The 111,609-nt window shown below is 41.4% G+C and overlaps 2 protein-coding genes across 2 annotated transcripts; one reads left to right on the top strand and one right to left on the bottom strand.

The window, feature by feature from the left end:
• The first annotated feature begins 10,157 nt into the window (after window positions 1–10,157).
• On the top strand, window positions 10,158–97,078 carry GLP1R (glucagon like peptide 1 receptor). The gene is made up of 13 exons (XM_074818125.1): window positions 10,158–10,285; window positions 37,913–38,009; window positions 39,359–39,469; window positions 63,170–63,279; window positions 65,907–66,013; window positions 69,457–69,610; window positions 70,988–71,147; window positions 79,424–79,484; window positions 83,671–83,740; window positions 84,434–84,522; window positions 88,787–88,925; window positions 89,810–89,851; window positions 94,460–97,078. Exons 1-13 carry the CDS (start codon window positions 10,214–10,216, stop codon window positions 94,625–94,627), a joined length of 1,380 nt encoding a protein of 459 aa, XP_074674226.1. The 5' UTR covers window positions 10,158–10,213; the 3' UTR covers window positions 94,628–97,078.
• Window positions 97,079–98,999: 1,921 nt separating this feature from the next.
• Window positions 99,000–99,777, bottom strand: SAYSD1 (SAYSVFN motif domain containing 1). The gene is made up of 2 exons (XM_074818126.1): window positions 99,595–99,777; window positions 99,000–99,510 (listed from the first exon to the last, which is right to left on the bottom strand). Exons 1-2 carry the CDS (start codon window positions 99,760–99,762, stop codon window positions 99,211–99,213), a joined length of 468 nt encoding a protein of 155 aa, XP_074674227.1. The 5' UTR covers window positions 99,763–99,777; the 3' UTR covers window positions 99,000–99,210.
• Between the last annotated feature and the right edge of the window lie 11,832 nt (window positions 99,778–111,609).

The following is a 111,609-nucleotide window of genomic DNA, read 5'->3' as shown; positions in this document are numbered from 1 at the left end:
TTTAAAATATTCCTGGATTCTCCATGATACCTACATTATTTTTTTTGACTCTGCAGGAAACTTTATATTTAAGATGGAAAAGTATATTTGATCCATATTTTTTGCTTGGGGTTCCTCAGGGTTCACTTGTTTATGTTAAACTATATAGAGTAAACAAAACTACACCAGGAATGTTTGTGTCTGGAATATCTGACAGAGACCATTATGTTCTCTGTCCAGTTTAGCTGTGTGGGAACATAGCTACAGAAGTAGAACAGTGCCAACGACTTAGCATGGATGTTTTTCTAATTAAAATAGAGAACCAGATTATCTAGAAGTACAATTATTTTCCTGCATCTCATCTTAGCTCTAAAATATAGGCTGGAATCCTTGGAGTGGCTATCACAGCATCATTCTGTGATAAACCTGATGAACATCCCTGAGTTTTCCACACATAATTAGTAATAAACTAACTCTATGCATGTAAACAAGATATGCACTCTACATTATCTCTTCAATAATCTGCATAAAATTTGTTCTTCCTTCAGATACCTTTATTTGGCAACACAGTTTTTCATTTACACAACATGACTGGACTATATTCTTCCTTTTGCAGTTCGAGTGACCAAATGCATTTGCTGTGGCAAAGTGCAGCTACTACTTGATAAAGTCCTGGGGCAATCTGATGGGATGGTAGAAGGCTTTTGAGTTAGAATCCTACAGCTTTCTGTTGCAGGTGACCATCCCAGGATATCCTCTTGCAGAAAGGCCATGGCATATAAGAAATAACAATACATAGACACAAAATGATGAGCAGAGAAACAAAAAGGAAGATCTCCAAATGCAATTAAGTAAAAAGTTTCTTCTCTCTCTCCTCTGTAGACTTAGTTAGATCCAAATACAGCTAAGGTGTTAGACTAAAATACACAGAAATTTTCAAAGTTGTACCATGGAAATACATCTGCACAGAAGAAAAAAAAAAAATCTGACCGTGCAACTGCCAAGAGATTTTGCTCCAAGTAATCAAAAGATGACCGTACTTGTTGAACCTGACCGGCAGCTAAGTACCTGCCCAGTTGCTTGCTCACTCCTCCCTGCCCCAGCAGGATGGGGGAAAGAATTGGAAAAGCAGAAGCTGAAAACACATGGGTTGAGATGAAGACAGTTTAATAAGTGAAGCAAAGCTGCACACAGAAGCAAAGCAAATGAAGAAATTTATTTACTGCTTCCCACTGGCAGGCAAATGTTTAGCCACTTCCTGGAAAGAAGGGCCTCAGCACGCATAACGATTACTTGGGAAGACGGATGCAATAAGCACAAATATCCCCCTTCTTTCTCCTTTCCCCAAGTCCTTGGTGCTGAACATGACATCATATGGTATGGAATATCCCTTTGGACAGTCTGGGCCAGTTCATCTTCTCTGAGCCTGCTTAGGGGTTCGTTCTGTTCTGTTTCCTCAACACCATGCATTAGCTCATTCCTTCCAGGTTACAATGAATGTTAATTTCCATAGAGTTTTTCAGTTAATTTATGGAAATAATCTATGTTTTGTGATAGCAGCAATCTACTATCTATTCAGAAAGCTCCTTTTTTGTCTCTGTGTGCTTGAGGATATTCACAAAGTATTTCTCTGTCCCAGTCCTATGTGGGATAGTATTCTTACACTTGATTTGTTTACAGCCAGCTCTTCAAACATCTAACAAGGTGCAGTTAACCAGCTGAATCACCACAAATCATTCCTCCCAGCTGACATAATGTATAGGAATTCAAGACCTCAAGTCAAGACTTTTCACTTCCAGGAATGCTTTATACATTCAGGATATTGTAACAAGCATTCAAATTCCTAAATTAACTCTAACCTATTTTTTTTTTCCACATTACTGAACAAGTTACTTCCTGAACCTTTTTGTGCTCATTTACCATTCAAGATACTGCTGTTCAAGTTGTGAGACAGTATTGTGGTGCCTGAATTAACAAAGACAAGCATACCATGTCAGCAAAACACGAATATTTAACAGATGATGAAAAAAAGGCAAATACTTGAAATATGACATTTAACTGGTTTCTGTGAAAGCAAGGGCCTAACTCATGAAGATCTGTGCTTGAGAATGTGAAGAACAACATGTCCAGAATTACCTTAGAGTGTGCATCCATAGTCTGTATTATTCTTTCCTCGCTTGGTGGAACTGTCACCCAAGAGGATTTTCCTACCTATTTCCTCTGATTTTCAGAGGTAAGTTCAAGCAGGTGAGATGAGGGAAGGCATCCTCTCTCCCACTGCTTTAGAGTGGACACATTAATTGGGAGTCATTGATCTGCTAGTGTGTCAAGATACTCACTTTTCACAGAAGTGTTTGTTCCTAGGTGATGATTCATGAGGAACATGACTGTATGATGAGCTTTTATGTAACACTGGGTAGAGTTAACAAAAACTATGGAAATGAGCTTTCAAATGGTGGGATTTGTTTTCTGGTCACATTGCTAAATCTCACAAAACCACTGATTGGAATGAGCTTGTTCCAAGAAGGCAACCTTTCATCTAAAATTTAATTTAAAAGATTTGTTAATTCCATTAAACAATTTTCTTCACCCACACCCTCTGTTTCTGCCTCTATATTTTGGTTGGTTGTAACTAAAATTTGTTCAGCAGAGATTCAGAATATTCATATTTTATGGAAAGACCTACAGTTTTCTTGTTCAGTAACCTCATTCACTGACCATATCTATTCTTAATATTTAAACTAATTCATTATTTTCAGATAGTCTGGAAGAACATTTGGCAGCAGCAGGTAAGTATAATTCTGTTGACACAAGTACTGAAAATCAAATATATGGAATGTGCAAGCTGCAGTTTTCATATTGATGTTTCTATTGATTTTTTAATATTTGAGTGTAATTGTACAGCTATGACAAGTCTCTTGATCAGATTTCTTCAGAAGCCGCTGGTATTATTTATACTCCTCAGGCAGACATCACACATACTAAACCAAACATTGTAAGATGTTGTACCTGCATCTGCACCACACAAGCAGGGTATTCCTGAGACAAGTCTAGTTGTATAAAAACCAAAAGAGATGCCTTTTCCAGTGGTTAATACTGCCTTCAGAGCACAAAAGAAGCGGGCATAGATTAATGTTTAGAAATTCAGGAAAACTTTATTTTTTTAACTTAGCAACAGTCCACGATAAACGTCAAATCCAGAAACAGATTTTGGAAATAGAAATACCACATGATTCTTATATAGCAGAGATTAGGATGGGGAAATAAACAACTGCTGACACGTATGACTTATTTTTATGCCTCTATTTCCGTTATAATTTCTAATTTATTAGATATAAATATATGCTAATAAGGTCATTAGGGATATCTGAACAGTCTCTGACTTACTGCACCAACTATTTAATAAAGGAATGACTCAACCAAGGTATCAGTTAGTTAGATTACTAATAATTAATGGATATCCAGGAATGCAAGATCTGATTTATCTAACTTCCACTATCTTCACATTCCCAAATGTCTAAAAGGATTAATGGTTGTGTTCTGCCAATTAGAAAGTCAATTTTTTGGGACTTTAACCTAATTCTGATCTTGCTGATAGACCTATCATTGCTTGTATTTTTGTATTCTTTATTATTATTCAAGATATTTTTCACAGCATTCAGGTGAGGTTCAATCTTTAGCAAAACTATTTTATAATTTTTCATAAATAGTGAGATCTCACCCAAAATTCATCCTTAATGTCAGTTCCAACATTTACCTTAAGTAACATATAGCTATCTGTATTTTCCCCCCCAAGCCTCATTCAGCTCCAGGGAAATGTGATTCCACTCTCTGGATATTAGGAAAACACTACCGTTTCTTCTTTCTAGGACAAAATGACACATCTCAAGTTAAAGAAGGTCCTCCCTGACCCCCTGCCCTTCCCCCCACCATGCCCCAACTCCTGGACTTTCCTTGTGGATCTGAAACTTCTGATGTCTTACAATATCAACAGGTTGACTCCTCCAATTCACTTTACACTTCATTTTTCCAAAAGCAATTTTGGCAGCATGTCTTAACAGATAAACTGTCTGCAGCTTCCTGTGTATATTCATTAATCAGTAATTCCTCCTACCAGTGTTTATATTTGATATTGAGATTATTCAAGTGGTTGTTCGAGAGGTTAGCTAATTAAAACTCCTAATATTAATTTTTCAAAGTCTGCTGGCTAATCACCAAAGTGGGATTTCTGTGAACAGATACTCAAAAGCAGAATGATTGTTTGCCTTACAGACACAGTAATTCAGAGAACTGTGTTAAACAGGTAATTGCCCTTCGTCCTTGCAGCTTCAGATGACTTATGAGCAGGCTGCTGCATAGTGATGGAAATGAATGAAGTTTAGGGTCACCCTCTTTTGGCGGGATGTTTGTGATGCAAAAAGCTATGTCCTCAAAAGACACTGTGATTAACAATTTGTGATCTCCTTCCCAATGGGCACATGAGCACAAAGAGTAAAATTACTGTAAGTGGCCATGTAAATAGAAAGGATTTAACCTGCATATTTATGATCTAGAGAATTTAATCCAAATAGTACCCTCCTCTCCCTCTTTTGTCAGGGCCACGATAGCACCTGGGAAACCCATGGAACAGGTTCCTCATCTCATTCCTCCAGGGAATATTTCTGGTACAAAATGCTATACTATACCACCTCAAGAGACAAATCCTGTCCCTCTTCAAAGGATATTTTTCTCAAAAACCCATCAGCTACTAAATGCTTGTCTCAGCATTTGGGAAGCCTTTTAAGGGAATCCAGGTCCTACCTACTAGGCATCTAGCAGCAGAGTAGATAGAAATCATCTCTGTCTCTTTGGAAAAGACCAGCATTATGATCATTGCACGAGACATACATCAAACTGTACAAGGCAGTTTTCCTTTTCTGTATCAAGGTTTCCCTTGGTGAGAAGATATTGAATGAATGATTTTCAAATAATTTCCTCACAGAAAAAAGCTACCACTACAGAAGAGGAAGAGAGGAGAGTAATATTTCTGTCAATTTTACGTGATAAAGAATAATTTGACTTTATTATTTCCTTCCTTTGTTCTGTGATTCATAGCTTCCTACTTTCTTCTTGTGAAAAATGAGGAGAGAAAGTGAATGCTTTACTGAGTATTTCTTACCATTATTTCCTTTGTGCTAGCATCTTTTCATTTTGTTCATCCTAGCAGCCTTCTATAGCCCAAACTACAATTAGGAAATTTGAACTAGGAGTCAGGGATTGTGGTAAGAAATGTGAACTTTAACAAAAAAGCTGTTTCCTATTATATTACATGACTGCAAATAACCTTTATATTTCTATACTTCTAAGATTTTTAAACATAGGAATGTCTGGATCAGATTCGCAAATTACTCAACACAGGGCCATTAGAATCCTTCAACAACATTTTACGGAAAAAATTTAAAGAAATTTCTTCTTTATAAGACAGAGCACTTAAATTTTGTATTGAAATTAAATACCTGTCTAAATCATTCCCTCCATACAATCATTATATAGAATAAATTCCACAAGGCAGCTAAACCCCAAAAGTAGATACAGCTATTTCAGTTCATTATGTAGCTTACAAAACGTTAAGCAAACAAACAAAAAAAATGTTTGCACTCATTTCTTTGTAATTACCAAAAAATACATAGCCCAAAGCATCCAAGCCATACAATCTGACAGCTGAAAACTGGAGCTGTCCATTTTGCTCAAGCACTACTAGTTCTTTTTGTGTATTTACACACAACCAGGCCCTTGCGTCTGGAACTGCAAACTAGCAACAACTTATGTTCATTCAGAGTCTGCATCTACATACTACACATTACAGAAAACTGGGTGATTTCAACCCCTGCACTCCAGCACTGCGTAGCTACCACGAGACATTTCACAAACTGACCACATTCCCCTACAGGTAGGCAGGTAACAGAACAATTAGCGCTTACAGGCACTAAACTAAAACTAATGAGAAATTCTCCTGCTTCTTAATGCACTACATTTTAAAAGTTTTGTACATTGATCTGTCATATAACTACTTGCTGTAGCCATGTCCTGATACAGAATACTGTAAGATCATTTTGAGTATTACTAAGATCTGTAAATTAGCCGTTTCCCAAAGTCGAGATTTCAAGGTACAATTCAGATGATTTAGTTTCTCCAAAGACACTTAAGTATATATAGCTCCAAGTCAAGATGTGCTTGTAATTGCAGTTGTGGGTTATGTGTTTGTAACAATCATTTGCATAATGCTGCTCAGAGCTACCTTTTTTTTTTTTTTCCCCCCCAGGAGGTCTACAGAAGGATTCAGCTTAGATGAACTTTTATTTCAGTTAAGTAGGTATCTATATGAATTAAAATTCTACAAACACTATCCACATTCAATGATTCAACACTAAAATTCCTCTGCTTCCCTTCCTAAACACATATTTCAAATTTCTAAGTGATTTATTTGAATAACTTCATAGGTGCTGATCCTCAGCTCAGACACTTTAGCTTTTATTGAGCTTGGAAAGATCTTTACTGATAGTTCCTCTTGGCTTTGCAAAGAAAAAAATGAGCCAAAGCATATTCACTGCTGTGGCACACTACAGTTAAAAAGCACAAGAGTAAATAGTTACTAGCCTTTCAGGAACAAAGACAACTCTTACACAGCCACTGTACAGTTCAGCAACTCCCTCCATTTCCCATATAAATCCCAAGTTTAGATAAAACACTTAATTCTCCAAATATCAGCAACCCTGCACCTTCAAATATATATGCAAGGTACAAAGGAATAGAATTTCACTAAGAGTTAGATCTATTTGCACTGTGTTTTTTTCCAAGATCTGTATGTCTCTATCCCATAAGCAAACTTATTAGAAAAGATGATGTTTCTAAAAGCTAATAATTACTGGTCATGGAGAAGCAGGAAGTGCGTGACTTGCACTGAAAACTCGTAACATTCTTTAGGATAGTGCCTGAGGCAGCTTAGGAAAGTGTCTGTTACTCAGCAAATGTCACAGCAGAAATACACAGTCTGTCCATGAAACAGATTTTTCTCTTCAGAAAGTTTCAGAGAAAGCATTCAGCCTCATGTGGGACAGGGACATTACTTTCCACATATACAAGGTTAGTGGTCATAGCTTTCAGGTAGCCAAGAGCCCAAACCCTTGCAAAGGCTTTGTCTCTCGCCTGTGGGAACCTCCTGTGGCAAGCCATTGGGTACGCTGTTCCTGCAGAAAAGGATTATCGGGAAGGTTATGAAAACAGACACTGAGCTTTTCCAAAATGCAGTGTTGCCCTCAAAATATAGTAAATTGCATTAATAATGCTCAACGGTCATAGGAGCACAATAATCCCTGTGTTGCAGTATAACTGCAAGGTAGCCTCTCCTTAATATGTTTGGTCTGGCCTAGAGGTAAAGAAACAAGAGAAGTTACAAAGTCCTGCGTTTTAAATAGCATTTGCAGTTCTTCAGCTACAGAAAAACAGGTGTTTGCCTCAACAAACAAAATTCTTAAGTTGAACAAAGCTTCCTCGACTCAGCACATTGTATTTTTCAAACTGAAAGGACCCCAGCTCCTTTCAAATTTGGACAGCGTCATTTTAATGCTTCGCTTGGTTATTTTCAAACTGATCTCTTATTACATTAAAACTGATTAGTATTATTTTAGTATTAATAAAAACTGGATAAATATAACAAAAATCCAGCAGACACAGGTTTTAGAGACAACTTTCATCAATATTTCCCTGCCAAACAATTTGAATGTATGGGACAAATACCCTTCCATCTCTAGGAAAATTACCTTTTACTACAGTGATTTAAGTCAACAGGATTTGTTCAGTCTTCTGAAATTTGATAATAACTTCTTAATGGACACAATGAAAACATGCCTGTTCAGAGTTTACTTTTTTTTGCCCCCCCCCCTCCAAAAGCATTCATGTAGATAACACTAATGTATGATATCATCATACCTAAAGAGTTACCTTTGATTACTTCTGGAAAGCAGAATTATTCTAAAGTAATACCTCTGCTTCTAAAGTGATATATGTCACCCTCACAGCCCTGATAAGGCTTTTCAACACAGACATAAGCCTATTAAGCTCTTGCGAAAGCAGCTGGCTCTCTGCTGCGCACAGGTGCTGGGAGTCCTCTTGGGAGCAGAAGTCCTACCTGGAAAACTTAATTACTATGCCTGGTGCAGAAACAATAGAAAACAGTAGAGATCTGCTTGTTGAAGTAGGTGCACCCTGCTAAGGCTGGTGGTGCTATCCAGGTGGAAGAGCTTTCTTTCCCTTTATTTAAAGGTTTCTGTTCTCTGGCCTGAAGGAAGCTGGAGGATATTTTGCTCAGTTGCCTGGTGTTTTTGTGGGTTTATTGAAAGCAGATGTAACATGCACGGTCTTCAGGTGCCAGGAGGTAAGGCCAGCCTGTAGGCACTAGCAGATGGGAGCAGGTGTTGGGCTTCAAGTAAAACATTCCTGTGAGGTGTCGCCAGCTTTGGGCAGGGTCCTCTCTCAGCCTGTCAGGGGAGTCAAACCACATGAAGTAGTTAGTAACAATCAACTGTCAGTCTTCCTAGTCACGTTTCTCAGCAGTCTGGTATTGCAGATGCTCTCTGGTTGATGTCTGCAAGGACGTGTGATAACTGCAAGTAACAGAAATGTAGTTTTTTGCAGAAGTTTCTTATATCTATGTGTAATTTGTCTTAGCACACACACATCAAAAAATACAGATTCAGGCAAAATAAGCAGGCTTCTCCCTGTCTCATTATCTTCATCCCTTTGAGGCAAACATTAGGTATGGGTTAAAATCTCTAAATCCAGGGGATCACTGATTTCTTTAAAAATCACAGAGCCTTTCATTGTTCTAGGTGACACTGCTGTGGCTGAACATGCTTTTTCAATTAGATCTTTATTCTTCATTCCTTCTCACTGTTCCCTAAGTCTTCAACAACATCTGTAGCAGACATATTCTACAGGAACAGAGTATTTAAAATATTTTACTAGGATAGTAAAAAAATTAATCTCAATGAGCAACATAAAAAACATCACTGTAGGCAGACATTAGGGGTTTCAACTAACTTGGGGTGTTTGAGGATCATCTCATTTAACAACCCAAAATGAATGGTTTTTCTCTCCTCTTTGGGAGTAAATTTTTTTTTCCTTCAATCTTTGTTTCCTCTCACTTCAGAAAAGTTGAAGGAAATATCTTTTCACTCTTCAGTCAACCAAACCACCATGACAAATTCTTTCTGCCTGGAGTTAGGTATTGAGATGTAACTGCTGTCCTGGCAATTCACACGCTGAGGAATTTCATGATCTCACAACATCAATGCTCTGACAACTTACATTCTTAAAGCATCAGCCTGATGCTGTGTTTTATTTGAAATTAATATACATCATTAATATTTCAGCTATTAACTTCTTTATATTCCAGTTGCATCTAACAGACCAATGCGAAATATTTTCCCCACTTCGCTTTTGAGCTTTCCTTCTAAATCCGTTAGGTTCTGTATGCTTTCTCCTTCCACATTCTGGTGTATAATCTCACCAAATATACGTGATTTAGGGAAGCTTTTACTAGTCAGTGCAAAGTGAATAAATAAGGACAATATCATGAATACAGTACAAAGCAGATTCAGAGCTTTCTTTTGCTAGAAAATAAGTATTCTAAATCCTCCAGATTTACACATCACACTACTGCGAGGACTGACCTGTGCCCCGACTTCAATTTAGAAACCAAGCTCTGATCTGACGTGCAGCTCTGTCAATTCATGTTATGAATGGGTAATTGCATTTACTGTTTTTAAAAACTAATAAAACTTGGACGTCACGAACAGCATGAAGGCCACCAAGATGCCCAAGCCTGGACAAAGAGTGAAAAAAAGAAAAAAAAAAAAAAAGTTGAAAAGCTGGGCGACAGGATCGCAAAGGCACTTGTCGGCTTTTTTTTTTTGCTTTTTTCCTCCCCGAAACAGCCCTTCGCGCTGACGACACCAGCAGCCCGCCCGCCCTGCGCTCCGCCGAGCCGCGACCCGCGGAGCCCCAGCCCCGCCGGGCGGCGCGGGGCCGCACCGCACCGCACCGCACCTGGGCCGGCCCCGGCCCCGTCCCCGCCTCCGCCGCCGCTACAAAAGCGGCCGCCGGAGCCCCGCTGCGCTGCCGTCCCCCGCCGCGGAGCCTTCGCGGGGAGCGGGAGCCTCGCCGGGCCTCCGCGCATGGGGGCGCCGCACTGGACATGCCCTTCTCCCCGCTCGGCTTCGCTCTCCTGCTGCTGGCGGCCGCGGGAAGGTCCCTCCCCGTGAGGCGGGTGAGTGCCGCGGCGGTGCCGGCGCAACTTGCGCGGCCGCGCTCGGCGGCTGGTGCTGTGCGGGCGCTTGGCCCAGCGCGGTGGGTCCTCCCGCTGCCCCCCCCCCCCCCCGGCCCCCGCCAGCGCTGGGGCGGCCGCCGCTCTCCGCCGCGGTTTTCCGCGGAGCGGGACGCGGCCGCGGGGGAGCTGCGGGACGCGGCTGCTGGTGCCCGGGCGCGCCTCGAGGACAAGTTCGAAGTTAAAAGCGTGACTTCTTGGGTGCCCGCGCCAACGCGCGCAGCAGGAGAAGGGGTCGGTGCACGGAGGCGTCCCACGCGTGGGCCCCTGGGCGGCTCGTGCGCCCCGCGGAGTGGGGGGTGGGGGGAGTTTGGGTTGGGGGGAAGGAGCGGAGACCCTGCTGCGGGGACATTGCCCTCGGGGTAACGCTACCCCCACCCCCCCGGGAAGTGTTGGGCTCGTCTGTAATGTCCAAAAAATGTAGCGTCGTGGGAAAACCAGAGCGGGGAGTGGCGGCGGAGCGCCGAAGGGGCTGGGGGGGCACCGGGGGGGGCCTGTCCTGGGACGGATGTAGCGGGGGGCGGCGAGCAGGAGCTGCCGAGCGCTGCCGGCCCGAGACGCCGGGCGGGTTCCTCCGGCAGCGCCCCCGTGGAACACTCGAGGCCGTGGGAGTTCCGCTTTTCGCGGGACCCGTGGGCGCGGCAGAGCTGCCGAGCTCCGTCGCGGAAGAGCCCGGAGCTGCGCAGTGTGGCGAAGCAAAGTGTCATTCGGTTTGGCGGGGGGGGTGTGGGGTGTGTGTTTGTTTTTCCTTGCTGCGGACATCGGGCCCGTAAAGGAGCAACAGGCACGAGTTGCGTCAAGGAAGATTTCAGTCAGGAAAATCTCTTCATCGTGAAGATGATCAAGTGAAAGGGGGGCCCGGGGGGGCTGGGGAGCTGCCGTCCGTGGAGGTGTGAGGCACTGGGCAGGGTGAGCTTGTACCGCTGAGCAAACTCATGATGGGGCTGCCAGAGGCAGAGGGTCGCAGTGAAGGACCTTTCCTAGCAAAGGGGTCCCCCTTCAGCTGGAGGCAGAACGAGGGGAGGTGAGAAGAAAGAAGCTTGTCTGGTCTCTCAGCACTATGGTTGCCCTTTGACTTCAGTCTTGCAATAAGCCGAGTACTTTTATAGCCTTTTCTGACACTAGAGGGTCTTATCTGACAACTTGTCTAGAGCAGCGATTGTGCTTGTTGTATGCTGAGGAAATGAACAAAATGCTCGATCCTGAGTATACAAAAGCATGGGACTTGTGCTGTCGGGAGTCTTGTCTCGGGTTCAGCTCACAATAGTGTTAAAGGTAGTGTTTAAAGTCAGTTGAAAATAGCACTGCTTAGGCAGGAGTGGATAGTAAAATCTAGGTGATAACTATCAGCTGGTTTAAATGGGCAAGACAGGTGTGAGAAGTTAGAATGATTTGATACAGAATTGGGGGAGGAAGTATTTTGTTGGTATTTTGACCTTCCTCCTCTCTCTCCCCAACCCCTCAAACAGGTGAAAAGGGGAAAGGGAGAAAAGAAAGCCGAGAATGTACATAGAAGGAAGAAGAATAAGTCCAGAGTTTTTATTTGAGATGGTGATGCTTACGTTGCCATCATTTTAAATGCAGGGTGACTGGAAATTGCTTAATAAGTGTCTAGATCTTCTTTACTGCATTGAGGGCAGTAAAATGACCAAGAGCTGGTAGCACATGGCTGCATTGCAGAATCTTATTACTAATGACAAGCCTGTGTCCTTTCCCTGCTTGGCCTTGAGCAGCAATGTCCTGCTGCTGACATACAGCTGACTCCCAACCATCCAGTTCTCTCTCAGATTTGGATTTCAGATCCCAATTTTCTATGTAGTACTTATGCTCAAAGGTTTGATAAGATGATCTTGAAGCAAGTAGTTTAAAAGTCAGTGAAGGGCAGACAGGAGCTGTGCCACAGTTCTTAACTGGGGGCTCTGTTCTTCAAACTACCCTGGTGCTCTTGTTCCTCAGGCTAAAACGTGGTTAATGCAGGCTCCTGGGTGGAGTTACAAGCCATTGAATTCAGTGTAAAGGTTACAGACCTTTTGCTTTCCTCAGCTCTTATTTCTGAATCGCTCTTGTGTGCGAATAGAAAAGTACTCACATCAAGTCAACATTAATTAGAGTGTAAGGGGTATTTAGGTATGTGTATGTTATTGGCTCTCTCAATTACTATTGTGTTATTCTGGCTTATTTAGATACAGTTGCTAGCCTGTTCTCCAAGCCAACAGTCAGCATGGTGTTAGGGGTACATACAGTCACTGCTACTTGCTCACCCTTCTGAAGCCTGCCATAGCTGCTTCTAACCTAGATACTGTGGGTATCTAGGATCAGGTATTTGCCTCTGAGAGTGCTAGCTTTGAATTCTAGTAAGCCCGGATGAAAAGACGTAATGTGAGGGGATGTTTTCAAACGCCTCGTTAGTCTGCTGTGCTCTGCCCTTGACAGCACAGAGGTCCCTGTGTGTTTGAACGTCCCAGCGCAGGTTTGCAGGACCATACCTATTTTGACTTCTTGTCTTCTGTTGCGTGCCCCAACACTGAGAGAACTGGGCTAAGGCTCCTGACTACCACTGTCCTGTAGATTTGTGTTCTTTAGAAGTCATTAGGGTGGGAAAATGGCTGTAGAGCTTGGCTGAAAAACAAAGAGAAAAGTGACCTGGAAACTAGTGACTCCATGCAGAAGCAAGGATGGGGGGGTTGGACTGCATCTTGATTAGCTGGGTGTTCATATGGGCAAAAATTCCTCCACGCTTAGGTTGGCTGGACATCGCTCTTTTTCCTTCTCTGTTTTCTGCTCCCAAAAGCTTGCATAGAGCTGGTTTTCTTGTTGTCTTCACTCTGAAGATCAAAATGTGCTACACCAGTCTCAGCAGCATGTACTGACCATGGTATAGAAAGCAGTGGAGTAAAGGGTGAACAGGCAAGGTCTGACATTGTGCCACCTTGCTGTAGTTATTATCAAAGGGTACTTGGCAGGCTTCTCTCCCAGGAATATGGCCAGGTTCTTAAAAACTTAATATTTGTAGGCCACTTAAATTCATGACTATATTATATTGATGTAAAACTTTGAATTACTTAATAGTACAATCTAAATTAATACAGATTAAATTGCTGTCACAAATGACTAAAACATTTATTAACAAAATGTGGGTTATTTTTGTTTTGGTTTTTTTTTTAGAAGCAACCCTAATCTAACCCCCAGCAGCGTTACAGGCTTGGGGAGGAGTGGCTGGAGAGCTGCCAGTCAGAGAGGGACCTGGGGGTGTTGATTGACAGCTGGCTGAACATGAGCCAGCAGTGTGCCCAGGTGGCCAAGAAGGCCAATGGTATCCTGGCTTGTATCAGAAATAGCATGGCCAGCAGGGACAGAGAAGTGATCTTACCCCTGTACTCGGCACTGGTGAGGCTGCACCTCGATGACTGTGTTCAGTTTTGGGCCCCTCACTACAAAAAGGACATTGAATTACTCGAGCGTGTCCAGAGAAGGGCAACGAAGCTGGTGAAGGGTCTGTAGCACATGTCGTACGAGGAGCAGCTGAGGGAACTGGGGTTGTTTAGTCTGGAGAAGAGGAGGCCGAGGGGAGACCTCATCGCCCTCTACAACTACCTGAAAGGAGGTTGCAGAGAGCTGGGGATGAGTCTCTTTAACCAAGTAATAAGTGATAGGACAAGAGGGAATGGCCTCCAGTTGTGCCAGGGAAGGTTTAGACTAGATATTAGAAAGTATTTCTTTACAGAACGGGTTGTTAGGTGTTAGAATGGGCTGCCCAGGGAGGTGGTGGAGTCCCCATCCCTGGAGGTGTTTAAGAGGCGGGTTGACATAGCACTTGGGGATACGGTGTAGTTGGGATCTGTCAGTGCTAGGTTAATGGTTGGACTAGATGATCTTCAAGGTCTTTTCCAACCTAGACGATTCTGTGATTCTGTAATTTTCTGGAAACTTTATAAAGCTAGTGACAGTACATGTGCTATACAGCTGGATGGCCTAACACAGCAAATCTGATTATACAAGCTAAAAAGAAGATACCTATTTACTTGTTACAATATCCCAAACCTAACTGTATGGGGGGGGCAGGGAGAACATTTCAGACTTAAAGAGCCTAGGATATCAGATCTCCAAGGGCCAAAGGAAAGGGCTGTATTTCACACAGCAAAACAATGGCTTGGCCCTTGGCATTGTTTTAAAGCTCTGGTGTCTGGTCCAGGCAAGTTTAAGTTAGTGAAACAGTTGTCAAATCTTTCTACCTTCCCCATATTTCTAGTTGCATTACTGCACACGTTTCCCCCCACCCCCAACTAGGCAGCAGTCTGAAAGGCTGGACAAAAGTATTTGCGATAAAGTGTACGCAGATACAGCTGTGCATGGAAGGATGTGTTTCATGGCTGTACCAGCAGTGAAGCACATGTAGCTTTCTTCTGCGAGAAGAAAAATTCATATTCTCAAACTGACAGAAGCGATAGAGCTTTGCAAAACTAAAAACTCTGCCCTCCAAAAGTTGTAGCTCTGTAGCTGCAATAAAGTTCAGTGAAACTGGTCCTGATAGACAAAGCATAAACAGTTGTCTGTCATATCCTGTTTCTATTAGCCTGTCAAACTAAATTTAGCTTTAATTTGCTGTGTTGATTGATCTCCAGTTACATGAGAGTACAAACCAGGAGGAACTGTTATCTCTGAAATCACAGGGCCTTCGCTAGTTTATAGCTTGGAGAAGTCCTTTGGTAAACTGATTGTTTCCTTCTGCAATGCTGTAGTGAAATGAAAGCTATTATGTTTGCATTCGGCTTCTTTCATTTAAAGCTTTTGTATTTCTTTGTGGTAAACCAGTGCATGTACTGCTGCCAAGGCTGTCTGCTCAAGTTTCCTTGGCGCAGTGCATCAGTTCTATTAGTTTGTGTCTTAACAAAAGTAAGTTTACGCAATAGCAGATATGTCTTTGCTATGGAAAAAAGTTGTCTGCTCAGTAGATAAGAGACATTCTATTTAAGCCCGACAGTGTTGTTTCCTTGTGAGGCTGAATTAAAACATCGAACAGGAGCTCCTTTAATTAAATCAAGTCTTCCTAACGTAGCTACCCAAGAAAAGACCAAGTTTAATGCTTGCATCCAATGCTTCCCATTGGAAAAGGGCTAGGATAAGCAGTATCTAGAGATCTCTAGCTTGCCAAAGAGAAGGCAACCCTTTCAAATGTCTTAGTTTTATAGAAAATGCAGCAAATTGGAACCTATGGTTGGTAAATATAGGTTTGCTGCTGGTGTCTGAATGCTGATCTTTGATGCTTCTTTTTGTTCAGTATTGGAAACTGGTATTTATAAATTGCAGCCACACTGGCCTATGGTCTGCTGCATTTCAGCGATCCTTTGATGTGAATGTGGAGGAGATTATGAAATGTGTGTTGATCTTTACAGGCAGGCGAATCTTCAGGCAAAGTTGCAGCAGCATCATCTGTGGTTCGTAAGCATAAGCATGGGAAGTCCACCTCTTCCACTGCTGAAGGAAAGTAGATGACTCTACTCCTACTGCCATGAATGTGGATCCATGCAAAGAAACTCCCTGCAGTTTTATCAGGACTCCAGACAGTGTTCCTGGGATACAGTGTGGCAGATCTTTGTGAAGGAACGAGTGGATTTTCACCAGTTATCTTACCCTTAATCTTTGTAGTCTTCTTGAAGAAACAAGCAACAACCCCTGCCCTCTGATGTACGTGAATGAATTGATACGGCTTGCTAAGTGCAGATGTGATAGCATAAGAATTTCTTTCCCAAATGCTTACATGGAAACCTTGTGAGCAACCCCCGCCCCAGGTTCAAGTGTGGCTTCTTACTAGTCTTACAAGTACTGCAGCTATGTGTAGAATAGACACAGGCTTAATTTAATTGAACGAACAATTTAAAAAATGATAACTGGGTAGAGGAAACTGTAGTTTACACGTGGAAAAGAATAGTTTCTTCAGCTGGTCATTTCACTGAATGTACTTTATTTCTGTTTCACTATAATTGATTGTTAATGGATTGCTGTCTTAGTGCAGTCTGGTATTGACTGCTATTCTGCTTGCAATTGATTGCATTTCATTGTTAGTTCGCCCTCTCACCATCTTCTTCCTGAATTGTTTTATGCTGGCTTTCCCAATTGCCATATTTTTCCATCTTGTACTCTTCTGTCCATTGAGCTAATCTGCGTTCTCCTATTGGTTCTTGCCTTGTCTCACTTATGCATGTGCCCTGCCACTCTCCCAGTGCTTCTCTGATGGTGTCAGGACAGTTTTTGAAACTTGCATTCTTGTCTTGATGTGTAGTTTTAGCTGTTGATGGCTGCTGCCCTTTTCCTTGCTCTGTTGCTACTTCTGTGTACTTTTTCTGCTGCACTATGGGAGAAGTTCAGGGAAGTGAACCTACTTTCTGATTGTGCCTTGGAAGTAGCTAAAAAGTCAAGATCTGTGTGGAAGAACGTTCTGTAAATGTTAGACTATGAACTCCTTGAGCACGATGGAGAAGCTTCTGGCTCCTTTGGTGTCCTGCCTTCTTCACTACCTCCTGTTTCCTTAAAGGACAAGTGAACATGAGTTAGCTTGCCATCTAAATTTTGTTATACTTGAGGCATTTTGTCTGCAGACCCACTCCTGCCTCTTACTGTTGTTCAGACTGATTTTTCCCCTGCCCCTCTGTAAAACTACAGTTCTACCCCCACTGCCCCCTGAAGTCGTTTCTTGCCAATTTGTTATGCTTAATGTCCTGAGGACAAACAGGAGGAGTGTGTGTATGGACATATCTGCATAGGACAATCTCTGAAATCTTGCTCTCTTTAAGACCTGCATTTCTGACTAGGACATTTTGGCAACCCCTCTGACATCTGCAGTTCTGGAGCTACTCAGCACATCAGTCTGAAAACCGAGCCACACTGAAAGGCTTAGCATGAGGTAAACCAAAACACTTCTGTGACCAGCCTAAAGGAAAAGCTGGAGGGAAGACAGCAACAGTGCTCTTCTATATGTCCTCCTCTAAATGGGAAGAATGGTGGCCACCGAGAGTTTTGCATTGACTACATCTCTGGTGCTTGGCAGAAGCTTACAGAGCAGTCAGTTCCTCCTACACCAGAGCATGTTTTTGTGGCACAATGAGTAGTTTAGACTGTGACTTGTGCCTACGTGTGGACAAGCCAAACACAGACAAGAAGCTCAGCTACCAGAGGAGCTGCCTCCTGAGTGCTCTGGCTCTGTTAATAATGGGTATTTCTCTGGTGCTTTGAAAGTTGGTCCAGCTACCTGTGGACATGTCTTACGTGTTGAAGCAAGTTGAGGAATGGCAGCTGATGCCATAACCAAGCTTTACCATGCTGTCTGCTGAGCTCTGATAATCAAGGGAGATGTACAGAATTCCTTCCAAAGGAGTGTGTGGATTGCACCTCATAAAATCAGTCTTGGGATATTTCAGGATATGTAGCATCAATCTTCCTTTTCCTCTGAATTCTGCTATCATCAAACTTCTGTGTGTTTCTTTCCCATAAGAAACAACTGTCTTTATTCTTCCATTTGCTAATATTCCTGCTCCCTTTCTGCTTTATAGATATCAGCACTGCTCATGGTATTGCCCAACATCTGGATGCTATATTCATCCTTGTCTATTGTTTCATTCTGAAAACTGAAAAATTTTTTTTGCTCAAAGCATATTCCAATTATTTCATTGCAGCTCAACACTTTGCAACCAAGTTGCAAAGAGTTTGTTTTTAATGTGAGCAGATTGAGTCAAACTTTACATTTGCTCGTGTCTTTCATCGGTTCAGTCTTGGCATCTGGAAAAAGCTCTCATAAAATGAGTGTAATTTGACTGCATGACCATGTAGGGTGTGACAAAGGGGAATAAAGGAGAGATGGCAAGTAGATGACCTCTCAACTGCAGCAAGTGTGACTCAGGCCTCTAAGAATCTCTTAGAGCAAATAAATCAGAGGATTGCCATGTTACATTGGTGGGTGTCAAAACCCACCCCCACCTTCAAAAAAGCCAAAACTGAAAAACCACCCTAAACCAGAACTGAACTCCCAATAGCATTGTAGAACATCTGTGTTTTTTTCTTTGAAGTTTGCTGACACTGTATAGGGCATTAGGAGGATAGTAGGTGAGAGAGTCTGGTAGGTCCCTGCAATTGCAGAGATCTCATCACCAAATATTTTGTTTTTTCAAGATGACATAGTCAGCTTTTAATGGAGAGAAGAAAGGACAAAGGGTCAGTTGGATGGGGAGACTCTGTATTTAAGTTAGTGGCTAGATTTGAGGCCACGTATGCGCAAAGCCTACGAGAAAGTATTTGATGTGCGTGTTAGCAGGAGCCTTGGCAGATGTGGCTAAAGATTGTATTCTATGCTGCAGTTAATCTCTAAAGCGCCATCTCTGGGGAGGGGTTGGAGACCTTAGACTAGCTTTCTCTTGACTTTTGTCTTGCATCCTTCTGTAGTATTCGGCTCGCTCTTAGCTTTTTATAGAGTGGAAGATAAATCCTATGCACAGCATGCTGTAAGTGCTGTCAGCAACACAGCAGACTTGTTCCCTCCTGTAAAGGAAACTAACTCAGAACTACTGCAGGAAAGGTAACAGCAGAAGCCTTGCTCCCTTTGAAGGGCATTTCTGGTCCAGTTTTCTGATTCTGCAGGTGCCTGGTAGAAATTCTTAACTATGGGGTTGATGTAACTACTAAGCTGTGGTGTGAAAAAGTAGTAATTATTGCCTCTCAAACGTTCTGGGAGAGACTGACATGCCTGATATCTGTGGGCTTCTATCATAAGATTCATTCTGACACACACAGACTCTTGGCAATACAGTAGCCTCTTCATAGATTTTCTTCAAGATGGAAATTGATAACTTTTGCTACTCTGACATGTCTAGAGTATGTACAGAAGCTATTGAAGAGTTTCTGTAAGGCATTTTGTCACAGAAAGGATTGGGTGTACAGAAGCGTTGAAAAGTATCAGGTGTCTTACTTTATGCTGAATTGGAGGTGGAAAACCAGGAAGGTTTTAAAAGACTTGGTTTATAAGTTAGAATGCTCTATTCAAGTTACTACTTTATGAAATGAATTCATGTACTTATCCCAATATGATCTTTGTGTTGTTCAGACTCAATGAGCCCTTTGGGAGCTGGAATAGGGTGGCAGGGCAAGGTACTGTCTGGTTTGGGAAGTCCAGAAGCCTGTTGCCTCTATGGCTGACCATGACTCCTCTACAGACTGATCAGTGTAATGAGAAGTTTTGTACACAGAAATCCAAATCCTGCACCTTTTGGACAGGGTGAGAATCTAGGCATCGGTGCTTGAATTTTTCATTGTTTCAGTAGGTGAAACTGTGCAGGAAGTGAGAAGTTTGAGAGTAACACCAACCTCTAGGAAGGTAACAGCCTGCCTCATATGCCCTGCTGTCACTAGAGCTGTGGTGTTGTCTTGCATTTTGCATAGAAAGTAGGAGCAGTTGTTGGTTTCACTATTACTAACAAGGTAGGATGACCACATGTATATGTTGCTATAATTCATGCAGTAAGATGACCCCTTCCAAATACCTGTTTTGGGGAAGGAGTGGCAGTGATGAGCCGCCTTCTGCGTGCACTTCATTTATGAAGTCTATGTTTGGATACTCATGTGATAGATGCCTTGGAAATATCTGTAATAGCTACAGAAAGCAGTAGAGTACAAATCCCTTTTTATATTGAGTTGGGTTTGAAGGGCTATGTTTTTCTGAAAGAGTTCTCGGTTCCTGTATAATTGATTGCGGGGGGAGGAGGGGTTACAGCTGCACAGTAGACATCTTAATCAGTGAGACTATTTGTGCTGTTAAGCAGTATACTCTTTAGAGCCAGGCACTTAATAACAAACTAAGCTGTCAGTCAGTGCTACACATACTACTTAGGGAGATTAAAGGCTGTAATATTGAGAGAACAAAGCTAATGTAAACATCCTTTATAGTTCATGAGGTTAACTTTCCACTTGCTCAAGCTTTCAATAATTAGCTGCCTTCATGTCTGTCCCTTATATTGCCCCTTGCTTGTGGAGTTCTCCTTGGGTTCAGCAACTTGGTTCACAGCCTGGTTTTAATCTTCGCTGTGTGCTGTCCCCTGTTGTCTTTGAAAATACTCTGTGGTTTTTCTTCAACAGAAGGACTTACGGTCCTCTTGAATCTTGGCTTTGCCATTCTGTCTGAGCTGCTTGGCATAATGTTTAAATAAAGCTTTAAAGAAAATTCATATGTTGAAGTAATTCATGATTATTCCTGTACTTCAGAGAAGGAGAGGGAGAGAAAACCTGTCTACCGACTGATCAAGAAGAAACTAAATTTCCAGTTAGTGTGCTAGAAACAACTTGCATAAAAATCCTGGATTCTAAATACTTTCTCTTGTCCCCAGATTACATCTGAGATGATGATCTTTATGTTGATGCTACTTTATGGCTTCTGGAGTTTTTTGGTTTGTTTTTAATTTATAGCTATTCTTACTCTTCTCTCTTTCCCCTATTTTTGTCATGCTGGAAATATTTGGAGCAAAATCAAGCTCTGAAAATAAACAGATTTATTACAGTGTTCAAAGTGTCTGTATCCTGCTCAATGGACAGCTGGGATCAGCACAGAAGAAAAGTGTTTCTTGAAAGGCAGCTTGGGCAGCGGACTATGTCACTGGGAAATGAGAAGATAATTTCACAGCAAGTTTGTAGCAAGCTTGGAACACTGTAAAGTATGGGATGACAAGCAGCCGACATGGAAATATTCAATTTCCAATACCATTGTGAACTGCTTTGTGCTTATTTTGCAATGTTTGTCTTTTATTTAGTTTTATGATCCAAACTGCAAAAGAAACTATTTGAACAGTTGGGAATGGAAAGTGTCAGCCTACTCTGGTCTTGATTAAATCGCTTTTTCTTTAGCCTTCGTTTCCTTCTCATCTGTCTTTTCCTCCACCCTGGCGCCTTCTTAAGTTTTTGACCATTTCTGGTCCAAGTAATCTGACAAGAGAAATGTTCTGTGGGTTAGTGTCCTTTCCATTAAAAATTTTGGTAGAAACAAAGCAGACAAGCTGGCCAGTCTGCTCTGTGTTTGTCCAGTTACCCAAGCTGCTCATCTAGTGGGCTCCTCCAGGGAGCATGTCCCAGCTCTGGCCCAAGTTGTCTTCCTGTCCTCCATATAGTGAGTTACTGCTGTTTTCAACTGTGTTGTTTCTTTCCTTGAATTCCTTAAAATGGACACTTCTGAACAACTTCAGTTAAGACTGAGGTTTTTAGGACTTTTTTTTTTGCCTGAAACACTTCTTTATATAGTGATCAGCCTAGTGAGATCCTATACTCAACTGGAGCCTTGCTAAGTTATAGTGATGAACACTGACATTTCTTTTGTTTTTGAAAAGCTAATAAAAATATCCTTTTTTTCTCTTTCTTTTTTTAAACAACTTATATAGCTAAATGAGTCTTCATTTTTGGAGATAGGAAGTGCAAAGGATGAAACTTTAATGAATTCATGACTAGCTCATTTTAATAATTGAAGACTATTGTGTAAAGGATGTTGAGAGAAGTTTGAATGCACAATGACTTATTCACAGGATCTGAATAAATCTTGGTTGCCGTAAAGGAGGAGGATGCACCTTACAGTGACCTGAACAGAAGCAGTTCCTGCATGTTATTGGAGCACAAGTTTTTTCATGTACCTGCCATTTCTAGCCTGATTTTGGCTGTGGACTTTAAAAATATATTCAACGCTGATCTTTCTTTCCTTTCCACTTAGTACTTTTAATTCTACATGGGTAATAAGAATGTTTGGCTCACTAGGTAAAAATCTTAATTGCAGCATGTTCTATGGTGTCTATGTACCACATGTCAATCTTAAAGGTCTATCTGATCTACTGACTAGTCCTTCATAAGGTTTTAAATTTGTGCTTTTATTACTTATGGATGAAGAATAACTTGGGTTTTGTGGGTTGGGTTTGGGGTGTTTTGGTTTTTTTTTTTTTAAAGGAATACTGGTGATTGCTTTCAGCCTCTTGAGAACTAGGTGCGAAAGAGTAATAAGACATGGAGAGAGAAGCTGTGGTAGTGAGTTTCTTTTAAAAGGTGCTCCTCTAATAAAAGTGCAAGACCATCTCTGACAGCTTTGGAGATAATAACCTTAGGTTGAGATTTGCTGCATTTCCATAACATACAAAGTAAAAAATCAAGTATTCGTGGGTGTACATGTAAGAAAAGAGGATAAGACAGCTGAGAAATTTAGGCAGAATCCAACAAAAGAAAGTGAATGGAGAGTATTAATGCTTCCATCTGTGAATCCACTTGAAGTCCCGTGCTTTGAGTCATGTCTTCCTAGACTCCACATACACTCAGTAAGAGGGAGAAGAAGACAGCAAGAAAGGAAAAAGGCAAGGGACATGTAATGCTGTATTCTCTGGGTGCTTTGGAAGGTTATGAGGGGTGTGCATATGCACACATGTGTGTGTGGCTGGTGTGATGTTTGAGCAGAACTTTCACATACAGTGGCTAACTTACATGTTTTAAACTTCAACGTTTCAGTGAACTTTTTCTGTCCTCAAAATCTACGCTGCTAAAGCAAAAAGATACCTGAGGTGAAAGAGGGACTGTTGTCTGTAGTATATCGGCATTCTACTTTGCTAGCTGTGAGGAACAGACTTATTATTTGGGCAAGGTAGCCAGGCATGAAAGCTTTTACCAATCTGTAGAAGCAGATGTGATCTACAGCCCTGATACTGCAGCACTTCCATCTACAGATTTTGACTTGTTTACTCAATCCATTCCTTCTAATTGGAAAAGTAGAAAGAAATGTAAGCTACCATCTGCAGCTGCAAAGCTGAAGGAGTAAAAATGATGTGAAAGGAAAAATTTATCATATAAAAGCACAAATACTTTTAACTTTGAGGTGTTCAAGATGCTGACAGTGTCCTCAGTATCTCCAGCTGTGTAGTTGTCTTCTGCAACAACGTAAACCATTCTTGTAAGAAATGGAAGTGATGGCTATAATAACTGCAGCAATGATGTATAACGAAAAGGTAAGGAAGCTGATGGGAACAAGTACAAACCCAACTGTTTAAAAAATGCTAATGAAGGTTAAAGTAACTGAAAAGTCTGTGATGGCTGAGGCTAAAGGACAACTGGCTCCTTTGTCAGAAAATAGCTTGGTCGTACCAGTGGTGGGGTGGAAGAGTCTGGCCTCTCCAGACTGTTAGCATAGTACCATATGGTAGCAATACTATGAAAAATTCAATTTGTGTTTGCTTTCACTAGTAGCTATTAGCTGTTTAATCTGATACTCATCCAACAGTGTTGTAAAAAGGCTGGAAAATGATCTAACATCACAAATATTAACCAACCTGTTATTTAGGGAAAATTGAATAGGGTGTATTTTAATTACATCAGTCCCATTTTATTAATTAAAACTGTTGTGACATACTTCATGTTTTGCAAGGTGATTCCTTTTAAGGAAACTTATTTGCATGGTTAATTCAACTCAGACCAGAAATAAGTGCAGAATTCAGTACTGAGGGTAATCAACCACAGTAGTAGCTTGCCTAAGGGTGCAGTGGGTTCTGTCACTTGGCGTCTTCTCGTCAAGATTAGATGTGTGTCTGAGTGGTTAAGCTAGCATGTGTGAGGTGGATGCAGAAGTTAGTGTGGGACTCTAGAAGGTGCTGTGCAGGAAATTGAGACTATCATCAGGGGTCCTTCTGGCCTCAAGGTCACCATGGTGGCCATGTACCATTCTTAGTGGCGAAAGGTGAAAAATCATGAGTCATCTAGCAACAAGTGTAGATGAAGAGACCTTAAGGGCTCTTTCTCCAATAGCTGAAGTCCTCAAGTCTTTGCTTCTTTGTGAGTAATGAAGATTAGACTCCTAGCTTAATATTTTTATGCAGGTAGTGGGCTTCATTTTAGGCTTCTCTTAGTTCTAATATGGTGGATAATTAAGATTATTCTTATGCCTCACTGTGAGCTGTGCTGCTTCTGTGTCTGCTTCACAGCAGCTCTTACCCTCTTAACCATTTTGTCTGTTTAATTTTACCCCGGAGAGTTTGCCTGTCCGGTTCACAGTGTGATGACACGAGTACTTATGGTGGCATAGGAGAAGAGGGGAGTAAGGTGTGGGGGAGGAAATCACAACCTTCCTCTGGGGACAGAGGAACCAGCAGTACTGGTTTATGCTGCTTTAAATGCTGATAGTTGTGCTGTAAGACTCTGCTCTAGAAATATGTCTTAAGGATGAACTGAGATGTAAAACATAAAAATCCTTTGCAGAGCAAGCTAGTTCACTGAGCAAACTTCCTCAGAAAATACATGTCAAAGCCACTGCTATTTGAGTTCCCAAGTTTTTTCTCTAGCTTCTTCTCTGTGAATCTATTCTATTCCTACAAGTGCTGCTTGATTTAAGGTTAACGTCAGATGGGAAATATGTGGCTGTGAAACTACTAACATGGAACTAATGGAATGATTTTAATTCCTTTAAGTGACCTATCATTTTCAGCTTTATTACTGCATGGTCACTGCTTCCCTCAGTGCTTTGTAAATTGGAGGTGGGGGGCAGGGAAGCTTTGTGCACAACTTAAAATATTAATTTCAACAAAGGCTAGAGACTTGACTGGAGGGGAAGCTCTTTCTCCTGTGTTTTCATTTGTCCAGGCTGGACAGCTTTCTTGAGAAGCTCTCTGCATGTTTTCCTTTGCTTGGTTTATGAATTTGTTTCACTGCTTGGGATTTATCCTATCTCTTGCTTTCTGAAAAAGCGTGCTTGCTGCCCAAACTGCAGTCTTCCTCTGTTGTTCACTTTTCCTCTTTTGTTTGAAGGTCTCCCCAAAGAGGGGTGGGAAGAAATGTAAGTCCACTCAGCTTTAACATCAACACAATTGAAGTTCACTTCTGTAGCTTAAGCCACAAATCTCTTTAGCTTCATATATCTCTATGAGAGTATGGAAAGGAAAGAAGGGCTGAGAGGGAGACAGGCTGATTTCCATGAAGAGTTATGACTGTCTTTGAAACTGTTGCCACAGCAGACCTGCAGGGCTGAAGATTGTGATACCTGCCAGAAATAAAGAAATAAGATCTGGGGCTGGCAAGGATTCTGAATTAAGAAAATCTACCAATTTCCCACATATTGGGAAAATGAAGTTCTGAGACTCCAGCTGATGAAGATCAAAGCCTGCTAGAAGTGGCCTGAAAATGGAGTAGGAATAAACTAGAGGTTACATGTTGCATCTGAGTTCCTCTCTTGCAGTACTGTTAGGAGGCAGAAGCACAGTAGCATGTGGGATTGCCTTGCAGAACTAATGCATAGACCCTTTGCTACTGATCCAACTTGTGCAGTCAGTGCCAGGATCTCTGGGCAGAAGAGGGACCAAGTATTAGTATCTGAATACTGTGTATGCCAGGCTAATGCAGCATAGGTAAGAATGTAGAGGAATAGGGAGAACAGTGAGCTGATGTATGCATGATACTGAAGTGGGTTGCAGGCTGCTTACTCATTTTATTTCTCGCTCAATCAAAATACTCAGGGAGGGAATTGAGAAAATTGCTGCATTGTTGTTTTAGAGACTCGCAGTGTAGAATGTCTGATAAACTGGCCCAATATTGACTACTGAAAGAAATGTTTGAGGATTGTTTTTTTTATTAAAATTCTTAAGCTACAAAATCTTCTGAGCTCAATGAAAGGGTGTGATGAAGCAAGATCTCAGGATTAAGCATACAGGATGATTCTTAGTTTTAACTTCTGTGTCATCTACACACGCAACTGTCATGGTACTGACTTCAGAGAACTGATATTATTGTCATCTCCTTAATGAACTAGAAGACAAAACTCCCAGAGTCCGTTTGTGTCTTGATTGTCCATTTGCTTGCTGTAACATTTGGCCACTCTCATATTTTCATTCTGCTGTGCTTCTGAAATGAAGAAACTACAGTTGTCTCTTTGAAAGAGGTGTTTAATTCAGAATTGAGGGAAGAGCCTGATCTGATTCCTATAGTGATAGTGGGGTTCCTAGGTTGCTTTGCAGTCTGTGATTCAACTCGCCTGTATTTCTGTAGTCTGCTTCCCTGGCTGAGAAGGACAGTAGGGAAACAAGGAGGTAAATCTATTCTGGATAAGTTTGACAGGTACTTTTATTTGTGTAAAGGGGGAGGAGAGGATGATGTTGCTGACCTTTCAAATCACTTGAGTCAAAGGTGGTAACATACTGTTGTTATGATGAAATACTGAACAGCTAAGAATTGTTTGGAATTCTTTGATTTCAAAGTCTTCAGCCTGGAAAGCTCTAAAAGCATCAGTCCCGAATTCAAGAGTAAAAAAAAAAAAAAGGAGAAAAAGCTAATGTCAATTAATATATTAATGAAAGCTTCTAGTTTTAATGGTTTTCATTCCTGTGTCTTGCAACTAGAAGGATTCTGTCTGATTGTAATTCTAAATATTGTAGGTGATGGTAATGACTGTCCTCAGAATGAGAAGGCAGAAAATGTAGGTTTCAGGTTGGAGATGTTTTATTTGTGCCTTCAAGGAAGCTGAATTGCCCTCTGCAAATAAAAGCGAATGTAAAACCGTGCAGAAGTGAAAGCAAATATTGTAGTGCACTCGTATCTGCTGTTGACTCTTGCTTGTAACATCACTTCTGGAGAAAGATGACTGTACAACCTTAGCTACCAAGACCTCACAAATACAGTAGGCTGTTGTCAAGTTATGATGCTTTAAATTGCCTCTCTGCTTAGAGGCTTGCAGGAACATAGCCAAACAAAAAAAAAGCAGCCCTGTATAGGGAAGCTAAACTCTTCTGTTTTAAAAGAAGGTAGAAGGAAAAGAACATGGGAGGTGGGATGAAGGCAGGAATACAAGTTCCATGTTTGGGTGGTCTCTGGAAATGGTAACGTTATCTGGCTCCCTTTGCCTGCAAGCATGGCTCTGAGGATGCTGCGGTAGACTGTGGTGCCAGACTTTTTTCTTCTAGCTTGCACCTCTTAATGATTTTGATATTCAGGGACTGTAAGATCTTCCCCTAAAACTTTGGATAAACTAACACAATCATCCAATGGGAGCTTAACTTCAGGCATGTTTACTTGGTCCTTGTTTGTCAACCTGCATATTTCTGTGTTTCACACAGAGTGCAGTCCCTGGGTAGCATCTCAGTACACCTCTTTCATTTGTCTTATTACTCTTTTTTTTTGTTCACTTTAATGTTTCTCCATATTGGGCTGACTTAAGACCCTAGCCTTTATGCAACATTGCTCTTGTCTTGTTTTTGAGAAATCAAGCCCTTGGAATATAACATTTGGCAGCCGTGTGGGTTGAATGCTGAAAAGTATAAGATGATATGCAGGCTGTAAAACACATCACACTGCATCCAACCAAGTAAATGTGAACTCTACTGTATATGATACAATACTGCAAGAATATTATTGTAGAGGTTCTGTCCTGTCACTGTTATGCAAAGGGGTACCTCTGTTGTCTCTTATTTAATATTTGGAAGGAAAACAGATGATGTCTGGAGAATGAGCTTAACTGTCAGAACTTCTCTTGTATGCTCTGTTCTCAAATGTGTCATAACTGTTGATGAAAACACTAGCAATTTGCAAAGGCCCTACATATAACTGCCTTGGCAGGGGATGGGTAGGCAGGAAAGAGCAATATGACAGATAATGGGACAGCAGACCTTGAGCCACTGTGACAATGAGCTGCTGAGGGAGTTAATTCGCATTAGTTAAAACCAAAATAAACTACTGCCCTCAACTAGAACTGCAAAAGCCATACAGATTTGATCGCATTCTTCTCTAGCAATCTCTAAACAACGGTGGATGCAGAGCTTATACTGAAATTATATACTGGAATTTTTGGTTTTGTGTGCTGTTTTTTAAATAGCTTTGTGGTGATTGTTTTTTCTATTAAATCCTTTTTTTTAACTGGAGAATGAACTTTGTTTAAAAATTAAAAAAATGCAAATAGGAATGAGTTCAGTAAGAGAAAGGTCTGTAAAGGCTAATATGTCTGATTTATTTGTGTTTTTTGTGTTTTTTTTTTTTTCTTGTTGTTGAGCTTATTGCAGGGATTGTGGTGATGGGATGACAAACTGGTGACCAGGCTTACACTGCTGTAGGATTCGTGATCCTGGGAAAAATATTAACTCTCTTACACTGTGCCTTCTGATCCAGCACCATGGCTTCTTAAGAGTGACTGTTAAATAATCATTGGAAAAGTTGGGAGAGCTTAACTGCTTTGGGACACTTTGGTGTGAAAGGTGAAAAGATATAAGAGTTTTTCTTGCCTAGTGGAAATACAGGTTATTTACAATGAAGTGATGTTTGCTCAGTCCCTGATACTGTGATGAAGATTACTTTTGGGTTGTTTAGATTTTTTTTTTTTGTGAAATCCTCTTTATTTATTTTTGTGCTTGGAAACACAAATGTTGCAATTCCTTGGCTCTGTGTCTCTGCTCAGCCAGCTCTGGGATTGGACCATTGCTGGCTGTTACAGAGAAACCAGTCAGTTATAAGCTTGAGAAACAGATCCTTTTAAATGCACTTGGTGTTCAGTATGTCATAAAGAAGCAGCTTAACTAATTGCATTTTAGACCGCAGCAAGAGGAGCCAAAAGTCCAGCTTTGACAGATGTTCTTTGCTTTGTTTTGCTTCAGCGGCTCACAGACTTCCAGGATGAGTCAGTTGCCCAAATGTAGGCATCTAGTGCTGCTCAAAACTTCCTCCAGTATTCAAGACCCTGTATGGGACTAGCAGAAATGATGTAGGGTGTGGAGGAAACATGCACCTCTGCAGCTGTGGCAGGAGATAAAGCAAGGGACTTGTGCATGTTGAGAGGAACAGTAGGTGCATGTGATCAGGCATCTGAATTCCACCCTAAATCTCCTCTACTTTTTAAACCTTATATATCCCTCGCTATCCTGTACTCCATTGTGATAGTACATGATAGCAGTGTCCCTCAGGGGTCTGTATTGGGACCAATACTGTTAGATATCTTTATTAATGACATAGTGGGAATTAATGCACCCTCGTCAAGTTTGCAGGTGACGTTAAGCCGAGTGGTGCAGTTGATTTGCTTGAGGGAAGGAATGCCATTCAGAGGGACCTTGACAGGCTTGAGAAGTGGGCCCATTTGAACTTCATGAAGTTCAGCAAGGCCCAGTGCATGGTCCTGCACCTGGATCAGGGCAATCATCAGTACAGGTACAGACTGGGCAGTGAATGGATTGAGAGCAGCCCTGCAGAGAAGGACTTGGGGATACTGGTGGATAACAAAACCGGACAGGAGCTGGCAATGTGTGCTTGCAGCCCAGAAAGCCAACTGTATCCTGGGTTGCGTAAGAAGGGTGGCTAGCGGGTCGAGGGAAGTGATTCTCCTCCTCTGCTCTCATGAGACCTGCACTTGGAGTGCTGCATTTGGCTTTGGGGACCCCAGTCCAAGGAAGACATGGACCTGTTAGAGTGGGTCCAGAGGAGGGCTGTGAAAATGATCCAAGAGCTGAAACACTTCTCCTATGAAGGAAGGCTGAGAGTGCTTGGGTAGTTCAGTCTGGAGGAGAGAAGGCTTCGCAGAGACCTTATTGTGGCCTTTCAATACTTAAAGGGGGTTTATAAGAAAGATGGAGACAGACTTTTTACCAGGACTTGCAGTGTGATAGGACAATGGGTAATGGTTTTAAATGTAAAAGAGGGTAGAATTATATTAGATATAAGGAAGAAATTATTTAGTATGAGGGTGTTGAGCCTCTGGAACAGTTGCCCGGAGAAGTTGTGGGTGCCCCATCACCAGAAATGTTCAAGGTCAGGCTGGGCAGGGCTTTGAGCAACCTGATCTAGTGAAAGATTTCCCTGCCCATGGCAAGGGGATTAGAACTAGATGATCTTTAAAGGTGCCTTCCAACACAAACCATTCTACGATTCTATGTTACTACAACATTTTTAATGAAATGCTGAGTTCCTCTTTCAGTAGCATAGGCTGCATTTTGTTTCTACATCTGCGAGGGTAGATCTGAAGCACTGTTCTCATCTTCAGCTTTGTAGCTTTTCTTGCTCCCACAACACTGCTCAACTTTGCCTTTGTTCCTTTTGTAGTGTTTCTAGTGCTACACCTTTTGTATCTGTCTAAAAATGCAATTTAAACTCTTTATTCTACTGTTCTGCTTGCTCTGTTGTATAACTGCATCAATAAAAGTCATCTTCTAAAGAGCACTTCACAAAGCTTGTGTCTAGATTTTCAATGCACAGTAAAATCTCTTGTACAGGAGTCCTATGATAATTAAATTCTTATGAGTGTTGGCATACCATGTCTCCCACTAAAATTGTGCGGTTGCTTTCTGCTCTCCAAGAGTTTGGGCGTTACAGTTGCTGTTGAATTTTGCTTTTTTCTTCTGTCTCTCTGTGTAGTTGCTCAGTAGTTTCTTCTGTCATGTTTGACTGGCTCATGTAGTAAATACTTGACAGGAACATTTACCAGAACAGATGGAAGACATTGTAACGAAAATAACATTCTCTGGTAACAATGGGTGTCAATCTAAATATGTGTCTGCTTCAAGTATAAGCATATGGATTCATGGGTCCTACAGTGACCAAAGAGGAAACCTCTTCCCAGGCTGGGAAAACTCTTTGCGGGGCAGAAAAACTACAGGTAACTGTTCTCATCCCAAATCTGTCCATCACTGAAGACAGAAACAATAGAGTAACCCCTCCAACACAGATTTGTACCACATTTTCAATCCATCTTACCTGACCTACAGGAGTTTGATTTTTATTTATGTCTCTATAAGATGATGCTTAATTTTGTAGTATGCTGAAATATTAGTCTGTACTTTATTTCCTTGATTTTGAGTCTATGCTATGCAAGCTGATTTAGGTGTTTAAAAAGTTTGCTTTGACATCTGTGCCTCTGAATGCCAAATACTTTGCCTTGATCTAGAAAATGATAGGGGCCGAAAGATATTATTCTCCTTGAAATGCACCTTGTCAAAACAAAAATCTTAGGGATGGAAAGAGAAAACTGCTCGGTTTCAAAGTGCAAATGAAGCATCCCAGGACAGGCCTGGCATGTTTGGTCCTGGTGTGGAAACCCTTGTGGTCAGGACTGAATTATCCCACCTGTTCAGACAGTTTATGTATTTGGAACAATTTGTGAAATAAGTCAGCTGAACTGGGAGTTGCCTGTGCCTAGTCAACAAAAATACTGAGAAGCAGGAACATGCCTCAAGTCAGTTTTGGGTTTTTTCTTTAGAATGCCTTATCTGAGACTCCAGGCAGAAGCATTCTGCATTTGGGAATCTGCATTTCCAAACCTTCTTTAGGAGATACATGCGCTTATCCTTTCTTCCTTAATCTAGCAAGAACAGGTCTTAAGAATGAGGGGAGCGGAGGTGGTGATTAGTGCCCTGTGCTATTATAGGCTGCTATGGGATTGAGCACAGCCGACCTGTCCTTCTGAAGCTGTGCGGGTGTGCAAAAGAGGAAGAAAATGACATGAGAGCAGGCAGGCCAGGATGAGGGACTGTGTGGTGCAGTGGTTATTTTCAGGTGAGAGAGGAATGCTGAGATTCCACCTCTGATTTGGAACAAACAAACAAATAGAACAGCAGCAACAACCACCAAAAAAAAAATCCAAACAAAAAACCTCAACACAGTTATTTTTATACATATTCTTGTCTTTGACAGGAGTGTTGTTTGTTTTTTCAGGATGAGGTGAAATACTGTTTTGAAACTTCTCAGGCAGAGGATGAAATGAAATGGGGGGATCTTGTGTGTTTTGGGAAGTTATTAAAAGCCCAGTGTTGTTCAGGACTGGAGGTGTGCTGTCAGTCTGGGCTGAGCAGCTGTGAAGAGACAGGCAGAGGAGGAGTGTCTCTTCTGTGCATTGATCGGATGCAAGTGCCTGATGAGAGCTTGCTCTTGCAGCTTTGAGTTCAAAAGCTTGATGTCGTGAAACTTGAAGTCTTAAAACAGTAATGGAATAGAGGGGTCTCCGTGGTTAGACAGCTGGTGAAACACTGTTTTCAAGACTTGCCTTTACTGGAGTCCTGGGACTTTTTGGTTTTCTTGAAGGTCTTTGTTAAGTGTTAAGCTGCTGCAGCCTAAGAGAAAACTCAGACGGCAGATGTCAACAGGGAGTTTCTCGCTGAATCCAGTAGCTCCTTTTGTGGGAGCTCATTTGCTGCTTTTCACTGGCAGGGAAGATGCTGAAGCGTTTCTTTTTCTGGCGCTCTTGAGCTACTGAAGTCATTGGTTCATTAGTAACTAAGGAACGGAAGCATTTACAGGAAAAGCTCCTTGAAGCTGGCAATAGACTTTTCTCTGAAAGAAAAGTTGTTTTGATCCCCGTTTGTTTTTTCTGAAGGGTGAGGGATTTGTCCAGAGTGATCCAACTGCTGATGAAGTATCTTCTAAAATATGACTTAATGTTATATCATCTGATCAGTCAAGCAGCCCTACAGAAGGGACTGAGAATAATGACTCTACCTCAAAGGGTCACCTAGTCTTGCATAATGTCAGATGACTACATTAAACTCAATACTGGGCAATGTAATATGGGAAGAGAATGCAATAAATCCGGAAATCTGGTGGATGTCAGATGTCCTAAAGTATTATCTCTGGAAAAGGTATTGCTCAGGTATCTTTAATGATACTTCTTTTGTACTATCTATAGTAGAGACAGCACTGTAATTTTTGATGTGCTTCTTCCTTTGACGTAGCTTCAGTACTTAAAGGAGAGTAACTGGACTGTCAGAGGTGTTGCCTATAATGGATTCAGATTAGCTCATTACACAAGTTGAACTAAGTAGTTACAAAATCAGGTTAAATCTCATCTCTTTGAGGGAGTAAGGAGGGGTGGGTTCAAACAATAAAGCCTGCTCCCATACTAATACATCTCCAGAATCTCTTTTGGTTTTCAAGCAGCATTGTACTTGAAGGACTGATCCTCAACAGGATTGCTTTGTCATGGGGTGAACAGTGGGTCAAAGGACTCATTTTAATATGAATTTCAGGGGTTGGGTATTTTGGTTTAGTTTTAGGTTTGGGCTTTTTTTTCTGCAACGGTTAAAGAAACGTAACTGTTACAAATTGGCAGTTGGAACATCAACATTTGTAGGACTTTTTTGACAAACTGTTGAGAAATTGGATCTTGACTGATGGGCTTAAGGAGGTAGCAGTAGCATCCTGCCATTCATATGCTTTCATATTTACTTCAAATTAGAAGTGGAGAAAAGTGGTGACAAGTTGCAGGGGGAGATGAATTTGTTCAGTGAACAGCTAGCCCTGTTGCAGAGTTGTGTTGTGCTACAGCCTCTGTTTTTAAACTTCTGCTCACAGAGCTGCTGTTGTGGTAAGCCAAAACATCTTGTTAGTTGGGAAAGTGCTTTCAGGAAGGTGACTGTACTTAAGCCCCACACAAATTAATTCATTTAAGTCTGAGACCTGGAAATCATCCTTTCTTGGACAGGAGTAATCTCATCCCCATAAATGCAAGGTGATATTTGGTCACAGCAAAGTTTTCTGGGCTAGCAGTGTTGTGCTCTGCCCCATCTGGGCTGTGAACTGAGGACAAAACTGTCTCATAAATTCAAGCTTATGCCCATAATGTGAATTGAATAAACCTGTTAGGTGGCCAGCTTAGCTTCCACTCTGTTGGCTTTTATTGATGCAGACCTATAGATTATGTTTAGGTGGCTTAATAAGGAGAGGAATTTATACAGGAAAGAATGTCAAGTCAGAATGAGCATAAAGCTAGTAACGTGCAGTTGTCACCTATCTTGGACTTAATTGCTGTGCTAATTCTGAGAATAGCCTTAAAATAATGTGTCACATTAGACTTTTCAAAAAGGGCAGTAAAGTTTAAAAGTAACTCAGTGGTGCTTCTGAGGTAAAAGGCAGTAAATGCCATCTGAACCTTCCTCTCATGAGGTAGATGTGTCACTATTACTATCTGAGGGAGGAATACCAAGGCCCTACCGAAGTGTGGTTCAATGCCAGCTTGCCTAGCTTTTGCTTTTGAAGACTAAGATTAGCATTTTAAAGGTCCCAGTGGTTATTACATATGAACCTTCAGCAACAAGTTGAAGTCTTACTTATTATCCTGAAATGTTAAAGCATAAAAAAGCTGTAATGTAAGTGTTCCTATTTGAAAACAAACAACTAAAGACATAAGAAATACAAATATAAGGAGGAGTTTCTCATTCTGTTGCATGTAAGACCTTTTATATGGTGATGGGAGAAGAGGGAAGATGACAACCCCAGTAGTCACCGGCTGCTTTTGAAGCTCTGAGAATTCTCCCTTCCACTCTGAATGATGCTGTTTCATGGAGCATTTTGTCTGGTCTGACCTGCCTGCAGGTTTATGCTCTTGTGTGCTCAGATTTCAGTGCATTAGAATAGTGTTTTTGTAGCATTGATCAGCTTGGACCTGTGTGGTTGCTGTTTTTGTTGCAGGAGTAGTTTCAAAGATGTTTAGAGGTGATTAAAATCCTTTTACAGTAGGGTTTGTGAAGACAAATGATGACTACAGAACAAGGCTTTCCTACAAAGGTGTTAAGGATTTGTAAGGAATTCTGTCTTCAGAGTGCTGAATGAGGTAATTTATCACTAGAGATTAATTACACTTCACTATATACATACACTGAAAGGCTCCCAGTCTCTGTGCTCTTGCCAGTCTTAATTTTTGCTGCATCAGTTTTATGTTCCTTAGGCTGCACCATTACTCACCTCCTTAATGTCCTTCATCCATTCTTGCCTTCTGAATCCTCCACCTTAACCAGTCAGCCATGTTTCCATCCTCTTCTACACTATCCTGTGATTTTCACCACAGCAAAACTACTACTGTTTTTCCTCGCATGGTTGAGTATAACTGGAAACAAACCAACCCACAGCTAAAATGCAAGGACCAGTGTTTTTAGCAACAAAAATATAGTCCTGAGTTTAATAAAGCTATTTGAACTTCTGCAATTTGCTCCAAATTTTGGGTACTCACCCAGGAACCTTGTTATGGTATATGTGTGTTTAGTACTTTGATGTTGCAGAAGGAATTAAATCACTTTTCAAGAAAATACAGTATCTCTTATTTGAATAACACTGGAAGACTGTGTAACTTCTGATTCTTGTTCAGATGGGCCAGAATCTCTGGGAAATGGGGATTAGCATATATTAAATTTAAGTCAATTTGTCTGACAGTAAAACATGGTATTTAGCTGAACCAGAATAAACTGTTGCATAGAGAGAGCTTATGTAGTCTTGGAATTTATATTTGACTGTCTTACTGCAACAGACTATAGATAATAGAAAATGGTCTACCAAATCAGTCATCTCCACAAAAAGGCAGTCTAATTATTTTACTCTTGTAGTTTGCTAATCTCTTTGTTAGAGTTGTCTTCTCACATTATGAGAAACCAGTATAAGTAGAATGTTTCTGCTTTTTCATTAAATGAAGAAATAGAGGCTTGCTTTTTCCTAAGCTGTAATTTAAAGCTGGTTATTCCTTCATTCATGAAGGTAATAGATGAAAACTTGATTTAGAAGAAAATACTTTAAGGCTTGCTGACTCCAAAAGACCTAATTTTCTTGGTGCATGCAGTTTTAGGATGTTTTCAGAATATTTTAAAAAGTAGAGTCTTGTTTCTAAATTAAACTCTGTATGCATTTTTATCTTGTAATGATTTTAACAGCTGAATTTGGATTATCTTGATGAGGTCATCTGCATGCATGATCAATAGTTACTTTTTTGGGAAGATGTTTGACACTTAGTAGCTTCTGACATTATTCTGAATTGTAATTTAAGGGTTTGTCCTGAAAATGTTCCAATTCATTAAAGTGTTAACGTGATGAGAGGGTGGTGGAAACAGTCCTGTATAACTTCAATTTAGGTGGTGATGTTTTCTTTCTCCTTCAGGTATGTTGAGCATAGATCACTACGCTACAGGTTTGTGTGTTTCCATAGGCACATGGAGTTAAAATTCTGTAGGATGCGTTCATTTTACACTAGGGACTTTAGCACAGACTGACTTTGGCAGATTTTACTGGCATAGAGAAGATGATTTAAACCAGGCACACAAGGGTCAGTTTCAAAGATCCACAGGCTTGTGCTTGTTTTGACTTCAGGGGGAGCTGGCTAATTTCTTCTAAAATTATGGCCATGAGTCCCTAGCTACAGTTAAGTTGCATATAAGTATAGGTGGTTATTCTTGAAACACAACGCAGGTATCTACTAAATGTTGTACTTATCATGTGTACAAGAGCATCTTTGTAATTAAATGCAGTGTCTTAATCCATGCAGAAGCATGATGCATATAGTGTTTTGTTTTTTTCAAACACTTTCTTTTAATCAGAAGGATATGAGAGGACTTGAGAGGTCTGTAGTCCAAAAATGACAATTCTATTCTTTTATACCAAGGTGATTGCACTGGTGTCTAAATTTTAGTCACATTTGGTTGTAGTGGACAGCATTCAGTTTGGCTTTCCTGAAATGCAGTATAGGTTTAAAATTACATCTTTGTTTTAAAACAATCTTTCCCATGCCCTGGTTTCCTTCTAACAATCTGAAAAAGGTTTAGAAGCACGAATGGAAAATAAAAATCAGCAGTTGAAGCTGTGAGGTAAAATTGCAAGGATTATTTACCCTCATGCTTCACTTAATAAACCGATAGATAGCTGGGATTAAATGAATTTTCCTCCACTCAGTGTTAGTGTGTTGTACCATTAGGTTCATGCTGTTGATTATAGGCCTGAGACATCCATGCTGGGCCTTTCTCTGGAAAACGAATGCTGTGTTAGCTGCATTATTGATCACTTACAGCCTGCTAATCCTAACATTTTTAATTCAATTTATACGAATGCAAAGAGGGGAGAGAAGGACTGATGTCTCTTTACATAAATGCAATGAGTAAGCTGGGTCTCAGAGCCAGGTGGGGCATCTGCTAGGGTTGGGCAAGCAGCCGGCACTAAATTTTGCAGTTTAATAACAGCTAATTTTCTTTGTGCCTAGAGTTTGTACATACCTTCCCCTTGCCCACTCAGTACTTGGAATGTCTGACAGTGGAACCTGCAGCCTGTCAAACTGTGCAAAAAGGAGGTCCCTGCTCTTTCTGCATTTTCAGGAAAATTATGATGGATGCGGGGAAAAGATTTTGTTTATGGAAGAAAAGCTGAATGGGAAAAGGTTTCATCCAAGTTCTGGAACAATGCTTGGGGAATATTTGCTGAATACAGTGAATTAACTTGCTCTTACTTACAGAATAGCAGAAATACTGCTGCTGGAAAGAAAACCTCTCCTAAAAGGACTTGCTGCCATCCCTGTCTTCTCATGAGATAATAAATCACATGACTGGGGTATGTTCAAGAGAGCAAGGCTAGCTCAGTTTGGGTTTCAGTGAGGACACAGTATAGTTGTTCATGGTTTTTTTTTCTGTTCCTCATGGTACGAGTAGAAGGGGCTTTCTTTGGTTGCAGTCAGGCAAATGCATAGCAGCATCTTGTGCCCTTTATGATAAGCAGTGCTGTTCTGGCTTGTGGTAGTCATTTTCACACCCACCCACTCCAGCTGCATGAAAACCACAGAATTTAAATTCCTGCAATGTCTGAGACTCATGATTTCTCTTTTAGAGTTCAGATGGGTCCCTCTCTGGGGTTATGCAGAAGTGGAAGGAGTATCAGCTCCAATGCCTGAAATACTTGTATGAGGCACCTCCCATTGTGACAGGTAAGCCTGCTTGGTAGGGATAGGATGTATTAATTTTTAAAATGTATGATAACAGTAGTAAGGGAGTGATGATGAACTTGAAAATACTTCTCCAGATTACTTTCCAGTCCATTTCTTTTTTATCCTATTTGCTTCTGCCTGCTCTCTGTGGGACTCTTCCCTCTGCTAAGGAAGCATTTCGTAGAACAATTTCATTGTAAAGGTATTGGTCTTTAGGTGCAGAGTGTTTTTCAGTGGCAAGTGGTGGCACATCGAAGCAACACACTAATGTAATACCCCTGAAACTTTTTTAGGGTTTGGGGTTGAGAGACCACGCAGGTGTTAGGGAATCTGGGACCATGCTGTTCATGCTGACCTAGCAGTTTGTGGGCCTTAAAGTTGGTATAAATTATTTTGAGCATTGTAAAATGCTGAAATGGCTTTAAAAAAAAAAACAACACCAAAACCCAACAAAAAAAAGACCAAAAACAAAACAGAAAAAGGTGCCTTAGTGAAAATGAAAATGCAGCTTGTGTTAGTAGTTGAGCTGCTGTAATGTGGTGAGAGCAGCTGCGATATACCAGCATCATTGTGTGTAGAGGACACTGGTGACTTGTCGATGACACTCACAACTGGACACAGTGTAGCCTCTCCTATGCTTCAGTGCTTTTGTGACACACTGAGAAAGATAAGATGGGTCTAAAGTTGTATCTGTGAAGAATTATTTCAAAACTGTTAATTTTCCTTCTCTTAACTACATAGTTATGGCAGAGTGAGAGCAGTAGCTGATGACAACAATGACAGGGAAACATTGATCTCCCTCCTGCTCTAGTATCCTGTTGAGCGGTTGAGTGCTGCCCTCTAAGAATGACAGTTTAATAAATCCTGAAGTTGAAGTATTCTCGTGTTGATTAAGCCATAATGCAAAGTTATGGTTGTGTGTGGGTATTTCGTTGATGGATCTATATATTAGGCTAGACTTTCCAACTGCATGACTGTGAACCATTCTCAGGAATTATTATCTGCAGTATTCATAGCAAAATGGATTTTAAATTAAACTGGGACACATAAGAGTGTAAAAGAGAAAAGATGGGAAGGGATCATTATTGATTTACCTTTCTTGTCCCTTGATTTAGTCAAAGACCCTAATCTATTTTTCATTTCCCCCCAAAACAAGTTTCCTGTTGTGTGAGGATAAACTCTTCTGGACAAAGCTTGTTTAACTCCACATCAAAGCTTAATTGCATAATGCTGTTATGGCTTAAATTGCATGTGTCTGTATCTCCTTTTATCTTCTGCTCTTCAGTCTTTTCCTCCTTGTAGTATTAGTACAAGGTAGTGGCATGACCCTCCCTTCTGTCTCTCTGCAGAAGGCAAGTTCTGCAACAGAACATTTGACAATTATGCCTGCTGGCCAGATGGACTGCCCGGCACCTACGTGAATGTCAGCTGCCCCTGGTATCTCCCCTGGGCTAACACAGGTAAGAGCCTTTTTTTACAGGCACAGATTTAAACCAACCTTGTCTTCCTTGCACAGCCTTAGCAAGGACATAAGTGGCTTAAATGGCTATGCATGCAGTCAGTTCTCTGCAATGTAAAAGTAGGAATGGGGGTCAGTAGGATACACTCTTTATCTCCATTTAGCAGGAGAAAGTGAAAATGAGAAGAGACTGTTCTTAAGGGTTGCATTTATTTTGGATTTTTGTGCTCTCATCTGTTTTTACTGATTGAATAGTGGTGACTATTAATAAAATAGCACTGTGGTGCTTGCCGAAGACTACCTAATAATAATGGTGTAGTTTTCAAACTGAGATAAAAGTAGCAAAGCTAGATGGCAGGTTGTCCTGTAGTAGTTAAAGACAAAAAAGGTCTAAAGTGAAAGTGTTTTGTGCTGCTTCCTGAGATAAACTTATTTCTCGGAATGCTGCACGATGAAAACTTTGTCAGTGGTTGCAAAGATGTTTTATTCTGAAGGACTGAATGTCACCTTTAGATGTTAGACCCTTATGTACATGTGCACTTGATGGCACTTGCAGGCAATGTATATTAGATCATTTCATCTAGTATTCTGTCTTTGAAGCCATTGCCTTGTACAGCTTGTTCTTTGTGAAGACCTTTCTACAATTTGAAGTCTAAATGAAACAGTTTATTAACTAGCTACCATGGTGTCGTGAATTGGCTTTGGCCCCTGTTAAGGGACAGAGGATACTGGTTAATGAGGATGTATAAATCTGACTGCTGGACGTAAAGATGGTTTAAGTGTGGAGTACCTGTTGTAAGTGTTGGTACGAAGGAATTTCAGGGATGAGAAAGAAAAAGAATAGAATGGGATGGTCAGAAGATAATTAGTTGTGCTGGATAATGTGGGACCTGGGCTTGATGCAAATGGTATGGAATAAGGGATGGAGATTGTACTGGGTCTGGCCGGGATGAAGATAACTTTCTTCACAGCAGCCCATATGGTGCTGTTCTTTGTATTTATGGCTGGAAGTGTTGATAATGCACCAGTGGTTTGGCTGTTGCTGAATAGTACTTGCACAGCATCAAACCTCTCTCTAATTCATGCCCTTCCCAAGGCCAGTGTAGACTGTGGGTCTGCAGGAGGTTGGGAGGTGACACAACTGGGACAGCTGACCTGATCTGACCAAAGGGATATTACAACCACAGATTTCCCACAATTATTTCCCTCTCTGGCAAAGTCCAGTCCAAGTTTTGCCCATTATCTCTCCCAGTTACCATCTTCATTCTGACTGGTGAGCTTTTCCATATTACTTTCTCCCCTAGTCTGTTGATGGGTGGGGAGTGGCTAGGTGGGCCTTTGGCAGCTGGTCAGGGTCAACTCATCACATCCACCATGGTAGCTCCAGGAGCTGCAAGGAAGTCTCTGCTTCGGTGATTGCAGCTCCTCCTCTCCTCCATCTTCTCTGACCTCAGTGCTCACAGGGTTGTTTCTTACACCTTTTTTCTCACCCCTCACTGCCAGGCGGTGTTTGGCCCTTTCTTACATACGCTTCCCCTGAGGCGGCACCGTTTTGGCTGAGGGACTCAGCTGTGCCCTGCGGTGGGTCCTTTGGAACTGGCTGTGTTCAGCATGGGGCAGCTCCAGCCTCTCCTTGCAGGGGCCACCCCGCAGTCCCCCACTGCCAACATCTAGGCACAGATGCCAGGTATACTTGGTAACCTGATGTAGCACTTAATGGCTCTTACTGTGGAGTGGGGAGAGGTGCTTGGAAATGTACAAATTTGGTGAAGGTATGTGTGGGGAAATGCTTTAAACCTGTCTCAGAAGTAAGTTCCTAAAACAAAATTGCGAAGTCTAGATTGCTGTTTTCACTTTAACTTGGTGCATCTTTTATACTAGGGTTTCAAGGGAAGAGATGGGAACCAATATTATGGTGTACTTAGTGATTAGGGACACCTGTGGCTTGTGGAGAGATGATCTGCTCCACTCTTTCTGCCCCTGTGCTCCAGTGTCCTGCTGCCACTTGGTTATCTCAGCAGCCTTGCCTGCTTTCCGAAGTAACCTGCATGCTTTGGCACTCTTATTCCTGTCCTGTTTGTGCTGAACATCTATGTTGGATGACTTTGCTGCCCCGAGCTATTGCTGCGTATCCTGCTGGGTGAATATTATGCTACTGTGTCCATATTTCTAACTTCTGCACACCATTTGTATTATCTCAACTGTCTTGGTAGTAATTGCCAATTTGATAACCTCTGAAGTTAAAATGCTGTTTGCTGATACTCTTCAGATTATGAATAAAGATGTTATGTTTTTATAATGAGTCAACAAGCTTATATAAATGTATGAAATCAATATTTACTTCATAATTAATTGACATAAGATTATCGGATGCTGCAGAACTTCTTACAATAATGCTAATCCTTCTGGATATCTAAAACTCTTCACAGGATTAAACCTCTTTCCTCTAAACCTTTTTACTTGCAATCTTTAAGACCCTGGACACAGTTATTTGACTTCCAGCTGCTCTTGAAACATCACTGTTGGAGAGAGCCAAGGTTTAACACAACACTGCAGATTAATAAATATTTGGAATGTGCAATATCTTTCATACTTTTGGAAATAATTTTTTTTTTTAAAAAATTAATTATCCTGAAAACAGTATGTTTTTGGTGAAAAGTGCAGCATTTTATATAAGCCCTTGCTAGGGAGGATTGCAAAAGTACTTCAGAAAGTCATTAAACCTGTGGACGTGATTCCTTGTTGTGCATACTGTACATATACCTCAATCACTGTTTTATCAGCGAGGAATAAGAATGGAACAAGGTCTTTCATTGTCTAATATAAAACAAGTTTCTATCAGTGCCAGGTACACAATCTGTGAACCTGAATTACCATGACCTGATCCTATTTTGTGACGTCTTGTGGAGTCATGTTCAAAATGAATGGTAATGGGCTGCTGTGATGAAGAGGTAACATCTTTATAATGGAACATCTAGAGCAGTAGGAAATTGGACACCCTGTGATTTACAGTAATCACTAAAGCATGCTTATTTCTTGTTCTTCCTTAGCCCCCTACTTGGAACTTGAAATAGATTCTAGCACTGCAGGGCTTCCATCTCTTCACCTGACAAAAATGGAGGAAATCAAAAGATGAGACCTTGTTTGGGAAGTACCTTCAAAACATATTCAGTGAAGGTCGTCATTAAGTATGAAGTACTTCAGCTGAACTTACTCATTTAGGACTCTGGTTCATTTGATTAGGAGTCAGGTTTTCAAGTGTGTAAAAAGTTTGCTGGGGGACTTCACACCCCTAGAAGCCCTCTGGGAAATAAATAGAAACACTTGAAACTGAATGCTGCTTATGAAGGGGTAATGAAGTGGAGCAAGCATTGAGTGCTCTTTATCACTTGGCCACTTCTGTAAAAAGTGTAGGAGAGTTGGAAGCAGGGACAGGTGACCCAGGAGTCATATAGAGACACTGATTGTTCAAGGATAGGATTAGGAAAGCCAGAGCCCACCTAAATCTGACAAGTGATATGAAGGGCAACAAAAAGGGCTTCTAAGCAGGTATGAGAGAATTTGGATCCACTGCTGAATGCGGCAGGAGGATCTTGTGACAAAGGATGGGGAAATAGCTGAGGAACTCACTGCTTTCTTCATCATGGCTTTTGCTGGTAAAATATGCCTTCAGCAATCCCAGGCCCCTGAGATCAGTGGTAAAGTCTGGAGCAAGGAAGACTTACCCTTAGTGGAAGAGGATCAGATTACGGAATGCTTAAAAAGGACATACACAAGTCCATGAGACTTGGTGGGATGTACTAACAAGTGCTGGCTGAGCTGGTTGATGCCATTGTGAGGCCACTCTTGATTACCTTTTGAAAGGTCATGACAATTGAACAAGATTCCTGAGGAGCAGAAGAAAGCATTTGTCACCACTATCTTCAAGAGGCACAAGAAAGAGAATCTGGGGAACTATAGGTGATCAGCCTGACATCAGTCCCTAGGAAGGTGATGGAGCAAATAATCCTGGAAACTGTTTCCAAACATGTGAAGGACAAGAAGGGGATTGGGAGTAGTCAGCATGGATTTATGAAGGCAAAATCATGCTTGACAAACCTGATGAGATGACTAGCTTGGTAGATAAGGGGAGAGCAGTGGATGTGTTTATCTTGACTTTAGTAAGGCTTTTGACACTGTCTCCCATAACATCCTCATTGACAAACTGAAGTGTGGATTAGACAGATGAACAATGAGATTAACTGAAAACTGGCTGGGCTGCTGGGCACATAGGATTGTGGTCAGCAGTACAAAGTCCAGTTGGAAATTAGTCTGTAGTGTTGTACCCCAGGGAGTGGTAGGGTCAATACTGTTTAACATCTTTAATGATCTGGGTGATGGGACTGAGTGCACCTTCAGAAAGTTTGTAGGCCATACAAAACTAGGAGTAGTGGCTGATAAATCACATGATTGTGCTGCCATTCAGAAGGACCTTGAGAGGCTGAATAAATGGGCTGACAGGAATACTGTGAAGTTCTGTGAAAGGAAATGCCAAGTCCTGCCTCTGGGAGGGAATAACTGCATGCATCAGTACTGACTGTCTGGAAAGCAGCTTTGCAGAAAAGACCTTGGAGGTTCTGGTGGACATCAAGCTCAATGTGAGCAGCAATGTGCCCTTGAGGCAAAGAACACCAACAGCTTCCTGGGCTGTGTTAGGAAGAGCATCACTGGCAGCTCAAGAGGGTGATCATTCCCCTCTGTTCTGGGGGGTGAGACACAGCTGGAGTGCTTTGTTCAGTTCTGGGCTCCCCAGTGTGAGACAGATATACAAAGACCATGAGGATTATTAAAGGATGGGAGTGTGTCTCATATGAGACAAGGCTGAGTGAGCTGGTATTCTTCAGCCTGGAGAAGGAAGAAGGGTCAGGGGGATCTTACCAATGTGTATGGTCACAAATTGAAATACAGGAAATATCCTTTAAACATAATTATTTTACTGTGAGGTTGGTCAAACACCTGGAACAGGTGACCGAGAGAGGTTTTGGAGTCTCTCCTTGAAGAAGGTGGTCAAAGCCTGAAGGGACGTGGACCTGAGGAACTTGCCCTAGTTCACCCTGCTCTGAGCATGGTGTTGCACTAGGAAATCTCCAGAGTCTGCTTCCAATCTTGGCTGTTTTGTGATTCTCTGTTTCTGTTAATTTTTTTTTAAGATGAAAAGTCTTGGTAACTAGTTACTGTCAGGTGTTACAAATTTCCACTGGTGTCAGCCACAATAGGAGATGGGGAAAAGAATTTGCATGGAAAGAGTTTGTAATGCTGGAGCATTCCTTGGTCAATTACAGGTTTTGCAAACCTTACCCTTCGACAGCTTTTATTCTTGTTTGTGTGCCAGTCGTCTTGCCCTAGTGGCTTTTAGTCTTGAGCCTGCCTTTCTGCAGATCTCAACAGCAGATGTAGCTCAGCAGATTGCCTAGCAGAGTGGCAAGCTGAAAATGATATGCAGAACTTGTTACCTGCTCAGCAGGTATGTGCTGTGTCACTAGTCCAACCCCACATGATGTTAGTAGGTTCTTGTCTATACTTGCTGCCACAGAGGAGCTCACTGAGGTGTAACTTTCTTCTTGTTTCCTTAATGTGGCAGTTTCTGAATCACAGCCTGCATTGTGGGCATGGGTTCAGCAGTAATACTTCAGATCTTTGGACTGCTCATTTACCTCAAGGTACAGGAGCAACTGTACAGGGAGATTGGAATCTGTTCATTGAAAATCTTGAGACTAAAACTGGTGTTCTCAGTGCTGTATATCTATTCAGACTTGTGTGCATACAAAGACTCAAGACCAGTTTTTCACGAGACAAATCCATGGAGGATGGGCCTGCAGGTCTTTTGTGCTAAGCAGTGTGTGCAGTTGCAGGGTTTTGTCTCACAGCATCACTCGCCTTGTGATTGCAACATTTGTCTTCTGTCGTTTTTGAAAGTGCTGCTTGCTAAGGCAGCCTATAAAGTTCAGCAGAGACAATCAATACTGTCCCACTTGTGTGTCACATCTCTTTAGAAATGCTGAGCCTGAGCCTTTTTCTGTTTTGTTACTTAGCGGGTGTGTCAGCCTCCCTGCCAAGCTCAGTTATTGGCATGCTGTCTGCAAGGATGGACTCTGAAAGCTGGGAATATGTCGGTGATAATTGAATAGAAGAAAGATCACAAGATTAGACCAGGATTTTATGCTTGAAACCATGTATCCCTGTACTGCTACAGACTTGCTTTGTGACAGGCAAGTAAATGAAACCTGAATTTTTGAGGAATTTTTGTTTTATAGTTTGCACTGAAGTACTGGGCATTGGGTTGTTGGTGTATTTTTGGGATGTGGCCCAAAGGTTGGTTTATTACACGTTTCTTCAGTGGCACTTCATCACTGCCTTTTTTCCATCTATAGCTGTGCAAACTAGATTGGGAATTTCACCCAACTGAAATAAGGGGTTTGTCCTCATTCCTTTAGTTTTGTGGGGGTTTTTGTGGATTATTTTTTTCCTCATGCAGATTGGTTTCCTGAGTGATGCGATTGCATCTGTGTTAGCATTCATCTGCTTCAAGTATATTGGTCATTATAGTATGGACTTAATAAGAAATTGTGAAATAAGGATACTATAGGTATCTGGGTGATCACTAACATGCTGGAGCCAAAGGAGCTGAGGTTTAGAGTAGCCTCTGCTTTAATGCACATCAAACCATTCAGTGGAATGAGAAATTAGCAGCTGATGTGTCTCACAGCACAGTGCAGGGGTTTGGTATCACAGCAAATGAGGAGCCCAGACACTGTGGACTGTAACTACATGGTAGGAGTTCATAAAGTCATCTGTGTCCCTCTAGTGCCATATAAAATACCTTTGTGTGTGTAGTGAGGAAGCCCTTTGGGACAATGAGAAGCAGTGACATTGGGGCAAAACAGAAGGTGGAGGGGAATCTAATTTTGGTCAAACAAAGCATTCTGTTCAGGAGCCTGTAGTGAAACTCATATATTTTCTCTTTGGAAAGACCATGTCTTGCTTGCGCCCCCCCACCCCCCCGCCCCCCCCCAAAAAACCAAAGCTTTTTTTAGCCTGCTTATACATCTCTGAAGGAGTAAGCTACAGCAATTTCAAACCTGTATGGGCTATTTTACTCCAGCTGTGTTTTGCTTCTATTTGTTCTTATGCAACTCCCACTGTTGGGTAGGTCTTCATGGGGAGATGCTGAAGTAGCGGGAGGGAAGTTATTTCTAAAAGGATTTGTTCTGTGCTAAAGTTGCCAGCATAGTTTTTGGACCACAGCCAAAGCTTGTTGAAGGCAAATTTCACGTATTTCTGGCTGCCTGAGTAAAAGCTATGTGTCTCTGCCCAAACCTTGCCTGTAGTGAAAGCCCAGAAAGCCTACTCAGTTTATAGTAGCATTGAAGTTACACCAGGTAAACTTTGCTCGTCTTGCTATCTACATTGTAGTCAGTGAGATTACCATGAGTTATACTAGGGCAGAGGCTGTCTCAAAGTCCAATCAGTGCAGAAATCCTCTGAAGGGAGCAGTATTCCTTTAAGGGACAGCAGGCACCTCACCTTACTGTCACTGGCTGTGTGCTTTTTCTTGTTACCTTCTTATAATTGAAGGCCAGCTGCCAATAACACCATGTGGATTTGGAAACAGTGGAGCTGCACAATTCATCTTGCAATTATGCCCCCTCTGGGGTTCTGATGTTTTATTGTTTAATAGCACTAAATCCTTTTTAATTAAAAAGCCTTCCAGAGGTACTAGTTTCAGACAAGTTATGTGAACACTAGTCACATCAGTTGCTCCTATATGCACTGGGCTGCACAAAGGCTGGCTGCAAACTTGCATTAACACAGATTGGCTGTTAGTTAGATCTCCACTCAAAATCTTCAGAATTCTTTGAATGCTTTTGTTTCAGTTTAGGACCTGTTTCTGGTTTTGAGGTGTCTGACACCTGAATTGCCTTGACTGCTGGTCTATGTCTGTATTGGTATCTTCCCTGGCATTGTAGTAAATTTTGAAGCAACCCCGATTTGTCTGACTTGCTGTGGCTTAGTTTGAGCAGTTTTGGGGTCTGTTTCTTTGGAGGAAGCTAAACCAGAAGCTGTGCCCTAGGTGCGCATTGGATTCTCTTCAGTCCTGGGTGGAGACATAAGACCTAATTATTTGTCTGTACTACTGTGAAGTCTTCCAGTATGACCATACACAGGCCATTGGAGGACTCCTGAGCTACCATGCTCTCTAAACCCTGAAGGTCTCTTGTGCCAGGTAAAGGGCCACATGGCTTGTATGCCTTTAACTGCTGTTGACTATGAGGCCTCAGTGCTTTGTAATTCCTCATGCTCTCTAGATCCAGCTTTTTCTAAGTTTGAAATCTTTTCCTTTATTTAACTAATAACTTTGATTGTCATTCACCTTTGCTTGAATCACTTGTCTCCTATAATTCAGTCTAGTTTCTATATTATACTCTCTTTACTACATTATGTGTTGCAATGGTGACACCTGCTCCTTTGTTCTCCCAGAAGACCAGGCAAAGTACAGCTTGGGGACCCCTGGAAACAACATAGCTTTTCAGCCTGTGACGTGAAAGACCTGAAAGTCTCTCTGGTGGCAGAATAACCCAGCAGTAATATCAGATGATCTCTGATAGTAACCTTGTGGCTGCCTCTGGCTACTGGAGATGCAGTCAGAGTCTGATTAAATCTAATAAGTTGAAGCGCATTGTGAACCACAACTGTACTTCACACAATAGTTTTGCCCAGTCACAGAGATTGCACGAACCAAGCTTCATGTTGGGGTGTGGTAATGCAGAGTCCAGAGCCCAGACCAGGTTGTTCCTCCAGAGTAGCTTTAGGTGTAAGGACACATCCAGGTCAGCTCTTTCCCATTTGCCCCTGCTGTAACCTACATTTGAGACCCTTTTTCCAGCACTCCCCATTCCCTCCCTGGTGACAGAACTACTTTTCCTGACATGTCTTTAGGTAGGTGTGGGCTCTGTGTGAGGCTTTAGGTGGAAACAGGGTATTCCTTAGGAACTGCCAAGTGCTGGAGGTTAGCAGTCTGACCATAAGGATTTTATGCTTTTTTGAAAGCAATTTCTCTAGGGCTGTGAGATACAGGCAAATTTTGTGGCGCAGCAGAGATGATGGAAATTGTGCAGTCCCCACCCTACATTAAGTGTCTTGCTTAGTCCTTGCTACTGTTTAAGTCATGAACTCAGCAAGCCCTAATACTTCTCTCCTGTGTGGCATCTTCCTCTCCCCAAAAGCTGTGATTATAGACTTACACAGTTGTAATGGCATCATACACAGCAATACTGCAGAACCTATTCCCTGCTACACAAGCAGCAGAAACATAATGTTGAAATGGATTTTGTTTGGGATCCGAGAGATTCATCTGTGGTGGTTGTGCCCACCAAAGAGGCTGAAAAAGGAAAGATAACCTGGTCATGTTTGTCAAGGTGCTGTCAGAAGTGCTTTGGGTCTGTGGCATGCCACGTTGTGACCCAGGTGAGAGAGGATTACAAATTGATTTCTGCCTTGGTGGGGATTTTGGGTTGTTGACTATTGGTGGGGGTGTCCAGCAGAGGAGCCATGCCCGCCCCACAGCAGAGGAGCCATGCCCGCCCCACAGCAGAGGAGCCCTGGGCTGGGCAGGCAGCAGCGTGGTGGGGAGCAGGCTGGTTGTGAGCACTAGTTTGGGGTTGGGGGAGTGATATAATCAACTTCATCTATCTGTATCTGTAAGTCCTGCTCAAATGTTGTCCCACGAGCAATGTGGTCCCACCAGTCTCCTGGACCCACTGTCTGCAGGCCATTGGAAAAGCTTCTGCAACCAACTTTTTCCTAAAAGTGATTTAGTGCCTTCCCCCCCACCCCTTCCCCAAATGTGGTCAAGCAGCTGCACTCCTGGGGCATCTGCTGTGCTGCAGGATTAAATCTACTCTCATGGTCCTCTTTCCTTTCCCCAGGGTTGGCGATGTCTAGGCACTGTTCAGACTCGGAGAGGGAGGGAGTTTGGGGACAGAGTGACATAGTGCCACAAACAAAAAGCAGAAACAGAAGAACGATGCTTGCTTTTGTTTGTGAGACCTCCTGTTAGCAATGATGCTGGGGCAGTGAAATTCTACTGTCACCTGTGTGAGGCATACCAAGGGAAACAATATATGTTGCTTTCTGGAGGGGTCTATAGAAAGCCCTGTAGCTGAGGAAGCCGTCATCTGTGTGAGAGTTCCCCTTCAGATTGTTTTGAAGTGTATGTGCGGCTGGAATGTTTGGCTGGGGGGACCAGGTTAAACCTTGTCTAGTTTAATGTCTTTCACTTTTTATTTAATCATCCAGTTTTGTAGTTTGAGACCTTCTTAAAACCAAGACAGCAGATGGCTATGTGAGTGTATTGCTAAACTACCTGTTTGTCAACATGCAAGAAAATAAATTTCATTTCAAATATTGGGTACAGTGAAGATGATTAGACATTTATTACATTTCTTTCTTTTTTTGCTCTAATAAAACCAAGTTTCTGAAAAGCTCCCCATAATGCTGGAAAGCGGTGTGACCTTTTTTCAGTGAAAAAGATGCTGCTTTGCATTTGCTAATCCATAAACAATTCAAAATTTGTACTTCCTTGCACTGAAAGATGTCTTAAGCTAATTGGCAATCTCAGTTTGCTTAAAAAAAAGAAATAAATAAAAACCCCTAGTCTTTCAAGCTCACCTCTGCCTCTGTTTGTTAGTCTCCATCTGGTAGTGCACCGGAGAACTCTAGAACATATGCTGCTCATCCCAAGGGTAGATAGAGAGACTGTTGGAAGAAATAATTTTTAAAAATCATTAACAGATAGATATTATTAACATGTATCTATTGTGGTCCATGTGGCAATGTCATTTTCCATTTTATCAATTTTATTTGTTTAAACAAATGAAATCTATGACATTGTTCCACACAATGTCTTTGTCTCTAAATTGGAGAGACATAAATTTGACAGATGGACTGCTTGGTGGATAAGGAACTGGCTGGGTGGTCACACTCAGAGTTGCAGTCAATGACTCGATCTCCAAGTGGAGAGCAGTGATTAGTGGCCTTTCTCAGGGGTCGGTGTTGGGACCAGTGCTGTTTAACATCTTTGGAGGCATGGACAGTGGGATTGCATACACCCTCAGCAAGTTTGCTGACAGCACCAAGCTGCGTAGTGAGGTCGACATGCTGGAGGGAAGGGATGTGCCATCCAGAGGGACCTGAACAGGTGGAGAGGTGGGCCTGGGTGAACATCGTGAAGTTCAACAAGACCAAGTGCAAGGTCCTGCACATGGGTCAGAGCAATCCCAAGCACAAATACAGACTGGGCAAAGAGTGGATTGAGAGCAGCCCTGCAGAGAAGGACTTGGGGGTATTAATGGATGGAAAACTGACTATGAGACATCAGTGTGCACTCGCAGCCCAGAAGGCCAACCATATCTTGGGCTCTGTCAAGAGAAGTGTGGCCAGCAGGTTGGGGGAGGTGATTCTCCCCCTCTACTCTGCTCTCCTGAGACCCCACCTGGAGTCCTGTGTCCAGCTTTGGGGCCCCCAGCATAAGAAGGACATGGACCTGCTTGAGTGAGTCTAGAGGAGGGCCATGAAGATAACTGGGGGGCTGGAGCACCTCCCTTATAAGGACAGGCTGAAAGAATTGGGGTTGTTTGGCCTGGTGAAGAGAAGTCTCCAGGAAGACCTTACAGTGGCCTTCCAGTACTTAAAGGGGGCTACAGGAAAGATGGGGAGGGACTCTTTATCAGGGAGTGTAGTGATAGGACAAGGGTAATTGTTTTAAACTGAAAGAGGGTAGATTTATATTAGATATAAGGAAGAAATTTTTTACTGTGAGGGTGGTGAGACACTGGAATAGGTTGCCCAGAGAGGTTGTGGCTGCCCCCTCCCTGGAAGTGTTCAAGGCCAGGTTGGATGGGGCTTTGAGCAACCTGGTCTAGTGGAAGGTGTCCCTGCCCATGGCAGGGGGGTTGGAACTAGATGATCTTTAAGGTCCCTTCCAACCTAAGTTGTTCTATTATTCTATGATATTTTAAAATAAATTGCTGGTTAACTTCAGATTGAGGTACATGCAACAGAGCAGTGGCTTATGAACTTTCAGCTGGCAGGAGCTATGTGACTTCCTTTAGGGACAGTGGAAAGCTGTATGCTTTGATTCCTCTTCTGCTACAACCAAAACATGGGCATTCCTCATCAAATATGTCATAGGAGCAGAAGGAGACTGCATGTGGTTAGACATTGAAGTGCATATATGGATGATGGGAGCAGCTGCATGCTGTTATTGTTGGGTATGGATCTGGCCACCTGAGGCCCTCTAGGAAGAATTTAGTCTTCTGTGTTGCTGGACATAAATGCTGGACAGCCTCACTGTAGGATATCAGCTTGCTGTGACCGCATCTGTGGGAGTTAGAGTAGTTGGCAGGACTCCATGTTTTCCAGAAATTTTTCATTATAACGGTATACTGTTTTTGTTTTGTTAAAGTAATGCCTTGAGATGTACTGTCAAGGATATCAAGGCATGCCTCTGCAGAGACATAGCTGAGCCTTGTTCTGTGACTGCTTGAGAGGTTGCCCCCAGCTGATCTGACTGTGAATAGGACACTTAAATGAGAAATAAACACCATTAAACCCAGCTCCAAGGAAGCTACTGGACTACCTTTGTGCCTTGTCTGTGCTAGTCTAGCAGGTAGCTTAGCTTCCAACAGACATACTTGAGCTCACCAATTACCTTAAACTTTATCTATGCTCTCATTACAAGTCTTTCCTAGCTGAAGTATGTATTATCTACCCACTTTTACATTTTCACTTGTTCACAATACCAGTATACTCTGTTAAATGGAGGGACCTCAAACCTTTGTTCATGTTACTTACACTTAAGAACTTGCAGTTTATAATTACAGTGGACAAAGAGTAAACTGAACTAATTAAGGCCTAAATAAACATAGTGCTTGTGTGTGATATATAATTAAATGCCTTGCTGAAAACAGCTTATTATCTTTCTGGTTTCCTTAAATGTTGCTAATTAGTAAAGTATTGATTTCCACCCCCTCGGCCCCCCCAAGGCCCATGAATACCTGATCTTAAAACAGCATAGGTAGAGAGCAATTTGCTAGAAGAGCCATATGACCTACAGCCCACTTCTTTCTCCCTTTTTCAGAAATCCCTTGTACTTCACCTTTGGGTGATGGGAAATGCTCCTCTCGCATCCAACCTGTACATGTTCTCTCACCTAACAAATATGTTTCTGATGCAATAGTGAGCTTAAAGGTTGCTTCTTTCTCCCAAGATCCTCAGTTGAATTTCAGTGAAGATACAACTCACTCATATATCTATAAAAGTAAATGTTTTATGTAAAGGCAAATCACACTCTTTGCTTCTTGAAGTTGTTATTTCTGTGTTTGCTCTGTGTTTCAATTTTTTATAATACTTTCATTTGACAGAGTAGTCATGCAAAAAATGTGGACTGACTTAAAATGTGTCTGTGGGTAAGTAGTCTAATTATAGAACAACCTCCCTTTCACACCATTTCACAAATGCAGCTTTAACATGAAAATGTGCTAATATATACGATGATTGCACTTGTTAATCATGTACACAGTTTTATTTATTTTGCAGTATTACCCTTTTCCATTCACGTGTTTTCCTGGTAACTTTTCCCTTGAGAGTTTTCTGTAATAGAAAATAGAATTTTCCCTGAGAGACCTAGGTCCCTGCTATGAATTTTGAAAGTCTAATCTTCCTCAAACATGCTCCAAATGTTAACTATTAGGATTTCCATACATCGCTTTAAATTTTCCTTGAATAAGAACAAAGTTTTTCTGGGCAACATATTTTTGAGAGAACCTGGGTACATGACTAGTTCAATGACAATAATGATAGTGGTGGTTGGTGCCGATCCAGACTCAGATGACCTTTCTGGAACTAATTTACTTTTTGACAATTGGAATGAACAGAACTGAATTAGGCAAGAAAAATATCAAGTGCTCATCAGCATATTTCTTCTGAAAGCAAAAAAACTGGCTTCCACACACAAAACCTGCCTGATAATTGTCCTGGAGCTTAATGAAGCAGGGCATCAACGATTTCCTTTAGGCATGGGTAAAAATGTGGAAAATATTGTGTTTGTGTGGCTGATGAATGACAGTGGGCCTCTTTAAAATGTGAGGTGGTGTTGGCAATGGATGTTCAAGGAAAGCATTGCACCTTGGCAGGAAAAGAAAAGTCAAAAGGATTGTATGTCCATCCAAATACCTTCAAGCACTAAAAACTGAGTGGAAACAAAAATGAAATAGAAAACTTGGGGAAGATTACTGATAGAATGGTGTAGAAGTTCCTGACTTTTAGATTGGGGGTGGGTCCCAACTTCATGATGGAGGGTAGGAATTGGAGGTTCGTGTAAAGATTGGCTTCGTAATGGAAAAGTAAATCCAGACATAACTGCAGCTTTAGTGGCCTCCAGTCATTATTGACAGGAAAGATGGTGGTTTCTGTTATTATTTATAAGAGGTTGTGTTTAGCTTATAGTTTTGCAGACCTTTACTTGACTGAGATTCAACGCAATAGAAGTCTGGTTTAAGGCTGACATTTTTCAAGAACATTTTGTCCAAACCTTGTTCTGCATTTCAGCATGTGGATGAGGAAGGAGGTGGCTCCTGTGGTATTGGTGGTATGCCTGTTGCTGCTCATGGGTGTAAATTCCTTATGTGTGCTTCCTAGACTTCCTAGAGTTTGTATCTACAGTCTCCAGAGGCCACATGAGAGTGGAGCAGTGGTCCTTTCTCCTCAAATCCTGTGTGACTCTCAGGCCAGACGTGCTTTTGGTGCATGGTCTGAGTGGGACTTCTTGATCAGAGAGCAGAGGTGCTTCATTGATTTCACCCCTCCTGACTGCTTGTCTGGAGCAGGGAGAGCTGCTGGAGTGCGATGAGGAGGGCTGAGGAATGGATTGGTGAGAAAGGAGATGTGAGAGGCTGGAGTCAGGTTGTGATTTTGCTTAATTACAATGTTTTTAGAAAACAGCAAGTCAGAGTAGGAGCTGAGAGAGGAATAGGAAAGTGCAGGGTGAAGGGGAAGGGTCAGAAGTGGGTAGGTAGTGGCATAGAAGTAAGCGATGCAGCAACAGGGAGGGTTGAAGGAATAAAGCTGAAGAGGACAACCAAGGAGCAGAACGCAAGCAGGGGAGAAAAAGGAATGGTGTGACAGTAGCTAAAAGGAGAGAGGCAAAGGAGGCAGAGAGAAGAGGAAGGAGGTTGGTAGAGAAATACTAGTGTTAGGGTATACCTGCTACGGAGCTTGAAACTCAGAATTGGTTGTGTGGCAGAGAAATCCATTGGCAAAGCATTGGGATGTATGGATGTGGGACAGGGCAGTGTCCTGAGCAGCATAATGGAGGTCTGTATTTCTTCTTATGTTTGAGCTCCTGGGTTTGGGGTTTTATTGCATAGTACTACTTCTTACCATGTAGATGCAGCTTGTATCTGTAATGCTAGGTCTGCAGAGAGTATAAGAGCAACATCTGTAGGAAAGCCTTTACCAGTTGATACAATTTTTCTTTACAGCTTCAGATGCTTTAGCTCATGTGTACAGAGGTAACAGGCCTTTAACCAATGCCAGAGTGCATGGCTTGCTCAATAAAAATGTATGTCTTCACCCTTCAAACGCATGAAATGCTTTATTGTATTTGTTCTGCTTTGAAGTGTCTACTTCCTTTACTTTCTGTAGATAGTGGGTAGTACTTGTGGAGTTATAATCATCTCTAAATTGAGTTTGATGGTTTGGGTTCCTTTTCCAGTTGCCTGTGCTGAAAGCTTGCAGTTGTTTAGGATTTTTTGGTTTATCTTTATAACTGTCCTGTGAGAGATGATAATTAAGGATTATAGATCATTGGTTCTTCATACCATTGATTTTGAGGGTAACTAAATACCACTGTCTTCCCTGTTGCCAGAGATAGGCAGTTTCTTTGCAGCACCTGGCACTGGTTTTAGCCTGCATCTTCTGAAGCTTCTTTTTTTGATCAGAAGCTGCATCAAACAACGGGTGCTTATTTGCATGTGTACTTCCCTCTCCCTCCTAGCTATGCATATTTAACATACTAGTTATCTGTTGTTTTTTTTCAAAGTGGTTTTTCCTTGCTTTTGTTCAGTAAGCATCATGCTAATGATTTGCCTGGTTGTTTCCTTTTCTTTTAGCTTGTTTTTCTTTAACTGTCTGCATGTTTTGTTTGTTTATTTGAGGCTTTTTTTGGCTTATTTTTATAGGTCCTTGGAGTATGGGCATAGTAAAATAGATGCCTTCCTCTGCCCTGGGAAGACTTTAGTTCTGTCTTATGCAGCCTTTTAAGAAAACTCTCTATTGCATACTTTTTTGCTTCATTTTAACATCCTCTGATGTCTTCTATCAATTACATTAACTAACTGATCCAGTAACTTTAAAATGCAAAACCTCTTAGCACCATTTTTATAAGGTTATTGTGCATTAAACTTCCAATCATGTTTGGTGTTGCAATAAATTTATTCCAACACACTTTTATTCTGAACAAAACTTTTAGTAGTGCTTTTTGGTATCTTACCAAACCTTCACAAAGCTGTACCGTTGTCATAAATACTTGTTTTTCATAAACAACCTTCTTTTATTACATTAATTCATGTATCTTTTATAGTTCATAAACACTCTATTAAACCTAATGCATACATACATGCGTGCATTTTTATGAGTTGTTTTCTAAAGCATATTTTAAAAAGCTACGTTAGGTTTTAGTGTGGTCTAGCATAGTTAATGCGGCTCTTTCTCAATACAAATTGCTCAGCTGAAATGTTTAGAAAGTATAGCTCCTTTTAGGGTAATACTCTGCGTTAAAAAACAGTACTGTTTTTCAGGAAGATATTTTAATTTTTATGAGAATTAACTGCTACCCAAGGATGTATAAGGTTACAACTTAATGAATGCTTTATGATTTGGCATGGTCTACTTTGCTAGCACAACCTTTATTGGCCACCGTTATGCAAGTAGTTTTTAACTATGAAGCTATATTCTGTCATTTTTCCACAGATCTCTTACTCCTTCAGCATGCAGAATGGATTTGATTGTGAGATACGTAGTAGAGGGGGCTCTTCTCTGCAGAATCACTGACTCATTAACTGTGGGAGTTTGTGTTGTGTGAGGCAAGATATTGCAGAGCTGACAAGGATGATCTCTGCACTAGGAGAATTGAATGCCCATGCAGAACAAATTTTGTGGCTGCATAATTTTCTTTGTTGTAAAAATTTGGCTTTACTATGTGACTAGAATATGCTCTTTATTTTTTGGATCATCTGCGTACACATATGAGATAATAGCACTTAGTGTTCATTGGGGAGCTGAACCGGTGGTCTTTGAATGGACTATCAAATAAGAAAATACTGTATTTGGTATAGACTTGATTCAGTATGCTTAAATATGACTTGACATCTCACAGTGGTAAGGATGAATAATTTCCTATTAAATGATATCTGTCTATTCTGTATCCTGAATAAAACAATGGATTCTGTTGGGAAAAATGTGACTGTATGTAGAAACAGTGTCATTGGGTAGAACTAAAACCTACATAAGTAGCTTTAACTTAACACTTCCTAATTCTTGAATGTTTAGTTTTGTTGTGTTAGTTTCATTCTAAGACGAATATTTTTAAATAAGAATTTATATGCAGGCAATATCCCTTGGGTGATGCCAAACAGCATCATCTCCATATGTAGAGTCTCTGACTTTGTGCTTTTGGTAGCATAGCACTGGATTCAGGCACTGAGGATTTCTAGGGCCTGCAGGGTGGGCTTATACAGCCTGGGGCATGGCCTACGCTCACTTAATTGGATCTCCCCTTGCACCATGTAAAGGTATCTGTTAGGTTTGTGTAGGCTCACATCCATCTCTTGGTGTGGATGCATGACGCTTTTTCTCTTGCCACTCTTCTTCTTTGCAGTAATTATTTTTTTTATCGGAAGAGGCTGTAGGGATTCTTGGATCTTTCAATCTAGGAGCTAGGGATGAGGGAAATTCACAGTAGGGATGTTTGGATCTGTTTCCCCACCTCTCACCCAAACCATAGAATATAACTGAAAATTATTCTATTCCTGCTTCAAGAACTTGAAGTGACCACCAACCTTTCTGCCTTTGAGGCAAAATGCAAGGTGTAGCTGTTTTTAAAATTTTTTTTTTTATCATCACTAAAGCAAAAGAGTCGAGATGAGTAATACGCTATGAAGGAGGAGGAATAGTGGTAAGGGATACTAAATAAAGTACTTGTAGTTAAACTGCCTGTTGAGGTAATATAATTTCAGATGATGTGGCTGTGAGCCCAGCATAAATGCGCATTTTGATAAATGTGATTCTTGGACAGTAGTGCAGGCTGGAGCTGCTCCTGCTCCCCGGAGGCTTTGTGATCAGGCTGCTCCCTGGTGTCCTATTTCCAGCTGCACGCTCATGGGTGAGTGAGAAAGTCCTGGGTTTAGGATGTCTTCACTGTTAGCAGAACCTGGATTGGGACTGAGTGACACTTGTGCAGCAGCTTTTACAGCCAAGAGTGGCTCCTTTCAGGAGAGCAGTGCCCAGGTCACACCAAACAATAGCTGAACAGAGCTGCTGATGGGAGTGCAACCTCTTAAATTCTGATCAATTGTTATCCCTGTCAAAAGGCAAGTTTCTCATTTCAGGAACAAACCAGACTGTTTTGAAGACTGTCAAGATGCTCTCAAACTACAGAGTCCCTGTTTATGGAGAAAATTGTTACCTTTTCCAAAACATTTCCCCTGCTGGAAATAGAGACTAGGTATTAACCGAGAGAGAGGTCTATAATACTTGACACACAGCAAGCAGAAAAAAAAGTGATGTCTCTTGTTCTTTTTCTTATTCTCTCATCTCTTTGCCTCAATAGAATTGATTGGATAGGACATGCTGTAATTTGTTTTTACAATGAATAATGTTCCAATTTATCCTCAGGGACAGTTGGGTGAGTAATCTCACACGACCTTGACACCCTGATGTTGTAAAATGCAGATCGAGTTGGTTGTTTTAAGCAGAGAAATAATTTAATTTGGTTTTATTTCTAGTCATAGGGGGCTAAGAAGGAAATGTTTGTGAGCCTCCTGTCCATGTGATAACGTATTCTCTCCATATATATTAGTAGTTAGCTAGTTGTAATATTTGATTTGATTTACAGGCTCATGAGAGAACTAGACAGATGTTATTAACTTCAGTGCTAACTCTTGGACTCTCTGTCTCTTATCAGTTTGAAGAGACTGAGTTTTGGGCATCAATCCATGTTTTAACATGTAACTCTAATGAGGTGTGATTGACACTGTTCAAATAAACTGGCACCATTAAGCTGCTGTTCCAAAGATTGTGTAACTTTGACTGAACACATTTAGCTTAGATTCCATATGCACTGGCTGTAGATTTATTTATTTATTTTGTTTGCAGAGAATGATAGCCAATTCCAGAATGTAATAATCAGTGTGATTTGAAACATTGGCTATATGGTAACAAAAAGCATTACAAGAAAAACGTATTGTAGGATGGCAAGGAGGCAACAACCACTCAAACTTACAAAAAAGATTGCTCATCATGCTGGCCTGTTGGAACTGAAGCTGATCGTTGTATGTTTGGTATTTGCACTGCATTAAAGGTAAGAGGGCCTGAGTCACTCTGCAGAATTCAGGCATGGACAAACGTGAATCACCTCTGACTAAACCACCTGCAAGCAAGAAGCTGAAATTGCTCAGCAGTTGAGGGGGAAGCTGTGTACCTGCCTGCCTTCTGTGGTGCATGGGCAACCTCCAAGCATGTCATTGTTAGCTTGCCTCTGTATGTATAAATAACTGAATTTTTTCAGTGATGGGTTCATATGAAAGTTGAAGGAAATGGGATTCCTGGTGAGCTTTGGATCAGGCCCACAGCAAAGAGAATGCATATGAATACTATCCCTTTATCCATCTGTGGAGGTTGAAGATCTCCTAAGCCATGACCAGCTGTGCAGAGAGGGAGTTATAAAAGGTCTTTGTGAAAAAATTGTTTTAAGAACACTTGTAGGTAGCGTTAATGCAAGCCACGTGCTTTCCTGCGAGGGGTAAGAATGGTAAGATACTTGCAGTGCTTAAAAGCAAAAGGTCCCTGATTAATAGCCAGGGTATCCCTTTGAAATTAGTTGGAACTGCTTTCATTAAGGAAAGATGAGAATTTATCTTGTATATGAAACAAAAAAGATCTAAAGTCTCCACTTCAAGTTTTTATCAGTTATTTTGGAGACACACCAGAGCAGAGTTTCTGGCGTTGACTCTTTGTCCCTCTCTTTAGTGAGGCAAGACCAGGGAAAGAGCATTCACGTTAAGGTAACATCTCTTCTGAGCTGTCAGTCATTAACAGCCTTTTTCATGTGTTTGGACAGTGGCAGGTGGCTGCCTGTGTTGGAGCCTGTTGCCCAGAGTTTGAGTAGACAGAGGCTTGTTTGCCTTGTGCTTCTAGGAAGAGAGAAACCAGGAGCGGCCACAGGACGATGCGGTTCAGGAGGGCTCTGCTCCAGAGACACATCCTGCAGCAGCTGTGCTGTGTGAAGGCCAGCGCTCGTGGGATTGCGGCTCTGAGCCCCCTTTTCTGGGGGGCTTCTGTGGCCGATCACACAGCATGCAAGGATGTCAGCACTCCTGGGCTGGGTTTGCCTCACCGGTCCTGTGTGGTGGTGGTGTTGGGTATGTCCAGCCGCAGGGAATGAAGGGTCTCATATGTGGTGTATATCTATCACTGAGCCCTTCATGGCTCCTGCAGTAAACCTCTGCTGACGTAGTGTGGGTTCTGTGGTGTCTGACATATAACTGAAAATAATCTATTTCCACAGCAATGAGACTTGTTTTGACATTCCTGAGTAACTGGCTGCCTGCAGTACCTCAGCCCTGCGCTCTCTTCATGTTGTGGTTTGTGCAGTTTCTCAACAATTTCATGAGCCATCTCTCCATGTGTCAACCAGAATCTCAACACTGCCTTGAGGTCTAAGTTTTCTTTTTTAACTTTTTCTATCTCATAAGCATTTTGATTAACAAATAATTCCATAGACCAGATATATACACTCTCAGACACTCATACACAGTCTCATCTATTTGGATTTTTGGTTTGATTAATTCTTTTGCTTTTTAAAGGTCTTCCTGGATGCAGGCATCCCAGTTGGTCTTTAGTTGCCTCTGGGCCCTGCACTGACCACCACTTTTTCAGTGAGCAGTGAAACTACGACAGCCTGACACAGCTGGCTTGTGGCTAACCAGAAGTCCATAAGAGCCATCAGTCCAGTTTGAGTGTTTGTGACTCCTAGATGTGGCAGGAACACTCCTTTCCAGTGTAATAGGGTTACATTTGGTTTTCTTCGTATCTAAATTAATTGTCTGGTCTTCTGTCTGATGGCAAATTTCATGTTTCGTTTACTGTAAACTCTTCCATTCTCCAGTATAAGCCAGGTTTCAGCATACAATAGATTTTCCTCATTATTTCAAAAGAAGTGTTATCAATAAAAAGAAAATTAAAATGTGTCACAATGATTTGGAGAGAAAATAAATACACTGAAGCTAAGCTTTCATCCCAATTAGACCTTGACAGTAAGAAATAATGGGGGGAAAAAATTCACAAAATTCAGAGTGTGTGAAATTCTCCTTCAGCAAGTTTTTCTTTTTTAGGAATATAGTGGAATATCTTTTTCTGTGGGATTGTGTCTCATTATAAATTTGTCTTGTAATAGTTCTTGGTTACAACTCATGCAGTGGCAGTCAGACTGAACTTCTGAGTTCTGTAACCCTCTTGACTTTAACCCCATGGATTTCACCTTCATTGGCTTCTAATATATATATAATACTGATTACTGATTCCTGCCTTTGCATACATGTTTTGAATGGCTTACTTCAATCTGATGTACATTAATCTTGAGGGGGAGAAAAAAATAATGCTTTCCTCCTTGCTGCCCTGCATCAGGTGTGAGATCCTTAACGTTTTAACAACATCCCAAACAAAGGCAGTGGTTGGCACTGGCAGTAGATGAGAGCAGGTGACAAAATGTTCATAGCAGTTAATGCCTGTGAATGTATAATGCTGGATGTGCTGACCTAATCTTTCCTTCTATTTTTGTGTAAACATATGCAAACAGATATCCTTAATAGTAAGGAAAAACCTCCACCAGGTATAACTTAATTTTTATATCATCTTTATATTATCTCTTACTGGTATATTCAGTACACCAATTACAAAAGAAAATAGACTATGCCTACCAAAATCATTATAAGTTACCATTTAGCATACTCATTAGAAATGGCTTATTAGAATATGAATGTCTATATTATTTTTTAAAACATCATTCTTCACTTAGAGTACCTACTACTAATCTACTGCTGACAATTAGCAAACAAATTACCACTTGTCAACTAATATGCAAATAGCCTACTGGGTTGTTATAATTTCAAATAAGTTTTAATATTTTCCCATTGAACAGAAATGCCAAGTTCTACCAAGTTCTAGTTTGCAGTAATGAGGGAGCTGGTAACAGGATGAGGTTGCAGTAGGCAAGACTGGGTTTGAGCAAAAGCTGTAATTGAGATGTATTTTGATACCCACGTAGAACTGAATCTTCCTAACAGCTTTGCATACCTCAAAATTTCTAAGTGTTTATTTCCAAACATTGCCTTGGTAGAGAATAACCTTGGCTGAGGGATTGACTCAGCACTGCATAACACAGAACAGGTCAGTTTACTGGGTCAGAAATGTGATTAGTAAGAAACTTCATTTGCAAAGCAGCCGACACTGCTACTCTAGCTATGCTCAGATACAGGGGCACCTCCAGGTTGCTTATGTACAGCTGTAAAAGTTATTAGACTTCCTCAATACTCCAGACACCGGAGAGGGTTTCTTTTGATACACTATGGTTGAGTGCTCCTTCCCTTTTGTACTTTTATTTTGGTGCTTCAGTCTGATGTAACTTTATTACGAGCTGTTTCATTGTACCTGCTTTTACAAGATCAAGCTGCTAACTGCTTCGGAAAGGTGTTTTATTTACTGCTGGTTTTGTTATTCAAACATGTAGACAGAAGGAATGAAACGAGTACATGGGTAGTTAGGCAAAGGTTCACAGCTTCAGTTTGTATCACAGATGTTTGTATAAGCATTTACATTTTGGAGCTTGTGTTAGCATACTTGTTCTGAGGTTTCTCTGTCTCTGGGTCTGCATGATCTCAGGAAAGCAAAAAAGCACATTTGCTCTTTGTGCACTTTCTTTTCCCTGTGAATTTTGTAGCTGAGGCTTACCATTTCCAAAATTTGTGTGTCTTAAAATTAGTGAGCTGAAATTTATGCATGTTATAAAATCCCCACAAAAATGCAGCAACTATTTCAGACTGATGTCGCTGAACGGTTAGCCGTTGTCCTGGAGCATGTGTCGTCTGATGCCTTTGCTGCAGCCATGTCCTCCCAAGCCGCTCCCTGGCCCTGAGGATGAGCAGCAGCATCCGCTGCAGGTAGGGAGCAGGCAAAGCTCTCCCTCAGCAATGTTGCGGCCTTCCCCTCCAGCCAGGAGAGCCATCGGTGAGGAAGAAAGGATGCACCCAGCCTCAGACAGCTCTGCACATCATGCCCTGCTAGCAGGCTCTCCTCCTGTTAATGCCATGGCTCGTTTTGCTTCTGGCAGTGCTGCATGGGCAGGTGTACCGGTTTTGCACCTCAGAGGGGACATGGCTGCTGAAGGAGAATTCAACGCTGCCCTGGAGGAACCTGTCTGAGTGCGAGGCCTCTGACCAGGTAAGAGTTTTTGTCTCTTGCTGCTGCTGTTTAGGACAAAACAGAAGAGAGGAAAAATGTAGTCAGTGAGGCCCACGTGGTTTTGTCCTGTTAAAATAATCTTTACCGACTCATTCTGGGTGCCTCACTTCAGTGGTATGGTAATGGTAAAGGATGTCAGGCCTCCCCCCTTCAACAAAGGGAATGTGGAGGGTAGAGGAGAGCAGGTTTAAATGTACATGAGAGAGCCAAGAGAAGTGAACCATAGTCCCAGGTGCAGTGCAGTGCAGGGGGCTCAACGGCAGCCCACCCGAACCAGAGGAGTGACCTAATGTTATTCCTTTGCCTTTTCTTCCATTGGCACATTGTTCCAATAAAGTGACCATTTGTTCTCTCTGTCTTATTAGCAGCTATTAAGGTGATTAAGATGAACTGAACTGAAGGATATTTGCTTTCCACCTTTGGGTAGGGGGCAGTCCCTGCTTTTTGTTTGTTTGGGGGTTTTTTGTCTTTTTACCTTAATTTGCTGTGGGCAATGGAATTAGGCTTGTCAGTGTTATTTTCTTGCCCTAGTGCGTTATACTCTGCAGGGAGCTGAGACACCTGGCACCAAATGAAGGAGAGCGTAGGGATTTCCAGGGGATTTTTGTCAGCCATTGGCGTCAGCTAGCACACTGTGTGCGTTCCCATGACACGTGATACCATTACTGCTGTGAGCCTCCAAGGGCGATGCTTTTCCTCACATAAATTGAGTGCACTCTCTCTGTCCCAAGGTACTGGGAACTAGTACATACCTAACTGTAACAGTTCAAGTATATGAAATTCCAAAGTGCTGTGGGATCTGTGTCCTCTGGAGTTGCCATTGCTCAGTGCCTTGTTCTTCAGAAGGAATAAATGGCAGCAGACTAGGAGGAGATGGGAAAAGAGATAGTTTGTAGTTCTTCAAATATGTTAAATTTAACTTTTTCCTTTAAGTTGCAGCCTTATTCCTTGTCCCTTCCATGTTCTGAGGTATCCCAGCAGAGCACGTTATCTTAATGCAAAGTGTAAGCCTGGTCGTTTTATTTTTTTCCCTGTTTGCCGTTATGGTTTCTTCCAGAGTTGTGTTGGAACATGCCAAGGAGAGAGGTACCTAATGGTAACACTTCATCATTTGGCACCTGCCTCCAAGTTTCCATGAACTGATCTGGATTCTGAAACCCTGTGTACATGGTGTCACTCCTTGAAATTTGAACAGCCATGTTTGGTTTTCCAGCTAATGTATATAGAGCCCCCTAATAACCTACTTTGTTTTATGTAACTTGTACATGGGAATAAGAGCTTTTTTTGATATGTTTGCTGTGTATAATATTACAACTGTCACTAAAACAAAATCCAAATGGCTTGTGAGTCAATCCTTATAAAATCACATTGTTCACTTTAAGTGTGCGATGTGGTTTTGATCTGTGTAGATGTTTTAAATTGTCAAATCTCAATAGTTTGCCTGGGCTTTGATACTGAAGAGATATTTCTTTTCGCAGGGCAGCTCTCATCATTCCCTTTAAAACATTAACCTAGCAAATCCTTGAGGAACAGCCTGTATGTTCATCTTAAATCCTCCTGGCTGTGCGAAGTACATCTGAATAGCTGTACTTACTTCTGAAGTACGATGAATGTATTCCTTTGTACAGCACAGGTCTCAGGAGTCAATTGCAGAATTAGCATCTTGAAGAAGGGAAGTAAAATGCCTGAGTCTATTTAGACAAAGATACGTGCTTAGAAATGAACCAGAATAAGAGAATATGAGTGTGCCTCAGAGGCTGAGCAATAAGTCTGTTCAGACCTGCCTGTAGCTTTTCAAATATTTCTCTTCTCCCTAAAGATTTTGGCCAGCATTTTCAAGCAAGGGTCTTGGTGGTCATGTCTTCAACAGTGAATCTGAAGAGAGCCACAGCCCAGGACTGTCAGGGTAGTGCAAGCATCCCAGCTGCTCTGGCCCGCATCAAGTTGCTCCCTCCCAGACAGTGCTGTAACACCTAGGTCATGCGATGGTGTTGGGCTGTGGTTCATTACCAGGAGGTTGCATAGTTGAGGCAGAAGAAAGACTATTTGGGGGCAGAAAATAGTTTAGTTGTATGAATGCAAGGCATGCTTTGCCTCTGAGTCAGCGAATGGGACCAGGCTTCTTTTATTTCTAAGTATATATGTAGCCAGAGGACACCCTCGTTACCCAGTAAGGAGACTTGCTTTAAATATTCAAGTCTGAAAACATCAGCTTTGCCATTTTTACTGCAGGGTTGAGTTGTGTCTGTGTTTCCTGCCATCTGTTTAAGACTTGCTTGTGTGGTAATTCATGCCTCTCCAACTTTATTATGAAATAATGTCACATTATCTATTTTCTAGCCTGGCTGCAAAACCCAACTGTTTGAGTGAACACCTGGGAGCAGCTGGGGAATTAAGATTAAATTTTTATTTCTTTAGAGCATATGGAAGGTGGAAGACTGATTTGATACGTGCATTTAAACTTGACAGTAGGAGAATGACTTCTGGTTATCTTTAAGAAAAGTTAGAAAGCAGCTGGGAGAAAAGAACTGAAGCCCACGAGCTCTGTCTTTTTCCCCCTCTTTTTTTCTTTTTTTTTTTTTCTTTTCTCCTTTATATGCTCTCAGGATGCACCAGAAGAACAGCTCCTGAATTTGTCCATCATATACACCATTGGATATGCTCTTTCCTTCTCTGCCCTTGTAATAGCAACTGCCATTCTTCTTGGATTCAGGTAACTGGGCAAAGCTCTGAAGAGAGTGGAGAAAAGGTGTTATGTTTTTCTATGTGATAGTATCAGACTTTGACAGAAATATTTGATTATGGTTTTTTCCCTTCTTCCATCACCTTGTTATTTCTCTATATTATGTCACTTCTGTGTTCCTTCCTACAATCATTTCTTCTCAAAATGCAAGTAAAATTCCTAAATTTTTGCAGTGTTAGCTGTATGAATGTGTGGAACATGCTTTTCATCATTTGTAATATTTTGTTGTGATATTTTTTATTTCAATGACATTTCCACTGGAAGACATGGGAAAAGAGAGATTCCAGCTTTCCCTCATGGTGTTGCCTTGCAGATGAGATACTGGTCTGGGGTGTGAGAGGACATTTAGGACAGAAGTTGTCATCTTGCCTTGCTTGGAATTACACAGAGCATAAAGCTCAGTCTGGTCCATTTCCTAACCCTCACTTGCAGGGGATATTTCAATGCAGAAATGGATTTTGGACACAATTGCTCTTTTTGGAGAGCTTTCAGAAATTTTTATTTCTTTTGCAATATGGTAGAGAACCTAATTTTGAAACTTGAAAAGTTTCTGTGAAATAAATTGCTGTCACCTGGCCATATTAGCATATTGGGTTTATTAAGGTATGCACCAACAAATTGTGTGGAGTACATCAAATTTAAGAGACTACTGGTTGCACGTGCCAATGATACACTGTGTAGCTTTGGTTAAAGATACAAAGGGGGAAAAAAAAACCCAAACAACTTTGACTCCAACAGAGAGATCTCTTGTTTTTTTCCTCTGTAAATCCAGGAGGTGTCTTGAGTCCAGATGGACTTTCATGCAGTCTGGGAATGCTGAGGACAGGAGACTGATATATAGAAAACACAAAGATGTGATCCTGCTCTGTTGTGGGAAGGAAGTCCCTCTGCCATGAAGTCCTGCTCCCTGCTGCTCTATGTAGCCAGATCCTATCATCCCTCTTACATGCTGATAAGGCTGCCTCCTAAAAAAGTAGAGTTTTCCATCTCCTGGTACTCTTATTTGAAATCAGGTCAGAAACCTTCAGTGCTCTGATCCTTAAACTTTCTTCCCTGATTAAAGAATTATCATCGCCAGTTAATAATTATTTGGTCTGGTGCCAACACTCCCTGTTAGCAAGGCAGTCCCTCTCCTTTCCTTCCTCCTAAATGTTTATACCACTTATGCATTTAAAAAGATCAGTTGTGCCTTTTAGTTTCTAATTTCCAAAACTGAAATGACACAAGTTTTTTAGGATTGTACCACACCTTCTAGCATTGTATTATCCCTCTTCCTTCTAATGGAGAAGCATAGGCTAGCAATCTCAAGATTTAAAATGACTACAGAAATGCAGAGACTTGCTTTACCCTCTGTGAATGCCACGTGATAATTATGATTTGTATGTGTTGCACCTGTGCAACTTTGGGATTCATCTGACAAAACACCAGATGGTCTTGAAGTCTCCCAGGATAAGGACTTTCTCCTTGTTTCAGCCATCAATGACACTTTTTCAGTAACGTTAGCAGCCCAAATGTAAAGGTCACAGAGCGCAACCATATATTTTTGAAGGAAGGAAGGAAGGATGCACGTATCTTTTTGTCAGGGAACAAAAGAGCAAGTTTGTCACTGAGGACTGGTAGGAGAGAGGGAATTTCTATGCTCTGACTTTTTGCAGAGAGATACTTCAGTGTTTTTTCTGCTAACTGTGAAGCAGGAATTGGAGTACATGAGTATGTGCTTCTGATTTTGAAAATGAGGGTTCAGAGATGTTAAAGGAACTTGAGAGCCTGTTGAAACTATGCTGCCAATCCATTTAGTGCTTTCCTGTCTAAATTCTCTGTTTAGAGACAGCTTGATGTTGTATTTCATTAAATACACGAGAGCTACCCCTTTGTGGATTGCAGTTGCTAGATTCTGGAACCTTCACTTGTGGCCTCTCCCCAGAAGCTGTGCAACCTCAACAAATGGGGGTTGAAATTTAACTCAGTGGCACCAAAATGCTGATGTTCTCCACTTTTGTAATAGGACGGCTTTTTAAAGTTCTTAGACTACAGAATAACCTTTATTTTTGTTTCTAATAATGATACAACAGAGGAAACAATATATCTCTAGTGTCCAATTTTGTATCCTCTGAAAGAAATAGAAGTCTGTAACTTCAGTGATGGAAGCTGAAATAGGCCCATAACTTCAAGACTGAAACAATTTGAATAACTTGCATTGCCTGTAGCAGAAATACTCAGTAACTACTTGCAACCCATTTTCTTCAATTGGCTAATTTACATAATTTTTTCAATCAGGTTTAAATCTGTAGCAGTTCTGAAGGGTATCAACAAATAAATTTTGAGTTAAAGGAAAATAAGTATTAATTGTAGGTAAGTTTTGAAATAACCTGTGACTTAGAAGTGATGCAAAAAATTCTATTTGACCTGTGAAAAAAAGTTCTCCTTCCTCTTCAGCACAAACCGAATAACTTTCAGACCAAGTCTATTTTTCTACCCAAATTTATAGAGCAGTAAAAATAGACATTTAAAGCATGTTACCTGAAACAATGGAATAATTGCTGTTTATAATATGTTACCTGTATCTTTCAGCATAAAAAAGAATCATACCCAGTGTAACTTCTTTGAAGGAAAGTGTGTACCATTGCAGTGCTGGAAGAAAAATATTTGTGGATAAGGCTGGTAAAACATTGGCAACACTCTGCAGTTGGATGCCATTTACATGACTGCAGTTTGCTATCCCTTAACATGCTTTTTTTTTTAACAAGTAGCAATTTTATTGTCTTTGCAGCTGGCTGCTGAAATTCAGGAGGATTTTTTTCTTTGTTTTGTTGTTTTCAATTCTGAAGGCAGAGGTGAAAATGCAGTTCCTTTTAGTTCTACAGATAGTATTTACAATTCCCTCAGGAGGCAATCTGAATACATTTTTCTCTTGTTGTCAAGGCAGTAATTTACAGGTGGGTTTTGTTTCATTGTTGGTTTGAGCACAGCCTGAAACTGTACTGCACACCAGTTCAGAGCCTTGCCAAGGTAAACCTGTGCAGTGACACTGAGGTCAATTCAAAGAGATTAGATTCAGCATTATGTGAAACTTGACTTTTTTAGTCCTTTCAGATATGTCTTCTGAAAATGACTTTATTTTTACACTTTTTAAACTTCTAAAATATTTTTTTTCCTTATGCACTGATCTCCTTCCTTCTCCCAAACACTCACACTTAGGGCTGAAGTTTTTAATGTTTTTTCCATGATGGTGATTTCTTCCCAAAGACAGTTTGAAATCCCTACAGCTATTCTCAAGTTATGGGATTTCCTCTGGTACCTCCTGATTTCCAACAGGGTTCATTTTTCCCTCCCTCAGGGAATTTTTCTCCCTCAGTGTGATGTTGCAGCTTTTACATAGATAGTGGGTCATGACTGGTTCTTCCTTTTTACAGACATCTGCATTGCACGAGGAATTATATTCACCTGAACCTCTTCACCTCTTTTATCCTCCGGGCTATATCAGTCTTCATTAAAGACTCAGTGGTGAAGTGGATGTACAGCACAGCCACACAAGAGCACCAGTGGGAAGGACTTATCTCCTTCCAGGTAGGGGCAGACAGTGTGGTGATTCTCAGGATATTGGAGTCACCACTGTGGTGTGTCTGCATGACAGCAGGTAATTTTGTTTTGTACAGTGAGGGTTGTACAAAATGCTGTTCTTCAGTCCACAGAGTTTCTCTGAAACTTGTAGCACAATGTATGCAGTTGTGGTTGGGCCGATCTGGGCTTGGAACAGGCAGGTAGTTGATTCCACAGCATGTTTCTCTGCTTGTGGGAAGTTTGCCCCTACTAGACAGAGGAAACATGAAAAGGTGGATTTCTTATATATATACAAATGCCTATATCTTCTTCCCATGCTTGCAGGTTCATTTCTTCTAGCAGTGGCCAGCACCTTTTGTGATAGGACTGTCTGTCTTGTATAATGACCAAATTAATTGGTCATTCTTGGAGATCTTTATAATCTGTTGATGACAGGAAAAAGGGAAGTATCTGATTAAAATGCAAATTTGAAAGCATTTAGAAAGCTTTGAAGGAATGGGCTAATTAAATACTCCTAATCAAAGGGAGAAGATATACAGCTCTTTTGTGAATATGATAAAAGCTGCCTTTCCCCCTTCAGATTTGGAATACAAAATGTACTTGAATCTTCAAAGAAAGGAATTTTTGTTATTTGTATAGCTCTTGTGATTCTAGAACATGGGTACAGCGTTTGCTGCTGCAGTGTGGGCTTGGGGTCATAAAGAGTATGTGTTCTGAATCATGCTTAGTACCCATCCTTTTCTGACACTCTGCCTAAGGCTTAAGCACTAATACCCCATAATTAATCTCATATGATGGTTGATTTCTTCTCATCTGCAATGTATCAATTGGCAAAAAATAACATTGTGATACATATCTTAAATGGTTTGGAAATGTTCACATTGGATTGTCAGTCATTTCCTCCTTCCAAAAAAACCTAGGCTTTGTGCTTTCACACATGGTTTATCCAATAGTGGTTTCATCAGCTTTAGAAAATAGTCAACATTACGTCATCTACGATTTGCTCTTTAATAAAGAAATTCTCAGCTGCAGAATAGAATAACTGGAGAAGTGAAAAGATTCACTGACTACAGGTGACCCAGTACCTTTCACTTGCTGCTCTTCTTGTCTTTGTGTTGTGCTTTTCAAATTATAAGTCATTGCTTATTGAGGGGAAATGCAGAATATGTAATTTTTTTTTTTAAAGGAGGCATGTTGTTGAAAGCATCTATTTGCTGTGTATAACACCTGTTACTAGCTTCTGTCCCTTCAGTACTCAAATGTGATTAATTTAGCAAGCGTTGTTTTAAGGAGCAAGAGTAGGAGAGAGAACCAGTCTTTTGAGTTAATATCACTTTATTCTCAGCCCCTGTTGCATTCATTTGTGCTTTTTTTCCATCACAGGAGTCACTCAGCTGCCGCTTGGTCTTTGTGATGATGCAGTATTGTGTGGCTGCAAACTACTACTGGTTGCTAGTGGAAGGCATGTACCTGTATACGCTGCTGGTACTTTCAGTCTTTTCTGAGCAGAGGATTTTTCGGCTTTATCTCTTCATTGGTTGGGGTAAGTTGATGTCTCTATATGTCTGTCTATGGCTGCGTGCACCAGCAGATGGTATAATAAGAAAAAATACTGCATGTCTATCATAGTGCTGCCAAGTTCTAGTCCTGCACTCTCCATTCCCTTTTTGTTCCCAATCCCTTACCTTGTTTGAGCTGGAGGGTGCTGGGCCACCACAGCTCCTGGATCCTCGCGGCATAGAGGCTGTGGGTTTGTAACGCAGGGTCTGTGCAACACCACAGAAACTCCCCAGACCAGTGGTAGGCACATGATACTTTTCCTGCAAGACACTGGGTTCCAAATACAAAATATGTGTGGGTGATTCCAGGTGAGTGTGGACTTTCTTGGACTGCCCTGTTTCATCTCCTGAAAGATTCCCATTGCATTCAAAGATGTGTTAACTACTTGTGGTGCAAAGTAGCAATGATATCTTGTATCTGGTCAAGGATATCAGTAGAGAAATGGTGGCAGCATGAGCTAGGGGGATGCAAAGGGGCTGATGAACAAGGGCTTGCTAGAAGGGAGTTGTCAGGTTGGTTATGTGGGCAGAGCAGGTCAAGTAATGACTGTCAGGCAAAAGAGTGGTCAGGGTGCATGCGCCATGGGCCTGTGTGTGCTTGAGATTAAGGACTGTGATGCCTTGAAATCAGTTGGTTGAAACAGAATCACCTTCTGTAGAAATGCTTTTCTCCCCCTCCCCTTTTGGTGGAAATCAGGCAACTTTGGGCAAGCTGAAAGTAAAGCCAAGTAAATACTGCAAGTACTTTCACAGATGCTAGTTTGAACATTTAAATTGCTTTGACTGTCCTTCTTTCTCTATGGATTTGCCAACTGAATATTCCAGCAAATTAGTTCACTAGTAAAATGTGTATAAATGGCTTACCATGAATTACCCAATTCTATTGAACAGTGATATATGAGGAGCAAAGGCTTTCTGGCATATTGATGGAAATAAATAAATGCAAATAATAGCAGTTTCCTGCTGAAGAGTTTTAGTTACAAAACAATAATGGAAGATACAGAACTTTTTATAGTACATGCCGCATAAGCAACAGCTTATATATCTTGTATAACATTTGAACTACGTATGTTTTAATCATGTTTTATGAATAGCCATACTCTCAATTTAAAAAAAAAAAAAGCAAAGGGAGCTATTCTGAAGCACTGATTGAGAACATGAGAGGAAATGGAAAAGAAATTAGAGCAAAACTATATCTTGCCAAATCCTCAGGGTATTGTGGTGTTTTATAAGTAAGGAATGTATGGTTTTGATCTGAAGCATTTCTAGTTAGAGTTGCTCTTGCAAAAGCAGAAGGCAGAAACAGAAGACGTTATTTTGGTTTTGTCCTTCCTTTACAATGGAAGTTTTGCTACTGTATATTGAATTTCTGGATGAGTTTGTGGAAATGAGTGACAATGCCAGAACTTGGCACTGGATATATGGGTTTCATCCACACTTCCTAGAAAAGCTCTGCCTGTGCCATTCAACCCTCATCTGTACCATTTCTTGCACATGCAGCCATGGCTGCACGTGCAAACTTTGCCAGTGATTTTCTATCTTCAAATGCAGAAGCATCTGCTATTTCAGTGCTCCCAGATTAGTTATACCAGATAACAGTTTTGTCTAACAAGTGGAAAGTTATGAAGATTTTCTCCACTCTTTCTTTCTTGCTTCTTCACTGGTGATTCCATTTTTGGGGTGCCCAGGTCTCTTGCCAGGTGCCTTTCTGCTCTATGCAATGCTCAGAAGATTTTTATTATTTTTTTTTTTTTGAGCATCATGGTAGTCTCAGCATAATGCCGAGGCTTCAGAGGGACAGTAGACTCCTGTCTGAGCTGAGAGTGTCCTGCTCTTTGAACTAGTTTATCAACTGTAAAAATAAAGCTGGATCAAAAAAACCAAACTTATTTGGCTGTCAGAGCTGATCTGATACCCTGACCCTTTGTTCTGTTAATGAATTGTCCTCTTACAGGATAATTTTTTAACTTGTTCATTACTCATCATTTGATCTATATTTATGTTTTAAAATTTTTTATACGTATTGTTCACAAACTTATGGGTGTTAGTCATGTTGTTATTTCTTCTAATTATAACTGAACTTTGTGATCACTCATAGACCATACGCTATTGTTTTCGCTGTCTAAATAGCTTCTGCAGTCCCACATGTGATCGCATATGTTTGCACTTGTACTTCTCTCAAATGTACATATGAATAAAATTGTGTATTCTTGTCAAGTTTTTTGTCCACCTTAGTGTTTGCACATACTCTTGGTTATATTTGCCCTGTTGTACTACTTAGGAGGAACAACGGGTCTCAGAACAAACAAGAAACTAGAGCAAATTATTTCCTTGGATAATCCCAAGCAAAATTGTAATGTAAGGGTGAGCTTTCAAATAGGTAGAAATGTCCCAGTACCTATTTCTCTCCAAGCTTTTAGACTGCTATATTAAATAATGCTATATTTAGTCATAACAGGGGAAAAAGCCCACATAATTGTGCAAATAAAAAGAAGTACTCCCATTTTATGTCTAACATCATAAATTCATCTCAATCCAAAATATGGAAAGGGTAAACCTGCTCTTCAAGTAGAAGCATGTAAAAGATCTCATTGTCTGTGTTTGCCTAGGAACAGTTAGGAGACAGTGAGGAGTGTAAAGGTGAATTAATAAATATTTCCAAAGTATGCTATATGATAATTTCAGGTCAGTTCTTAATATTATTAGGCGGTAGTCCATTTAGTATCAGTTCAAATGAGTAATTATTCTTTTCTGTTGAAGGGTTTTATAAGGGGAAAGATCTGTTTATCTCATGTTATTGTACTTTGCAAAAGCTAGAAAAGTTATAAAATCTTAATAGACCTAAGGAAACTAATGTAGTTTTACAAATCGGGAGTCATTTATATTGACATCATGTATATTGATAGGATTCTATAAACCTTCCTGATCACTTGTGAGGTAACTCTATTCCTGTAATGGCCACTTCCTTGCTGAGATTTCACGCCATACTAGGCTTTGAGATGGCAGTCTTAAATTTTTCTTATTTCATTTAATGTGGAAAATGTCTTGCTTATGTCTTCTTTTTATTTGTAAAAGCAGACTTTCATGCATTTGTCTCAACCCTGAGATCCACATATCTTACTGCAAAACCAATGGTTTATGCCATTTTCAAAGCTGAAGGCGGGGGGGCGGGAAGAAACACTAACAGCATCAACAAACAAAGTTCTTAATAGGCTAGTGGCAGAGCCTGGAGGTCAGCACAGCAGCAGCTAAACAGGATCTTGATTCAGATATTCATTATCACCTGCAGAAAAAAAAAACCTGTTGCTGTACATTGCTGGTACCTGGTGCTTCCTTCCTCTGACATAAGATAAATCCTTGACCATGGATCTCACCTTCTAGAGAGAGCAAAACATTTGCAGGAAAATGGGGGAAAGAAAACAATATAACTACAGAGATCAAGATGATTCCAAGAAACAAACAAAACAAAAAAATGATGTGCAGACTGTGCTTAATCACGGTGTCCAGGACACCAACTCAGTGTTCATTGTGTCTGAGCCCAAGTGAAGAGACACTGATCTTGACATTGACTTCAAGCAGTTCTGTCAGTGCTGTACAAAGTAGTCTCCGGAGAAGAGCAGTTTATACTGTAACGCTGCTGTATGCATCTTTCAGCAGCTCTTAGTAGAAAAAGGACCTGTTCACTTTCAGAAGCAGGGAAGAGGGAGGAATGGGGAAACAGCAGCAACATCCCACAAGTGACTCTGTGTGATATTCAGGCGAGAAGATTGACAAGAGATAATTTTCAGAACTAAAGGCTAAGAAGAAAATGTTAATAAAAAGCTAAACAATCTCTGAGCTTCTATGGCAATTTTACACCCAGCTGCACTTGCAGCAGGGAAACTGCCATAAAAAATAAATAATCCCTTTCCTTCCAACCTTGGCAATCCAAACTTGCTCTAAGGAAGAATACTTTGAGGGAATGAAGCTATTAATGGCAGGAAGCCTAGCTAGGGTGTCAAAATATACATCCTGATTGCAAGGAAGATCTGACTAGAGCAAAGCCAGTAAGAAACCTTTCTTCTCAAGTCCGGTATGAACTCGGTGTAGCAACAGGACGCATTCATTGCACTGAGCAGTTCTTGTCTGTTTTCAAATGAAAACTGTATTTCAGACAATGATGTGAAAATAGGTTTTGTGTCCAGACTGATCTTGGTAGGAAATGCATCTGTGAGGAGTTTCTCTTAATTCTCTTCACTCCATCTTCTGGATTAAACTCTTTCATGCTTTTCCTTTCTTAGAAAGAAAAACACTTAATCTTCTCACATCTTCAGTGCTCTTACTCTTTCTACATCTAGTCATATGTATTTATCGCTTCTTTTAGTTCCCCATCACGTACTTCTTGCATTCATATGTCAAGCAGTTGATCAAGCCAGACCATCCTGGATGATTTCTGAGAGGAAGAGGAGGATTGGAGTTCTTCTGGCAGCAGTAGTGTCCTTCTGGTTTGTGTGTCTGATTGTCTCAGAGGTTGAATTTCTCACCACGTGGAAACTAGTGATGTCAGGTTACATCTGAAATATGATCTTATACACAAACTCATCAGTCCTAAAATGCTGTATTCAGAATATGTCCTTATTTAAGGGTCTTGGCAGGATGGCAGTGCTCTGGTCCTACTGAGACAAATTTACTTCAGGAAGAATCTCTAATCAGCATGTGAGAATGAGGGGAGCCTGTCTTCCCCTCATACATCTTTCTTCCCTGAAATTTCCTCGATGTAAAATGTGGTACAATGCAAAGCTAGAACTACTGTGTGTCTCTAAAACTTGCTTGCACATTGAGGTAAGGGAAAGAAGACGGCATGGAATAGCACCATCTGGTGACACCTTTCATGGACTCCAGAACAAGCCTGAGCTTTTCTGTTCTGTTCCCAAAATACCTCAGACCCATTAAATGAAGAGACTGATTTCTACATGCTGTTATCAGGACGTGGTAACTGCCATTAGCAGCTCCACAAATTGCTCTTCTCTCTACTCATTAGGAACAGTGGGGCAGTGTGAAAATGTCAACCAAATGGTGGTTCCTGTGCAGAATTTCTCAGTTTTCTTCTCTTGCCTACCCATCCTATTATCATTCTGGATAATGCCTGGTTTTCCAGCCTTTTTTTTTTTTTCCTTATTATGCAGACACCTGGCCAGGTGTAGAATATGTAAGCTAGAGTGAAAATAAGTAGGTTGTGCTCTTTATTTATGCAGTGGGGTGTTAAGCTAGTTGATTTGGCAGTTCCATTATGTTCTCATCATCTGTAATATATATTATTGTTGCAGCCTATAATTCAGATGCCCTATCTGCTGTCATTGAAGTTGAACTTTATTAGCTAGCTGTCAGCATGCTTATTTCCTAGTACACTTGACAGATTTCCTCATCACTGTCTAGTGTTCGAAGATTTTGGTCAGTTATCAGCCTGCAAGGATTAACATGGCAGAGGCTATTATGAGCAGGCTGTTGCAGTTTCTGCCGTATTCAGCAGTGATGCAGTACACACAGAAGGAGACATTACCATTTCAGAGACCTTTCTGTGGTCAGTTAATCTGGCAAAAGATCAACCTCAGAGCTTTCTGTTTGACAAAGAGCAAAACCAGAATAAGTTCAGCCTATATCTTAAATAAGTGCATCCTATAAATGGGTGCAGGTTTTTTCTCAGATATCTGATATTCTTTGAATAGCAGCAGCAAGACAAAGAGGTGTAGGACAGAAACTCACATGCATCAACAGAGCTGCATGTTGGGAGACCAGAACTGGAATACAATGCTGATTCTGTTCATGAATGGTACTCATCTGTAGAGTTTGTTTAAGGAACTTATACAGTTTGCTTCCGCTGCCTACTCAAGCCAGCCAAATTTCTCTTGGCTGAGTGAAGAAACCAGAATAACAGTTGCATGTGCCAGTTAATGCAGGTTAACTAGGTATCAAGATTGTAAATTAACGTATGGAGAGTGTCAGTGATTCTTGCGAGCTACAGTTGTTGCAGAGATGCCGCAGACTTGCTCTTTTGCGATTGTGAATGACTTCTACAGACTTGAGATGGATTAGGGAATGTTCTTGGGGCAGTCTCCACTTTAGATCTTGACTAGGGCTTTGCAAAACTGGATGCATTCCCATTTCCTGAGAGTGTCCCAGACAGTTCTCAGAGCCACCCATTTCTTAGGAGAAGACTTTGTAAATTTGGTAGATGTCAGATGGTATCCCTGTAGAATTTGCACTGATATTCAAAGCTTACATGTATGTATTGCACTGTTAAGTCTTGATGTCTCAGATTAAAATGTGAAAATAATATGACTCATGGTGTTGCAATACCAAGGCACCAGGGGTATCGCAAGTGGGAGTGGGCAGAGGATGTTGAACACGTCGCCTTGTACATGCTGCCTATTCATTTGTATATTTGCATAGCAGGATGCCGATGCAGTTCAATAATACCAGCCTCTCTCTAGCTAGGCTCTTCTGAAATGTAATATTAATAACAGATTCACAATTCAAATGTAAAGTAACGTGATTAAATATGGAGAGATTTGTGATGTATCCAGAAGATGGAGATACCCACAAATCGTTATCGTTACCACTCGATACATCAGTTCCCTCCACTGACATACAGCCTTAGTGTTTGTGTCTTATCCCGTAAGTTTCATATTAAGATATCTTAATTCTCAGCAAAGTCAAGAAAGAAATAATTCAAACTATAATTAGTTTCTGTGAATCAAATGCTCATTTGTGTTTGGAATTGATTTGCAATAAGCCTGTTCTTAATCTCGTATGCCACTATAAAAGCAGCACAGAGTTCTCAGTAACTTTGCTCCCAAAATATTGTGTACTCAGTATTAGGTACATCTGTGGAACATGTTCAACCACTTGCCCCAATAATCTCTACTCAATTCATTATCTTTGCTATTATTCTGATTATTGGTATCTTTTTCTTGCTGCTCTTTATTCTCTCTCTTTTTTTTAACTGATTAAGCAGAATAATTGGTCTTTCATGTCTGTAGTATTTAGCTGTTCTGATAGTAAAGAAAGAATACAGTAGAGAAAGAGACAAGGTTTTTACTGATAATACCCACTACAGATACTGCTTGTAGATTTTCAGACTGCAAGAGATCACCGATTTCCCTGTGGCTTCTGCTGTTAGGAACCATGTATTTGCCCTGTGCAGTGCTTACTGCTGCACAGTGATGTTCTTATGGTCCCTTACTATATTGGTTCTTAAGAATGCAATAACAAAGCACATTAAATGTTGCCCTTCCTATATAATGTACATACATGTACTGTCCAAGGAGATACACAGAGCAGTTAGACCATCTTGATCCATCCTTAGGCAGAAATTCCTCATCCTGCTTGTTGCGTCTCCTGCTCTCCTTCCTTGTGGGCTTCTTTGGCATTCTCTGTACTGAATATTGGTTGGTAGATGCACTTTAAAATTATTTTTAAGACCTAGGCTTTTCATAAATGAAAGAAATGAATTTGAGAGCCTTTGACATTGTAAAGCAAGTAATGACTGCCAGCTTACTTGGCTTTTCTCTCTTCCGTTTACACCCCAGATAAACTGACCAACTGTAGCACATGCGCTGTCAGGTAAGCGTAGGACGAAGCCTTTTCTCAAGACCAGATGCATCTGCTGTCTCTGCTGCAGCCACTCAGGTCCATGTCAGTACTGCAGCCCAAACTTGGGGCTTCTCTGCAGGGCAGACCTGAGCGCACTTGCTATACGTGTCATGTGCCCACACTCCCCTTTGCCATCAGGGGCACGTGGGGCTGAGTGTGCTCCAGCCCTGATACTGATAGACAGCCTGAGCTTGGTGCTGCCTCAATACAACATAACTGACCCACAGGCAGAAATGTGGATGCAAAGGTTTGGGTCAGAGCACATTGTGCTCCTCTCTAACATGAATATAGAGGCTAGAAGAGCTTCCAGAAATTTCATTCCCCTGGCCCCTCCATGAAACTTTCAATGGAAAAGGTGGTATATGCTGAGTATGGGGGTGATGGTCTGTTACTCATTTTCATACCTGTTAGGAGCTAGGTGGGGTCCCAGGCAAAGTAAGTTACATGTATTAGTTACTTGCAGGTTAGATTCCTCCTCCCACCCTTGACAGCCATCTGTGCTGGGTAGGAGCTGCAACCTGCCACCAGTTAATTATGTTGCTCATCATTATGTGTGGGGGATTTGTCCTTCTCTCTGCTTTTCCCTGTCTCTTAATGTCAGTGTCAACCTTGTCTCCTCTCTTCCCAGGTGTACCAATGCTGTTTGTTATCCTCTGGGGAACTGTCAAGTACCTTTATGAAGATGAGGGGTTGGTTTAGTTCTGATTTTTGTAGCTATCTCATTTGTGCTGTATGTGTGCACTGGCAGGTCATTGTTTGCTTTCTGTTCAGTGTGGTTTGCTTTGGCAATGTGCTGAAACCTCACATAATTGCTTCTGTTTTGTCTGAAGGTCTTGCATAACATTTCAGAAAAGAGCATATGTTTCTTTCTGATCAGAATTTTCTGCATGTCTGAATGAATCTATCCCTTTGCAGGTCAAGAAAAGGTATGTTTTGTTTTTCTGTAGTTACAGTATCAACAGTAGAAGTCGTCATACCCAACCAAGACCACTCTTGATACTGTGCCTTTGGCAGTAGCCTTTACAGTTACGCTTCAGAGGAAGGCAGAAACCTCCCACAGGATTCTGCCTGCAATTTGTAGTGGTTAGCTTATGCCTAGCAGCAGAGATGTGATTGCCTGTTCTTGTTTAAGTTTTCATTATTTAGATCTTCTTAAAATAAAGGCACATTGTCTGCTTATGTTAGTCTTGCTGATGTCAACTGTACCACACACAAGATGGCTGCAAAACACAAAATACTTTTTGTCCACTTTTACCATAGTGGCTGTTCTGAAAAATTGTCTTTATATATGCTTTATGTATCAAATAGTCTTGTAGTTTGTTGATTTGGGTGGTTTTTTTTTTTTAAAGAAAAAAAGGGGGGAAAGTGGCTGCTTCTTAGTGACAGTGACTGCCTGGAAATATTTGGGTACTTTCTTTGTGATAAAATAAATGACTTTATGCTATTTCCTTTTTATTCTAAATGTACTGTTTATTGGGTCTTCCTCTTACTTAGTTTCCAGACAACCCAGCCAGCACTTTTGTAGAAGTTCCTTTTCTTTATTTTTTTTTTTTTTTCCCCTCCCCCAGACACAATCCTTGCTGGAGAAATGCTGCAATGTGAAAATTCAGTATAGTCACAGCCACCTCCAGATTTTTTTCTGGTGTTCATGAGTGTTAAGAACCAGCTTTTTTTTAGTGTCTTTCATAGTACTGAATCAGTTCAGTCAAAGCTGCCTTCTCTGGCTTAAGCAATACTAGGATTTGCAAATTTCTTTTCAAGACTGACTTGATAATACTCTGTAGCCAGACTGTGGCCACACTGATGTGTTGCAAGTTTTGTTGAAATTATCTGAATAGGTATAGAGAACATGTGGCCTCTGAACAAGTGATGTTCCATGGGCATATCTTCCCATTGATGTAGAAAATGTATTCAAAGTGCTCATGCTGAGCCTTCTACATTATGCGGTGCTCAGATCTGATTTATGTTTTCTATTAAGGAAAACTGTCACTCACTGCCTTCAGCAGACCTTAAATGGGCCAATTTTGCACCTTATTGAATATTCTAAATCTTGTATAAATATTTGTAAAATACAGTAATAAATAACCACGTGCAGCAGCTTCTCTGAAAGGCAAGATTTCTGTGCCTTGGGCGGGCATTTGCTGGAGCAGCCAGGGATATCTTTCGTGCTGTTTGCCATAGTGCTGTCACCATGGGTGTGCAGCGGGCTGTAAATTGCATTTGTGACTTAACTACTTCCCTGGCTATGAGGAACAACTGGAAGTAAATGTGGTCAGGGCTGGGAATTGGAGGCAGTCCTGCGGATGTAGCCATTTGAATGAAGGACAGAAGCCTGCAAGACTTACTTGCAGGCTGGCCTCTTCTTTCCTTACATGTGAAAGTTTAAACTCCTTTAGAAAGCAGTTGCTGTTTTAAAAAGTGAGCTATTGAAAAAGACTTTGTCTAGATTACAAATAAAATTAAAGGCAAGCTGTGCTTCTCAGTTATTAGACTGTGCCTAAAGAGCTGATATTTACACATCTTTGTTTCTATCTGCAATTGATTATGGGAGCAAGACAGCCAGCCTACAATCCTTTTTAAAAATGGAGCCGTTCAGCTGTACCTCTTCAAGGTAAAAATTCCGTGTTTTCATTTTTAGAAAAAGAATACCAGATTGGTAAGCAAAGGCAGAAACTTCCTAGTAGCATTCATTTCACTGGAACAATTCTCCATTCAGAGCTCTGAGGCTATTAGTTGCCAAGCATCTTCTGAGTGATGCTGAGCAAACTGCAGGGATAGATCCCAAACACAATAGATGCTGGTGTATTTATTAGTGTGGCAATCCCAGAAAGCACAAATGGACAAGAAATCATGTACAGATATATCAATTTTATTTTCTGGACACTTTAATAGCTGTGACACTTTAATTGGGCTGTAATGGCGTTTTTATTGCACATATTTGTATAAATCTAAAAGTAGCTAAAACTGCTCTGTGCCACAGGAAGCAAATTAACACACAGAGAAATGTAGCAGAGCTAATGTAAAGAATCATTTCTCAGCCTCCGTCATTATCAGGAAATTTTAAAATTGCCTCTGCTTCCACTGCAGCTAGTCAGAAAATCAGAACTCCACTTCCAGCCATGCCTATTATCCTGCTGGTCTTGAGGGGTTCAAAGAAAATTGATTTTAAAGGCTCCATGAAGCTGGCTCCCAGTCACACGTACCAATTAAGAAGTTCTTCTGTTAGTCAGATTCCAGCTCAGGTACGCTGACTGCACATATGTACACCTTCTTTCTCCACTATCTAAAATACAATTGAATTGTAGGTTTGGAGCTGCTGGTTGAAATAATATGCTTGTTATCTGCATTAAACTGAAACTGAAATTAAAAATGAAATCCTGAGCCCCTCTCAGGCTTGCAGTACCTGCAAGGGAATATGGAATTGCCACAGCCAAGCTGCTTCACTTTCCTCTCTAGTGTGTGAGCGCATGTGGGTGTGGTGTTGTATCATGGATCCCTACCACATGCTGCATGGCTGGGTAGTTTCTCTGAAGTGAACTGTCCCATTACAAGGTTGGGGAGGGTTTACTTTCCACCAACATCACCCAAGCTGAAGTTTCATAGGCTTATTAAGGAACCTTAAAGAAAGTTGAGCATATATATGTTTTGGCAGATGAGATTTGGAGATTAAGAGAAACTTGTTTCGTGAAGGAACCTATGTTTTCTGTAGTGCTGTTTCATAGTTTGTTTCACAGCCTGTGTGGCTCAGAAACCTGCTGGCTTTACTGATGACTGTTGCTTTTGAGTAATGCTGAGCAATATAGCAGGAGGCTAACAAAGTTATTTCATAGAAATATTGAGAATGCTGTCACTGCAGCAACAAGTGAAGTGGCATGAGAACACTGCCCCAACACCTGGGCCATTGTGCACACACGTGGCCCATCATACAGTCAGAGGTGGCTGGCTGTGGCCAGGGTGGGACCTAAAAGAACTAGATGTAAAAAACCCTGCAGTGTAAAGTTCACTTTAAATCGGTGACCCCGAACTGTGGCTTTCAGGCATCACTTTTCTTGATTGTTCTCCAGTAGTGCTCAAAGGCTCAAGGATTTAAAAAGCTAAAATGAGACTTAGGGGGAGAGTGAAATATTATACTGCCTGTACCACGTTACCTACTTGGCAGAAGGCTCAGCTGGCTAACAAAAGTTGGGAATTATTACTTCCATCTTTCATTTTACTTGCTTACAACTTTTAAAACTCCCTTTGGGCCTGAAACCTGGATATATACACTGAAGGAACTGGAGTTTGCTGCTTAATTGCTTTCTCCTCATTGAAATTAGTGGGTCATTTTTGAAAATAAGGACAAATAAAATAGATTACTGATCTAAATATTGATACAAGAAAAGTGATGGTAGGTAATGGGATAAAGAATTAACAAACAGTTAAAAAATAAGATGACCTGACATTGGAGACTGAAGAGTAATAAAAAATAATGCAGAAAGAAGAGGATAGGAGCCATGCAGGAAACATCTGACTCAAGCAGATTTCCCCCCTTCTCCTTGCAGCCACATGACAAATTTGACCTTGGCTTTAATGGACTAAATCTTCACAATCAACTGATGATAATTCATAGCAAATTGTGGAGGAGAGCTAGCCATTAGTGGGCAAGAAAGGCCATCGAGTAGTATCCAGTTGCATTATGATAGCTGCAACAGTACAAAGCATTCAGTGTTTCTAAGAAGCAACTGCATCTGTTTCCATGTCAGCATGATGTGCTTTCCTGGTATCTAGTCCTCAATATTGTTTTCCATCTGCATTGCTGTGAGAGAATGAAAACTGAGAGATTTTAGTAATGTACTGAAACTTTTTCTTCTTGTCTCCTTATTGCCATCTTCCTAGTTGCTGGACCAGAAACTATAACATGAATTACTGGTTGATCATCAGACTGCCCATTCTCATCGCCATTGGGGTGAGTATGGGGGGCGTGCAGCAAGCTGGCAGATTTCCATGAGAACAGGATGTAGTATAGTACAAAGAGCAGATGTCCCACATGGCTGTTGTGTATGTCCAAAGGCTAATAACCTTTGAGGGTATTGACGTTTTCATTCAGAAATGTGATTTTATGAAACCAAATTTGTTTCTCTCACTGGAATTCCTGACCAGTATTTTGTTTGTTTAATATGGCTACATGATAACAAAACAGGATGCCTCAACAATCCAGTTAACAACCCTGTGTGCAGAAAGCTATGGCAGGTAGTACAGGGAGGTAGAAGATAATATTCCAGGTACTGGGCTACAGAAGAGCAACAAATTGTGTGGCATTGTGCAGAAATGCGCCGTTCTGCAGCCACAATACTGTGTCAGTTTCACACCTCCAGAGGAGGCAAATGGGACAGCCCACACCTTTAGTGTGTCTCACTCCCCGGACATGTTGATAAGCTCCCCTGCTTTGTTTAGTGAACGGCCTACGTTTTCAAAGGTGACTTGTGCGTTCTCAGAGAATCTATTCAGAGCACTTAGCAAGCAGTTGAGTTCCATGGCAAGCTCTGCAGCAGCAGAGTAACGAGATGCAGAGGGACCTACACATGCATACACAAACCAGCTTTTTTGAACATTTATGCACATGTTTTGTGATGATGATATCCTTTTTTCATTTCTTCAGGTAAATTTCCTGATCTTTATCAGAGTTATATGCATCATCATCTCCAAACTACAAGCTAACTTGATGTGCAAAACTGACATAAAATGCAGGTATGTCATATGGTGGTCTGATACTTTTTGTGCCCATCAAAATGGAAATAGACAAGGAGGTGCATGAAAGGAATGGATTGACAAAGGTGGTTAAAGATCACAGGCCTTGAGTAATGCACAAGTGTGGTTTCACACACACCTTGTATGACTGCTTGGACAGTCAGTCCCCAGAAGAGCCTCCTGGTGAAGCCAGGGCAGGTGTTATACCTGTGTTATAGATAAACAAAAGGCTTGATCTCTGAGTTTGCCACTTTACAGTCTTCCATAATACTGGGTGAATATTAATTAAGCAGATATTTTTAAATACTTGAAGCATGTGCAAGTACTGGATGTTAAGTTGCCCTCCAGAGGAGGGCAACAAAGCTGGTAAAAGGGCTGAAAGGAATGTCCTGTGAGGAGCAGCTAAGGACTTTGGACTTGTTTAGTTTGGGGAAAAGGAGGCTGAGGGGTGACCTCATCGCTCTCTACAGCTTCCTGAGGAGGGGAGGTGCAGAGGGAGGTGCTGAGCTCTTCTCCCTGGTATCCAGTGATAGGACATGTGGGAATGGTTTAAAGCTGCACCAGGGGAGGTTTAGAGTGGACATTAGGAAGCATTTCTTTACCAAGTCAAACACTGGAACAGGTTTCCTAGGGAGGTGGTCAATGTCCCAAGCCTGTCAGTGTTTAAGAGGCATTTGGACAATGCCCTTAGTAACATGCCTTAAGCTTTTGTCAGCCTTGAATTGGTCAGGCAGTTAAATTAGATGATCATTGTAGGTCCCTTCCTACCGAAATATTCTGTCCTAATTTGAAAAAAATGAGTGATAGAAATAAAAGCTTTAACTTCAATGAAGATCAAGACGGGGTCATTTTGAGTGTTGCTCCTCGTTCTTCTTGCCAGTTGTTATTGAGACAAACTTTCAAACTTGAATGCATAGGATGTTTCAAGAGAGATCTCAAGGTTATCACAGAAATGTTCAATTTTTATTTTGCAGGTTTCACCCTGTACATGTCGGTATTGTTCCTGTTATTTAATCACCTTGTTAAGATTCATGGTCACATCCTTCATTTCTGCATCTTGGAGAATACCTTTTTATTGCTGTCTGAAAAATAATGTAGAAATAACAGATTATCTGTTGAATTAACCAGTGTGGAGCTACATGCTGTGGTACCTGGACTGCTACTGGCAGTTGACTTAGTTTGAAGTTGGGTATTTCAGTGCTGCAGCCTTCTAAGCTAGACACAGCATGTATTTTGGTACATTGTCATCAGACTATAGAGTTGCCTTGTATGTTACCTACCTTCTTTACCTCACGTGAAATTTTGGAAATCCTAATGCATGTTTAGAGCTCAAAGCAGAGAAAAGGACTTGTTCTAATGAGCTGTAGGCTTTGCTTTCATGCCTACTTTCTTTTTTTTTTCTTTTTTTTTTTTTTTAGTATGTGTGACCTTTATTTGCCAGAGTAAAACTTGCAGTGTTGGAAGGGAGGGAATTTCCAGTTCTGATGGCTTGAAGCCATTTAAAACGCTGACTATAAATTTACCTGTCAAGGGAGAAAACCCTTGCCCTCATGAATTCTGCATGCAGCAGGAAGGTATGATACAGATGAGCCATTTCTAGAGGTGCATATTCATTCATTTCTTCATGTTGCATGCTCAAAAATCTGCTGTGTAAAAAGAAAGGCTTTATCAGAAAAGGATTTACCCAGCAACAGAGCCTTCTTCACTGATGAAGACTATAGTCTTGGTTGTCTGTCCAGAGGTGGTGGTTATAGCCAGAAGCTTTGGGGAAGTCTATTATCTGGAAGAGTTCAGTCCATTGGTATGCTTCTGATGATAACAAGACCAGTAGTCAGAGATTCCTGTATGAGAATTTTCCCCCTCTTCTTTTCTGCTCAAAGATACTGGAAAAGATTTTGTGTAGAGGAAAGACAGAACTGCTATGTTGGTATGTGTTATTTTAAGTAAGTACCAGTCTAGGTGCCCTAGAAAGTCACTAGCTTAGATATACTTGTGTATAGAAAGGAGAAAAGTGTTTTGCTCCCAGGCCAATCTTTCCTTCACCTCTCTCCTGTTGCCTGTTCATTTGATGAAGAGAGAGAGCTCACTGTTCAGTATGGCAGCAAATCCCTTTTGTCTGCAGAAGGACTGGAGTTGTGGAGAAACTTCTCTCCTTGCCTAGGGAAAGGATTTTCGTTAGGGAGGTCTTAATTACCCGGGAAGCCTGTTCATAGGACTTTGCATGGCTTCCTGTTTAAGGCAGGGCTCTCCAAGTATCCCATCTAGAACAACTGGCATTCATGAAATAAACTAGGTGATTGCTGTACAGCTACACAACTCCCTTCTGTTACCCAGGCAGTGTCTCCAGAGCCAATTCAGCATCAGTCTCCTGCTTCTGTCTATCTCAGGCATGTGGTGGTGGAGCAGAGCCTCCATCACAAGATTTGCTGGTAAGCTGCTCATTTAAACAAGCCCCCTATCCCCCGATGCAGTGATCTGCCTAGGTCCACTAGAGATCTGCATTTCTGCCTACCCATATGTGTAAACTGTTTAATTTCAATAGTTGCTTTGATGCACCATCCCTTGGTCCTTGTGTATCAAGGACTTTGACAGGCCAGTGGATGGTCTGACAGAAGCCTTGTAATCACCCCATGCAGCAGTACAGGATAGGCACCGACTGGGAAGAAAGCAACTTTACAGAAGACCCAGGGATGCTGGGGAACAGGTTGAACATGATTCAGCAGTGTGGCCTTATGACAGCGTAGGCTGACTGTATACTGGGCTGCACTAGCAAAAGCATAGCTAGAAGGCCAAGGGAAGTGACCAATCCCTTTCAGCACTTGTGAGACCACTTCTGGTGTTTAGGTTGGGGCTCCCCAGTACAAGAAAAACATTGTGTCCTGTCCCTCCAACCCCATGGGACTTGCATCAGTTTTGCACCAAGCTATTTCAGGGGCTGGACGAGGTGAATTAGAAGGAGGTGCTGAAAGCTGAGCTTATTCAGTTTGGAGAACAGAAGACTAAGCAAGGATTTAATTGCAGTCTTCAGCTACCTAATGGTGGTTATACAGAAGATGGAGCTGGAGTCTTAGGACAAGGGACAGAGGTCACATGTCATAGCAAGAGAAATTCCAATTGCATGTCACAGGTAAAAAAAAAATTCACAGTGAGAGTGGTCTGATGCTGGAAGAGAGGCCCGGAGAGGCTGTGGGGGACCTTAAAGATACTCAAAACTTCGCTGGACACAGGCGTGAGTAACCTGCTGTGAACTGGAGTTGGACCAGAGACTTCCAAAGGTCCCTTCCAACCCGAATGATTACCTGATTCAGAATAGCAGCCTATAGCCCTAGGTCACACAAGATCTACTAAGTACTGACAGCCCTATTAGTTGAGTGATTTTTGTACCTACTGAATTGTCTCAAGACAGGTTGTTGCAAGATGTTGATCCTGAGGCCCAGGATAGCCCTATAAACTCCCATGTGAGACTCAGGCCTCATTATCCTGTTGGGTGTCTAATGTGTATGTCTATCAAAAGAGCTAAGGTCCATTCTTGTGAATGTTTTCCTGTGGTTGTGTCCCTGGGCGTTGCTCTATCTCTCTGGTGAAAAATGGGGTTTTTTGGGTTGGTTTGTCTTTTTTCTTTTGCTAGCTGTGTCTTTGAACTTGCTGCTTAAATCATGGAGTCATCACTCAGTTTAAGACAGTTTAACTGCTTTTACAAAGTGTTCTGCAGTTACGGTTAGTTACAATGTTTTGAAGATTTAACACACCACAGAGATGGGAGGAAATAGCAAGTACTCCTTTCCTTGCCAAGATATTTTTTTAAAAGATTCCAATTATTGATAGATCATTTATTTCAGAGCATAAACAGGGTAGGTTTTGGTCATCTTTCCCACTTACAGGTGGGGAAAGGGATACACAAGAAGATATGTCAGGTACAAGAAAGCACATGGCCTCCTCCTGAGTTTGGAAGATTTTCTGGGTGAAATACAGCCAGTAGCTGAATACAGAGCTTTGCTCTCAGTAGGAAGTGGAGTGGCAGGGGCAGTTAAAACATGTAGCAACTTACTAAGGTTTTGAGGATTTTTTTTTTTTTTTTTTTTTTTTTTTATTCCTGCAGCATCTGAAGGAGGACCCTGCGACACAAAGTGATAGAGTGACTTACCACAGTTGGCAGTGTGTCAGAAGCAGAGTGCAGAAACAGTGACTCCCAGGGATCACTGGGATCAACAATGATCTACTCAGTGGCATTGCTTGTTTTTTTTTCCTTTGTTTGTGATCTTAGGCTGGCCAAGTCTACGCTGACTCTGATCCCGCTGCTGGGAACCCATGAGGTCATCTTTGCCTTTATTACTGATGAGCATGCCAAAGGGATGCTGCGCTTTGTGAAGCTTTTTACTGAACTCTCCTTTGCTTCTTTCCAGGTAGTGCTCACACTGTGCCCATGTAGATAAGATACTTTTAACTGCTGTTTGGGGACCTGTTTTCTCTCTCATTCATTGCATGTTCCATGTTCTTTATATTTCTCAATTTAGCCTGGATAATACAGGATTATGAAGGGAAGGTATGAGGACTAATTTTTAATAGCCAAGTTAGATGCTAGTGTCACATGCTCTTATTTTCAATGTCTTAAATTTACCACAGTAAACTGGTATTTCTATCCACATATTAATATCTATTTCCTATGGGACACCTCAAGGCAATAATGAAATTGTCTGTGATTTCCTGTAATTGTATAATGGCATTGCTGAAAGCAAATTCTGTGCTTTCTCCAGTTTTTGATACTCCTTGGAAAATCTGTGCTGTGAGAGGTAGCTGCCTACAGCTGTAACTGCATGTGGGGAGGATGTAGGTTTACTGTGATTTTTATTTAGCTGTTGCCTTAGGTAAGGCCATTTCAAAAGAGTCTCCTTGTCTAAGGGAATCATTATTCTTCTAGTTTCCCTGCTCACCCACACATTCCCTGTTTATCAAGCACGGAGCTGTATTTCAGACCACTGAATTGTTCTATTATGAAGTGTTTATAACTTGAAACCAGGTAAGGAAAAAGAAGGAGAAAGGAATCTTTAGGAAAAAATAACACATTGAAGAAAACAGTATACTTCCTTTTTCTTAAGATTGTGAGCTTGAGACATGGTTTGGTCAAACCTCCTCTCTGCCATCAGAGCTGCCAGGGACTACAGATTGCCTTGATCTTTCAATCTTATATGGGACGTGCCAGTGTGGAGCCTCTAGCTCTCTGCAAGTTTATTTGGCAAAGCAAGGGAACTGCTCTGCTCACTGCTCTTCTCTTTTTTGTTGATTTCAGGGGCTGATGGTTGCAATTCTCTACTGTTTCATCAATAATGAGGTAAGAGCAACACTAGTTGTTCCAATTTGCCTTATCAGCATCTGCTATAGGAAAAGGAAATTGAAAATGGTCTTGAACTGCTAAATTGTCCTTGTTCAGGACTTTGACTTTTTTTTTACTCCTCTGTACAGCTGCACAGGATAACTACTCAGACAAATGTTGTTGGAAGGAATTCAAGCAATATAGTTTAGGGCCACTATTTGTAGACATGAAATCTTGCAAGTTGTCTTGTTCACAACTGTATAGTTTGCACTGCTGGAGCTTTTTGTTATTAAGAATTATAGCTGCTCTTCTTAATCTGTCTCATAGTGCTTCTTATTTGCTTGTTTTGGTGAATGTGGGAGTAGAGTCTGTTTTATTCTGAGAACGCAGCTCAGCTGGCTAGTGAGGTTGGAGAGTTCTCTTGGCTAATGTCTGTACAGTTTGGTTTAATTTGGTTTCCCTGTGGCCCAGCTACTTGAAGATATCATTGCACTTTTATTCAAATTGAACTTTGTAGAGTGGTGAGCTCTCCCACAGGCCCAGAAGCTATGGCTTTGAGTGAATTGATTGCAAGTACCATCTTCTGTGGCTTCTGCTGAAGCCCTGTTGAGAGAAAGAGTATTGTTCTGTTTCAGTATTGCAGGAATCTCTCATGTTACCTTCTAAGTGATTATTATTACTCATTCATTCATCAGCCAGATTTGCAAAGGAAGCAAACACTGCTAATTTGGCAGCACATTATTAAGTTTAATGCACATCAGCATGTTTTGCACTCATGCTAAATCTACCTTTAAACATGACACGGTAATTCAAGATCACCTATTGAGAGGTAGGCCTCATCAAGGAATTGGAATCAATGGAAAAAATGTTCTACTTGTGTCATTATGGCCAGGCTGGAGTCAACAGGAAAGCAGCAGGCATCCTGGACTAAGCCCTGCAGGAGGCTGTTCACTTTTTTAGCTTGTGGGTAAGGTTTAGTTTAAGTGAATGTGTTAATTGTACTGAAAGTCAGAGATGGGTAGCAGCAGGCTTTGCTCAAGCATGAATTAGAGAATATTTGTTTCAAATCCCTTGTACAGTTTTACGGGTGTAATCCTGAAATGCAGCACTGTCTGCTGGTGCATCATGCATTTCTTTTGATTCACTTTGGCTTTTGCTCATATATCCCCTGTGCAGCTGCAGCCAGGCCTCTCATAAGCAATGCCCAATAATTTCCTCCATGCGATACAAGGCCAAAGATACATCATAGCCCAAACTTTATTACAAACCCTGAAATAGGTAGGCTTGTTTCATTTGAGGGAACTTACTGTGAAGTAGCCTACCTACATTTCTAAGAAGGTCCTCCAAATCTCTTGTTGCTATAGTTCTCTTGCCTTTGTAATGTAATTTGTAAAATCTAACCACAGTGTGCTCAGCTTCACAGAAAGCTGCTTGTTCCAACTCTCATTAAAAGAAGGGAGAAGGATTTTGTCAAGCCCAGACATCAGTATCCATAAATAAATCCATGTAAAGAGTTTGATTAGGTCAAGTCTCTTCTATTTCTTTCCTAAACTATATGAGAAATTTTTTCTAAACTAAATTAGTAACTCTTTTTCTTCTGACAGACTGTATGTGCCCAAACATTATCCTTGTTTGCAATATGGTTTATATTTTTGTCTATGACTCATTGACCTTTTTTCTTCTTTTTCCTTAACCATACAGAATGAAAGATTTTTTGCAAGTCCTGGTGCCAGACCAAGAGTAGAAATTAAGATAGAAGTGTGATATTAATGTCCTTTTCTAGGATCTGCTTATGGAAAAACATTACCATATGTTCATATTTCAGTCATATTTCACCTGGAAGATTCTGGATTTTCTCTGATACTGCTCTGAGGGCAAAAGCAGGGTCTCATCAGATTGCCTGTTATCACCAACGATCTTTGCAAAATGAGCTGGGCTTAATATGACCATTTTTTTCTGAAGTTAGTGTTGCTTTCTGTAAGAAATATTCTAAACCACAGAGATACTGCCTCTTTCCACCAGAATTAGTTTAAGCTGGTGCAGGTTTCATTCTCTGTAGTCTTGCTCCTCCTTTTTGCCTCCTTCCTGTCATAATGGAAGTACAGTTCACTCTCCTTAAAGAATCTGTCCTGACTCCAGGACTCCTGAATTTTTTTACTTACTGCCCAATCTTACCTTTTTCAGTTATTTTCATTCTCTGTACAGGCTATCCACTGGACTCCTCCACCAGCCCCATTCCATCCCATTTCAAACCTACTTTCCTTTCACTATGATTTGTTGAGGTTTTTTTTGCCAGAGTGTAACTTTTTTGTAATCAGATTCCAGATTCATTGCCACACTCTCAACATCCTTGCCTGTTAGCTTCATTAAGCTCAATCAGCTGCTTTCTGTGAGAAGTCTTCTCCACCTTTAACCTCCATGACTGTCTTTTCCAAGTTCTCATACCTCTTCCCTTTCTCTTTCAAAATACTCTACATAAAAATTTTCCTTTTTTCCCCTTACTCATGGAAGCTTTGTTCTTGGTTCCCTTTCCCCATAAATAAGTTATACAGGGAACTCTTATCCACACATGAAAGTTACTAGGCTAATTATTTTGCTAAAAGGTCTGTAGATCTACTTCTGTGCTCAAAAACTGCCTCTTTATGAAATAAATTTTAACCTATTCCCTCGGTCATACATTCACAGCTGTCTAGGCAAAAACTCGATTCAGCATGGACAGCAGAGCTGCTCTTTACCCTTTTCCTAACCTTTGGAGAGAAAACTAATATTCTGTCATTCAGATCCATTCCTAAGACATCATCTCCGATAGAGTCTTTTGTTCAGGTCTTCCCATTCACTTCATCTCAGTCTTGCAGGCTATTTGTATGATAGCTCTAGGATACAGTCTGTCATGTCCAGCCAGACTGAAGACTCATTTCTTCCCTTTGACTGATTCTAAGATACCCATTTCTATTGCTCATTGACTTATTCTGTCAGTAAGTACATTCGTGCTTTCTTTCAGGATCTGCCTGTAAATGTCTACAACTGCTTTTTCCCAGTGCTGCCTATTAAACCAGCCATTTTCTATGCCTGCAAAAGGTACCAAGTACTGGGGTGGTAATACGGTCAATTCTTCTGTAGACAGTATGGTCCCTGTATTCCACTGTTTCCTTTTTTGTCTTTAGCAGGCTGTCCCCCCTCATTCTTTTATGCTAAGCTGTCCTAGACACACTGTCTTTTTCTGGTCTCTTTGTGCAGCTTTTGACACTATGACCCACGGTTACCATGGTAAAATGCAAGCTTCTATCTCAGCATCTTTCCTTCTGTCCCATTTAGTTGTGATACTGGAGGGCCAGATTCTGTTGTCAGAAATGCAGAGGTGCAGCTGGTTCCTGCCAGGACAGTAGTCAGTACAAGGGCTGTAGTCCAGAGCTGACAAGCACTGCTAGTGGTAACCACTGAGGGAAGATAATTGGTTTGTAAGGCTTTGCTCCTTTTTTTAGGGCTGCCTCCCAGATATTCAGTATTTCACAATGAACAAGCAAAGGAGACAGACAGACAGTAGCTGGTTCCCTAGGAACTTTGCCTCAGAGTATGAAGGTTTCAGCAGCCGGCGTATGATGACAAGCCTGCACTGGAACTGCCATCAACCTATTTAGTCTCTTGGTGGCCAGTACTGGACCCTGAAAGGAAACAAAAAAGAACTCTCCAGAGAAGGCTCACTCGAGTGACCCACCTATAGTGAACTTACTTCTAGGCTAAAGTACACATCATCATGAATTGATTACTGTAGCTGCACTCCTGCCTTTTTCTAGAGTAAAAAAGGTTCAATTTTATGTCCTCTGCCTTGTGTTAAAAGCTAATGGAGGTTCTTACTTCACTCAAGTGGCAAGAACTTTGCCCATGGAACAGGAAGATCTAAATTCTGTTTTTGTTTAGTTACAAGACCCTGGATAAACTTCTAAATGAGTACACAGTTAAAACCCAGAACCTGTGGCTGGATGAGCATATTCTGAAGCTTTTAAAAAAGCTAGTATCTGGAATGAGATATTGTAACTGCTATTTAAAAAAGGGGGAAAAATACAGTCTTTAACATGCTTAATTGTTGGTTTTTCAATTCTGAATAAGTCTTCATTTTTGTATGGAACAAAAAACCGTAAATATTCAAAGAACAAAAATAATCTAAGACATAATACTGTTTAAATCAAACCAGAAGTTAAAACAGAACACTTAAGAATACATGTGGTGACAGTATTGAGCAGGAAACCAGTCTTTTCAATCATTTCATGGCTGATAAGCAACATCAACTAAATGTTTAGTACTAGTAAGGCAGGGAGTACAGTCAGTACTGCAGCTGAATACAAATTAGAATAAAATAATGAAGATAAGATTTCCTGGTGCATAAAAGAGCTTTATTTCTACAAGTAAAAGTGAATGGTTTCATTATTTTAAATATAGAATACCCTACAATGGACTAATGAGATAATTGGATAATTTGAAGCAATAATATTGCAGGTTTAAAACATTGCCAGCTTTTCTCAGTAGTATGGTATCTTTATTTTTTCCTTGCTCTTTTGTAATGGAGTCATTTAAAGATCTGTTTAGTTGTACACGAATTCCTTTTGTTTGCTTCTTTGCTTCTGTTAGGTTCAGATGGAGTTTCGGAAAAGCTGGGAGCGCTGGAGATTGGAACATTTGTATGTCCAGAGAGACAGCAGTATGAAACCTCTGAAGTGTCCGGCCAACAGCATCAGTAGCGGAGGCACAGTAGGCAGTAGTGTCTATGCTGCCACTTGTCAGGCCACATTCAGCTAAGATTTCTGCAGGTGAATCAGACTGAAAACAATTAACTGTATAATATACCTGAAAACCCTTAAATACCCAAGCAAGTGGCTTAAGTATGCCATCTCCAGCAAGAAACTTAAGGATATGCTGCTCATTGCCTGCAGGCTGTTGGACAAAGGTTTCTAGGGAAAGCAATCTGCTAATGTAATCAAGACATCAGAGGAAAAATTGATCATGTCTAAAGTAAGTTAAAAGAGTTTCTTCCTGTTTGCACACAAGGCCTCCAGGTGTCCAAAACTTAAGCATAGCATTGATCCAATCTGAAACCACAGGGTCAATGGCTTATTACTGTTGAGTGGGTGAGGTGAGTGATCGACTGATTAAATTACAAGGATACAGAATATGATTATTGCCAAAAAACACATTTAGACTTATGTGGGGATGGGGTAAGGAGGTATCACCAGTTTTGGAAAACTAGAACTTAGTGGGACACAACTTGCGTTTTAGGGAAGAATCAGTTTTGTACTAAGAGTTTCCCAAAGCTAAAGTTGAAAATGTGCTTGCCTGTTTTCTGGGTAGATGGGGAACAGCATCCTGAAGGGTCTATCAATACAGCAGGTAGCGTGGTGTACATTTCTGAACGCTCTTTTTAAGCTTTACTTGAAAAAAACCAAACCCAGTATCTGGTAGGGGCCTCTTCTGCTATTAATAGGTGCATGTTATCTCTATCAACACGGATGGAAATATCCCCTGAATGCACAGCCCTTCCATTTTTATATGGTACTCTTCTGCTCCCTTTGGCACGCAGGTGTTGACAGGGACAGGATGATGACTTGTGCTTCAAGAGGGTATTTTCTTTCTAAGCTATACCCTGCTTCCTGTGAGTGCAACCACACAGAAGTCAGCTTGTGGCCACAGCTTCTCTTAGCAGACTTCACGTACTTGGAGAAGTCCGGTAGTGTACAGGGGGGTTCCCTTACTTCCCCTCCGGCCGGCCGGGCGGTAACGGGAGGGCGGCGGCGGGTTCAGCACAGCGGACAGCGCCCGGGCCGGGCTGGGCTGCCCTCCCCCTCCTCCCCCTCCCTCTGCCTGCCGGCCATCAGCGGCATTCAAAACGTCGCCCCCCAAACATTCTCCTAAACTCAACGGCCTTTTGTCTGTTTAAAACTGCGAGGGCTCTTGCAGTGAATGCACCTACACTGCTAATTATGTGGCCCTCCCTGAGGTTTACAAGAGCTGCTGGGGCAACACAAGTACCTTTACAAGCAGGATGTGATCCACTGCATCCCTTTAAAACAAGCTTTACGTAGCTTTACTCAGCGGGCATTCAGGCTCCCTTTACAACAGAGGCAAGGTGCCAAAGACTAGCTCTGCAAATATCCCTGTCCGTAGACTTCGTGTAATAAGTAACTTCCATGGCGTAGCAGACAGACTACTCAGCAGAGGTAAAAAACCATGATTTTCGAGTCTCTCTTTGCACTTGCATTCACAGTCCCCATTGCCAGGAAAGCAGACCAGATATTCTGGGATGTAATTCAGCATCTTTCCTGCCTGAAGCTAGATTGCTTTGCATGGGATTATTCAATCATTGTATTAGAATCCAAATTGCCAACAGGGTGGATTAGTTTTGCAATCATCAGGTTAGAATTGAATTAGAGAGGATGTGTTATCTCCTCCTGCTATAATGCTTGTAATTGAGCTCCAGGCAGGGAAGTCAGACGTGTTTGTAGAAATCCACCACAGTTCTCAGGCTGGCTTATGTACATTTAGCACACTGGCTTTTACGCGGGCTGTTTCCAGGCGTTCCCTTCCTGACATCGGTTGCAGAGCTGACCTTGGCATGAAGCACCTCAGGTTCTTCTGTAAATTTAATAACTAGCTTCTGTGTTGTGTGACCATCAACACAATACCCGACTACTACATGTGTATATTAACTGCTGTCCTACAGTGTAATTAGCTTCCTGTACGTAGAGTATGCTTGATGTTTCTATTTAACATCTACCCTTAAGTGCTTTGAATAGGAAAAGACTGATCAAGCTAGTTAGTGGTAGGTGAAAAGGCAGCATGATGACAGATGAAATTTACAGCTGTATGATACTGCACACTGGAGGGAATAATTTCACTCCTGAATATTCAAGAGTGTGTGCTAGTTTTGCAGGGCCCTGCTTAGTTGTGTGCAAACCTGGAAAAAAAAGTTTCTGCTACTTCCGCAGCTGTAAGCAAGATGATAGTTTTGCTATGACAACAAGTGTTTTAACTCACTCTTATGCTGGAAAAAGCATATGTAACAAATAAAAAAGGACAGACATAGGAATTGAGAGTATTTTTATGTGTGGTAACAAACCTGTACTTAGTTGCTGTCACAAGATTCTTTCAGCAGCTGGACATGCCTTTGACTCACTAGGCTGCTCTTCTCCCTCCAATTGCTTAAGAACTGAGGGCTTTGGGCCCATGAGAACAGCTCCAGCACCGGAAGTCAAACCGACCTTTGTAAATTCCGCCTTGTTAGAATCCAAGAGAAAAATGAGATGACAAAGTGAGATCTTAGCCAAGCAGAGGGTTGTGGTGGATTTTTTTTTTTTTCCCCTCTCTGATTAAGCTCTCACTTCTTCAAACCTTCTTAAATCCCCTCTAAGTACTGAGGGAACAACTCCGTGAAAGTAACTGCCACCAAAGCAGAATTACAGTAATCGTTTGTATTTTGAGAAAGACTTCCAGCAAGGCCTAAACACCAGTTTCTCCATCATACTTTATCTACTTCAGTAAAACCTTTTACAAGCCTTTGTTGTTATTCAGGCCATCTCTGTTTCAGAATTTATAATGTGCATTTATTTGAGTAGCATGCAGTAAGCAAAGCAACACAAAGCACTGGAACAGACAAACTGTATGAATTTTTATTTCTTCTGCCTTTCAGCTTCGTGCTCACTTATTGTGGTAACTTGTTTCATGAAGCATTAAATAGATGTGTCTATAAATTCACCTGGACATAATGTAACTAGTTATAGCAAATGAAAACTTTATTTCCAGTATTGCTGCTATAGTTTTATAAATTCATGGATGTTACCTTATATTTAATATTTATTTGCATGTATTTCCTTGTTTTAAAAAAACACCCACAGAATCTAACTGTACAAGACATAAGATTATCAACTCCCTATAAACATTACACTTACTGTTTATTTTTATTCTTGTGAATAAAGTTTCAGCTCACAAAATTCTGTCACTTACTGGTGTATTTAAGTATCACCTGACTACTTCTGACTCTGTAATTAGAACACTTTCTGAGAATGGACTGACTTAATAGTTCATGGTTCTCCCAAAGAAACAAAGCTTTATCTTTGCAACTCTGCTGCAGAGGCTGTGTTAATCAAAACCAAAATGCAGCATGTTATTTGTAGAGTCAGAAGGAAGCAGTTAAGAATAGTAGGTAGAATACGTGTAAATCCAAAAATTTGGTGCTTGGCTTTAAATAGCAGCATTTGGAATTCATACAAGAGACCAAAACTAGAAGTTGAGAGCACTGTGGAGAGCTACTGAGAGAGGCTTAGCAGCGTTAAATGTATTATTTGTGCTTTAATCTACTATCTTCTTTCCAGTCCAATTAAATTCAATAAAGGACACTTCCTTTTGTTTCCCCAACCAATGACAGAACATGGGATAAGTCAAGCTTGAATGCTGTGTGTAACTTAAATTAGAAAAGGCATAAAGAAACAGGATTTGAAAGAACAATTTGTGATTTCTCAACTCAGTTCCCCCCCAGGCACTCCTCAGGTCTACCTGCTGCTCTTCACTATGACTTAATATTAATGATTTATGTGTTAAAAATACCAGTGGGTCATACAAGTAGTACACTTGACAAGTCTGTGGGATGATGGTGAGTGTGCTGTGCTAAAAGGGCTGAATCCAATGACAAGGCAAATCCCCTTCCATCTGACGGCCTCTTGCATTTCCACATCTGCTGCACACTCACCCTAATTTTTTTTTAAATTAATCTTAAAGAAAAACATGTATTGCCTGCCACAAATAAAGTCTTTTTTGCTTACATTACAAATGACGAAAGCTCTGATATGAAACAAACAGGGAACTTGCATTAAAATCTTATGTTCATGTTAGATGAAGGGCAGTGCGAACAGAAGCAGTCACCTATTTTAGATATACTGATAGTGCCCCATGTCTCATGTTCAGAAAGAGGCTTCTGGCCTGTGCTGGGAAGAAAAGCAGTTGGCCATTCTACTAAAGGTGTCATCAAACACCGGCCTTCCCCTTACCAGTGGCAAAGGCCCCCAGGAGCTGAAATTCACCGGCTGACAGCTGGAGCTGGGAAAAGGCCGTGCCTCTCGGTGCGGCGGCAACAGCGGTGAAACCGGCTGCTCGGCCCCCCATGAAACGAGACCAGAGCCCACACTTTGCTACGGCTTTATTGGGGACCGGCCCGCGCCGGGCCAGGAGTAAGGCGCAAGCGGCGCTTTGCATAGAAATAACCTCCTCCTCCTTCTCCTCCTCCCCAGCCCTTCCTCGGATCCGTGGTAGGAGGGCTGGGGGTGGCGGGGGCCGTCCCAGCAAAGCGGCCGTCCCCGCCAGCCCGGGCGCTCCCCCCGCCGCCGGGCCGGCCGCTACCTGCCGGCGGCGGGCCGGTAATGCAGCTCCCGCTCCAGCTGCTCGGCCGTCAGCGTCCCGGCGATGGCGGCGCAGCCGGGGTTGAAGACGGAGTAGGCGCTCAGCTCGCCCCGCCGCCGCTCGGCGGGGCCGCGGGTGCCGGCGTACATCCAGTAGAGCAGGGAAAGGACGAAGTAGGGCAGCCCCAGCTCCAGCTCCGCGAACAGCGCCAGCAGCACCGCCCACAGCAGCACCTTCAGCAGCAGCGGCCGCGCCCACACCGGAGGAGCCGCCGCCGCCGCCCCGCCGGGACGGGCCTGTGGAGGCGGCAGCGAGACGTGGAGCCAGGCCCCGAGCTGCCGCCACACGGCCCCGCCCCGCCCGCCCACCCGGGCGCTCACCTGAGCGCCGCCGCCCGGGCCCGCCGCGGCGGCCCCCTGTCCCTCGGCGGCCTCCGGAGCCGTGGCCTTCCCCGGCGGCGGCTCGGCGGGGCGCGGCGAAGCGGCGGCGGCGCTGCTGTCGCGGGCGGCGCGGAACCGGGCCAGGCGCCCCTCCACGGCGGCCGACATGGCCGCCTCGCGCCTGCGCAGGAGCAGCGCCACTGCCGCCCCGCGCCTGCGGGGGGCGAGGGGCGGGGCCGGGGAGCGCCCCGCCCCCGGAGCAGCGGGGGGCGGTGCTGGGCGAGACGCGGGCCCAGGGGCTGCCGAACCCCCAAGAGCCGAAGCCGAGGAGGCCCGCAGGGGCCTGGGCCTGGGCCCGCGGTAGGAGGCCGGAGACAGCCATCTGCAGCCGCCTTCCCTGTGCTGAGCTGATAGCGGAGCCGGGTGTTTAGCTGTGGAGAAAAGCTGTAAATCACCGAAGGCCTCCCCCTTTGTTTTTTTCATATTTAAACCTTAATGACTAATGTTGACACCAAAAAACAGAAGGAGAGGGAGAGAATAAAGCATGGGGCGACCAAAGGCTGGAGAGGGTGAATGAGGCGTTAGCAGCTGGCGTGACTACAACACTTGCGTTAGGCAGCTGAGCGGCCATTTTAGAGAAGCATGAGCGGCCTGGGAGGGGCGGCAGGAGGAGGAGGGCACCAGCGCCGGGCATGGCCCCCAGGCCCCGCTCTCGGTGGGGCGAGAGGAGCCGGGGCTCGCCCTGTGCCCGCTCCTGGCCGCGGAGGGCGCAGGGTGGGCTCCCTCCAACACAGGCCCGCGGGCCTGGCCGGCGTCCCTCCACATGGATGCCTGCTAAGAGCGGGTCGGGCCATCCCACCCTCTCGTTAAACAAAATATTAAAATCGGGAAAACCAGCTCTGTCACATCATCTTTCATCTAGCAGTACAGCCGAGAAATAGAAACTTATTTACAGGAGCTGGCTCTTAGCCTCAGGAATAAAATATTTATCACTCTCCAGCAGTAATAGTTAGCAATGAGACATCATTTCATCCTGCAGTGCTGTTTCCAGTTACTTATAGCTTTCTCAGAAGTGACCTTTAGGGCTGAATATCTCATGCATGTGTCAGCTCAAAAGTGAATATGAGAAGTCTAATAAAAATCAATTTGGTTGTTCTTAAGTTATCTTAATGTGGAAAAAATTGTGTTTTTTCCAGCTAAATCATTTTTCAAATGCCTATTTTATGCTTGGTTACAAAATAACTTTCTTTTAACCTTCCGACTTTGTGAAAAGTGCCACAGTGAATGACATTTTTCTCTTTATTTGTGGAAATTTGATTTTGAAATAACAGTCCAAAATATTTTAAGATAGCCTGTACAGAACATTATTTTATTTTGATTTTTTTTTTCTTTCTTCCTCTTGTACTACTGTTCATGAAAACAGTTCTTCCAAGAAGTTCTGGGTAATTCCACATGTTACGTTCCGTATGCATCATTAGTCAAACTAATGGTTATACCTGAGCTTAATACCACCTTTGCAAGATGCACCCTGTGATTCACGTTGTCCTATCAAATTTTATTCAAAATTTACTGGTTTTAGTATGTATTTGCTATTACGCATCCAAATAGCTAATTTACAGCTATGTCAGGCTACCCATGTTGCCATGTATTGTTAGGAAACATCCTGCCTTTGAAGCCTACATGCACTACAGTAACCTCATTTGTAAATGGGTGTTACACTGCAGACAAATACCTAAACAAATTCATATACCATAAAGTCTTAAATGGGTTCAATACATCCTATTTTTAAACAAACAGCTTCATTGAATAGGCACTTAGTTTTGTTTGTTTAACAAACCATCTGGACAATTTGTTCCCTACTCCAGTGCTTACAAAGATCCTGGGCAGTTCACCAAGCCCAATCTTTGGATCCTCAGCCAGTGGCTGGGAGGGCAGGGAGGGCATGAAGAGGCTGAAGAACACTTCTCTGCAACTCTTGAGTTGCTTCATGCCTTTCTCACAATGTATGAGAAAAACAAATCAAATGTAGTCTTTTTGTAGGTGTGAGACTATGAGCCAAGTCTTGCTCCCCTGTGCTGCAGTTAAGTAAATGCTTAATCAAGAATGCTGGGTGCTGCTGATAGATCTCTAATGCTTCATTCTTGATAACTGAAATTCTGGAATGGCCCATCAGCTTTTAGGACTCAGTATCACTTCAAAAACTTGTGATTTTTTTTTAAACTTGGTTTCATGCTAGATCATAATTGTCATATCTATAATACAAAGAAGCCCACATGTATATTTCTCTCTGCCAAGAAGAAAACCTGTTGTTCTTTATGTATTCCCACTTCAGCAATTTTGAAACCTTTTCCTTTATCCCAGTTATCAACTTTTCATTATATTTTAATATTTATGATACAGAAGAATCATTGCATTCTCCTCTCAGACAATTACCGCTGGCCTAAGGGACTACTTTTGCAGTACTTGGGAACTTCCACACCATTAGGAGCCTTGGCTATGGCACCCCCATCACCAAGGGAACTGAAGGAGATGAATTGGCTGCCTAAAGAATTGGCAAAGCGAGAAAACTGATAAAGCCATGTCCAAATTGCAGATGAATTTTTTTTTTTTTTTTTTTGGGGGGGGGGGGGGTGTAACTGCAGAGTTTTTCTTAATTTTCAAGTGTCTCTGCTCTTTCATGCTCCTTAAGGAAGCAAAAGAATGCAAAACTAATTTGGGGAAATATTTTTACATGACAGAAGGCATTAGAACTATTTGTGGCAAAACCAACCCAACTGAGTTAAGCTAAACATTGAGAGCAACATTCAGATCCTGTGGCCCCCTTTGCATTTATCACATCAGCAGCCCATCAACACATCTTGGTGACAGCAACCTCTTTATTCAATAATACAGGCTCAGGGCCTTGCTCAGTGGTTTAGAGTGTTGTTGCTTACTTCCTACAGCTGCAGATATCTGTTCGTGTATGCCAGGTTTTTCAGATATCAACAGTAATCAAGTCGCATTAATTCTCTTGATGGATTAATCTAATTCATTGACAGGAGCTTTCTCCTTCACGAGATAAGCATCCACACAGACACTGACTTGCTAAGTGCCATAAATGCAGACAGAAGGGCAACCCATTATTAGTATAATGACCTAGCTTAATTAGTTCAATGGAGCTGAGGGAGCATTAGCTTTAGTTGTTGAGGTCTTGGAGAACATGTATAAAATAGATTGAAGTGCACAGACTCATACTTGTCTAATTCCATACAGAGCTTTTGCATATCCATTTACTAATCAGTTCTAAACTGCAGAGAAGAGCTGCTTCCTTTGTAAAAAATAGTCATGAATTTTCCTTCCTAAAATAGCAGCATCAGGGTACTTTGCCTTTAGATATAAAGGAAATTTTTTGCCTGTCTTTTTATTGAACTAGTTTAGGTTCTGAATTGCAAATTTTCACGTTTGTGTGGTTTCAGAATGTGCACATTTGTACATTCAGCAGTGCACGCTAAAAGGTGCTGAGATACTAGCACTTATGTTACTGCTTTATATGCTGAAATGCTCTATATTTCAACACATTAAAACATGGGAAAAGCAGAATTATTAATATTTCCATCACATCTCTGAAACATTCCTTATCATTTCATGGGAAGCTTCCATTTGAGGAAAAGAACACAGTAAATATCCCTCACTAGTACAATGTCAGCTGTAAATGTCAGATAGTTAGTGAAACCATTGTAATAGAAAAGGGAGATAAGCTGTTTTATTACACTTAGAAGATAACGCCTGATGAGCATTCTAGCTGGGATTGTTTTGCCATATTCATAACTTCGAGTTGATTAGAAAGTCAAAGTTTTGAAAACTGTTCTAAAACTTCTGAAGATCAGAATAGTGCCTTTTGATTTTTATCATAGAGCTAGGTTGAGAAAAAATGCAGCTGCCACCTGAAATTCCCTATAACTTAAGTTGAAAGGAAGCCTAATTTGTCTCTCCTATATGTCAACATTGTTAGGTTGGGTTTAACGAGTCCACTGTTCTCAAAACTTTTTTTTAAAAAATACTTTGTAAATTAACTATCAAAGCACTTTTGTGAGGTTGGAAATGCATAAGGTTCTTTGGACTTGGAGTGAATATTTTTTTATTCTAGGTTTGCATAGCACTTAACCACAACAGTCCGTAACTAGATGCTGTAACAGCATTTCCTCCATGTTACAGACAGGGAAAAGGAAGTAAAGAGAATATCAGAGACCATCTTAAAACCAACTCTAGATCTGAGTTGTGGTTCCACATCTGTTTCCTACAAATCCATTGGAGTTTAAAATATAGAAAATGCTATACGCTAGAAAGTGAATAAAGAGTGAGGAAGACGAAAGTGGAACACATTACTCCCTTACAGACACTCAGTCTTCAGAAGCCTTTTGTTAAGAGTACACCATAAACTTCAATGTTCACATTGACTACCAGTTATATACAATCACTTCCACAAAAACGCAGAGAGCAGCAGAGCACTGACCAGTTTCATTTTTAGAGGAGCAGAATGCCCAATGTTTTCTCATGTCTTCACATCTCTGCCCTATATGATAGGGCAAATCATCATCCAGAAGCGCTGAGCTGTCATTGCAGTTGACAATGTGCATACCAGCCAGTGGTTGGAGCCTCAGGCTCTTGCTGATAAATATAATTTGCCTATAAACAATCCAAATGGGGGTGAGATTGCACCTGCACCCCTGAGATAGGTATAGCAGGTGTTAGGACTTAGTGCTATTTCTTAATTCCCACAAATTATTCAGCATAACCCAAGATGAAGGAGGGAAACATCGTGACAGTCCTATTCCTCCTTAGCTCCACATGAAAGAAATGAATTTACCTAAAATACGGTAGTTGCATATGTATATCTCCACGTAGTTCACAAGACAGAAATCCATACTATTATTTTTGACAAACTGTCAGATTATACGGAAGTACGATCAGTTTACTCTTTTTGCCAATTTCTCCTCCCCCTCATCTCCTCTTAGCCCCAACACTGGATTTTGGAGTATTTATGATGATTGCCACCAGAAGTGAAACTGCTCAGTCAGATCACAGCTAACAGATGACAAAGGTTAGGGATAAGGCCTTTCCTAGTCTTTTCAAAGACAGGAATAAACTAGCCAATCCACCAAGAGAACTTTAGCCTTTTAGTATGACCTAGGAAAACGCTTTTCCAAATCACTATTTAAACATGTGATATACCAAGTACTTCTTTACAAACTCTGCTACAGAATAGTACGTATAACTGATTGTCATTGTAACGGAAGCTTTGAGCTCTAAGCTGCCCTCAGTAATGTACAGAGGTTGTGTTGGTGTCCACCAATGAAAGTTAGTAGATGGCACACACAAATAAAAAACGGGTACACCAGTAATGAACTTAATCCCTAAATGCATCTGCCAGCTACAGAAGGAATTTTTATGGGCTTGTGAACCCTGGGAGGAAGGCAGGAGCAGAAAACTTCATATCCCACCAATGCAATGAATCAAGGCTGGGGCATCAGAATCAGCTGTGTAAAACCTAGTGTTCAGTGGGGAAATACTCTAGCTGTTACACCATTGTCTAAAATGCGGGCATCACCACCAGTACAAAGTTCCCCAAGTACTCATTTGTTTTCTAATAGAAGTGGTGATTACTTTTTAATGCTCTGTGCTGAATCCAGAGCTGTCAGATACCTCAGCCATGTACCAGAGTGACATACCGCTCCTAGGGATAAGTAGTTTGAGAACCCCAAATTAATTTTATAGAAAGTAGGACATGAAGATGCTCTGCTCTGTAGAGATGACAGCACTTCTGTAGACACACAGGAGCATCCAAGAAAGCTTTCTGGACAAAGCTTGGCTAATCACCAGGCTAATCAAAGATTTTGTACATGGCTGTCTTGGATTGCAGCCATGCAATCTAAATTCTGTCCAAGTCCCTCACTCATGTTTAGGTGACTGCACCTGCTCTATTCATCTGGCATCTCCTAACTGTCATTTTGGGTCGAGTCAGAGTCCGGAGTGCAACTGATATGTGTGTAAGGGTCTAATTGAAGTTTCAGCCCCACTCTAGGTAATTACATGTCATTTTGGATCTTACCCCCCAAATGTTAACTTTTAATTTATTAAGAAAATACAAAAGAAATTATCTTCATGATTGTAAAGAAAACACAGGAACCCAAATGATTACAACCAGAGTAAAAGGTGCAATAAGGGTACAGAGCTCTTAGGAGTTAGAATTCCTTGCTTTGTAGGTAAAATTTAGTAGGGTGTAATTCACAGGGTATTTTTCATGCCAGTGTTTGTTCTAATACATGGAATAAAGATCTGGAAGCAAAGCCTATGTGTGCCAAAATGGGAAAAGAGAAGTAAAATCTAAGAAAGTCTTAAATCCAGAAAAGACTCACAGAAAGACAGCCTTTACTAACTGCTGAAAGCTAGCAAAAGGCAACTTTGCCTACTGAAACAGATTAATAAGTCTTTGAATTAAACATATAGCCAACCCTGACTTGCAAAAAAATCTATTCAATACTACAAAATTCAGTACATAATGCAGAAGCCTACCTCTGACATCCTCAAAAGTGGAAGATCTTCACTCTTCCACCAGTTACCACTGTCTCTTGAAGTTATTTCCATGGTTTGGGGCTGTCTGTGAGGCCAGGAGAAACACAGTTCTTCGCAGAACTACAGCAAGCACCACATCAAGCAGAGTCTCAGCAGCGGTCTCCTCTGGCTGGTGATCAAGACACAGTATTTTAGGTATAAAGCCCAGTAAGGTGGGACTGGATGAATACACAGGTAGGAGAAAAGAACAAGGGAATTCATATGAGAACAGCAGAGGCGAGGACGGTGACACTCCAGTGGATCTGAGAGAAATGGAGACACCAAGCCAGACCCTCAGCTTTCCTGAACTGATGAGACCCTGTGATGTGAAATCCTGACCCCACTGAAGTCAGTGGGAACTTTGCCAGGACTACACTGGGGTTGGGACTACATCTCCTGACAGACTGAACTGAGCTCATACCTCACTATCTGCTTGAGGATACCTGCAGGCCTCACACAAAATTGCTTCACATTATTTCCCTTGAAACTAACACAATAACAAAAACTTGGGAAATTTTTTCTTTTCACCATGACAGATTCAGACAATTTATTCTATTTATTATGCTGTAAGTATTCCCCTCAAGTGCACCTTATGCATACTTATGTCCTATTTATTTAGGAAAAGTGAAGTTCAAAACTGGGTCTGGCTGGTTCTAGGGCAATAAGAGAATGAGGAGTATTCATCCTGCCTCTAGTGGGTTTAGAAACCATGGTCTGTGTTTTGGCATTTTTGGGTTTATTCTGAAGGACACTCAGTATTGCACTCTCAGCAGCAAGTTCAGCATACAACCTCGCTCCTGGGCTATCTGTTTGCTTCAGTCAAACTGGACCAGAGGTTAAGTACTTTGACTGGGGCCTCGTAGGCCACACTTTGAGCAATCAAGCTTCAAAAAGAAGGTGGGGAAGCTCAAATCCGAGAAAACCATGCTTTGTATGTACTGGTTAGGTAGAGATTTCAGATGGTAGAAAAGACTGAGGACTGTTTCTAGGTCATTTGTTTATCTCACAGGGCAGCGAAGGATGCAATACGTTCTTTAGTCGGTTCTTCCAAAGGATGACTAAGTGGCTTTCATAGGCAGGGCATTGCAAACATTTAGCAATATTACCCTATCATTTCTGTTTGAGCAGTTCAGTAAGGACAGTAATCTGTAGCAGATAAGGTATGAATTCATGAGGGAGATTAAAAGGTCTGTCATTTATGTTTCTAGAGAAAAGAGAAATTTAACCAGACAACAGTAAAATTCTCTACATTTTAGTTTTGTAAAATCCAAGTGCTTGTTGCAGAGAGCCTTCAGATTTAGAAGTTGAGTTCTGGCCTTAAATACATGCCAGTGTATATTTTCTTCTTCCATCGGTGGTGTCTGACTCCCCTCTGGATAACTTTCACTGAATTTTGGATTTTGTTTTTTTGCAAGATTCTTGAGAGTAACGATGCAAGGGATAAGAGCCACAGATTCACTGGTGACACCATGAACCAAAGGAGAAATGATAGCACCCTCTGCTGTCATTTTAGATTGTTACCTTAAAGATTTCCGTATTCATCTCAGTAGTTTTATCTCGCATGATCTCCCAAAGACATATTTGTGGATTGACTACAGAGGCCTGAAGGGATTTAATTACAGGATTAGGGACTGAAGTACAATTTACATTACATTAGATGAATATACACTCCCTCTTTCTCTAATTCCTGTTTCCTTTCTGGGATGGATGTATGTTTGTGGTTCTGGGGTAAATAAGTTATAAAATAAAAGTAAAATAGCATACAGAGACTCTTTAATTATGCATTTGTGGAGGTGAACTTTTTTACTGTAGAACTGATTGAATAGATCTCAATTTGTTTTTAATTCACTCACATGCACAAACAGAGTGAAATGGATTGGATTTATATTATTGTGATCTACACAAAAGCATCTGTGTCTCCAGACCATGTGATACTGAAAAGGGAGCTCTGGACCAATACCAAGAAAATCCTTTTCTTTAGAAACTTCATGCAGTGTATTGAGCCAAAAATGGATCAAGTCTTCCTGTATATTTAATGCCTGTTTCATTAAATGGATTTCAGAGTTCAGTTTCGGGTTTGCCAGCTATTGCTTTTTCTTTCCAGAGGAAATTTGGTATTCTGTCTGCTTTTTTTTTTTTTTTTTTCTTAATGTTTAGTATCAACATTTTAAATTGAAGTCCTAGGAAAGATTCTTCTGTGTTCATTAAAAGAAGCTGTTCTGCTGGTCGTGGTTTTAAAACATTGTGTATCAGTACTCATTCACATTCTTGAACAAAAGTGATTTTAAGTAGAGAAGTGCAAAGTAAATGCTGATCATATACCTGAAATAACAGATTTTTTTACTAAGAGAGAACAAACACATAATTATCCCAGCACTTCTTTTGCTGCACGTTGTTGTTTCCCAGATTTATTAGCATGCAGTAAAAAAACAAAACCAATGGGAATCAACACAACAGAACCAACCAGGTTCTTAGTGGGCATCAGCTGGTGCACAGAAATCACTAGAGCTGCATATACATACATTAGCAAGTATATGGCCTGATATTCCTTATGGAAGATACAGTCTTAATGCTAAGACTCAAACTGTTGGCTCAGTTCAGTGTCTATGTTTATCTCTGAAAAAAAAATCCTTGGAAACTGAAAAAAATGGCATCTGCTCTACGGTTGTGTTTACTATGCATTATTCCCTGCAGGCTATATAGCCAAAAGAACTTCTACCGTATCTCCAGGCCTATATCATTTTGGGTCTGTCTTTAGTTGTCATATTACTACCTCAACCTGACTTCACAAGTGAGTCGGTTCCCTGTCCTGTTGTTCAATGTTTCTGTGTTCTCTAATCTTGGCCGACTGCAGAAAAATTAAATCCATGTTCTCAGATCACCGCCTCGGACCTCCTGTCCCCTCCTCAACACTTAGCAGAGCCATAAGGCTTTCAAGGCCACTTCCATCTAACAATGCTTAGGTGCTTCATTATCTGTTTCTCTTAATGCTTTATTGCACTTACAGTTTTGGTGTATACATCCAGTTTGACAAAAATATTCTCTCCATTTGATAGGTGGTAATCTCTTTAGGCCAAGGGCCACCTTTCACAGCATGTAAATCAAAGTTCTTGACTTGATGTACCCCTCTGTGGCCTTCAGACAAGTTGCTACAGTGTTTTGCTGTTGCTGACTGACATCTTCTGAACTGTGGCCCTCATGTCATTGTTCAGGACTTTAAACAAATGTTTCTCTGATCTCTTGATGAAACCCAGTGCAGGGTCAGAAGACGACTGTGGACTTTGCTTCAACATAAACTGTATCGGGGTCCTTCTGGGATCTTGGGCAGTTTTACAGCATGCATCACCCCAAAGCAGCCAAGCACAAACAAGTATCAGGCACCTAGGAGCACCAGGTGAAGGAGCTGTAGCATCATGGCAGGCAGATCTCAGATAAGAGCATGCCACAGCTCTGCCTTGACCTTCCTGCACTGCACCATGGACCAACAGTAAGAGAAGCAGGGTCAGGGCCCAGGAACAGCAAAGCAAAACCAGAGGAAATTTCTCTACACAGGTCTCCACATTCTTTCCCTGTAACTGACACCTCCCTACAGAAGTCTGTTTTATCACATCTGCTTATGTCCACTAGGTGGTAGCAAAAAGGCGTTATTGGGAGAGGAAGGGTTTCCAGTGCTCCTCTTTCCGCCCGGGGTGAATGCACCCATCTCCACCAGCGCACCCGGGATCTGCGGGGCCGACCTGGTGTCAAGCTGGTGGTGGTGGTGGGTAGGTAGGAGAGAAACTCTGAGGAGCTTCAGTTGTGTAGATCCTGGACTAGGAACTTGCTAAAGAGTAAATGCTTCTCAAACTTCAGGAAGATGTGACGAAGGCAAGTTGCAGCAAATGATTTTTGCTTTTTCAGAACTACAGAATAGGGAGAAGGGAATGCCTTGGGACTTTCTCATTGAAAGTATCCCCAAAACTTGCAGAGGAATGCTCTGGTGCCATGTTCCGCCAGCAACGCTGTCACACACACAGGTTGTCAAATGCATGGAGGTTTCCACATTCAGCTCATTTCTTCAGGGTATGCTGCATACGGTAAGGCCATCCCTAAGGAAGGTGCTAGAGGCCAAAGAGGGGAGCAAGGTAGAGGCATTTCATGATGTTATGATGGCTTATTACTTCATTTAAAAATACCTACAATTAATGAACTAGCTGAACTAGCTGTTGGGATGAAGATTCAGGCACAAGCTTAAAGACCCAAACATTGACCTCCTTCTGTTCCACATCTGTAACACTGCTAGCACTGAAGTGTAGTAAAAAAAAAAAAGAACCTTCTGATCTCATATGAATTTTACTTTTCCATACAAGAACAAACTCCATATTTTTTAAGTGGAAGATGAGATTATTTTTGGTGAAAACAGAGCAAAAATAATTAGGGCATTTACATGGGAAAAGAAAGAAAACAAACCAAGAAAGATCTCTCATTCAAATCCCAGCCCTGCTTGATTCAGGGCAAGCACTTGATTTCAATGGGCAGCTTTACCAGAGACTGTGACCTCTACATTAGTGCTACTGGGTGACCACATGGGACGCAGTGATGCAGTTTGTCTCTACCCAGCCTCTGTTTATTTGCAGGTCTCTCTCAGCATGTTAATCTGAATTACCACACTACAGGAAACATCTTCTGCTGAAACATTCTTGCAATATATTTGGATTACAAAAAAAAGTGTCTTTTATTTGGAAAATTGCTCCAGGAACTCCTGACCATCTCTGTTCAATGCAGCAGGAAGGCCATGATTTCAGAGTAAAAAAGCAAAGATCAGCAAACTGCCTGACCTCCTCTTGTGCACATGCAATATCCCATCTACTGCTGGAGCCTAGTAGAAAGGGTGGCAGAACAACTGTGCAGTCGTTTGGTACCAACCAAGTAACACTGGGAAGGATGCAGTTTGTTTCTCTTCTCCAGCCCTCAGCATTTAAGCTGCAGTAGTTCAGTCTTCTTGAGAGAAATCCTCACCAGACTGCAATTTAGTTGAGTTCTTACTGTTCTACAAGAGCAAAGCAGGGCAAGGAAAAAACTCAGAATAACAAAACCATTAACTCTATTAAAAGTGAATTGCTTCAAGAGCAAAAATTCAGAAAATGTCCCAAGTTAAACAAGATCAACTATATTAGATTTCCATTCCTGCATTCCTGCAGGTTTGATTCACAGGCAAGGTAATCAATAATACACATTTTTCCTGATCTTAGCAACATCCTAGAGGTAGTACTTTTACAGGGATAAACTGTTCAGCAATTTCTTCAGTATATTAATCACAAGCAAGCCTTTCCTGAATGTCAGGCAGTCCTGTACTTCTGCTATTTATCTTTCTTTTTTTTTTTTTTTTTTTTACAGGCAATATTAAAAACACAAAAACACAACAAAAATCCCTGGTTTATTTGA

The sequence above is a fragment of the Strix aluco genome, chromosome 3, assembly GCF_031877795.1.
Source record: "Strix aluco isolate bStrAlu1 chromosome 3, bStrAlu1.hap1, whole genome shotgun sequence".
NCBI lineage: Eukaryota > Metazoa > Chordata > Aves > Strigiformes > Strigidae > Strix > Strix aluco.
The sequence above is the reverse complement of the archived record's forward strand: the minus strand, read 5'-3'. Positions and strand labels throughout refer to the sequence as shown.

What these genes read in the sequence shown, in the direction of transcription:
- GLP1R (XM_074818125.1), top strand. Translation starts at nt 10,214, where the DNA reads ATGCCCTTCTCCCCGCTCGGCTTCGCTCTCCTGCTGCTGGCGGCCGCG. An exon ending in TCTCCCCTGGGCTAACACAG is followed by an intron (nt 39,470 to 63,169) that starts GTAAGAGCCTTT and finishes TGCTTCTGGCAG; the next exon opens with TGCTGCATGGGCAGGTGTAC. An exon ending in AAGGACTTATCTCCTTCCAG is followed by an intron (nt 69,611 to 70,987) that starts GTAGGGGCAGAC and finishes TTTCCATCACAG; the next exon opens with GAGTCACTCAGCTGCCGCTT.
- SAYSD1 (XM_074818126.1), bottom strand. Translation starts at nt 99,762, where the DNA reads ATGTCGGCCGCCGTGGAGGGGCGCCTGGCCCGGTTCCGCGCCGCCCGC. An exon ending in GCCCGGGCGGCGGCGCTCAG is followed by an intron (nt 99,511 to 99,594) that starts GTGAGCGCCCGG and finishes CCGCCTCCACAG; the next exon opens with GCCCGTCCCGGCGGGGCGGC.